The sequence below is a fragment of the Microcebus murinus genome, chromosome 2 (assembly GCF_040939455.1).
Source record: "Microcebus murinus isolate Inina chromosome 2, M.murinus_Inina_mat1.0, whole genome shotgun sequence".
NCBI lineage: Eukaryota > Metazoa > Chordata > Mammalia > Primates > Cheirogaleidae > Microcebus > Microcebus murinus.
In genome coordinates, this window is record NC_134105.1 from 94855124 (window position 1) to 94991072 (window position 135949).

General features: G+C 43.9%; 2 protein-coding genes across 2 annotated transcripts; both read left to right on the forward strand.

Annotated features, from left to right (window-relative positions):
- The first annotated feature begins 624 nt into the window (after window positions 1-624).
- PTGFRN (prostaglandin F2 receptor inhibitor) lies at window positions 625-73750 on the forward strand. The gene is made up of 9 exons (XM_012761825.2): window positions 625-966; window positions 31032-31400; window positions 33826-34239; window positions 38439-38819; window positions 51171-51596; window positions 55704-56123; window positions 63870-63977; window positions 68394-68699; window positions 70214-73750. The coding sequence occupies exons 1-9, from the start codon at window positions 918-920 to the stop codon at window positions 70378-70380; spliced, it is 2640 nt and encodes an 879-aa protein (XP_012617279.2). The 5' UTR covers window positions 625-917; the 3' UTR covers window positions 70381-73750.
- On the forward strand, window positions 72004-116065 carry CD101 (CD101 molecule). The gene is made up of 9 exons (XM_076010408.1): window positions 72004-72322; window positions 90725-91105; window positions 92447-92863; window positions 94120-94506; window positions 97728-98111; window positions 98816-99220; window positions 103683-104093; window positions 106679-107068; window positions 114524-116065. Exons 1-9 carry the CDS (start codon window positions 72004-72006, stop codon window positions 114766-114768), a joined length of 3339 nt encoding a protein of 1112 aa, XP_075866523.1. The 3' UTR covers window positions 114769-116065.
- Window positions 116066-135949: the final 19884 nt, after the last annotated feature.

Genomic DNA, 135949 nt, shown 5'->3' on the forward strand with positions numbered 1-135949 from the left:
TTTAAGGGTGTCTTTTGGGGAAGCTGCTCTCATCAGCGCCATAGCCACCCCGGGGAGGGAGGAGGCAGGCCCTCGCAGCCACAGGGTGCGCGGTCAGGAGAGCTGGGTCTGATCTTGCCCCTTGGTTGTGAGTCTGTGGGCAAGTCACCTAAACACGTCAGGCCTCTGTACAATAAAGAGGTTGGAATCTATCCATGACCTTTAAAGTCCTTTCAGCTCTTTCAGACCTATCTGAATAATTTTTTCAAGGGCCACGCTACTGGTTGGTGGGGTGCTTGGCTCAGCATGAGAGGGCGAAGGTGCGGGGAGCTGGCTGAGGGAATAGTGGACACGCGAGGGTGACTCCAGAGTGGTGGAACGCCAAGTGTCCCGGGATAGGGCAGAGGCGATGGGATTTCCAGACGAGTCTTCCCCAGGCCAAGTTTTAAAGGTCGGAGGAAAGTTTCTTGTGGGGTGGGGGCCCCGAGGGGAGAGCTGGGTGGGCTCCGACGCCGCCTCCCCTTTAAGCGGGTGGCCCCGGCGCCTCCTCCGTTACCTGGAGCGGGGAGGGGCTTGGGAAAGTTTGTGTTTGTTGCTGGCAAAGCGCCGGATGGGAGGCGCGGGCGGGCGGGCGCTGCGGTTCTTCCCTTTTGCTTTCGGGAAGCGGTCGGGGCTGCACACTCGGCTCGGCGGGCCGGCTCGCGGGCCCGGCCGGCGGGAGGCGGGAGGGCGGGCAGGAGGCGGGAGGGCGCGAGCGGAGCAGGGGCGCACGTAAGCCCCAGCGCTGGGATTTCTCGGCTCGCGAGGAGAGCGGAGCAGGCGCGCGGCCCAGGCGGAGGAGCGCTGACTCTGGAGCAGCCGGAGCTGGAGGAGGAGGAGGAGGAGGAGAGGCAGCGGGGAAGGAGGAGGAGGGGGCGAGTCGCTCCCGCCGGGCGAGCATGGGGCGCCTGGCGCCGAGGCCGCTGCTGCTGGCTCTCCTGTGGCTGGGTGAGTGCGCGCGGGGCTCGGCGGGCGCGGGGGGACTGGCGGGGCCCCGGGGGGGCTCGGCGGGGCGCGGCTGCGGCACGCGGCCTGGGGCTCCAGCGGTGCCGGGCCGCTCCCGGGAGACCGGCCGGGGTGCGCGGGCGGCAGGGCCGGCGGGGAGCGGTCGCAGGGCCGCCCGGAGCCCGGCGCAAATCCGCCCCATCCCCGCGCGTGGGGTGCAAGTCGCCGCTCCGCCAGGCCGAGCCTCGCCCCCTACATGTGCCGGGGGAGTGGCCCGTGGCCGGCTTCTCCCGAGCCCTCCCTACCTGTTGGCCCTGGGCGCATGGCTCACCTTGAACTCCCGGCCCGGAAGGTGCCTGCGGTCCTGGCCGGGTCCTCGGCTCGAGAGCGGAAATATGAGCCTTTGATATGCCCCACCATAGCCGCGACCGGCCGGGTCGCTCTCCACGCGCGCGAGCCCACGCCGAGCCGCCTTTCCTGGGAAGCGAGAGAATCCACCAACTTCCTTCTACGAAGGTCACGGGGTGGCCCGGAGCGGCACAATGGAAATCGGTGTGCCAGTTCTTCCGTCATTTTAGTCGTGGCTAGATCTTCTGCCTCAGTCTTTTCTTTTAGCTTTTCTTGGCACTGCTTAGCTGCATATTTATACACAAAGACCTAAGAGCCAGGCTTTGCCAACTTTTTCTACCTGTTACTTTTCCTCTCCTACTGTCCCCTGGCTTCCACCCTCCGGAAACCCTCGGTGCCTCTCCATTTGGCCCAGCGCCCCACTCCCACCCAAGGAATCTTTAGTGGGTTCCCACCCCCTCCATTTTCCATTGCTTCTATACACAGACACCATCTTCACGAAGATACACATGGTTATCTTAACCAGCCACAGAAATATGTTTATTAAATGCCCACCCCGTAGGCGAGGCTGACCCTTAAGTGCTCTGATTTTCTTGGATCTGAATGGTCGGTGTCAACCAGGACAAGATGAATCCTGTGACCTGGCCACAGGTTCTCTTCCAAGCCCCCAGAGTAGGCAGATCTGAATCTTTTACAGAGCACATGGTGTGGTGTCTGCCCCAGCCAGGCCCCAGCTGCACGCAGGGTAAATGAGTACTGTGCACTTACCATCAGAGGGTCCCAGTGGAGGCCGCCTACAGCCACTCCCCTCCTGCTGGCACCAGGGCCCACACTGTCCTGACCCTCGTGACTCTTGCTGCTAGTGAACCAGCCTTTCTAGCTGCTGCTGTGTTTTATTCCTTCATCTTTGAGGGATTTTCTTGAACTCGCTCCCTAAGAGAGCTCATCTAGCCACATTTCTTCAGTTTTAACTCATGCAGAAAGCGTCCAGATCTTCCACTTAGCTTTATAGCATCTCTTCTATGGGCTTTGATCCTAGTGCTTTTAATCTTTCTCCTTCACTCTGGGACCCTTGTAAGTTCTGCGTTTGTTGCCCACTGCTGGTGCTAGTTCACACCCATTAATTGGGTTGTGTGTCTTGGTCAAGCAGAACCATGTCCTGTGGTTGCACAGATTGTGCACTGCACAACTCTAGGCACTGCTGTTCACTTTGTAGACTATGTGAGTGACTCCCCCTAGAGTTGTGCAGTTCACAACCTGTGCACCCGTGCAGTTAAGAGGGTAAGGTGAGGTAGAATTTGAAAAGAATGCCCTTGAGTATGGTAAGGGGAGGGGGGAAGAGAGATGGGGCAAGGGGAGACTAGCAAAAGCAAAATAGAAGTGGGGAAAGCACAGCTTGGGGAATCTTGGTTGCATACTAGTGTATCCTGCCCTGGCTGGATGTATCATATTAACTACACAGGGAATCTGTGTGATGTCACCAGCCAATGCCTTTTCACCCAACAGTTCTCTGAACTCCTGATGTTTCCACCTGGTACCCTTGCCCCCACAGAATCTCACATGGTGTGGCTTCAGCCTGACCTCTGGGAAGGCCTCCCTGTGTTACACCACTCAAACACTGTACTGATTCCTGAAACTTAATATGTTGATAAGCAAGATCATCTTTCCTCTTGTATTGCAGCCTGGGTATAATCTTGGTATCACTGCTCTCTTTGACCTCCAGGTTCATGGTCTCTCAGTTCTCTTGGTTTTCCTGTAGCACAGACTCCAGTTTCTTCCTGTTCTTCTTATTTCTGCAGCTACTGTCTTAGCCCAGGTCCTGATGGTTCCCCACACGGATAGCTTCTGATGTCTTCCTGATTGATTATTTCCTCCAGCTTCCCTCCTAAGTTCATCATTTTCCTAAGGATCATTTTGGGGGCTCCTACCTTTGCCCACTGGGTCCTTATGGCTTTTCCTCCAAGGAGATGCTGTTCCTTGTGTTCTCGCCCCTCTGGTCTTCTCTGGGCAGATGCTTCATTCTAAAGCACCTGTTTGCTCTCCTTTACATAGACTATTCTAAACCTCAGGCCCCTCCTACTTCTCACCTCTTGCCTGTGTATTTCCTCTTTTTCCTAAAACTGACTTCTTCCATGAAGCCTTCCTAACTAAGTCTACCTACTAGAGTCCATTCAGCTTCACGGAGCAGGTTTCACATCTGTTGTCTGTGTCTGACCTGTCTTGTGCATCCATTCAATATGGCCTTTCCTGAGTGGCCACTCTGCCCATAAATGTGCGTTCAATACTGGGAGTTCCAGGCAGATGACCAAGATACAGCATCTCACTGAGTGGTTGGCGGGTTGGGTGGACAGATAATAAAATGGCTAACCACAGACCAGAATGAAATACCTGACATAGACACCAAGTGCTGGTATAAAGCAAGGAAGAAGATGATTAATTTTGACTTGGGGATTGGGGCTGGTTTTGCCAAAGAGGTGACATTTGAGCTGAGTCTTGGGGATAATTAGAATTTTGTAAGAAAGAATAGAAGAGCATTCTAGGCTCTGGGGAAAAGCATAAAGTGTGGATGAGTGAAAGTACATGCTTCATTCAGAAATATCACATAAGTTCCACATAACTGGAGGGAGGAGGAGGAAATAATGGGGGGTGCAAACTGGAAGGTGGGTTTGGGGTAGATACTGTAGGCTTTGCATGCTGTGCTGAGAAGTCTGGACTGTAGGGGTGGCTTTCTTGGTCTTCCGGGTGTTGCCAGGCAGTCTGTGCTTCTCTCATCATAGAACTTATTTCTTTGTATGTAATCGTCTGTCCCCTCCCTTCATTATATCCCCTGGGTGCAGGGACCATGTTGGTCTTGCTCACTCTAATATCTCTGTTAACTAGTAGGGTATATAACACATAGTGGGTGCTTGACAAATACTGGCTGACTGATTTTATCTGTGGGAAATGGGCAGTCATTAAAAGTTTGCAGGGTGAGATTAACATGATAGGGTGATGTGTTTGAGGAGGATAAATCCTCAACTAGTATGCTACATAAATTGGATGGTGGAAGGCATGGAGATTGTGGAGAAGGATTAACATATTCTCTTTATTTATGTCTTTATTTTTGCAGCTCTATTGAAATAGTTTTTAAATGTCAAAAGCATTACATTTGTATTTTAAAATTCAAATAATATAGAAGGGTCTTGTATTAATTAGGTAGGCTAAGCTGCTCTAGCAAATAGATTCAAATAGATTCAAAATATGCCACAGCACTTCAAACAACAGGAGTCTCTTTCATAACAGTGCCAAGGGCATGCTTCAGAAGGAAAGGTTGGGTGGCACCCTTGCTCTACACCATCATTCTGGTTCCCAGGCTGGTGGCAGTTCCACTGTCTTCAACCCATAGTTTCTGTGATCACTTTGATTGTCACCATCACCATTCCAGCCCTCAGGAAGGGGAAAGGAGCATGGAGTCTTCATGGACCAAGCTTGGAAGTGGCACACATCACTTCTGCATACATTGTAGTGGAGAGAATTTAGGCCCATGCCACACTAGCTGCAAGGGAAGCTGGGAGCCATATGCCAGCTGTGAGGGAAGAAGGGAAGGACAGATTTGGGGCTACAGCTAGCAGTTTGTTAGTTATAAAGGATATGAGATCTAGAGAAAAATGTACTCTCCCTCCTGCCCAGGCATAGCCACTCCTATTTAATGTGTGTGTCTGCATACTGAATGTTCTGTTTGTTCATTTCTGATAGCTCCTGTACAGGGCACTGCACCTAATAGGCACTGAGTAATAATGGCTGCTATTTAGAGTCCATATCAAGCATCAGGCTCTTACATTCCTTTATTTATTCCTCACAGCAACACTTGGAGAAAGTCACCATTATTTTCTCCTTGTTACAGATGAGGAAACTGAGGCCCGGAAAAATTAAACAACTTGTCTAGAGTCATACAGATATTCCATGACAGAGCAAGGATTTGATCTCAGGACTCCATTCTGCTTCTGCTAAGGAAAAGTCGACTGATGTTCACTATAACCTTATGCTATGTGTTGCTTGAGCTTTGTTTGGGCAGAAAGAGGATGGTAGTGGTTAGAAAGCAAAAGTGCAATTAAGAATAGAGGGACCCAGGATATGTGCAGCTGAGGCACACTTTCTGAAGCGAAGGGAAGGGAAGGGCAGTGCCAGCATGCACCTCAACCATATGGCGACTATGCAGCCCCTAGCAAGTCACCATACCTGCTCTGAGGACCGGGCTGAAATGTAGCCACCTCCAGAGAGCAACAAAGGAGGTGAGGCCAGCAGGAGGAACCCTAGTGAATCCATCCAGCTTTAACAGTCTTTGAAGTGCTGTGGCCTTCAGAGATTCCTTGGCACTCATTTTAGCCTTGTTAACAGAATTCCTGTATCTGCCAAGCTGATTAATGCCTGCCCTGGCTATAATTATTCTTATTAGCCTGCTGAATAGGAACCCTAGTTGTCAGTGATCATTCCTTACAAGGCAATCTGGCTGGTCGGCATTTATATGGCTATTTTGTTTTAGTGATGAGCTGCTGAGCTGATTTTCTCCCCCATAGATTGAATGTACATTTTCACATTGGCGCTGTGTCTGGCAGTTAAATAAGGTGTATGCTTGTCTGTTGGTGCGTGTCTGTCTCACTTTATCAAATGGAAGTTGAGGGGAAGCTGTCAGGGCAGTTCTTAGCTATTCCGTTTAATTGCATTGGTTTCTTAAAGGCAGGGTTGCAGGGTCATTTGACTCTGCTTTGGGAAAATAACTCGAACTGGCAAAAATTCTTCATAATTTATCTTCTGGAAAAGGCAAAGTGCTGCAGTTGGCACAGTGAGTGGTTTTTTAGATCTTGGAATATTTCCCCCCACACCAACTGTAGTCTTTGGGAAGCAACAGAATTAGACCCAGTAGTTAACACTGTCGTGTCCTGGCAATGCGATTTCCAGGAGACTGTTGGTAATGGCACTGTGTGTACATTTGTGTTCTTCAAATGCTGATTTCCTCACAATACTCCCTAAGTGTTTGTGCTAGATTATGGGGTCGCTAAGCAGCATGATTCAAGTTTAAGTATGATGTTCTGAGCCCTTAATTGCATCCTGTTTCACACCTTTATAAGCAGCTGGAACGTGAAAGCATTGACATCACTCAGGATATTTCAGGGCAGTGGAGAAATACTGTGTGGCTAGTGTTGCTCTTTCTAGGATGAATTTGGCTTAGAGCGCTGGAGAATGGAATTGTGCTTAAGGGTTCAGGGCACATTTCAGAACGGTGCTACCTTGGAATCCTAATGAAATAGATAGAGCCAGAGTGCAGACAGATGGATTACTTCTCTTACCTTAAAAGTGACACCAAGCCAAGAATTCCTGATAGTGGCTCTCCCTTGTTTTTATTTAGAGCTGGCCAGGCAGAACTTCCCAGCTTGTGGGCCATGGTAAGTGACCCCCATGGGTTTCAGGAGGGTTGCAGGCATATCATGATATTGGTGTCCACAGGTCAGAGGCTGCCTCTTAAGCCCAAGGCCTGTTTACCCAGAGAGCTATACAGATATTATTGTTTCCTGTGTGTGCTGTTATTTGAGAAAGGTTGACAGCTTTCTCTTTCACTTGTGAACCACAGCCCTTTAGCCCAGCCTTGGGGTGAGCTGTTTGAGGAGGCAAGGTAAGACGCTAGGTAGCGTGGCTAGCAGCACATTTTTTCATTCGGCAAATGTTGAACAAATGCCTGCCGATACACACCAAGCATTGTTCCGAGTGCTGGGGGTTCCACAGTGAGCAGAGCAGACTCCGATCTGCCGTCAAAGGGTCGGACAGGATGTTCTAGATGTGAGGTTGGAGCTGTCGCCGCAAGGTGGCTGATGGAGATGCGGGTCAATCTCAATCAAGGGTGTGTTCTTGGGTACGTCTGCAGTTAGGGCACAGGGAATGGGAGGGAGAGTTTCAGAAGGAGTAGTCGGAGGGGTGGGAGAACCAGAAGTGTGCCCTGTCGGAAGCCAAGCAGAGATGGATGTGAGTGGACTTGTTAAAGAGGCACTGGTCAAATGCTGCTAAAATACCGGAAGGATAAAGACAAAGAGAAGCCTTTGGATTTTGGATACTGTCAAGTTTGACCAAACAGCGAATGAGGAAGCAAAATCACAGAAGGCAAGGAGTGAGTGGAGTGGGGTGGGGAAGGAGCTCAGAGGCTATCACCCCCCTTTTCAGGTGGTGCCAAGAGGAGGCCCTCCGTGAGGGTGGTAGGCCAGGGCACACGGCAGGACCAGACTGACTTGAACAGGATCCGAGAGACTTCAGCACGTACACAGGCCAGCCGGAGGAGGGACAGGCTGCGGGACCTGGACTGCAGGGAGGGTAGGATGGTGGGGTTACAGTGCAAATAGAGGCCCTGGCTTTGGAGAGTCAGGGAGAAGGGGAAGTGGAGGGAGCAGTGTGGTGTGGACTACAGTTTCTGCAGCGCTCTCAGCCTTCTTAGCCCTAAGAGTGCCCCCCAGACATGCTCGTTAGAGGTTATCTACATGTTCCCTTTCCTTCTCTGCACACATTTAGTTTGCTACAGGTCCCTCTGGATGTCGTCTTCCACGTTGATTGGTGGAATTAACTCCCTCTCTGGTACCTGGTTTTAGGTCTTCAGCTGTTAGGTAGAATCTCCCCCACAGGGACTCTGCTATTTTATTGTCTATCTTTCTCCCATTCACATCAGCTAAGAAGATTTTAATAGTTCCCATTACAAATAAACCATTGCGTGTGTTTTTAAAAGCTAGTGCTGCTCTTTATACCCTTCCGATTCTCCCACCATACCCCCCAGTTGAAAGAGCAAAAATAGGGTTCAGGCTTCTAAATTAGCCCTTCCTTTGAAACCTGCCACAAACCTTGGACAAGCTGCTGCTGCTTCTTGTTTTTTTTCTCTTTGTGTAAATTTATGAGGTACAAGTGCAATTTTGTTACATGCATAGATTGTGTGGCAGTCAAGTCAGGGCTTTTAGGGTATCCATCACCCAAATAATGCACATTGTACCCATTAAATAATTTCTCATCATACACCCCCTTGCCCTACCCTCACCTTTCTGCATCTACATTATTATTGTTGTACTCTCTGTGTTCATATATACGTATTTTTTAGCACCTACTTATGAGTGAGAACGTGTGATATTTGACTTTCTGTGTCTGGCTTGTTTCACTAAGATGACTATCTTAAGTCCATCCATGTTGATGCAAAAGACACGATTTCATTCTTTTTTTGTGGCCAAATAGTATTCCATTGTGTATATATACCACATTTTCTTTATCCAATTATCCATTGGACACTTAGGTTGATTTCTTATCAATTGTGAACATGATACAGTTTCTTTACAGTTGTGAACATGAACAGTTTCTTAACCTCTTTGAACTTCACTTTCTACCTCTGTGAAATGGGTACAATACTTCTCATGCAGGTCTGTCATGAAGATTAAAAATAGTATATCTAGAAAAATGCAAACAATGTATATAAATTCCTAGAACTCTGCTACTCCAAGTGTAGTCTGAGAACCAGCAGCATTGGCAGCAGCTGGGGGAATGTCAGCTCCAACCTGCTGAATCAAAGTCTGCATTTGAACATGTTCCCCAGGGGATTTAAATGCATGCTGAGGTTTTAGAAGCCCAAGTCTGGGAGAGTGCTCGGCACACATTATTCGGGGGCCTGGGCTATCTCCGTGAGACTGAGGCAAAGCCATGGTCAGAGTCAGAGCTGGAGAGAGTGGGTAGGTCCGGGCACTGAGAATGTGGCAGGTGTTCTGTTACAATGCAGGATGGGGGAGAGAGTAGGTCTGTAGTGGAGGCAGTGGGTGTGATTTTGCGGCTTTATCCCACCAAGTTTGGCAGCCTAGCGGGGATGACATCATGTGGTCTGTCCATGGAATGAGGGTGGAATGATGAGGGATAAAGAAACCAAGGCAGCTGATGAGAACATCACAGGAAAGGTTGGCCAAGGAGTCCAGGTGGGACAAGCAGGTGAGTGGGGCTTTAAAGCCTGATGCATCTGCAGAAGGTTTGAGGGGCTGGAAGACACAATGAGGGTATAAAAGCAGGTTCAGAGCTGGATGGGAGTGGGTGGTCTAGGAAGGTAGGAGGTGAGGGTCATGAAAGGTAACCTCTGAGTTCAGAGTCTTGGCAGGAGACATCTAAGTGGTGATTGGCTGGGCAGCCAGTAGACAAATAAGCAGTCATTCAGAGTTTCTGCCTCTTCTACCGTTTTGGCCAGTTTAGCTCTAGTATCTGACTTGGTTGGTCGTGAACGGTTTAGGAGACAGGAGTGTGACTTTTCAGAAGCATTAGCCCAGGTATTGTGGGAAAAAGGCGTAACCCATGACTAAGGTGAATTGGAGCTGGGGTGCAGGCATGGTGAGGAGGAACCACTATGAGGATTTTTTCTCCCTAAGAAATCCTGCTTACCATTTATATAGCATTTATTGTGTGCCAGACACTGTACTTTCCATACACAAACTCAATTAGTAGGCTTCATAACCCCACGGGGTAGGTACTGTTGTCAGCCCCATTTAACAGATGAGGAAACTGAGTCACAGAGAGGTGAAGCAACCTGTTCAAGGTCACACCATCAGTGCCAGAGCTGCCGAGACAAAACCCAGATGGTCTGGCTCCAGAGTCTGAGCTCGTAACTATAGCGCACTGCTCTGTCTTCCTGTGTTAGTCCAGATCGTTCAGAATCAAAATATATCTTTGCAAATATGGAAAGGAATTGATGATATACTTAGCTAAAATGTGACAACATTTGTTTCCTTGTCTTTTAAGACAGGAGGCTTGGATTCTTGCCCTTGTCCTTCCACTCACTAGTTTTGTGACCTTGGATAAGTTGCTGAATAGCTCTTAGCCTCTGAAAAATAAGGGTTGGGCTAGCTGATCCCTGAGGTCTCCCCTTCCATCTCCAGAATTCTGAGTCCATGCCGACCCCTGCTGTTGGCCATATGGGCCTTTTAGTCCAGCTCCAGCTTCCCTGGCTCCTTGCCCATCTGAGCACTCCCTGTGATGTCTGTAGCATGTGCCTATTGTCTCTCACCTGCCTGGCACCTCCTCGGGAGGGCTCTAGGAATTGTTTATTGTTCTGTCCTTGTATCAGCAACTACTTCCTCCTTCCAGACCATTTCCTGTGCTGTGAAACCAGGGATCTTTCCTTGTGCTTCTCTAGGACATGGGTTCCCAACCTTTTCGGCACTGGGGATCATTTTCATGGAAGACAGCTTTTCCACAGGCCAGGGGCACATGGGAGGGTGGGAGGATGGTTTCAGGATGATTCAAGTGCATTACATTTATTTATTGTGTGCTTTATTTCTATTATTATTACATTGTAATATATAATGACAGAATTATATAATTCACCATAGGCTGGGGACCTCTGCTCTAGGGCATGGGGGTGTCCCCACTACCAGGCAAATGGGGCTTTCAGAAAGACTTCTGGGAAAAGTCACAGAAATGCTAAAACCAATAAAGCATTTCTAGATGACTGTTTCTTTTTATTGCCGATTTTTGTGTTGCAAGTTTTGATTGAGGATATTAGCCACCAGTAAATTGGAATTGGGTAATCGAGCCTCGACCTTCAGAAATGTGACTTGTGTTTTCTTCCACATTTAGCCTTAAGTCTAGGAAAGAGCCTGGTAGATAGTTGTGTTCCACAGGTTGTCCTTTTCCTGATACACCCCAGATCACAGTGAGAATAGACACAGACATCTTTAGATGTATCCAAATATTGACACTGCTTTAGATTTTATGCCCTTCCTGAAGGGTTAGAAGAATTGAAATTCTGACATTGACAATCAGGAGTTTTAACTGGCTTAAAAAAAATGTGTTCCTTAGGGATTTTCTTCCTTTTCATTGCCTTGGTCTAAAAGCGGAAGGTTCAAAATGATGCTGGATACAACACCACTGACTAAAAGGGTACGTTCTAGAAAACCTGCATCTCATTGGTAGGAACTCGCGTTGCTGACCTCAGTTCTCACTGCGTCTTGGCTGCTGCCCAGCCCTCCCTGGCTATTTGAGGTGCCACTATTGATGTTGCTGCTAAGCCCAGTGACGTTATCTCACTCGTCTGGGATGCAGATATTTTTGAGGCTTACCAAGAACCTCTAGGAGTGAATTCTGGGCTGTGTTTGAAGTAGCTTGCTGTCTTGTGCTATTCCAGAGGTGAGGGGGTAGACAGTGCTTTATATACCTGTAGGGAATACTAATAACAAGATGTATTAGTGGATTTAATGTCTGTCTATGTGCTGCCACTTATGTGGCAATGAGGGGTTAAAAAAAAAAAAACTACTTTTGGCACAGCTATTCATTTCTCCATTGTCTGAAAGCTGGCACGTCCGAATGTTTTCTTATTTATTAGAAGACATTATAGTCCATCATCTTTGATTGAGAAGTCCTTACAGTAAGTTCCAAGGTAAGACCATCTCTCTTTTCTGAGGATACCTAGATATTAAAAATAAGAAAAAAACACAAAACCCCCCCAAAACCCCACAAAAAACATAGCACCTAGCCTGGAGTCTGGCACAGGGTGGGCAAGTAGTCATATCAGTTGAAGTAAACACAGTTGTAACCCTCGAAAGAGTAAATAATCTGCATCCAGCTCTACTCTGCAGTGCGAGGCATTCCTGCTTTTCTTTGTGGTCTTATTTTTTTAGCACTTCAGCAGCATTTAGGGAATATTTACCGTGTTTCTGATACTGTGCAGATTACAAAGGTATTAGTATGTGGAATCCAAAATGGAACAGAACCAGTTATAACTGAACAGCAGAGTGGATCGTAGGTGCTTCTGAAAGGTCTGAGCGAATGAGTTATTAGATTGCTTTGCATATGGCGCTATCAGAATTACAGGGATGAAGGAGGCCGGGGGCTGTTATTATGGAAAAGCTCCCCGGAGCAGGTGGGGTTGGAGAGTAGAGAGCCAGGAGCAGGAAAGGCATTTCAGGCACGAAAATGGCCAGTGCAGTTTCTCAGAGGTGGGAGTCGATAAATGTGTGCAGCTTGGTGTCCCATGTGGGGATTAGCTGACTTAAGCTGGAAAAGTAAGAGAGACCTCAGGGGATGTGGATATTAAACTCTGGGGAGGGGAGGTTGGTGGAGAGGAAGATTGTGAGCAAAGTCACCCTGAAAGGTGTTGGCAGCATTGTCAGTGCCCACGGAGCTCTTTGGAGCAGCTGAGAGCTGGCGTGATGAGGCTGGTGAGGTCTGCTGGGGCTTACAGGAAGCTAGCCTGCTAAATTAAGGTGATAAGTCAGGCCATAATCTTATTTTTGGTTGTTTCTTATAAGGGAAACAGCTCACAAAACAATTACTGATGCTCCCCTCAGGTAGTTTATCAGAGCATTTCTTCAAAGGACTATCACCTGATAAGACATACAGATAAGTTTTAGAGGAAGGATGGGGAATTTTAGTTGGTTTTCTATGGAAACAAGGCTTATGCAATCATGTGGTCTATTCATCAGAGTCCCACTTTCATAACAATTTATCGCACAAACAAATTTCATCTGAAACATCCGTATGAATCCCAGAAAGCTTAGTACTGTACCTGGCTCATAAAATACCCGGGGAAGGTGCTTCTGTTCGCGCATCTCTGGAGGGTCACAGAGTTGGCGAGGTGGTGTATACTGCCTGGCGGTGCATGCCGGCACTGGGTTAGCACACGCCAGGCTTAAAGGTAGTTATGCTGCAGGACATGAGTTTGGTCCTAAGAAAATGGCAGGCATAAGGCAAGTTCTGTTTTCTATCCTCCGTATTCTTTTAAGGCATTTGGGCCTCCAGACAAAGTATGAAAATTGAGCACATAATCAAGTTTTGATGACTCCTCTTTAAGTTTTCCCAAGTATCCCTCACTCCATGCCCTTAGAAACCACTATAAAGTATATATGCACACACTGCCCTTCTTTGGTTTATGTATTTGTCTTGGAATTGTCAACTTCTTTTGTCAACTTCTAGTTGTTTGATTCCTTGGATTTCAAGTAAGTTCTCACTTCCCTAGAGAGATGAGGACACAGTTGGACCCAGGAGTGCTGCTGCCCGTGGCACAGGCCAGTTCTTTGTCCTGGGCTCCCACTGAGACACTCAGCCGTCAGTTCATGATGGTCTGTTTATTAGGGTGAGTGTTTGGCCCCAGACTGCAGGCACCTTGACTGCAGGACCATGTCTGTTTTTGCTTACCTCCGTGTGTAGGAACCTGAATCTTTGAATAATTGAATTAACTTACAGGTTTAGAAAACACCTGTAATATATATGATACATATATAATAGACACTATCTATGATATATATAATACATATAGAAAACATTAATAAATATCTAAAACTGTGGACCTTAAGTTGTAAAGGCGGAAGTTATCTGTGTCCCTACTATCTTTCATATGTGTGCCTTTTATCAGTTTTTGTTACTATTTAATGCTTCAGAAAGAATTGCTTGTGACTTCATTTCTAAGAGGCTTTTGTCATGGAGAAGGAGAAAATGGAATCCACACATGAAAAAGAAGGGGTGAGAAAGTCTCCATTCTTCCTCTTGTGGATTTTCTCAATTCTTTCCTTGGCAGCTTGTGTGGAAGACAAACGACTCATGGGTTCTCACTATTGTCTCTCCACTCCCTCCACCCCTTCCTCCCTTTGTGGGGTTGATACAGCCTCTCCCATCCCCAAATGGCATCTGCTCCCTTCCTGGGCTTCATCCTGGTTGTTCACAGTCTAGAGAAGCAGACTTCCCCGGTCCCAGTGCATGCTTCGAGCGCCTGTGGCTGGGTTCGTCCAAACCACAGACCGTCTGCTTGTCATCAGGGTTCTAGCAAATCAAGCCACGTCTGAAGAAAGGGGCAGGGGTGCTGCTGCCTATGGCTTTTGCCCGATCTCACTGCCTGGTTCATAACTACCATTATCTATCCTGTGCCAGGCATTATTCTAGAGCGTGGGACCCCTAAAGACATAGACACCGTCCCTCAGCCCCTGTAGCTGCCAGTCTAGATATGGAGGTGTGACATATGCACAGAAAGAGAAGTGGCATTGACGAAGCGTTCAAGGATTATTACAGACCAAAAAAAAGGCCAAAAGTTTAGAGAAAAGGGAGAGCATTCTGGGGTACTTTAGGCAGAAGTGCTTTTGCAGAAAAGGTTAAAAAAAAGAAACAACTGACATGATCCTCTGCATCTGTTGTGTCATTACCTGTGTCTCCTCTCTACCTGTGCATGTGTTTTTAAAGGCTTAAGTGCCATGTCTGAATTGGGAACATTTTGTAAGGATCAAAGCACCCAGGTAGCTGGCTTTTCCTAGCCCCAAAGAAGAGTGTTAATACAATTGATGTGGTGAAACTTGGGGTGTGGAATGCTGAGATGGTGGGGTGAGAACTGGTCTCAACTAATGCTGTGTCACAGTGGCTCCAGCCACATGCCCTCCACTTTCTGGGATGGGTGAAGAGGTTTTTGAAAGTTCATTGATAAGGGGCTGTTTCTGAAATTCATGAGATTAAGTAACTCCTGTTAACACACCTGGATGATGATCTGAAGATCAGTCTTGGCTGTAAAGTTCCAGAAGCTTATTGAGATGGGCGTGGCCATGGTCGTTGCATCACCAGGCACACGGCTGGGCTTGGGCTGGGGCTGTGGTGAGCGGCCCCCACTAGGGGCTCTCAGACTAGCGAGGGAGGAGATGAGCAGTCAAGCTCGGGGTGATCATGGTGGTGGGTGAACTCTTGGCAGGCCCCTGCTGAACGCTGCCTGGACATCAGAAAAGGTTTCAGTAAGGTGGATTCTTCTGAGCTCATTAAGTCTGGATGCCCAGGTTTTTTTCTGGCAGAGAAGGGCTGGGTAACTTGTTTCAGGCAGAGGGAAGAAAATGGGGAAAGAAATATTCCCATTTATAAGAGCATGTTGGTTTTTAATGAATGAAGAAAGCGTTTTTTTGCAGCTAGAATAGAGGGTTGAGTTATGGGTTCTTTAGAGGGAAAGATGTAAGAGTCTAAAGAGCCTTGTATGTCACCTGAAGGAGTGTAAGCCTGACAATGTAGGTGGATTTGTCTATCTTTTTTCTGCTTCTGCTGTCTCTAAAATGCTCTAGGTCTCTCATTTCCATTATTTACTTGATGTTCTAAAAGGTGCACATCTTGTTGGAGACTCCTCTTTTCCCGGCTTTTCTATGAAGCCGTTGTGCTGGTCCATCATCATCAACTCTGACACTTGGCTGGGTGTGGCTTATCAGCTGTATGTGATGACGTGGTTCTGCACACAGTAGGTGCGAGACAAAGGACTGCCGAATGAAGGAATGAAGTACCAGACTGATGCAGTTTAAGTCTTTTCCTTAGTCATTTTCTTTTCAGTTCCTTGCAAGCCAAACTGTCACTCCGTACTCTTTGCTGAGCCTCATCAGGGAGGCTGGGCACAGACCCACCTCATCACCCATGGCATCTGGCTATAGGTCTGTAATGTCAAGGGCGGGCTAAGGTGTTGCCGGGGAGCAGGGAGGGACAAGGCAAAAGAGGAGCAGAAAGTGGGTGTAGGAAACAGTGAGCTAAGGGGAGAGAGGACTGAGCTATCCAAGGTAGGGAGTGGGGGAGAAGCTCTCCAATTATCTCAGGTGCCCTTCATGCCTATATGCAAGCTTAAGCCTGATATGAATCCCCTATTCTCTTAAACTAGAGGCTGAAAGGAGGACCAGGTGTTCACGCAGAACTTGGCAGACAATGTTGGCCAGTTTGGACGTGGAGAGGATTAAAAATGGCTGAGTAGTGAGGGATGCTGGGCAGTGCTTGGGTCTCTAGCAGCTGTTAATTTTATAGAATGCTCTAAAATAATCCTTGTGGATAGATCTTGCCTCAGCCTTTTCTATCTCTGGTCCTTGGACAGAGAATTGTTTAAATCATTTCATGTTTATTGAGTTATTTTGGGTACTCATGAGTACAGATTGCCTCTAAGTGGTTTTTGCCTCTCTTTTTTTATTATTGTTTGGTCACATAACTTCTCAGAACCTCAGTTTCCTTATTTAATCTTCTCAAGGTTGAGTATTAAATCATGTGAACGGGATTTGCAAACTGTAAAGCAGTACTCTAAATGTAAGGTGGTTTTTGTCAATTACAGAGTCCTTAAGGGCACAGCTGTCTACTCAATACTTGGTTTACGATATTAGTTAGGGTTCCATCAGGGAAGTAGAGCCACTATAAATATTATGGAATAAGGCATTTATTAGAGGAACTAGACTTTTACACGATTATGGAAGGAGCTGGGGAAGTGAAGGTCTGAAAAGGAGAGTTGGAGGATTTGGCAAAAGTCACTCGTCAGCCCTCCTGAAGCACTGGTGGACAATTTAAAGCTTGCAGAGGAATCTGGAAGCCAGGCAGTGTGGGCTGGTTCAGGGGTCTGAAGATGGGTAATTGCTTCTTTGTTCACCTGTGAAATTGCGGCCAAGTGTCTGGTGGTGCTGGGGCCATGTGGCTCCATAAGAATAGCATTTGGGAAGACAACAGGAGCAGAAAGAGCAAGGACTGACTGGTGCCCGCCAGAACCTTTGTAGCTGCCTCATTGCCTTACCCATGAGGACCACCAGGGCATAGTGGCTATTTTGCTTCCACCTCCCAAACCTTGCATGAAGTTCTGTTTTGTCCAACTCTAACCCAGAGCTGCACAGAGAAGAGGGCCCTGGGAAATGTAGTTCTACCTTAGCCAAGATGACACAGTACGGAGCCCCAGCACTGCATAACATAGCATTGAGGAATCGGCATGGTCCTGGCCTCCCAGGGCCTCTCAAAAGCCACAGAGCTGGAGGTGTTGTCATGGTTTTATGATCTAGCGCTTCACTAGTAAGAAGAAGTACAGTTAGCTAATGGTCCCATCTTTAAGAAATGACTTGCAGTTTTGTTTCTCAGTTGTTGGTGGCACTGAGTCTCTTTCTGCCTCCCTTGCCATTCTTGTCTACAATGCCAGGAGGTAATGGTTATCTTGGCAGCAAAAGCTAAGAAAAGTTGCATTGACTGCAAAGAGCCCATCAGTTCCAATGAAGTGCAAAGTCTCCTTTGTATCTGCTCCTTTCTAATCTCATTTGACCTGGGGAAACACATGTATGAAAGCTAAAAGATTCCCAGATATAAATGACTCTGGATAACATTAGAGCCAGAAACTGTCATGTAAATGTTGAACAAGGTTTAAGTCCGTGGACCACCTTTCCTTAACTCTTTGGCTTGTTGGTCACGCTGCCCTTTCCTGGTGTTTCTGTAGCCAGGCACAGGCTAGCAAGGACTCACAGGGTGCCTTCTGTGGTCCTCTTAGCCCCTGGAAAAAATAACAGATTGTGACATTTAATGGCCACACCTGGCTTTGTTTGTTATCACTCAGAACTATTTCACCTTTTTGATTGTCAGTTCTGATATTTCCCTCCATGACCACAACCTCTTGTCTTCACTCCTTTCAGATGCCCTTGCACCTGTTGAACCTGCTCTTCATCCTTATTGTGATTCTCCTGACCTTGAACATCAAACATCATTCTTTTCCAGTCTGCCAGGCCATTCTCACTTTACTTGGCTCCTAATCCAGGGCAGGAGCTGGTGGTCAGTGTGTCAGCCGTGAGCTCATTAACATCCCAGAACCTCTGCCACATGTCTTTGCTGGTCCTCATGTTGTATTTGGGAATCCACACAGACCCTGGTCTGTAAGCCTGAGCTTTACAACTGTGCTGGGGAAAGTCTGAAAGCCTGCCCACCAGAGTTTCCAGCAAAGCCACGGCATCTTTACTGTAGCTCAGCTCTCCTCTGTGTTCCTCTTGTGATGGTTTCCTATTATATTCCTTCTGATGCTTATTCTAAACCTTTTTCACGATCTTTAGTGTCTGAACCCTTTTTTACTAAATACTGAGACAATAGAGACTAAGCAAAGGTTTCTCAAACTTTTTGCCTCGAGACTTATCTGTATTTTTATGTGTCCTTTTCTTCTTCTAACCTGAAAAAACCGGGGGCTCTATCTTTGGCTCTTTTTTCCTCTCTATGTATACCTTCTCCCTGTGTGACCCCATGCAATCTGTGGCTTTGAATACTGTCTATGTGCTGGTGACTCTTCAGTGAATTACTCCAGCTTGGGCTCCCCATGAGTTCCTGACTCACATATCCGACTGCCTACTCCATTGTGTCTCCACTTGGTATCTAATAGGGATCTCGGATTTACAATGACCAGAAGAGGACTCTGGCTTTGCCTGGCACAAATTTGCTTCCCTCTGGCTACTTCGCCATCTTAGTAAATAGCATCAGCATGTACCCAGATGCTGAAGCCGGAAGCCTGGGTCATGCTTGATTCCTCTCTCCCTCATTCTCCATGCACAAGGGCAGTGTGTCTTTTCACGTATGTGTGAGATATGTCCTGAATCCGACTGCTCCTGGGAATCACCACCACTACACCAAGGCCAGCACCCATCATCTTTCCACTGGTCGACTGTAAATTCCCCCGTACCGGCATCCTCGCATCCAGGTTGGCCCGCTATAATCCATCTTTCCCACAGCACAGAGTGAACTTTCCACGAATAAACCAGGCTCTGTCATTTCCTTGTTTGTGTGCTTCCCATTTCAACCAGAATCCATGTCCCATGCCCACTCCTTCATTGTAATCCAGTCACACTGATCTTTTTTCTGTCCCTTGAACACCTCAAGCTTGCTCATCATGGTGCCTTTGTGTTTGGTATTCTCTCCATCTGGAGCAGTCCTGCCTGGGCATCAGCCCGTCTCTACCTTATTCCCATAGGAACCCAAACATGACCTCAGAGAGCCCTTTCCTGACCACACCTCACCCCCAGTCCCTGCTGTGACTTGATAGCATTTATCAATGGGCCTGTTTCCTCTCTCCTTGCTTACTAGGACGCGGGCTGCTTGCAGGCAGGGACTCTTGGCCATGTGTCCCCTGTGCTGAGAAGGTGCTCTAAGGGGCTGGCTGGCTGACTCCTGCCCCCGTCTCTTCTTGCTGCTTCATTGCATTTTCATGGCTGTGCCCTCTCTCCCCTGCATCTTCATTCCCTCTCCTTGGCTCTTACTCTCCAAGTCCCACACCCATCACTGAAAATGCACTTCTATTGGGGTTGCCAAAGATTACATAGTCATCAGTTCATTTGTCTTCTCTCAGTACCCATCTGCCTTGACTTTTCTACATGTTTGACATTGTTGTTCTTTTTTTTTTTTCCCAAACAGAAACATATAATAGGAGTCTGCTCTAGATATTGTGCAGGGTGCAGATGTGGGCAGGAAACAGCTCTGCCTTGAAAGAGCTCACAGTCTACCTGCAGCAGGTAGATGGCTGTGTCCATAAGTAAAACATTAGGTGTTCCTCTCAACCCTTTCTGGAAATTCTTGCATCCCTTGGCTGCTAACACATAAGCCTTTTCCGGTTTTCTTCCTAATTGGCTGCTATTTCTTTTTTCTTTGCTGACTTTTCCCCCTTCTGCTTGTGTCTTAAATACAGGAGCTCACTGTGGTTTTGTCCCTTTCCCTCTTCTCTGTACAGTACTCTGTCTTTGGTGACCTCGTCGATGCGCACACCTTCACTGCCAGGCACGTCTCTCTGCCCACCTCCCTACGTGCCAGAGACTCCACGTCCGTGTTAGGCTGAAATATCTTTTAGGTATGGACACTTCAATTTGTCAGAATCTTACTATTTTTCTCCACTGTGTTTCCTTTGGACAACACTTTTCACCAGCTGTTAGCTTCCCCCTGGCTTCACCTCACAGGTCTACCAGAGGATGCTTCCTCTAGCACAGTTCTCAGAGCTGCTGCCTTTTCTTTCCGGCATTACCCTTGTTTGGGTTCTTATTACCTATCCCCTGTCATCTGCTAGAGGGCTCCTGAATGATTTCTGGGCCTCCATGTCTCCACTCCAGTCTGCTCTTGATACACAGATGCAATACCATATCTTCGGGCTGGGCGCGGTGGCTCAGGCCTATAATCCTAGTACTCTGGGAGGCCGAGGCTGGAGGATTGTTTGAGCCCAGGAGTTCGAGACCAGCCTGAGCAAGAGCGAGACCCTGTGTCTACTAAAAAAATAGAAAGAAATTAGCTGGACAACTAAAAGTATATATATATGAAAAATTAGCCGGGCATGGTGGCACGTGCCTACAGTCCCAGCTCCTCAGGAGGCTGAGGCAGGAGGATCACTTGAGCCCAGGAGTTTAAGGTTGCTGTGAGCTAGGCTGATGTCACATCACTCTAGCCCAGGCAACAGGTGAGACTGTGTCTCAAAAAAAGAAAATACCATATCTTCACCCCTCCCCATGGGTCCCCCACATGTCCCCTCCCAGGTCCTTGGTTATGCTATTCCCCTTATCTCTGGTCACCTTCCTCCTTAGTGTCCCCTATTCAACCTCCCCCTCACTCAGCCATTTTTCAAAGGCCCAATTCTAATATTGACATTGCTTGAAGCCTTTCACTAATCTCTTTGGACAGAAATGCCCTCACTCTCTTTTCACACCCCATGGCACTTGTTAATACCTCTCTCTGGTTACTTATATCCTTCCATATACAGGTTGAGCATCTGAAACCTTTTTTGCGTGCTGACATGATGCTCAAAGGAAATGCTCATTGGAGCATTTTGGATTTGGGGTTTTTAGATTAGGCATGCTAAGCCAGTAATAATGCAAATATTCCAAAATCCAAAATCTGAAGCATTTCTGGTCCCAACCATTTCAGACAAGGGATAGTCAGCCTGTAGTACAGTTTTCATGTACACCTTTCACTCTTAGCATACTATAAGTGCCTTAAAAGAAGATCCAGAAGCTTTTACTTTTGCTTTTGCTCTCACTTATCACCCAGCACAGGAGCATCTTGATTAGTAGTAGTGTGTCGAATGAGTAATATTATCTTATATGTGTTTAGTGTATCTCAGTGAGGTCTTAGCTGAGCTTTTTCTTTTTTTAATGATTAAAAGTGCTGCTCTAGTAGAACCTTATTTGCTTCTGGATGGTATTTTGAAGTTCTGCCGTTTTTGACTTTATTACACATTCTCTGCTGGCTGGATGTAACTTGTTTAATGTACACTGCTGCATTTTCGTCACTTAGGGACTGTCTAGGTGGAAGTTGGCATGATCCCTTCCTGCCAGAGCTCTCAGTGGCAGACTTGAGGCAGGTACTCCAATAAAGACGCTGTAAGGTTTTACAAGTTTGACTTTCCATGTGTTCATTTCTAGCTTACACGTGGACTGGGAACCCCATATGGAAATCCATAGGCCCCTAGTCTCTCTTAAAGGCCTTGTAAGGACTCAGAAAGCAGGATTTAGGCATCCATTTACAAGGCAAACTGAAATACCTTAAGCTCTTTAGTTGCAGTATTTCAGCTTTACCTGTACCACTGGATTCAGTAACTACTGATACTTATCTCACAAATCGTTCAGATTGGAAACTCAGATTGTTTGCTTCTAGGCAGCTCAGTGAAATGATAAAATTTGAGCAATAATAGAAACAATTACGAGAATCCTTTGCAGATACGCTGTACTCTGCAGGTCTTGATTTAGAATAATGTTGATGATAGCCTGAGAAAGGAAATCTGTTTCCTGTGGATATCAGGAGGGGGGTGGAAAGGTAGATAAATAAAGTTTAGTCTTCATTGGCTGTGTCTCTTCATGATTCTTCACGGTTGCCAATAGCACTTGCTGAAATAAACATTGTGTAATTGTTTACTTTGAAAAACTTGCTTGACTTTTTCTGCCTATCCCTATCTATTCCACATGATAGGAGAAGTTGAAGGCATTTAATTACTTCCTTGAGTATTCCGAAGGTAGGGAAATGGTAATCTGGAAACAATTAACTCTTGGTTGTTAATTATCTACTGCTGAGAAGTCAGAGCAGAGAGCTTCCAAAAGTCCCCACTTTATGCTTTTGGAATAAAGTCCTCTTCACATTTTTTGAGTGTGAATATATATATATGATGTTAAGTTGGTATCACTTAAAATAATGAAGGTAGTATATCAGAAAAAACTTTGAAGAAACTGGAAATTATTTTTAACAATCGCATTTCTCTTTCTCGCATCTATTTCATACAGAGAATATGTAATATTTCTTCTCTCAGTGACTCATTTTTGTGTTACCTTGCTGCCTGTCTGTCCACATTTCTCTTGGAGAATTTAAAATATTTTATAGGGGTTTTTAAGCTGATTCTTCTTCCTACTCAGATCAAAGACAATACCAACAGAAGGTGATAACATACAATGCATTTGAAGGCAAACCAACTTAGCCGATCTTTGGCTTGATGGTATAATATATTGGCCAGATAAACCTGGGTTTGAGTCCCTCACTTAATAGCTGTTATAAACTTCAGCAGGTTATTCAACTTGAGTTTCAGTTTCCTCATATCTGATGGGGTGGTAATACCTACCTTATGGTTGTGTTCTGTGGATTGAGATAAATTATGAATAGTGCCTGGTTCAGTGCATGGCATATAAAAGACACATAGTACATTGTTATTCTCCCTCTTACTCTTCTAATCTTGTTGAGAGAGACTTGAAGATTTGATAATAAATCAAACTGGGTACATTACAAAATAAATACTTGAGAAATGCTTATGTGATTTTAGCTGAAATTATGGGTTCTTTGATTAATCACTGCCCTATTAGTTTGTTATCAGTTCTTCATTTTTGTGGTTACTCTGTAGAGATGAGAGCATGCATCATTAATCTATTTATTAGTGTCTACTAGTGGTCCTCTTACCACTTCCAGGATAATGAAAGACCTTAGAACATTTAAGCTCCAATGTATTCCACACACCCCCCCCTTCACTTTTTGTGCTATTCTTTTTTTTTGAGACAGAGTCTACTTGGTTGCCCAGGCTAGTGTGCTGTGGCATCAGCCTAGCTCACAGCAACCTCAAACTCCTAGACTCAAGCAGTCCTTCTGCCTCAGCCTTCTGAGTAGCTGGGACTATAGGCGTGCGCCACCATGCCCAGCTAATTTTTTTCCTATATATTTTTAGTTGGCCAATTAATTTCTTTATAGTAGAGACGGGGTCTCACTCTTGCTCAGGCTGGTTTCGAACTCCTGACCTTGAGCAATCCACCCGCCTTGGCCTCCCAGAGTGCTAAGATTACAGGCATAAGCCATGCCTGGCTAATTTTTTAGCCGGGCATGGCTAAAATATTAGCCGGGCATGGTGGTGCATGCCTGTAGTCCCAGCTACTGGGAAGGCTGAGGCAGAAGGATTGCTTGAGCCCAGGAGTTTGAGGTTGCTATTCTAATATATTTTAATTTTTTATTTTGAATAGCAGAAAACATTACTAATATTGTATTGTATAGTTAATATTCAGTAGATTTACCCACATTGCTACCCTTTCTGTTGCTCTTTTTGCCTTCTTACATTTCCATGATTCCAACTGGGATCATTTTCCTTCTGTTTGAAGAACTCCCTTTAGTACTTCTTTTTGGTGCAATTCTCTTTCCCTTGTTGAGAATTGGTTGAGAGCATGTTTATTTTGCATTCCTGTATAAGGATAATTTTTCTGTGTTTAGAATTTTAGGTTGGCAGTTACGTTCTTTCATTAAAGATATCATTCCATTTTTGTCTTACAAGTGTCATTTCTGTTGAGAGTCAGCTGTCAGTTGAATTGTTGCTCCCTTCTCTGCCTTTCAGCAGTTTTACTAATACTATGATTTACCTAGGTGTGCTTTTCCTTGTATTTATTCTGCTTATGATACATAGCTCATTTTAAATGTGTGGCACAATGTCTTTTGTTGGTTGAGGAAAATCTTAGCCATTTTGTCATCAAAAATTAATTCTGCCTAATTCTACTACATTCTTTCCTTCTCCTCCTGGGCCTCTAAGATGCATATGTTTAACATTTTACTGTGTCTCATAGATTTTTTTCTGTATTTTTCATCCTTTTTTACACTGTGGGCTTCAGTTTAGATAGCTTACACTGACTTTTATGCTGCATCTAATCCGCTATCAAACCCATTTATTGAGCTCTTAATTTTGGACAATATATTTTTAGTTCTAAAATTTCAATTTGATTATTTTGATGAATTATAGTATGAGCATGAAATCCTGTTTTGTGTTTCTTTAGTAAATGAATTGTTGTTAAAGCCCATGTCCAATAACACCAATATCTGGATCCCTGCCGGGCTGTTTTTTCTCTTTTGTTTTTACTGATTTGGTTCTGTTATCTGGAATTTCCACTAATTTTGACTGAACTCTGAAAAATTATAGAGGCTCTGTTTGATGTTATCTTCTATCTAATATTTACTTTTTTCCTGGCAGGCCAGTAGATTAAGAGAAGTTCACCTTTATCCAATGAGGAATTAAGATGCTTTGAGACTGGATTTCAATTTTGTCAAGAGCTAGTTGTTTTTTTCAGCTTTGCTATTACTCCAAGGGCCTAGCCCTCCTAGGGTTGTAAATCCGATGTGTACTACAGTCCACCTTCCTTTGTAGAATTCTTACTTTTGTTTCCTCATTCTGTGAGATTGTTGAAAACTTTGCTTGAACTTTAGCCTCTTAGTGTTCATTTTCTGCTTAGCTTCTTAGCCACTTACTCCCCACCCCTCAGTGTCATTCATAATGTCAGTTGCTCTGAGGGGAAAAGCAATAAAGTGTGTTAGGCTCACTTCTCTGTCGTTGCCTTTTTTCTTAGAATCTTGGCTTCTCAAACTCTTTCATAGTGTCCCTGAACTTCATTTGTTGTCTTTTTGGCCCCATAAGGTACTGGAAGTGCTGAGTTACTAATACTAACTTCTACTTGGTTTCTGGCCTGTACCACTTAAAAATTGGCCAATATTTCAACAGAAAAGCAGTGGACATTCTTGAGCCTACCTCTCTGTATTTCTGTGATCCTGACCCCTTGAGCCTGGCTGCCTTGATTGGTCACCAATGCATTCAATTAGCTTTTTCTTGTCTTTTTTCTGTCTTTTGAGGGAGTTGATCTGATACAAGCTACTCTGTCATAGCGGAAAGCAAAAATCTGGAAGTGGAAATCTCAATTATTGGTCTTTTGAAATTTATACTCTACTCACTTTGAGGCAATTTACAATGAAATACACATACATATGCAATAAGAACCTTAACATAAGGGTAACAGATGGAAAGCACAAGAGCAGTAAGAAAACCAGAGGAAGGTATAGAGATAGAGGAAGGAGGTAATTATTAGAAATTTAAACTACCGAGTTTCCATAGTTGACCATCATATTTAATACTGATCTTCCTTAATGCCAAGGAACAAAAGGAAACATGAATCTAGTAAAGAGAGATGAATTTAGCAGTGACAATTGTATTAGAAGTTTTGTTGTTTTTGTTTTTAGGCTTAGGCAATTTTTTTTTTTTTAAATTATTAAATGGGAGTTATAATAGAAAGCAATGGCAGTGGAGTATAGAAGGTTCAGGGTTCTGAGACTTATCTTGGTGGGTCTAATCTAATCAGGGCATTGCTACATGATGCTGGGCCACTTAGTAATCGTGATGATTAAAAAGTTGGCATAGAAATCTTAATATCTCTGCACAAAGTTTATATTAAAGTGCCCTTATTTTGTCTTGAGTATCAGAGGTACTCAGGCTATGGTAACTGGCCTGAGAGGTAAGAAAAACCTATATGTTTCTTATTTTATGGGGAAAGAATGTACAATGGTCCATCAACAGGTATTTTTTTCTGGTACTATGTTTTAATGGAATTTTATCATAGATTTTTGTGTCATTGAACAAAACACTAGTGTCCATAATGGTACTTTTAAGGATGAAAATGGTTTTTGTTTGAAGTTTTCTTATATTGACCCTTGAAAACAAATGAAGCCATAATTTTGTTACTTAAAGACATTTTTATGGGAAGCTAAACTAATGCAGTTAGTTCAGATACAAAAGCATTTGTGACTCTTAATTTGAAACACTGATAGAAATGAGAAAAATAGGAAAATTTTCTTTTCCTCTATTTTCCCTCAGTTATCAACTGTTACAGAAGGGTTTGACAAAAATTGGCAACATGTGATTTTGTAGATATTCTTTTTGATTTGAAAAGAGCCATATGCTTTATTTTCTACAAGTTATATTTATTTTTAAATATCATTAGCTGTTATTTAACAATATTAAAGGAAATCTGTGCTAAATACCAGATTGCTTGTGGCAAGTTGAAATTCTGTTACCAAAATTTTAAATCTTGATTTGCACGGATGAGGGGACATCTCAGTTCTGCATGCAAGACACTGTTCAGGTTTATGTCTTTTCAGATTAGAATTTGATCTTTCAAGCATCTGTTCATACCTGCTTTACTTTTCCCAGCGGCACTATAACATAGCCGATATTGAAGGTACTTTTGCAGGTTGAGTCGGAACACGGAGGAAGGAGTACCTAAGTGATCCCAGGGGAGGTGGGGAAGGCTTCACAGAGGAGGCGGTGCTGCAGCTGCCTCTTGTAAGAGGGTGAAGAGATTGCTGGGACAATATTCCAGGTGAAGGAGGCACAGAAACAGAGGCCGTGGAGCTCAAGAGAGCATGACATTTCCAGAAAGTGAATTGTTGTTTGTTTTGTTAGATATAAGCATTAGAGGATGGGAGAATGGTAGGAGGCGAAGAAGCTGGACTGGTAGCCATGAGCCAGATCATGAATATTTGTGTATGTCATGTATTCGTTTATTCATTTAACAAATGCTTATTGAATAGCTACCGTGTATCAGGCCCTGTTCTAGGGACTGGTGTTAGCAATGAACAAAACAGACAAAAATGGAATTTACATTCTAGAGGGAAGAGATAGACAGTAAGTAATAGTGAAAATATATAAGCACACATAACACACTTTAGTGATAACTGATGAAAATTTGGCAGGAGCAAGAATGGAGGGGGTGCCACGTTTAGGGTGGTCTGGAAAGGCCTCATTAAGAGAGGTCACCTTGGAATAAAGATCTGAAGCTGATGGAGGAGCCAGTGGGAAGAATGGCTGCGAGTGTTCTGGCCTGAGGGAATGTGTGGAGGCCCTGAGGCTGCAGTGGTGAAACCTTGGGAGGAAAGCATGGCTGGAGGGTAGGTGGAGGCAGAGCAGCAGATGTGAGGTCCAAGAAACAAAGGGCGCCAGATCCTGTGAGGCCTTGGTGGTCTCTGTAAGGATTTGGGCTTTTGTCTGTGTGAGATGGGAAGTGATTAGAGAGTTTTGAGCACAGTAAGACATAACCCAACTTAAATTTTTAAGAGATCCTTTTGCTGTGTTGAGAGTAGAGGACAAGAGTGGAAGCCAGGATACCAGGTAGGGCCTTTGCAATAATGCAGGTGAGAGGGGTGGTGGCTTGAACCAGGGTGGTGGGTGGGAGTGGCTGGAGGGTAGCTTTTGTTCTCAAGGTGATAAGGAGCCATTAAAGACTTTTGATCAGTGAAGTGACATTGGGTTTTTGTGTTAAAAAGATGATTTTGCCAACCATGTGGAAGAACGACTGGAGAGTTGAGACTAGGAGCTGGATCAGTTTCTAAAGTTCCCATAGCTAAGAGTAAAGATAGAGACCCTACAAGGGATGCAGTCTGCTGCCTGAAGGCCCTGTGGGCAGGCTGTCAGTCCTGGCCACCTGCTTGACCAGAGATAGGGGTTGAAAAGGTTTACACGTTAGGAAATTCCTTTGTAAACCTTACCAAGGAGGCAAGGTGGATGATTATGATCAGGTTTGTTCTGGAGGCAGCCTGCCTAGCAGGTAACCACAGACCCTCAGCACCAGCTGGGCACTGTCGTGAATGCTGTAAGGGCATTGGCTCATTGAATTCTCACTTAACACAGTCCTCAGGGGGCGTGGTGACTGTGGCCTTCGTTCCATAGACAAGGAAACGTGGTCACAAGCAGGTTGGGCACTAGACTGTGTTGCCTCTGAAGGGTCTTCATCACAATGCTTTCTTTTGAAAGTTCTCATTGGGAGATTTGGAATTATCTCATCATCTCGAAAATTAAATGTAAAAAAGTGATCACCTAACTTCTTTGTGAACTGTGGTGATGATGGCTTCAGAGAGTTGGTCCCTGCTGGGTAGTTAATATCTTATTTCAATGCTCTTTGAGTTCCAGTGACAGAAATTAGCTCAAGAAACATAAGTGGGAGTGAGTGGAATTTTAAGAAATTGAAATGTCCAGGGAAAGAGTGATGTGTGTGTGTGTGTGTGTATGGGTGTACGTGGAGGATGATTTAGGAGGCATGGCTGGGTGCAGTGACTCAGATGCTGCCATGGAGTCACCGCAGTGCATTCTCTATCACCTCTGGTCCAGGTGTTGGTCTGGGTCCTTCTGTGGATGGCTTCCTCACATGGCCAGGAGGACTGCTCACGCACAGTGTCAGAGTACCTCATCTTTGTAAAACCTTGATTCTACTGGAAGCTACAGTGTCTTTCTAAGCAACTTTACCAAAAAAAAGCCAGGAGACTTCTGATTCACCTGGTTTTTAGCCCCGGAGCCCGTCCCTGGGACTGGACGTGAAGGGCAGCCCCGTCCGGGGAGCAGCTGAGGAAAGCTAGGCAGCGGCCACAGGTCTGTTGCATGTTTATGGAAGTAGTGGGGTTGAGGTCACAGGTGTCATCTTGTGCCTTAGAAAGAAAGTGGCATGTTCCAGCACTCCTCAACATTTGGGGTTGTTGCTACCATTCTCTGTGGGCAGATACGTGACCCGTGGTTCTTCTGCGTTACCAGTAACTTTCTTTTATTTTTAGGAAGAGTGATATAGTGTAAGGGTCAGCAGCTTCTTTTTAAACTGGAATTCTGTCTGGACCTGCCCCCAAATGGGCTGGGAGGGGAAGGCAGACAGTCCCTGCTCAGGGCTCACCCTGCTCCCCATCACTGCTTCTCCTATATGGAGACTTCCTTTTTCCCTTCCAAGATAAGTGATAATGGTTGGGGAAAACGAGAGATAGCTTTATAACAGTGTTGCACAACTTTTTCGTTTTATCCCTGACCCAAATTGAGATATATAATCTGGTACACACATACATTTATTTACCTAACAAAATATAATGAAACAATATTATTAGGGGTAACCTCACTAAATGCAGTGCACTCTAATATTTTCTATTCTGTTTAATTTCATTTAAAAAAGGACACATGCTGGTCACAGTCACTATAAATTCATTTCACAAACCACTAAAGGATGGCAACCCAGAGTTTGGAAAGCATGAGTGAAACCAGTGAAAAACAAGTAGCAGTGGCATGTTCATTTGCTGGAGCTGCCGCAACAAAGCACCACAAACGGGGCGGTTTAAACAGCAGGAATTTATTCTCTCATGATTCTTAGAGGCTGGAAGTCCAAGATAAAGGTGTCAGCAGAGTTGGTTGCTTCTGCCGGCTGAGAGAGAGTGTGTTCCATGCTTCTTCCCTAGTTCCTGGTTACTTGCTGGCAATTTTTGGTGTTCCCTGACTTGTAGGCGAATCACCTCAGTCTCTGCCTGCATCTTCACGTGGCATTTTCCCTGCCTGCATGTCTGTGTCCAAATTACCCCCTTTCTGAGGCTACCAGTCCTATTGTATTAGGGGCTCATCCCATTCCAGTATGACCTCATCACAGGTAACTGTATCTGCAAACAACCCTATTCCCAAATCAGCTCATATTCTGAGGTACCGGGGGCTAGGACTTCAACACATGAATTCGGGTGGGAGACACAATTCTACCTACAACACGTGATAAAAATACAAAATTGAAAATAAAAATAGGAAATTGAAAATAAATAATCTTATGGAGCCCTTATTACCTGGCAGACTCTCAGCTAGGCATTTTAGTTCATGAACTCTCTGAAGCCTTTTTGCCCCATTTTATAGTGGAAGAAGCCAAAGCTAAGAGAGGTCTCTCAGATTTAAACGTAACTCTCCTTGATTTCAGAGCTTTCTGCTGTGTACCTTACTGAGTACAGTTCACAGAACATTAAGAAGGAGCCATGCATGTTCATGGTGTCCAAATTGAAAGGCTAAATATAGGTAGTAAATACGCTGCAAAATTGTGCTGAACTTCATTGCAGTGAAGACATCTTATAGGACTCACAGGTGCCAGAGCCTGAGGGCCCTACAGAGAGGCTGTGAACTATGCACTCGGGGAAGGGAATGCCAGTGAACTCTTGGCTCTCTCCACTGGCCCTGTCCCCTGCGGCAAGCCACTGCGCTCCTAATGACGCCCAGCAACCAGCCAGACTCTCTCTCCCTGTGTGCTTCCCATCCTCATTCTGAATTTAGATCAGGGTGAAGAGTAGAAGGAAGGAAATGAGCCAGAAAATAGAAAATTAATACTTGGTAGAATCATCATATTTTAAAATTAATTTATAGGCAATGTCAGATAACAGGAGTTAAATCATTTTATCAGCAGGCTGCTCTAGGATTTAAAAATTGGCATCCGTCATTGTAAATCAGGTCTCAGGAGCCCCAGGCAGTGGTCTCTAGAGATGAGGGTTGTTATAGGGTGGGCAGAAATGTAAATACTTGATTAGCTGCGCCCTTTTCTTTCACACAAAGCCTAAAATACTTCTACATCATGTTGAGTGATAATCGTATGTTAAATAGTATCGGGAGGGAAGAAGCTATTCAGGTTTATGGCTAGCCTGCTTTTATTACTGATCTTCCTCCCTCTCAGTCCTGGGAAACTGGTCGTGTGAGAGGTACTTATTTTATAGTTATATGCCTAGCTTATAATTTAAGGAATGGGTTTAGCCTCCTTCTGCACAGACCCATTTTTCCTAGCAGTTTGGATGTCACATTTCTGCCATGTGAGTAGGAGCATCCTCGGGTTTGCCACGTTTACACTGGGATGACTCTCCATGACTGAAGACCTGCTCTTCCCTTCTTGTCATTGCAGCTCTGTGTCAAGGTCGTGTGGTGAGAGTCCCCACAGGGACCCTGGTCCGGGTGGTGGGCACCGAGCTGTCTATACCCTGCAACGTTAGCGACTATGACGGCCCCAGTGAGCAAAACTTTGATTGGAGCTTCTCATCTTCGGGGAGCAGCTTTGTGGAGCTTGCAAGCACCTGGGAAGTGGGGTTCCCGGCCCAGCAGTACCGGGAGCGGCTGCAGAGGGGCGAGATCCTGTTAAGGCGAACCGCCAACGACGCCGTGGAGCTCCTCATAAAGAACGTCCAGCCCTCAGACCAAGGCCACTACAAATGTTCAACCCCCAGCACAGATGCCACCGTGCAGGGCAACTACGAGGACACGGTGCAGGTTAAAGGTACAGTCTTTACACGGGGTCACCAAACCAGGGGTTGACCTTCCTCTGCCAGTTGGCTGTGGTGACTTTGTCAAGTGACTTAATTCCTCTGGAGCTTTCCTTTCTCCTCTGTCCAGTGGAGTGGTAGTGCCTTTACCTGATTAAAGGCAGAGGATGAGCCAGGTGACCGGGGCCCTTTCTCTTCACTCTGCTATGGTTCTGAACCATCCATGGCCAATGGGTTGGGCAGCATGGTGTGGTGGAGAGCCCTGCTCTGGAGCCAGGGTGCCTGTGCTCAGTTAGTTCAATTGCTGCCTCTACCACTTGTCAGCTATACAGCCGTGGGCATGTTACGTGCCCTGCTGCCTCCCTTGTAAAACAATGCCTACCTGAAGGTCATGAGGACAGGTGAGTTCACGTGTGTAAAGCCTTAGAGCAGTGCCATAGCAGGCGCTCATTCAGTGGTTAGTGGCAAGAAGGGGACGCTCATGACAGTGGTGTTTGGGTTTATAGGAATAACAGATACTTCCAAGTTCGTGTCTTTCTTTGTGACTTTCGTGGTTTAAGTACCTCTTTGCACCAGAAGTTGTATGTGTAGAGAAAGAATGATATGGTCACTGCTGGCTTATTGACTCAACTAATCATACTTTATATATCTGGAGTGATTTGAGTTTTGTTTTTGGGTTATTATCATCACTCAGTTATGCATTTTTTTGTACCCTATCTTGTTTCCAAAAGGATTTATGTCTGGGTAGGAATGTATGTAATTATCAGGAAAGTAGAAAATGTACATGATATAAAAAGAGAGAGTTGATTCATGCATTCATTCCCTCTAAAGGTCTGTACAACTCTACCATATCTCAGATGAGGGGATAAAGCAGCCATGTCCATTAAGTAGGTATTAAAACAACAAATCTACCTATTCCATTACCTCTTCCTATAGAAAATCCTGACTGTATTTTTTAGAAAAAAGTCCCATCAGTCATTCTTGCATTGGAGCTAAATAATGCAACATGTCATACCTCCCTTAGATCAGACATACCCTTGTCTCCCGTTAGAGTCTCATCTTGAGTGGGAGGGAAGGCAGTAGGAGAATTCCACCCCCAGCACCTTTCTGTTTCTTCTCTAGTCTTTGGAAGGTAGAAGCAAGGGGAGACTTTTCTTGGGTCAGGAAAGCAGGTGGATGACCACGAGAGAGACTGGCTGCTGCCCGTGTGGAACCTCTGGAAGGTGCATACGTGGTCCAGGGTCAGTCTGGCCTTGAGCTTCATGGGTCTTAAAACTGATCTGTTCATCTGTGCACTGAGATGAGCTGGACTTGAGAAATGGGACATGTTAGCCAGACTCATACATAGACTGATGTATATACGAGAAGGTCATTGTATTCATTTTGTAGTAGGAATGGGTCTTTGGGATGCATCCTTCTAAAGATGTAGCAGTTTTTTATGTTATCTGGAATAGTCCCTTCTCAAAGACCCTGGATTAGTTTTTGAGTATGGAATTCAGGGAAAAACCAAAGAAGTGATAAATAGTGGTGTTTGAGGATTCTCTATCCAGTTTATAGACAAGCCTGATAGATTTTCCCTGCTCTTGGTAGAGCCCCTTCTCTGGTTACCAGAGTACCAGTATCCACTGCTTATCATTTCTTTTCCTAAATAGCACTCGCTGATATACTTCCTTAATCTCTGGCCCCTTTTTTCTAGACTCTGTAGAAATGGCTGGCCTTCCAGCAGGCCCTAAGAGAGTAAATAACTGCGGCTTCAGCTTTCCTTGGCATGCTGCTATCCTGTGGATAAACTTGCTCACCCTAGTCATTCTGGGGCATTTCCTAGGCTGTGAGCCACAGGCATCTCCTGCCATCCTTTTTCCCCTGTGGATCTTGCTGCTTTAACTCTTGGCAGATCACCTTGTCTTCAGACTCTGCAGGCTCTCTCTACTCAAGCCCTGTGTCCTAACCAAAGGATTGTTTGACAGTCATACCCAATTATTTTATCGTGACTGCTAAGTGCCAGGCACAGTCCTGGGAACTTGCCCTCTTTACCTCTCTTAACTCACATGTCAGCTCTATGAGGAAGGTCCAGTTGGCCTCCCCCTTTTAGGAAACTGAGGCACAGAGGGCTGAAATACCTTGGGAAAGGGTGGCAGAAGCACACCCCCAAGGCACAATTCCCAAAGGCAGTTTTCACCGCCGAGTTCTAGCATGGGGTTTTATTAGTGCCTTCTCTTCTCTGCCCTATGCCCTTTTTCAAATTAGAAAGTCAGTTGAGATTTCAGACGAATCAAAGCGGGAAAACGTGCCCATGTGGGCATTAGAACAGGAGAAGGGAGGAGGAAACGGTCTCTGGTGGCAGCCAGGGTCATGGCTCCAGGCCAGAGGGCCCTGGAGCTCGGCGGGCCTTGCCATGAAGGGTGCCCAGTGGCTGACACGCTGTCTGTCTCTCCGCAGTGCTGGCCGACGCCCTGCACGTGGGCCCCAGCGGGCAGCCCCCGCCGGGGCTGAGCCTGCGCGAGGGGGAGCCGTTCGAGCTGCGCTGCCACGCCGCCTCCGCGTCGCCGCTGCACACGCACCTGGCGCTGCAGTGGGAGCTGCACCGCGGCCCGGCCCGGCGGAACGTCCTCGCCCTGACCCACGAGGGCAGGTTCCACCCGGGCCCCGGGTACGAGCAGCGCTACCACAGCGGGGACGTGCGCCTCGACACGGTGGGGAGCGACGCGTACCGCCTCTCCGTGTCCCGGGCGCTGTCCGCCGACCAGGGCTCCTACAGGTGCATAGTCAGCGAGTGGATCGCAGAGCAGGGGTCCTGGCAAGAAATCCAAGAAAAGGCCGTGGAAGTTGCCACTCTGGTGATCCAGCCAACAGGTGAGCTTCTGGGAATGAGGAAATGATGTACCGCAGCCTCTGTTACTTGGTGAGCAATGGTGCTGTAAAGGGTTAAGCCAGGGCGCTCATCGCTTTCTGATAAGAGCGGTTTCTGCTTCCCAGGTAAGGGTGAAGGAAGTAGGGTGGTGTTGATAATTTGGGGAGGGGTGTGTTTGTTTTGTGCTACATGCCTGTAGTTTTGCTTTGCAGCAGCTTTTTATCTGAATTTGTGTGCATAGGAAGCTGCAGCGTGCACATAGCACGAAGGCACGTCTTTCACCCAGAGGTTAAGAACAGCAGTCCCTCAGCCAGAGGGAGGTCCGCCTGGTGTCTGTCACAGGGCTTTGGGGTGGAGCCGCCCACACCCTGCCCCTTAGCTCTGTCTTGTCTGGTGTATTCCTGAGTCCCTGGATCTGCCTTTCTCCATAGCTGTTGGGGTATATGTCTGGCTTACCGTAAAACCTCCTGTCTCACTTGGATCCTCTAGGCCTGTCTTTCAGATCCTCCCAGATGAGCCATCCCTGAGAGGGGAGGGCCGGGCCTCCTCTTGCTTTCCTGCGTCATATAGACCCCAGGAGCATCCGGCCCTGGGATATACAGCAGAAGTCCTTTGTCCTGTCATCCGTCAATCAGCTTTTCTTTTTAACCCCCCTACTCTAACTACGGAAGTAATTAAGAAAATACAAACTGCATTTTAAAACACATAAAAATAAAAAGAAAACAAGCCATTGTTGACTCATTGTCAACAGCACCAATAGGGATTCCGGCCTGCATTGATAGAGAGCCTCCGGCGCGCTCGACTCTGTGCTGGCCCCTGAGGTCAGGGTCTGAGGCCCGTAGCCAGGCCTGGTGGAGCTTCAGGCTTCAGCAGAGACAAAGTGAAGAGACCAAGGCAGGGCGGTGTCATTGCTGGAGATGATGGATGGATGTCCTTGGCTTTCTGGGAGTCCAACATCTTCAGATCTCTGAGTACTTTGCTGCTGCTGCCTGTTTTTTTAAACTGGGAAGACTTCTTGGCTGGACTCATTTCCTGAACACAAATGTGAATGTGTAGCCACTCTGTTGCTCAGATGGGAAGGAGAGTAGGAGACAGTGCGCAGGGGGAGTATTTTGTCTCTGCAAGCTGCATTGTCCTGAGCACTTTACCCTGTATTTACAACACCACACAGGAGCTAGATCTGGTGAAAGTAGGTGCTGGGAGCAAGGCTGAGGCTCTTGAGGGACTGTGGTCATCATCAAGAGGAGCCACCCATTACCCTCAGTCTGGGCTCCGGAGGCAACTGCAATTGCTTTCCAGATTAACTCGGGTTATTTTCCTTATCAGAAGTGACCTGTCTGGAATCTGCCCTAAGAAACTTCAGGCCAGGCGCAGTGGCTCCTGCCTTTAATCTCAGTACTTTGGGAGGTCAAGGTGGGAGGATCACTTGAGGCCAGGAGTTCAAGACTAGCCTGGGCAACATAGCAAGACCCTGTTTCTACAAACAATTTTTTAAAAATTAGCTGAGCATGGTGATGTACACCATGGTAGGAGGATGGCTTGAGCTCAGGAGTTTGGGGTTACAGTGAGCTATGATCATGCCATTGCACCCTCGCCTGGGTGACAAAGTGAGACCCTGCCTCAAAAAAAACCCTCCAGATGTACTGCTTGCCTTAAACAACTATTTTAATGAGACAGAAAGGTTAAGAATTTTAGCTTTGCAGCAAGTTACATTTTTATGGAGAAATTTCAATCATAAAACTTTTTTTTCCCCCAGAAACACCACAAAACCCATAATATCTAGTTATAAGACTTAAACACTCTGAAGCTATTAGGCAGGAAATGATGTCTGGCTCTTACCTGAGATTATGGGTTCATAATCTTTTTTGTGCCATGGGCCTCTTTGATGATCTTTTGAAGCCCACAGAGCCTTTCTGAGAATTAACATATTAACATAAAATATAGTACATGAGATGACAAAGGAAAATAATTATATTGAAATAGTTATCAAAATACTTTTAAAACAAATTTATTTTGTGGTAATATTATGCTTCTTTATTAACACATTGATAATAAGATACAATGGCAGCCTAACAACAACTGTAATTTCTGTATAGCAGTGAATATAAACAATATTTCAAGATGTCTGCAACAACTATAATATGATGTGAAAATATCTGGGATTTCTACTAGGGGCAAAGTCCCAGGAACAGGTAATACTACACTGGTTTGTTGCTTACTTTCACAATGGGAGGAAATGTCGTATTTCAGGTACAGGTTAATAAAAAGACAGAAATTTTTTCTCATCGAAGCTCAGACTCCCTAAATTATCTTTGTGGACCCCAGGTTAAGAACCCCACCATACTAGAGCGATAGTCTTTCTCTTCTTGTTAACACCTGTACTGTCTATAGTTGGCAGCTTACATTCCTGTCACATTGTGATGATAAATGGCACAGAGCCACTTAAATAATGAAGCTCTCTACACCCCCAAATCCAGAATGTGTGGGTGGGATCTATGGTGAGTGTTACAAGATATTTAGCCACTTGCACAGAGAAAATTGCTAAGTGAACTAGACAGTTGAAGAGATATTCCTGCCAATATTCTTAGAGTCTAAGAATCTATTTTCTCTGTAGATAAGAGTCCACAGCCACAGGTTGAGTACTTCTCCACTGACCCAGAAGCTGACAGCCCTGCCCAGGTGACTCCAGCAGGATTCCAGGGTCTCTGGTCGTAGCGTTGTGTGTGGTGTAGTTCTAACTGCAGAACCTGGCTCAGGGAGGCAGTTTCCTTCCTGAATCCTCTCAAAAGATACCCTCAGATTCCTTTTAGCCACTTTACAGGGATGAGGGAGGAGAAAGACTTTGGAGGTTGGGTGGAGGGAGAAATTAGACTTTTAAATTTCTTTTTCTAATACTGTGCCCACCTCATTTTCTGTCTTCTGTCAAGGTGCATCTTGAACTTGACTTGAAATTCTCGCTTGAAATATTGTCAGGCTTTGGAAATAGTCCTATGAAAGTAATTTATGCCGAAAGGCATGGGCTTTGAGGTTGGGTCTTTACTGAATTGGTGCCAGCCTTGGCCCGTGAGATTACAGGGGACGGCATTTGGTGCTGAGCCACCTAGAAGGCTGGGGCCGGGCCTCGCCCACATCTCCCGGGAGGTGTCGGCTGTTTATCATCTTACTAATTGTTCCCGGAGCATTATCATGAGTCGATGCTTTTCTCTGATTACACATGTTCAACTTCTTTTTAAAAACCCCCTGAATAGAGTGAAATGTTTACGTGTAAAAGCTGTGACAGGGGAATGCTGAAACTAGATCTGCCTCGAGTCTGTGGCGCCAAACACTAAATCTACTAAATGTAGTCTACTTTTAATTATCCACACTGGTGACAAAGGGCAACAGTATGGATAATCCAAAAATCATTATGTTTAACAGGTTTTAGGATGAATGTTTTATGATTGACTTGTAGGTAGGTCTGTGTAATGAAATAAATGATACTGTAAGTATGTTACATTTTGAAAACTTGACTCATAAGGAAAATTGCATGGTTTCCCTTTCTTGGCCATTCTGTTTAGGATTTTCCCCTCTTATCCAGAAGATGGCTTCTCCCTCACCTCTGACCCTCCATTCCCCAGCCCTCAACTGACAATATGTACCAGTCAGAACTAAGCTGTCGTTTTTCTGTGAAGTCACCCAAGTTTTATCATGCACGTGGAGAAAGTATATCTTTGCAAGCTTCAGCAGATTTCTCATCAAAGGATAATGTAACAAGTTAAGAGCAGAGTTCCTAGAGGCAGATAGTCTGGATTTCAATCCCTGCTCTGCTTACGTGCTAGCTGTGTGACCTTGGGCAAGTTACTTAACTTCTCTGTGCTTCAATTTCCTCATTAGTAAAATGAGAATAATAATAGCATCTGCCTACCTCTTAGAGTTGTTTTGAGGATTAATATTTATAAAAAGCACTCAGAACACTAACTTGGCATATAGAAGGTATATATAAATTTTTGCTGCTGTTACTGTTTTTATAAAATAAAGAAATGTATATTTCATTAATTTATTCATTAAATATTTCTCAAGTGCTTACAACTGTACAAAGCCTTTTCACCTTAATTCCATAAATAAGAACTTAAAAGGAGATGATCTAAAGCGGGGCGAGGGGTGTGGAAGGGGCAAACCTAATCTAGATTATCTAGATGTTTTTGTTTTTTTATTTTCAAAGCTCTGCGAGCAGCTGTGCCCAGAAACATGTCTGTGGCTGAAGGGAAGGAACTGGACCTGCCTTGCAACATCACAACAGACCGGGCAGATGACATCCGACCCGAGGTGACGTGGTACTTCAGCAGGATGCCTGATAGCTCCTTGCCTGGCTCCCACGTGTTGGCACGGCTGGACCGCGAATCCCTGGTGCACAGCTCGCCGCACGTTGCTTTGAGTCATGTGGATGCACGCTCCTACCATTTACTGGTTCGAGATGTCAGCAAAGAAAACTCCGGCTTCTATTTCTGCCACGTGTCACTCTGGGCACCCGGACACAACAGGAGCTGGCACAAAGTAGCAGAGACCATGTCTGCCCCAGCCAGTGTGGGTGTGACCTGGCTAGGTGAGTGGTTTGGAGAACGGCTCTCAGCCTCACCAGCTTAATCCCTCCTGGGAGATATGTGGAGGAGTCAGGGCGCACTGTGTTTTGCATTGCTTTGACATTCTTTACATGGTTCAAGCATACTTTGGCCCAGATAGATCTTAAGCGAGGGGCTTGAAAGCAAAACTGGCTGAAATAGAATGTGGCGAGCAAGGGAAATGTTTAGATAACGTGGCCTCAGTGGTCTCGGTGCCTTCATTGGAGAGATACGGTTTCCTTTTGTTGTTGAGATTTGCAGGGTTGGGGCACTGCTGAATGGCTCTTTGAAACGGATCTTTATTGGAAGGAGACCTCTGCCATTCTTCCTTTCTTTTTCCTGGACTCCTAGGTGCTCCCCGGCAGGAGCTGATGCTTTTCCACAGTCCAGTGCAGAAAGAGAATTCCTTCAGTTAATGCAAAGTGTGTTTTTCATGTCATACCCTGGATTCCCCAGATGATTTTATTTGCAGATACCAGTTCCAGGTAGGGGCCTTCCTGCTTCCCCAGGCTCTTCTTATGGGTTTTCCCACCCTGGGTGCCATCCACCCAGGGGAGGAGCAGAGTTGCTCCCACCTTGCCACCTGTTTTATAACAATCGCAACGGTCACTGGCATGTCCTCTTGCTTTCTACTGTGCTCATCTTCCTCTGGTTCTTTTGTCCCTAAATGTTTGCCCTCTGGGCAAAATTTACACTAACTTTTCCTAATTTTTATGTCTTGTAATTGCAGGTAATTCTAGGGGGTTGGTATTGAGTGGGATGTGGAGAGCTTTTCTTCCCCCCTCCATTATTACAAAGATGGGATGGGCCCGCCAGTCAGGTTCTTCCCTGGCTTTGAGCTTGATCTCTCTCCTGTCCCATGAGCTCTGATGCAGGCATTTGGCATTGCTCTGACTATTAGGAGGCAAAACAGATCTTTAAAGGCCAGGAAATCATTTCCTCCTTCGTCTGATCCTTCTGCCATGACCCCCAACTCATACTTACGTCTTTCTTACCTCTGCATCAACATCTTCTCTTGGGTTAATGGTGTAGTCACTGTCCCTTTCTCCCCAGTAAGCCTTTATTCGGCAAAGATGGGGAGTTGGCAAGTGGGGACAGGGGGGCAAGGAGAAGAGTAATCAGAGCCAGCAGAAGGGATGGTCCAATTCCGATGGAGACAAGGCAGGGTGTTAGTCATCCCTGTTAGCAAAATGATCCTTTGATATCTGAAAAGTGAAAGGAGCGGGGTTTATCTGGCGCGCTTTTATTCCCGCCGTCTGAACCCCATGCAAGAAACTCACTATGAAGTACCGAACTGGAACAATGTTGGCCCAGCTAGAACTCTCCTTAGCAACCTTCAAAATAAAACAGATGTTGTCAGCACCAAAAGAAGATTTTTCATCTCTGGAGCAGAATTTGTCTCACGCTCTGATCCTCAGTGCATTGTGCAGTGCCATCAAATCCCGGCCCTGGCTGTCAGTACCCTCCGCGCCCCTCCCCCTCCAGCCTCTGAATCCCAGCCTCAAGGATTTTGTTTTTATTGAAAGTGCTGCCTGCTCTCCAATTTGAGGGCGTCTTTGAAGTCCTCGTGCATTGATCCTGGTATATCCGGGGGGAGATGCAGGGACTGTCAGACAGCAGGAGGGGAGCTCGGGGAGGGAGTGGGCTTTTTTGACTGGGAGGGATTTGTTGGTAGCTGTGTTCTCCAGAGAGAGAAGAAATAAAGAGACTAAATTGTGGGAAAGGCTCAGTTATTATCATAAGGATCCTGTCATTTGTTTTCCTGCAGAGTGCCGGCACCATTGTCATGAAAGTCATCGGTGTGCTTTTTCCCTGACTGATGCTAATATATATAGAACCCTGCGCCTTCCCCAGTGCTTTGCACATAATAGGCACTCAATAAATACTGGCTGAATGGGTAAATAAGCGGGTACCAACACATGGATTATGTTAATGTATGTGCATAGGAAAACCCGAATCGCAAAGAAAGTAATGATAATCGACTCCTAGAATATCCAGAGATATTTGCACCCAAGTAAACCTGCCGAGAGTGTGCGTGGTATGAAAAATGGCTGCATTCCTCTTTTTTCTTCCTCTTAAATCTTCTCCTCCTTCCCTGTGCCTATGACTCACACCATTACAGCTGCTTGGACACTCGTCAGGAGGCGAGTAGGGCCTGAGCACAGCAGCAGACCTGTCCTCAGCACTCGCCAGCTGGATTCCAAAACTGATGCATCTGGCCCGACACTAAATGTTTGTGTCTAGATATGTAACATGTATGTATGTGCATGTGGATACCATGCCACATACAACTTGGGGTCTGGATGAGGTAATTGAGAAGTGGAAAAAAAAAAAAAGACAGATAACTTGCCAAGTACTCTTTCTTTAGGTCATCTTAGTTGTGAGACTGTGGAATGTTGTCACAGAAGAGTTCTTGAGAAAGCTGGTTACCCATGTAGGTATGACACAAAACTCAATTTTGTTACTTGGGGCCGGGCGCGGTGGCTCACGCCTGTAATCCTAGCTCTCTGGGAGGCCGAGGCGGGAGGATTGCTCAAGGTCAGGAGTTTGAAACCAGCCTGAGCAAGAGTGAGACCCTGGCTCTACTATAAATAGAAAGAAATTAATTGGCCAACTAATATATATAGAAAACATTAGCCAGACATGGTGGCACATGCCTGTAGTCCCAGCTACTAGGGAGGCTGAGGCAGGATTGCTTGAGCCCAGGAGTTTGAGGTTGCTGTGAGCTAGGCTGACGCCACGGCACTCACTCTAGCCTGGACAACAAAGTGAGACTCTGTCTCAAAAAAAAAAAATTTTTTTTTTGCTACTTGGCAGAGTAAGAGTAATAATTACCATTTATTGAGAACCTACTGTGTGCCAGGAACTGGCCTGAGGCCTTTATATGCATCAAATGTTTAATCTTATGTGGAAACATTATTGGCCTTGGGAATCAGCTTCACTCCTGAAGCTCCAGTGTGTAGAGTCCTCAAGCTGGGCGGTTCTTGTCTTCATGTGCTTGGGATTGGTGCACTGAGGCAGATGAGTGTGTTGAAACTGATTGGGGTCTTCTCAAGTTCTACTGTGTTCACCAGGAAGACATCAGGGCAGTGATGTGAATGGGCCTGGCTAGTCCAAGAGCACTTGTAGCAGTTAGGGGGGTCACGATGAATTTTTAGAGGGTGAGAAAAAGCCTCTTTTACTCAGAATTCTTATGTCCTACTTTGAAGGGGGAAGAAAAGATTTAAATTGGCTTGCAAAATGAAGCACAACTTAAAGCAGGAGACATAAAAATAAAATCAAGATCGAAAGGGGCAAAAGAAAATTAAAGAATAGATATTGCAAGGTGGTTGAGATGAATTAGTTATTGCATTTGAGCCCTGAATTTGTCTCTGAAGTTTTGAGGAGTTGAGACAAAGAGAGATGTGATTATATAGTTCTCCTCTAAGGAAGGAAAACATAAACTCTTTCAGAGAGACAAACTTTTTCTTGGCACTGAATTTATCATGTGCCTTTTTCATTTCAGGGGCCTTGGATAACATAATGGACAGGGCTTTCAACTGTTCTTTCACAAAAGGCCGTAAACGATTGTTTAAATGGATGTTTCTTATATCCACCCTCTGTAAAAGCTGGGGGCATAAATCTTGTGTGTGTGAAGAAGTTTCTGTAAGAAGCTGAATTACTGTCGGGGAGAAATGTTGCTTTGTGTTGATCCAGTTTAGTATCTGTCTAAAACTTAGAGAATCTAGCAGAATGGCTAGTTAATCTGCACATTAAGCCATCTCCTTCTGCTATCAGATGTCTTAAATGAGCCTTTGGCAAGAGTTGGATACTAATCAGTTCATGGTTGAGCTCTCCGCCGGCAGTACCAGACTTCCACGGTGTTAATTGGAGAGGGTTCCACGAGAGCGGGAGGAGGCAGAGTTGAGTTCTGCTGCTCAGTCTTAAGAGCCTGATTTGCATTCTTTCCCACTAGAGCACAGTCCCTTCTTCCAGCAGAGTGCCAGCAAGAAAGGTAATTATTTTTCTTTAAGAGGAGCCGTTAATCTGCTAAGTACTTGATAGAAACTTCAGAGTTCTGGGCCATCTATGGGAAATAAGATTTAGACCTGAAGTTTTTTTAAGGGTAACTATTATCAGCCATCAGTCCAGGGTTATCCTGGAAGGCAGAAAGTATGTGGCCAAATATTAGAGTCAGGGGGACAGACCTGTGTTGAATCCCACTCCCCCGCCTTCTAGCTATGTTGTCTTGGGCATGTTGTTTAACCTTTGTAAGTAAGCTTTGATTGTTTTGGTTTAATAAGATAATGCATATAAAGTGCTCAGTATAGTGCCCGGTACTTGAGTGCTCGACACATTTTCTTGCTGGTGATGATAATGATTTATTAGTGTTTTGTTTTTTTATTTTTTAATCTACCTTCTTTCCTTAACTATCCATACAAACTCATGTGTTTTGGCTTCTTTTGAGACATGGCCTCACTCTGTTTCCTGTGGTAGAGTGCAGTGGCATCATCATAATTCTCCGTAATCTCAAACTCCTGGGCTCAAACAATCCTCCTGCCTCAGCCTCCTTAGTAGCTGGGACTACAGGCATGTGCCACCATGCCTGGCTAACCTTTTTATTTTTTATTTTATTTTTTTTTGTAGAGATGAGGTCTCGCTGTGTTGCTCAGGCTGGTCTGGAACTCCTGGCCTCAAGTGATCCTCCCACCTCTTCCTCCCAAAGTGCTGGGATTATAGGAGTGAGCCACCATTCATGGCCTGATTTGTTCATGTTTAAGGGTCTTCCCCACCAAGTTTGTAACCAACGGACACATAAGAGGGTGTCTTAGGGTGTCAAGGAGCCCGGCATGGAGAAACTAGGAATATGTGTGTCCTGGAAGCAGCTGCTCCAAGATTAGCTAGGGAAAGGGGGAGAGTTGACCACCCCCAGCCCTTTTCCTGCCCCTGCCCCCAGATCTGGTAATTCACTCTTCCTTCTCAGGAAGGAGTGAGTGAGGAGAATGGAAGAAAAAACTTCACGAATATTAGTTTGGGTGTGGGGCATAGGTGTTCCATTCCAATGATATAATTTTTATTGTTCTGAAATGGCCAATGCCGAATATATCCTCATAGTCATGGTTCTGCTAAGGTGAGGTAAAGTGTCTCCCCACAAGCAATAGCTTCTCATTTATAGCAATCTCTTTTTTTTTTTTTTTTTTTTTTTGAGACAGAGTCTTGCTTTGTTGCCCAGGCTAGAGTGAGTGCCGTGGCATCAGCCTAGCTCACAGCAACCTCAAACTCCTGGGCTCAACCAATCCTCCTGCCTCAGCCTCCCGAGTAGCTGGGACTACAGGCATGCGCCACCATGCCCGGCTAATTTTTTCTATATATATTAGTTGGCCAATTAATTTCTTTCTATTTATAGTAGAGACGGGGTCTCACTCTTGCTCAGGCTGGTTTCGAACTCCCGACCTTGAGCAATCCGCCCGCCTCGGCCTCCCAGAGTGCTAGGATTACAGGCGTGAGCCACCGCGCCCGGCCTATAGCAGTCTCTTTTTAAACATTATACAAATGATGATCATGGCACCTCTTTGACAATCAGTCAGTACTCAGCTGCCTCTAAAGTACCTGCCCAGTTCAAGATAATAGAACCACGTCATGAGCAGACAGGGCACTCCTGTTTCCTCTAACTGGTGCCTGCTGCCCATTTGTCTAATCAGCTCTGCCAAGTTAACTAAGCTTCGGAGGGGGCATCAGAACACGGCCCTGTTGTACACATTTCAGAATTGGTGCTTCAGCTGTTATCATCACTCTTGTCTTCTGGGATGTTGCAGGCTTTGGGAAAGCATTAATAACCTGGGTGTGTAAGGAGGGTGTGCAGTTTGGTTGTCGTGGGAGCCAGGCCATGGGGCCAAAGCCTCTCCTCTGATTTTGTTCACACACACACACACACACACACACACACACACACCCCCACCATGTAAAGCCTTGGTCTTATAAAACGTAGTTCCTCTGGGCTTCATTTTTGGTTTTGTTTGTTTATTTTTCTTTTGGAAACGCACATGAAAATATTTAATAGTACCAATCTCATAAGGTTGTTGGGAAGATTAAGCAAAAATGCAGAGAGGGCATATAGCATGGTGCCTGGCATATAGAAGGGCCTCAGTAAATGCCAGTTGTTATCATTATTGTAAAATGGGGATGATAGTACCTGCCTTATAGAGTTGTTGGGAGAGTAAAAGGAGGTATTTTATGTGGAAACCTCTAGATGAGGCTCCTGCACACAGGAGGCACAAAGTATTTTTACAAATTGTCCAGTGATTCTGAAAGCTTTTCATTGTTTTGAAAGCTGTAACAAAGGAGTTTAATAAGCCACATCTTTTTTAGAAGTCTGTCTTTTGCCAAAGGTCACTCTTGGGGTTTGTAGCTTTGGGGATAGGGTGGATGTGAGCAGACACTGTCCTGGGATCTAGATTTGGGAGCAGATCCTGCTTCCCAGAATGTCAATGATGTTGCACTTGGATTGGCCTCAGTATTCTGTGAAAGAGTCTACAATGTATGGTGGTGTTTGTTTTTAACTTTTAAAAATAGGAATTTACAAATATTCACAGTAGAAAAAAATAACCACCAATTTCAACAGCTATAAATATTTTGCTGATCTTTTTTCGTTCTCTTCCCTCTACTGGACACACACATGTACTTTTTTTCTTCTGGAATAGTATAAAGCATATCCCAGATGCCATATCATTTCACTGTTAAAGACTTTAGTATGCATCTTTAACTGATAAGCATTTTTTAAACATAACCATGATTGCTTTCTTAGCTGATTTCTTGATGAGATAGATGAAGCAGAATGTAGTGGTAATCAGTGGTGGAATGCTTGTGCCAAAACTGAGCATTTTTATGCAAAATATTAAATTTACTTCAATTCAGCAAGTATGTTAATATCTTTTATGGGCAAGGCACTGCATGTATAGCACATGCAGATGTATAAGGTAGGTAGTCCCTGGGCCCTGGGAAGAGTCCTATAGAAGGTCCATAAGACATACATACAAATAACCCAAGTTCAAGGCAGTGCTCAAATAAAATCCTTAGAGAGCAGGGAACCTGGCAGGTGGTAGGACTTGCTGAATAAAAACTAGAGGTGTGACATGCTGAGCCAGTTCAAAGGAGGCACATTCCCTGTGGAGTAAGAGAGGCTACAGAGAAGAGGTGTGTGCATGATAGGCCTTCAGGAAGGGCACAATCACTGCAAACAATTTTTGAAATTGTAAAACAACATTAAAGGACAATTTCTATACATGCACCAAACAAAAAGGAAATAAGAACCCGCCCGTACTCCTACCATTCTGGCATAGTGGAATCGTGTCTTCTCCAGGATTATAAGTCTGGAGTCCACCTACAAGGCTGGTGGATAATTCAGATGAACCTGCACCTGTTCACAGGCCAAGAATCCACTTGTTTTTGTTTGTCTTTGCATTAAAGCTGAGGCCTCCTTTTCTGGGGCCTACATAAGGTTAGTTTTAACAGACAATAAGGAGACTGTTGAAATCAATGAAGAGATTTTTGTTTGGATATGTAGGATTTAAACAGATCCATTTTAGGGTGAAGGATGGAGAGAGAATGAGAATGAGAGAGAGAATGAGAGAATCAGTTATTTTTTCAACAATTTACTAGGCAGGTGTCCCAGGTGCTGAGGCCGAGGGAACAGCAGGAAGGGAGGCAGAGGAGCTGGAAGCACAGGAGTGATTAGGGAATGGTGAGAGGAGCTGTCTGAATGGAGTCGAGAAGGCAGTGGGTGGCAGGGCTGGGTGCACGCTCACTGCCTGGCTGAGGAAGCGGCGTTCTTCATTCTGTGGGTGATGGGAAAAGCCATGGGAGGTGTATGGGACTCATGCTCTGGCAGTCATGTCAGCCTGGGGGTAGTTACAGTCTCGGCTTCCAGCTGTGAGGGCCAGGATGAGGGTGTAGCCCACGAGGTTTTTACTCTTATTTACAAATATTTGTAGAGTGTCTACTGTGCGTCAAGCCTGGGAACGGAGAGATGGAAGAGACACTGAGGAAGTAGAATGTGCAGGACTTAGGAACCCTCGGAGTGGAGAGACGGGAGGGAAGCGAGAGAGTTGGAGATGGCACGGGTTTCACGCCGAGGGGACCAGGAGAGCGAATGGCAGGAATGTGGTAGCAGGAGCAGTCGTTGCAGAGGTGGGAGGAGGAGCTGGCTGTGTGTGTTTGGAGTGAGGTGTGGGGTAGGGGGTGTGTTGGCAGAGGTGGACGCCGAGTGGGTGGAGGGTGCTATGCTTGAGGTGCCGTGGACACGCCCAGTCAGGATGTCTGGAGCTCAGCTCCAGGCCAGTGTTGGGCTCTGGAGGCTAAGAAAGAGCTGGGGCCAGAGCAAGGGCCGGCTGGGTGCTCATGTCTGGGGAGCGAGCTTTGGGGTGTGGCCAGGGCAGGACGGTGGATTTGCTCTGGTGGTTGGCACGGGAGCTGGTTTTGACCACCCTTTCTATGTCCTGTGGTCTGACCACTAATTGATCATTCAAGTCACTGCTTCTCTACCATGTTTTTAAAATTGACAAGTAAAATTTATGTTTATGGTATATAACGTGATGTTTTGATACGTGTATACCTATAGAATGGCTAAGTCAAGCTAATTAACATATCCATTACCTCAAATACTTATTTTTTGTGGTAAGAACATTTAAGATCTATTAGCAATTTTCAAGTATACAATACATTGTTATTGACTAGAGTTACCATGTTGTTCTGTAGATCTCTTGGAAGCATTCCTCCTGTCTAACTGAAATTTTGTGTCCTTTGACTAACATTCATCCCTCCCAGCTCCTGGTAGCCGCCATTTTACTCTCTGCTTCCATGAGTTTGACTTTTTTAGGTTCCGTGTGTAAATGAGATCATGTAGCTTTTGTCTTTCTGTATCTGGCTTGTTTCACTTAACAGTGTCCTCCACCTTTATCCATGTTGTCACAAATGACAGGATTTCATTCTTTTCCAGGGCTGCGTAGTATTTCATTGTGTATGTGTGCCACATTTTCTGTATCCATTCATCCGTTGAACACTTGGGTTGATTCCATGTCTTGGCTGTTACAAATAATGCCTCAGTGATCATCTACCCTCTTTCATCGTCATTTTTTTTTTTTTTTTTTTTTTTTGAGGCAGAGTCTTGGTCTGTTGCCTGGGCTAGAGTGCCATGGCATCAGCCTAGCTCACAGCAACCTCAAACTACTGGGCTCAAGCAATCCTTCTGCCTCAGCCTCCCAAGTGGCTGGGACTACAGACATATGCCACCATGCCCGGCTAATTTTTTATATGTATTTTTAGTTAGCCAATTAATTTCTTTCTATTTTTTAGTAGAGATGGGGTCTCACTCTTGCTCAGGCTGGCTTCGAACTCCTGACCTCGAGCTATCCTCCCGCCTCGGCCTCCCATTGTGCCAAGATTACAGGCCTGAGCCACCATGCCTAGCCTTTCATCATAATTTTAACAGCCTTTGAAAGGTGCCACTTTGGAAGAATATACTCAGGAGGTGAAATTAAACTATTAAGGATCAAAGGGTCTGTAATCTGTTAGGACTGCAGAATAGAAGTCCCTACAGGCAGCCTCATGGTGTTTGAGTGCACTGGTCAGTCAGACTGAGCTGAAGCCCTGTAGGAGCTGTCTTCTGGGTCAGATTTCTTGTGGCGGAAACTTAGTAGTGTCATTGCCGGAAAGGCATTCCGTGTTCCTAAAAATCATTATGCCAGTCAGTGGTATTTACGAAGTAAGACGTTTAGGAGCCAGTGACTTTGGTTTATCTGAAATGAGGATGTACTTGAAAGGTGGTAGAAAGTATACAGCCCTGGGTCCAAATCTGCACATTTGAGACAGGTAGGTAAGTTACTAACCTCTTGAAAACTCCATCTTTGCCGAAATGAGAACCATGAATAGTAATTCACAAATATATGCATATGTATATGTGTGTACATATGTGTGTGTATGTGTGCATACATATACATAGGCATACCCCCACACACCAGGCACCAGTCTAAGCGCTTTAAGTTCAGTATATTTTAACTCTTAATCCTTACAATAACGTTAAGAGGTGGTTACAGTTATTATCCCCATTTTTTTTTTTTTTTGGGACACCAGAGATCTGAGTAATCTTCCCAAGGCTACGCAGCAAATACATGGCAGAGCCAGGATTTGAACACAGTTTGGCTCCAGACCTCTGCTCCTCACCCCTGCTCTTAACCACCTTATAATTTGCTGTGCAGGTTAACGTGGCGACACACAGGAAGGGTCTTAAGCATTGTGCTTGAGGTGGAGTTGAGGTTTCACAAGTGACAGCCGCTGCCGCTGCCACTGCCTGCAGACAGTTGATGCTCCGCCTTGCAGCGTGGTCTTGCTATACACGTGGCCAGGCAAATCTGTCGTTTCCACACGAGATGACTCAGCTGTCCTGGTCTCCACCCACATTGCTTTTGGGTCAGCATCCAAAATTGGACATGAGAAAAGGTCTGAAACCTTGGATGCGGGGTCATTTGAGTATTCCTTGTCTTGTGCAGGCAGTGGTGTAAACACATTTCAGTGGTGCGTGTCCCACAGGCGCTTGCTGCTAGGCTGGCCTGTGGTATGTTAGCACCATGCCCGGGGGGCAAGGCATCCCCCAGCTGGGCGACGTCAGTGCACACGCCTGTAAAATGAGGAGTCAGGGTGGCTGGCGGGGTCCTTCCCAGCTCTGGCGTTCCGCCAGCCTATGGCATGTCTCCGCAGCACCACATCACAGCGGGGTGTGCGGCCGCCGCGGCCGGGCACAGGCAATTAGATGCTTGCAAAGATGACATTTGAGGGAATTAGGATTTTGAGTTTTTTCCATTTCCTGGCCCACTGAATCATTCTTAGAGAAGTCATGATGTTATAAATTCCATTAAAAGTGTAAATCACAGAAGAACAGTTCCTTGACCTCAGCAGTTTATAATCTGTATGAGTCATAAATAAAAGCAACGTTAAATAAAACTAAACTGTTTGATCAAGGTGATGCAGATAATGATCGTATTGATAAATGGAAAGTTCTGTTTGGGTAGAATTATTTTTCTCCTGGAAGACAAAGTGCTATAGAAGAAAAACGTAGCCTTTTCTAAAAGCCTTAGCATTAACGCAGTAAACACTTATTATGCCCACTGCATAAAAGGCTGTGTATTTATAGCTTGGGGATGAGACCTTAAGCACAGAGTAATCATGGAGTGGAGTAACTGGTATGCAAAAGTACACTGCTGACTTATGGGGGCACAGAGACAAAGTGTCACTTCTAGGGACCCAGGATCCAGGCGATGTTGGAGAATGAGTGGCCGTTTGCAGGGCATTCCAAAGAGGTCACCGTGGTGGTGTGAGACTGCGGTGCCTGGAGAAGCTCAGGTAAATAGGTGTGACACTGAGAGGGAGTGGGAAAGGAGAGGAGGCTGCAGAGGACTTCCGACACCAGTTCTGGGCAAGTGTGGAGGAAGAAGCCTTGGGGCCAATGAGGACAGAAACGTGGAGGTGCAGAAACGGACTAAATCGAAAGAGGGGTTTTTGTACAAGTGAGGAGCAACACGACTGTGGCAGAGGTTGGGGGGGATGCTAGGAGAGCACTAGCTTTCCTCCCACCCCCATCAGAATTTGGGCTGGGCAGGGAGGTGGTGTGCTCACAAGGGCAGGGCCAGATTCCCAGTAAGATGGCTAAGTCATGTGGCAGCAAAAGGAATATCCTTTGGGGAGTTTGAGGATGGGGAGTGTTTATTGACTCCTGAGCACAGATCAAGTGGGAAAAGTCAGAGGAACAGTAAAGTGAGGATAAGAACATACAGGGGGAATGATGGCCTGAAGGCCTTGCCTTCTGGGCCTGGCCAAGGATAGCAGGAACCTAAGCCATGGTGGGCTTGATGGACCTGGAATTCTAGAATACTGTCTAGGGTGGGGTTTTCCAGTGGGAACTTTGGAGGTCTGTGGGATTGCTTGGCATTCCAGAGACAATCTTAGCAGAGCATGGACACTGAGCTTTGTAAGAGATCCTTCTCAGAAGACTTTGACTTCTTGGGGAAACTGACAGCAGACCCCATCCCTGCAAAAAACATCAAGACTCTGGCTGAGGACATTTGGCTTCTGGCATTGGAGGGTTCTCTTGGGAATGGGTAGGGCAGTGTTTTGCAAATGTTGTCAAACCACTCTTGTACGATCCCATCCAATACAGAGAGTGATTTCTATCTCTGTAGCCTGGTCGGGTAGGCATTTAGTTGTCAGAACAAGAGCAGCACTTGTCTCATTCCTTTTGCTAATTCTTGGTATGTTGCTCTGTCTAATTATGTTTTCATCCTGGCCTTTCTCTCTGTCTTGTTCAGAACCAGACTACCAGGTGTACCTGAATGCATCTAAGGTCCCCGGGTTTGCAGACGATCCCACAGAGCTGGAATGCCGGGTACTGAACATGAAGAGCGCGGAGGCAGGTGTCCGTTTTACTGTTTCCTGGTACTACAGGATGAACCGGCGCAGTGACGATACAGTGACCAGCGAGCTTCTTGCAGTCATGGATGGGGACTGGACGCTAAAATATGGAGAGAGGAGCAAGCAGCGGGCCCAGGATGGAGAGTTTCTTTTTTCTAAGGAGCATAGAGACACGTTCAATTTCCGGATCCAAAGGACTACAGAGGAAGACAGAGGCAATTATTACTGTGTCGTGTCTGCCTGGACCAAACAGCGCAACAGCAGCTGGGTGAAGAGCAAGGATGTCTTCTCCAAGCCTGTCAACATATTTTGGGCATCAGAAGGTAGGGGCTGTATTCTTATTCTTTATCCATTTTTTTTTTTTGCTTAAGTCATCATACTGTGTGCTTTCAGATGCATCGTTGTCCTATAGGTTCTTCACACCAGGAGTCCATGGCCTGGACATCAGTCACCATGCGGCCCCCTACACCCTCTTTGGACTCACAATCACGCCACATATCCCCAGATCCCAAGGAGAGCTCTCTAGAACTCACTGTCATCAGCCTGCTTCCTGAACTTTATCTCTGAATGTGCCTTTTCTCTGGCTTGCATTAAACATTGCCTCTCTGGGGACACTGTTTCTGATCCCTCCTAAGTGGTGGCACCTCCTTCCCACGTGCCTCATGTAACTGGGCCTGGAGGTGGGGCAGGTGCCCTCCCTGTTCCCCACTGTAGCCTCTAGACTGTTTTCCTTCACCCCTAAACATGTCCAGCCTCGAGCCTCACATCATCCAACCGTACCACCTCCCCTCAGTGCTGTTGCCTGTGGACTCCCAGGTCCTCCTCTGTTCATCCTTTGAACATGTTAGCTTTTGTTTCCCGGCCATTCTCTCTAATACAACTGTTTTGCTAAATTCATTATCCCTATAGAGCTCTGGGTCACACTGGAATCACCCTTGGAGCTTTAAAAAAAATTACCGATGCTTGAGTCCCACCAGAAATTCTATTTCAGTTGGTCTAAAGTGTAGGCAGTCTGGGCACTGGAGTGTTTAGATGCTGCCACGGTGATGCTCATGTGCAGCCAAGGTTGAGAGCCCTAGAATACATAATCCTGCCATTCTCTGTCCCTTGTTTGTCCTCCTCTCTCTAGTCATCATACCCCTATCCTGTCTTGGTCCTTCACACCTGTGCTTATGCCCTACATTAGACTGCATCCCTTCTGGTAACTTAAACCCCTCCCTAGTCTCCATTTGAAGCATCCTGTTCTGTAAACACATCTGTCTTTCTAGATCACTCCCTCTAGTTCTCCAGCAACAACCCTCTGACCTACCTGGGACTGACAGTCTATTAATCGTATCCCCAACATTGTCCCTCACTCCTGTCATGTCTTCTCTTTTACCTGGGGTGACCATTTGCACAGGGTAGTCCAATTTACACCCGTTGTCCTGGTGTGATTATTATAGGTCCCGCTCTCTTTCTGAGATGTGTTGTGGGGCTGGAGGTAGGGGCAAGTTGTCCAGTCAGCTATTGCCACCCAGCCCAAACTCCCGGCCAGTCACAACCACTCCCTCGCATACACCCTTAACGCCCTTGCCTCTCTCTCCGTTTGCGTGATACTCTGGCTAAGCCACAACCCAGTTGAAAGCCAACTGTCTGCCACCTCCCTACTTGTGTCTGGTTGGAGAAAAACATTCAAACATGTTGACTGGCCTTTCTTTCAAGTTGTGATCACTTATGTCAAGTGGGCTCTCCAAGCTGCCTGAGAATCATTCTGCATTTCCTTAATCTGTTTACTTCCCCGCTTTCTGAAGGGATTATTACATACCACCTTCTCCTCTGCAAAACCTCCTCCTCCAGCCTCTCTCTCAGCTATTGATCCTGCCTCCTATTTCCCTAAAAAAAAAAATAGAAACCATCAGGAAAATTCCCATTCCCTGTCCCCTAGTGCTGAACCCATGTCCCTCGGCCCCTGTCCTAGCAGAGGCCAGTCTCCCTCTGGCCTCTCTCGTATGTCTTCAATATTTCTCCTTCTCCTGGGTCTTTCCCACTGGCCTATCAACAGACTGTTAGATCTCAGATATGTTTTTTTAAGAAGCTAAACTACTTGATCTCACTTCCCCTCCATCTTTCTGTCTCCCACACCCACTTGCCCACCTATTATTCTCTTTCTTTTTATAGCAACAATATTTGATTTATCTGTACTTGATGTCTCCAGTTTTCTCCTCTTACCCTCTCTGGTACCTGCTGTGTTCCAGTGCCCAGACTGCGTGTCTTCCCTTACTGCTTGCGTTAAGATTACCAGTGGTCAACATAGTGTAAAATCCAGTCGCTTATCTTACTTGAGTTAGCGGCATTTAGCACAGGCAATTGTTCCCTCCTCCTTGGGATGCTTGGCTTTTTCCCTTGGCTTGCGGAACACCAGGGCTTTCTTCCAACCTCACTGGTTACTTCCTCTCAGCCTCCTTTGCTGGTTCCTGTTTATTTTCCCAGCCCTCAAATGTTAGACTGCCTCAGGACACAGTTCTTGGACCTCTTTTCTATTTAACCTCACCCCTCTGGTAATCTCCTCTAATCTTGTGAATGTAAGTACCATTTATACACCAGTGATTCCCAAATTGGCATGCGTACCCCAGACCTCTTTTCAGAACTCCTGGCTCAATAGTGTGTTGTCTACTTGACACCTCTGCGTATCTACAGGCATCTCAAACTTCTGTTCAAAAGGGTGCTTCCCTTCTCTGCTAGCTCTCTTCTCTCAACTCTAACACCATTGCTGTAGTTGTTCAGACCTAAACCTTCATCCCTGACTCCCCATTCTTTGTAGCCCCTTCTCACACTCTGCCCTTACTGAGCCACCACTGTCCCTTGCCCCGGTTGTAGCACTGGCCCCCAACTGGCCTCTGCATGTGTGCCCTTGCACACAGCAGCCGCAATGATCCTGTTAAAATGTGAGTCACATCATGAAACTCCTTTGAAACCTCCCCACCTTGCTCAGAGCAAAGTCTGGTGTCCTTTCTGTGGCCTTGGATGTTCTGTGCTGACCGGCCCGTTACCTTCTGACCTCGCCGGTGCCTACTCCGGTCCGGCCACTCTGCCCTCCCACGGTGCCTCCCATGCGCCAGGCCTGCTGCCACCTCGCCTCGCAGCTTTTCACCTGCTGCTCCCTCTGCCCAGAGTGCGTTTCCCGAGATGGACAAGACCTGCTCCCTCCCCTCCTTCTGTCCTTTTTAAAAGGTTGCCTTCTTAGTAAGGACGCCCCTGGCCACTCTATCCAAAATTGTGACTTTCTCCCACATATAAACCCACACTTTTTCTCTTCCTTGCCTGCCTTATTTTTACTTAAACATTTATCACCATCTAACCATACTGCATATTTTACTTATTTATTTTGCTTATCTTCTTCCACTAGCATATAAAGGCAGGGATTTCTATATGTGTTTGTCCAACCACCATCATATTCCCAGCACCCGGAATATGGAAGGCTCTCAATAAGTACATGTCTCATTCACAAGTGGATGGCCAGACTCACAGGAGAATCAAGAAAGAATGTGCTGGCTCAGTGGAACCTCAGAAAGTGATTCTGGAGAGAATATGACATACATGTTCTACTAATGGGTTTGGTGGCACCAATGTTTCTAAGAAACCCTAACATAAAAATCTCATAACTGGACAGATTATAGGATTAATCATCTTATATATATATAAAAAAGAATGTGTCTAATTCATTTATCCATCCATTCAACAAATATTTAAGTACCTTCCAAGTGCCTGACATTGTGCTACTGTAATAGATGAATTCTAATGTGTATATGCATAGGGATTATTGTTTTGACCGAGAAGCAGGGAGTAATACACTTAAACCTAAAGTTGGTGTAGCCATAGATACTTGTCAAAATGTTAAAACATTTCTGAAGTTAAAGTGTAAAGCAAGTGGAAATGATTAGATCTACAAATACATATGCTGTGGTCATTTTAGTAATAAATCTGTTCTATAATGTCCCCATCATATGATTAAACAGAGAGAACTCATTTCTCCCTTGCTCCCTGCACCTACAGAGCCTCTGGGGAGGAGAAGCAAACGGCATGGCCCAGAGCCTGGCCTGGGTGTCGGGTCCAACCCTGTCTTTCCCAGCTCACCGAGAGCGCACTCCACCCCACACCCTTGGAACACCAGATTCTCTTGGTGAAACTTCTCAAGGACTTGAAAATCCTTCAAACCAAATTCTCAGTGTTGCTTCTTTCTCCCCTCGTACCCACTAAATCATTTCAGTGTGGTGGTTTTCAGCCTGCTCACAGATACACACGATTTTCTTTCTGAGTTTCAAGCTTTCCGTAAGTGCTATTGTGTGGCAATTTGCAAATAAATTCCTATTTCCTTGACATTTTGCTTTTAGTAGCATATTCATTTTAACTGATCCTGTTGGAATTCACCTCCTTCTGGCACTTCATTCCAGATTCCGTGCTTGTGGTGAAAGCGAGACAGCCAAAGCCCTTCTTCGCTGCAGGAAATACATTTGAGATGACTTGCAAAGTGTCTTCCAAGAATATCAAATCGCCACGCTACTCCGTTCTCATCACGGCGGAGAAGCCTGTCGGGGACCTCTCCAGTCCCAATGAAACCAAGTACATCATCTCTCTGGACCAGGATTCTGTGGTGAAGCTGGAGAATTGGACAGATGCATCGAGGGTGGATGGTGTCGTGTTAGAAAAAGTGCAGGAGGATGAATTTCGCTATCGAATGTACCAGACTCAGGTCTCAGATGCGGGGCTGTACCGCTGCATGGTGACAGCATGGTCCCCTGTCAGGGGCAGCCTTTGGCGAGAAGCAGCAACCAGTCTCTCCAATCCTATTGAGATAGACTTCCAAACCTCAGGTGAGCAGGAAGCCCTGTTGAATAGTAGATTGAGCTAGAAGAGACCCTAGGGTTTTAGTCAGATGCCCTTGTTTTTCAAAATAGCTTTATTAAGATATAATTCATATGCCATACAGTTTACTCATTTAAGGTACACAATTCAATGGTTTTTTTTTCATATAGTCACAGAGTTACATGATTGTCTCCACAATCAATTTTAGAACATTTTTATTACACCCAAAAGAAACCCTGGGCCCCTTAGCTGACACCCTCCAATCACACCTCACCCCCCACCTCCATTCTGCAGCAGCTGCTGTCTGATTTCCATCTCTATAGATTTGCCTATTATGGACATTTTACATAAGCAGAATGTTTAATATGTGGCCTTCATGTTGGGCTTCTTTTACTGAGCATATTTTCGAGGGTCCTCTGTGTTGTAGCATGTATCAGAACTGTATTTTTTTTATATTTTTATTTTTTTGAGACAGAGTCTCACTTTGTTGCCTAGGCTAGAGTGAGTGCCATGGCATCAGCCTAGCTCACAGCAACCTCAAACTCCTGGGCTCAAGCAATCCTGCTGTCTCAGCCTCCCAAGTAGCTGGGACTACAGGTATGCGCCACCATGCCTGGCTAATTTTTTCTATATATATTAGTTGACCAATTAATTTCTTTCTATTTATAGTAGAGATGGAGTCTCGCTCTTGCTCAGGCTGGTTTTGAACTCCTGACCTCAAGCAATCCGCCCGCCTCGGCCTCCCAGAGTGCTAGGATTACAGGCGTGAGCCACCGTGCCCGGCCCAGAACTTTATTTTTATGACTGCATAATATTCAGTTGTATGGTTACACCACATTTTGTGTGTCTGTTCAGCAGTTGATGGATGTTTGGTTGTTTCTAGCTTTTTGACTGTTATAAATAATGCTGGTGTGAGCACATTCGTGTGCAAGTTTTTGTGTGAATGTATGTTTTCATTTCTTCCCTCATTTTTAAAAAATATAGTGAAAGTCGGCTACTTTAGAACATGGTGGAGTATAAAGAGAGGAGGGAACTGAGCCTCCTGAGGGGTAAAATGATTTGCCTAAAATGGAGGATTTCGAGCCAAGACCCCAGTCTTCTCTAGGCTGGTGGCTTCCATTCTTTGGGACCTCTAGGACTGAACATGTTGACCACTATTCTTTGCCTGATTAATCAGAGCAATGATTCCATACAGGGGATAAGTATCCCAATCTTATTCCTCAGCTGCTTTTGGTTTGAAAAAGAGTTCCTGTAAATTAGTTGAGTCACCAGAACTGCTATGGTGTGTGGATAAATATATCTGTCAACCTGGTTTATTAAGAATAGTTACTAGTGCTATTTATGAGAAAGTTAATTAAAACAAGGACCTTTTTATGTCTGTTCTGAAATGATTTTATCTTTGGTAAGTAGAATATTTTTATGTCTAAAAGCAGGAAGATCCACTTTTTTAAATGGCATGGATACAAGGTATGTATTCTCCAAAAGAACTATTTCTTACTCATCTGTGTTATTAACATCATGGGACAAGTCTGTTAGTGTGTGTGTGTATTTCAGTAGGAAGATGATTTAAAAATTTTTAAGCCCCAATCTTATTTAGAATATCAATGTGAAGGATTATCATTTGTGGGTTTTAGATTAGATGTGCTTTGGGTTCCAGTTAGAAATTTCTGAATGTATAAATTCATACTCATCTGTAAAAATTCAGACATTAATTGAATCAGTATAATGAATGAAAGATATTTGTTGAATTAAATCATTAGCATTTATATTAAAGGTAATCTAGATTCTAAAAAGTTTGTTTTTTATTAATATATTATAAGCTTTCATAGTATATAGTGAAATCATCATCTAGTATCTCTTAACCTTTAAATTAATAAAGGACAAATATTGATTTAAGCCCTTAGAGTTGGAAAGAGAAGAAAAAGCATAGGTCTCCTTTATTGTGTATCTGTTTGTTTTTAATAAAGCTGTAATGAGATACAATTCATATACCATAAAATTCTCCTGTTTAAAGTATATAATTCAGTGGTTTTTAATATATTCAGAGTTTGCAACCATTACCACTATCTTATTCCAGAACATGTTAATCACCCCAAAATGAAACCCCATTCCCATTAGTAGTCATTCCTGTCCTTGCCCTGGCAACCACCAAGTTACTTTCTGTTGCTATAGATTTGTCTCTTCTGGATATTTCATATGGATTGAGTCATATGTGGACTTCTGTGATTTTTTTTCCCTTAGAATAATGTTTTCCAGGTCCATCCATGTTATAGCATATATCAGTACTTCATTCATTTTTATGGCTGAATACTATTTCCTAGTATACCAGATTTTGTTTATCCATTCATCTATTGATGGGCATTTAGATTATTTCCACTTTTTGGCTATTATGAATAATGCTGACATAAAAATTGTATGTACATACATAATGAGTGCAATGTGCACCAACTGGGGGATGGTCACGCTTGAAGCTCTGACTTGAGGGGGGGCAGGGATGCAAGGGCAAGATACGTAACCTTAACATTTGTACTCCCATAATATACTGAAAAAGGAAAAAAAAGAAGAAAAAATTTGTATTTGAAAATAATATCCTATTCTGTAGGATATCTTTTCACTGTCTTAGTGATATCCCTTGAAGCACCAAAATTTAAAATTTTGAGCAAGTTCAATTTCTGTTTTTTCCTTTTGTTGCTTGTATTTTTGGTATCATATCTAAGAAATCATTGTCTAATCTAAGGTTGTGAAGATTTATGGCTATGTTTTCTTCTCACAGTTTATAGTTTTAGCTCTTACATTTTGGGCGGTGATTCATTTTGAGCTCATTTTTGTATGTGGTATGAAGATGGGGTCCAACTTTATTCTTTTGAATGGCATATCCAGTTGTCCTGGCACCATTTGTTGAAAAGTCTCTTCTTTCCCCCATTGACTTGTCTTGGCACCCTTGTCAAAAATCATTTAATCGTAAATGTAAGGGTTTATTTTTAGATTCTCAATTCTATTCCGGTGGTCTATATTTCTGCCCTTATACCAGTATCACATGGTTTGATTACTGTAGCTTTGTGTTAATAGTTTTGAAATCAAGACGTTGGAAAGACTTTCTAGCTTTGTTCTTTTTCAAGATTGTTTTGGCTGTTCTGGGTCTGCTGCATTTCCATGTGACTTTTAGGATCAGCCTGTTAAATTCTATAAAAAAGACCACTGGGACTTTTATATTAATTGTGTTGAGTCTGTACATCAATTTGGACAGTGTTGCTATTTAACAATATTGTTTTCCAATCCATAAGCATGGAATATCTTTCCATTTATTTAGGTCTTTTAATTTCTTTCCACAGTGTTTATAGTTTTCAATACAAATCTTGAACTCCTTTTGTTAAATTTATCTTATTTTTATTTGTTTTGATATTATGGCAAATGGCATTGCTTTCGTTTTATTTTTTTAGTTTTTTTTCTTTTTCATTTTTTTTGTAATTTCTTTCTTAATTTACTTTTCAACTTGTTCATTGCAGTTATATAGAAACACGGCTTTTTAGAAAAATACTGATCTTGTATCCTACAACCTTACTGAACTTGTTTATTAGTTCTAATACCATGTTTTCCCCCAAAATAAGACAGGGTCTTACATTTATTTTTCCTCAAGAAGACACTCTAGGGCTTATTTTCAGGGGATGTGTTCTTTTCCCCTCAAAGCCTCAGCTTGCAGCACGCACAGGATGGCCGGGATCTGACGGGAAGCTGACCTTGTTGGTGAGGATACCCGCACCTTTCTGGTCACCTCTGGGACAATAGCTGTCACTATGGGGCAGATGAGAAGGGTTGCTTGTCTTCTTTACCACTCTGTGACGAATTGCATGGGTTGTACAGACACGCTGCGTAGCCACGCCCATCACTAGGTCTTATTTTTGGGGTAGGGCTTATATTGCGCAAATGCTTCGAAATCCTGCTAGGGCTTATTTTATGGGTAGGTCTTATTTTCCGGGAAACACGGTAGTTTTGGGCGGATCATTTACAGTTTTTAAAATACAAGATTATGTTCTGTGGGAATATAGATACTTTTATTTTTCCCTTTCCAAACTAAGTATCTCCTATTCCTTTTTCTTGCCTAATTGCCCTGGCTAGAATAGAAGGAGCACAAGTGGGCATTCTTGTCTTATTCCTGATCTTAGTGGAAAGCATTCAGTTTTGTTCACTATTAAGTATCATGTTAGCTGTGGGTTTTTTCATAGATACCCTTTATTGGGTTGAGGAAGTTTCCTTCCATTCCTAGTTTGCGGGGTGTTTTTATCATGGAGAGAGGTATTAGGTGTTGTCAAATGCTTTTTCTATGTCTACTGAGATGAGATGGTTATGTGGACTTTGTCCTTTATTTGTATATCTGTTTTTGCTGTCTGTAGGAGTCTATTCCATGTTGTTTAACGTTTGTTATTTGATCTTTCTTTTAAACTGTTATGTGGAATAGGGGAGACACAAAATCTTTTGTATCTATTTCTGGGTGAGGAATGAGTATTAAATCTATTTCTCAATTCTTTAAATCTCAGCATAACAGATAAAATCACTGTAGCTTCCAGGTTGAATAGATTGCCCAAGGTTTTTATTTTATTTAATCCACAGAATTGTCATGGCCAGTTCACATTTTAATTAGGAGAAGCTGCCATCAAATTTGGCGCCCAGCGCAATGCTATATTCCCAAATAGCCCCCGGCAGACATTGATTTAAAACCAAAGAGCTTTCACTTCCTAAAAATCATACCTTAAGACACACGGCAAAGAGGTCCTTCCAGTGTTCATCTTCCTGTCACCTGGTTTCAGGGCCTCTTGGTATTAAAGACCAAGGGGCCCCACTGAGTCATGGCTTTTACTGACTCAGAGTGTCAGGAAGGAAAATGAGAGTTAAATGTGATGGTTTAGATTTTGGCCTTTTATACGAATGATAATAAAAATTTTTCTTTTTACTATAGAAAATTTGAAAATATAATAAAGCAGAAGGAAAAGAATCATCTACAATTCTATAGACTATTAATTTGTGTTCATCTTTCTAGAATTTTTCCCTTGGGTATGTTCTTCATGACTTTGAGACCAGGCTATATATACAATTTTATGACCTGCTTTTCTCCCCTTTAATGTTATAATATAAGCACTTGCCATATTATAGCAAATGCTAGGTAAATATCAACTTTAATACTATCCATACTAGAATTTGCTTAACCATTACCCTATTGATGTACATGCAGATGGTCTGCAATTTTTGCTTTGAAAAAAATGCTGCCATTAACAGCCCTTTTTCAGAGGCCCTAGTTGGAACATGGTTTGCGTCAATGTTTGTATTTAAAAGCTAAGTGGCTCTTATACTCTCTGCAGACCCAGGAATTGGGGGACTCCTAGTGACTCTGGTCATTCACTTAACTTCTCTGTGCCATGGTCTGCTGTCTGTGAAGTTATCCAGACAAATCCTCTCACAAAAACAGCATTACCACAGAAATTGACCATAATGAAAATATTTCTAAGCCTGAGATAATGACCCATATTAACAGTGAGCTGTTGATTTCATTAGAAGGAAATCCACCACTGCGAATGGCTCGCCACAATGCAGGCCTTCTCTGCAGTGCTTGTCTGCACAAATGCTCTGTTGATAGCCACGGCCAACTGGGGATATGAGAACGGTAACTTGTGACCCAGGAGGCATTTGGGGTTTTCTTTGGAAATATTAAAAAAAAAAAAAAAAGTGAAATTTGTCCAAATTAGGTAAATCTATCTTTGCTGTTTCAAATTAAGTAAATAGAAACATAAATCCATTATGAGGATTTCTTAATGTTTTGTCATTTTGCGTTCTCTTAGAAGGGGCCTGAATGCCCTAAGAAAGCCCCTCGGTGAGTTCTGTTGATTACCGTGAGATTTCTCCCCAAGGTTGCCACTAACGTGTACTCACTCACAGGTGGCCATGCATGGCATAAGTCCCCTAGTCATCGCAGAGCCAGCTCGGAGCAATCCACCTAACCCTGCCCCACCTCGCTGCTGCGGGCAGAGCAGGTCCGGGGTCTACAGACCCGAGGGAGCCAGGGCTGAGAGCTGAGTTAATTGAAGGATGCTCAGAAATGGGTCACGTTTCCTCCTTGTCCTGTTCCGTTCCCCATTTCCTGGAACTGCCATTCCGTCATGTTCTCTATCCCCCAAAGTTAAGTCCCCCGCTGCTGCCCCCTGGCTAATCAGAACTCTAGCAGTCCCCACCCTCCTAAGGCTCCACACTCTACATCCTTCTCCTTTCTCCCAGGAAAGCAAAATTATTCATGTACTTACTTAGCAAAGCAATCTGATGAATTCATCTTATTAGTCATCCTGTTGAAAGGAAACTGTGGCCCTTTCAATTAATTGCCTCACTGGCTGGCATGACAGTTTACTCTCTCTGTCACAGTCATCTCTTCTGAAAGTTTAACAAAAGTGCTTTGGGGTATTTTTTCATTTCTGGGAATCTGAGCAAGAAAGTAGTGATACCTGTATTCCTTTTTTTTTTTCTTTTTGAGACATGATTTTGCTCTGTTGCCCAGGCTGGAGTGCAGTGGCATTATCATAGCTCACTGTGCAACCTCAAACTCCTGGGCTCAAGCGATCCTCCTGCCTCAGCCTCCCGAGCTATACCTGTATTTTTAACTTACAATGAATTTTAGAATCAGCGTTCAGGGCCATCTCTCCTTGTTTCCCAGGAAACCCAGGGGGAATGCCATAACATTGATGTTCTGGAAGCTTCTTTCAGGTTTGCCTGTTCTGAGATTTTTAGGAGTTGGGATAAAGTAAACGCTGAACTCTTCAGATCAGCTTGGCTTAAAGTTATGAAGTGCTCTCACCAAGATTGATTTAGAGATGAGTTAAAAATAATAATTATGCCTGCAGTGTTCTCAGGGAGGTATGGAAGATAAATCCTGGCTGGATAGGGTTCTTCATTTTTGTCGTTTGTGTGTTTTTTACTTGACTTTGTTTTTTTAGGGCAGTTTTAGGTTCACAGCAAAATTGAGCAGAAAGTGCTGAGAGTTTCCATATACTCCCTGCCCCTACACACGTGCAGCCTCTCTCACCTTGGTGGTCTTTTAAAGGAATGCCCAGGCTGCCTCAGTTTCCCCCGGCAGACTGGAGCTGTGCCTTCAGTGCTCCCACCACACTTCACAGAAGCATCATTGTTGGCATGTCTGTCTCCTTACTGGGTTTCAGCCTCTTCACAGCAGGGTCCCTGTCCCTAGCACGCCGCACAGAGATGAGTTAAAAATAATAAATATGCCTGCAGTGTTCTCAGGGAGGTATGGAAAACAAATCCTGGCTGGCTAGGGTTCTTGGCCACTCACTCCATTGGAACCAAGAAAGTCCCTGGTTCAGTCCCTCTCCCTCTGATCCCCAAGCCACCCTGGCCTAGAGGTAAACCACGCTGAACCAACCGGAAACAGCCCAGGCTGTACCGGGTGGGAAGTGGGGGGCGGCCTTCAAATGAGGCCGTGGTGGTCATCAGAGAAGAGGTCAAAGAAAAGCCAGAGCGAAAGTAACTCTTTAGGAGGAGTTCTGTTTTGGTTGTAATCTTAAGATGAAGTTCTCTGCGGTGTGCCTAATACATGTGTCTCTCTGAATATGAGAGAGACAACCTTAGAACACGTATTTTCTAAGTTTCTAGACCAGTTCCCAGGAAAGAGAACCACACTGAGGACCCCATTAGGGCGGCAAGAATGGAATTTGACAAGTATGAAAGGGCGTAATGAGGCCGGCATTACTTTCTTCCAGGTCCCATATTTAATGCCTCTGTGCATTCGGACACACCATCAGTCATCCGGGGAGACCTGATCAAGTTGTTCTGTATCATCACTGTTGAAGGAGCAGCACTGGATCCAGGTACCTCTCTCTCCATCCCTTCCCCCTCCCCATCTTGCTTTTTGTAAATGTTTCTCATGTCGTCCCCACCACGTTACACGTGAAGGTCAGAGATTGTCTGTTTATCCCCTGACTACCTGGCTCAGTGCTTGTACTCATTGGGTGTTTCGTAAATACTTGTTGAATGGATGCATCTGTCCGCTGGGTGATTTGGAAATGCACCCAGACTTGTGAATCTGAATTGTCAGGGTGATCAGTGGGTCACCTCTGCGGCTGAAGTGGCTGGTTTGAAATCCACTGGCAGGGTCCAGCTTCTTCTCTTATGTCTTTCATTCATGTATTCATTCAGATATTTATTCAGCTCCTTTGATGTACAAGTGCGGCTCTAGATGCTAGGACTAAAGGAGTGAACAAAATGCTCAGAGTCTACCCTCATGGAGCTTGCAACCTCCATGGTTAAGGACACAGGCAAGAAATAAAGTGCCATATGATATCAGATCGTAATTAATGCTATGAAGACATACAGAGCAGAGTAAAGGAGTAGCAGATGACTGGGGGTTGCTATTGTAGTTAGAGTCCTTAGGATATCTTTGTAAATCTTTTCTTTGCAGAAAATGTTAGCATTGCCAACAGGATGCCTAAGAGTTGTGGGACCTCTCAGTCTTATTCCTTTTCTGCATGGCCCCATTCAGTGACCAGTTGATATCCCTCTCTCATTCTTCAACCCTTAGGGCTTGAAAGAACATTAAACAGACTTAGGGCGTCTCTGTTGTTCAGCAGGACTGTCCCCACCTCTGCCCTTTCCTAAAGATACCCTGGAGAACCTGACTCACTAAGGCTGCCCTTTTCTCCTCTGCCTGCTTTGACCCTGGATGCTCTTGTACTGCCCCAGCCCATGGCAAGCAGAGCCATGGCTTCTGGCAGATTGGCACTTGAAAAGACCAAATTGTACAGGCTTCACAGTTTATGTATGGATACCAGTGGAGGTATGGTCCTGGGGAAGAAACCGGGAAGCAGGTTTTCATTCTATATGAAGGGGCAGGTTTAAGCAAAGGGAAGGTGTCCGGGAGTGAATCCAGAGAGAGCACCTGGGCTGGGGCCTGGGTATATCGCTGGCATCTGGGAGAGAGGCCTGGGTTCCTGCCCCTGTCCCCCGTGGACATCTGGCCCCTGCAGGACTTCCAGTTCAAGTTTAGGTCAGCAGATATGTTCTGTAAAGGACCCAGGTGGGAAATGTATTTGGCTCTGTGGGCCAGATGGTCTCTGGCTACTACTCCACGCTGCCGTTGTAGCTCTGAAGCAGCCATAGGTGATAATGTACACAGACGGGCATAGCTGTGTTCGGTGAAACTGTGTTTACAGAAACAGGCGGTGGTTTGGACTTGGCCAGCAGGCTATGGTTTACGGACCCCTGGACTAGTCTGTTGATGCTAGAATTGGCTCTCTTAGGGAAGCTGAACATGGTCGATCTTTAGAGACAGGAAAAAGGGAGGGGAGTTTGTGGAGGACATAAAAAAAGGAAGAAACCCATGCAAACCAGCAGAGTTGGTTAGCTCTGTTCATGGGGATAAAGGAATGAGGAGCCACTGCTGTACCTGAGATGGGGAAGACTGAGGACACAAAGCAGGAGTCAAAAGTGAAAATGGAAGTAAAAGTAGAAGAGACTACTAGAGAAAGGAGAGCAAAATTTCTTTCTCAAAAGCCGGAACAGGGTAATATTTTTACCCTTAAAACTCATTTGTGATATATACAAAAAGGAAGTCTTTAAATGCTGTTTCTCAGTAAATTAATGGGTCACCAGTGCCCTTACTGTGTCTTTTCATCCAGTGTAATTGCCAAAGCTATGGGTAGCTGCTATCATTCAGATCACAGTTTTCCAGAACTTTGCCCTCTTAGACTGTGTGGGTAGAAGATTCCGAAAAACACAGGCTGTAGCATATCTGTTGCTCACGCATCCTCTGGGCTGTGTCGGGGTTCTCTCTGGTGAAGGCCATGCTGTGTGAGTGGGCTCAGGGCCGAGGGCCGAGGGCTGAGCTGGGGGTGGGGGCAGCAGGGTACGGCCCCTCTGCACCAGTGTCTTCGGTCAGGTTCTCTCAAAGCAAAGCCTGAGACAGGTGTGCGACTGGTGAATCGAGGGAGCACTCTCGGGAGACAGTGTGAGTCAGAGCCAGGGCAGGAGGAGGCAGAGATGTGAGTCCACAGCAAGTCCGACTCCCCACGGGGGCTCTGGAGTGTGAGCTGTGCCACAGAGTGTTGCCCACCTTGAGGGAAGGGGCCTGGGCTTTGATGTCCCCTCATCAGTCAGTCAGTGTCTACATGGCCAAGGAGCGAAGTGTTTTCCCAGCCTCCAGGAGGTGGCCTCCCTCAGCCATGGCCAAGCTTCTGGGGAAGGGCACAGGTGTGAGAATTCTAGCAGCCAGCACCTGCGGCTGCCAGGGGCTCAGGGCACTAGCCAGTCTGGACAGGGCATCCACAGCACGTGCTGCAGGTGGCAATGCCCTTCCTTTGAGCATCATTGATTTGTGGAGCCATGCATGTTAAACTGTGCAGATGATGATGTTCATGGTTGACCAACTTTTATTGTTCCAGGTGCTGTTCTTGCAGTTTTAGAAATGTAATTAATTTAACCACGGGGGTTGTCATTTGTATTTTACAGATGAGGAAACTAAGTCTCAGTGAGCTTAAGTGACTTGCACAGGTCACACAGTTCTTAAGTGCTGGTGCTGGGATTCCGGCCCAGGCATTCTGGCCCTGGAGTCTGGCTCCCATGCTGTGAGGCAACAAGTAACAGGCATGCAGTTGCAGAGTTGCATGGCAGGGAATGGCAGCCCTGAATTAGAGTTTCCCTGAGTATACGAGAGTCATCCTGGTGCACGCTCTGCCCTGGCACTGCCCTGTGAGGGTGTGAAGAAGTTTATGGCACTCCCTGTGACCCCAGGGAGCTGCTCGTCTTGGAGAGATGCTGGGAACAAGAAAAGTTTATGCTCAAATGCCATAGTGGGTCAGTGGGGAGAAAAATAAGATACTTTGTTTTTAGGGTGCGCCGAAAAGGAGTTATCATTTGGATAATTTTATAAAAATTCTTGCTTTTAGTTTTGCTTATATTCTTTTTTAATATGTAAGCATCTAAAAATAATGTATTTGCTTTATACTGTGCTTTTTGAGGTTATTAGTGTATTTTTACAAAATGAATAAATTATCTTTCTTGCAGCAAAAATTGTGTTATTTAACATTTATATAAAAAGCCTTCTCAAGTGCATTTAACACATTAAACTGCGATGTGAGTTGTATTTAACTCAAGCTAATTTTGAGCCCCGGGGGACCTCATGAAGCAAAACCCGGGCAAAACCCTGCAGTTGATTTGTGAAAATCTTGTCGATGTTCTTATTGTTACAATTAATATTGACAACTTAATTCTAAAAACGTGGATTAAATTAATAGAGGTCAATAACAAATTTGTTGTTAAATTAGAAAGGACCTTTTGGTTTTTGAAGTTTTTAGTCTATTTTCATAATAAAACACTGTGGTCCCAAGGAAAAAAAGTTTGTTGTCTCCTGTGGCCGCCAGTGTCTGAAGACAGAACGGTGTGGTGGCTGCCGCCCTTTGCCGCATGCTGGGTGGATCCCAGAGCTGCTACAGCTCCCATCAGATGGTACCAGTCAAGAGAAGAGGTCAGGGGCTTATGGTGCGTGCTCTGTTTTCACATTCCATGAGAATTACCGCTTGTGCCAAAGGCTTCTTTCTCTTATGCCCACATTAATTTATTTGAGGCTGTTAGAACCTTAATTTCGCAGAGTACTTTACAGTTCAGCAGCATGACTCTCTGGGACTGTTAAACTGTGTTCAATTTTCTCAGCCTGACATTTTTTTCCTCTTGTTTTGAACTTAAGCACTTCTGCAAGGCAAAAAAAAACAAAAACAAATAAAAACACAGTGAACAATAAAATCTAAACTGTTTACAACTCTAAATTTTGTACAATTCATTTTATGTATGTTTTGTTCCATACAACTTTAGTGTCTTTCCATGTTGGGTTTTTCTGCCCGAGATGGCAAAGGACCTGTTTTCTTTGGAAGACAGAGCATGCGATGTCATTGCATACCAGCCTTCATGTTCTCTGTGGGAGGCGGTTTTTGGCCCTCTCTTTCCTGCGAGTCCTTAGGCTAAGTGGTGGCAGTGGAGTGGTTAAGAGGCTGGACTCCCTGGGTTAAGCTGCACACTGCTATCTGCTGGCTGTGTGAACTTGAACAAGATATTTAGTCTCTCCATAGAAGGAGCAATATGGTAGTGCCTTTATCGTAGGGCTTTTGCGAGGATGCGTGAGACCTAAGACACGTGCAGTGCTGTGCCGCTCGTAGTGAGGGTTGCATACGTGGCTGCCATATGTGCTACTTCTGCCCATTGCACTGACCCCGGGGTTTTGGCTTGGTAATCCACAGACGACATGGCCTTTGATGTGTCCTGGTTTGCGGTGCATTCCTTTGGCCTGGACAAGGCTCCTGTCCTCCTGTCTTCCCTGGATCGGAAGGGGATCGTCACTACAGCCCGGAGGGACTGGAAGAGCAACCTCAGCCTGGAGCGCACGAGTGTGCTGGAATTCTTGCTGCAGGTGCATGGCTCTGAGGACCAGGACTTTGGCAACTACTACTGCTCCGTGACTCCGTGGGTGAGGTCGCCAACAGGTTCCTGGCAGAAGGAGGCAGAGATCCACTCCAAGCCCATCTTTATAACGGTGAAGATGGACGGTAAGAATGCCACACAGACCTCTCCCAGGGTTAGGGGAATGTCTTCTCTCTGCGCCAGGCTGCAGCTGGCGGAACCCAGGTGTCCGCAGTTGGAGGGTGTGCTGCGCCCATGTTGCTTGCTTTCTAGACCTGTCCTGGGCCTGCACCCAGCGAGAGCACAGGGAGCCCTTGCTGTTTCCCAGCTTTGCTATCACGTGCTCGTGGCACCACCGGGAAATGATTTCCGAGAGTTACTAGAAAAATTTTCGAGACTTTACCTTTTCCATAAATTCTGTAGAAACCCACTTTGCTATATGCCAGGGTTGGTGTGGATTCTGGCAGGCAGAGGTAGGGGATGGCTTTGAGAGGAAGGGTTCAGGTCAACAGATGAGGCTGTGGCTTGGGTACCTGCTACTCTGAGCCCTCCTATTGGTTTTGCTTCTCAGAGCAAGGAGGTGCCTCCTGGAGTCTCTGGCACAGAGTGGGCACCTTCACGGAGCCCTGAGGTGGGAGCTCCTGGCCTCAGTGGCCCACACTGACCACCAGGGTCAACCTAACCAGACAGAGCTTTGTTCCCTGAGCATCCCAGAGTGCTCAGAGCAAAGAGACATGTTCACAAGAAACATGTCTTCTTCAGAAACTAAATGTTAGTTGAAATAACTGTGCAGAGAACTGAAGTCCAGGTGCCTCTGAGGATTAGTAGGAGCCTTTTGAGTGTGTTTCCCTAATGATATGTCAGTTTGAGAGAGATAGAAATAGGAACCCCAGCTCTTTCCACAGATCACTTAGCCTTTCTGATCCATTTCCTATCTTGTAAAATGGGATAATAATTTTTCATGGGGCTGGTTTGAAAATTAAACCATATTAAATGTAAGGCACCTAGCACAGCGGCCGCATCCACCCAGGGAGCTTTGATACTCATGGGGAAGGGAAAATGGGATTTCGAGGGTGGAATCTAAATGGTGTTTGTGCATTTCTGAAAGTCTTAAGTCATCTATATAACCTATTTGCATTTTAGAAATTCCTCGCTTAAAGTAACTACATATGAAAACCCAGATTTACCAAACAAGTGAGGGAGTGATTATTCACTTTGCTAGATAATTTACTATAGTGTTACTTAAAATAGCTCCCTTAGTACACTTCAGTTATTTGATGCATAGAATTGATTTATGCACAGTTTTTTTTAAGGACGCATCTGCTGCCGAATGTGCGATGCCCTTATACTGACTTTTAAAAATCAATCTCCTGCCAAAACCCTAAAAAGCAAGTTGACATTCAAAGGCATCGAGTGAAATCTTTTTTACAGTTTGTATTCCCCCCACAGAACTGGGCGGGGAGACATTTGCTCTTTTTTTTTTTTTGATAGATAACGGCTGAGCTGCTCCTGTCTCCCGCGCTGTGCTAGGTGCTGGGTACAGGACGAGTGAGGTCTCATCCTTCTGGGAGAGCCTGCTCCTGCGGGGAAGGGAGGCGGGGCGCCCCAAGGTGGCCTCCCTGCAGCACTAACCACTTCCCCTTTGATCTCTCCCTCCCAGTGCTGGACGCCTTCAAGTACCCCCTGCTGATCGGCGTCGGTCTGTCCACTGCCATCGGGCTCCTGTCCTGCCTCATCGGGTACTGCAGCTCCCACTGGTGCTGTAAGAAGGAGGTTCAGGAGACCAGGCGTGAGCGCCGCCGGCTCATGTCGATGGAGATGGACTAGGCTGGCCCAGGAAGGGAGTGACAGAGGGACGTTCTAGGAGCAATTGGGGCGAGAAGAGGACAGTGACATTTTAAAGCGAAGTGTGTTACACTAAAAACCAGTCCTCTCTAATCTCAGGTGGGACCCGGCGCGCTCCCCTTTCTGCATGTCAAGTTCTGAGCGCGGACACGTTGACCAGCACACGGCTCTTCTTCCCACGGCACTTTCTGACATAACAATCGAGTGTGTGTTTTCCCAGCTGCGGCTTTTTAATGGTTAACCTTCGTCTAATTTTTTTCTCCCACTGGTTTATAGATCCTCCGACTTGTGTATGTTTAATGGCTTTGTTTCGAGGGGTTGTGATGAGGAAGGGGTGACGGCATTCAGAGTTCTTTATCTCGGGGGAGACGTGCCTGCCCGCCTGAGAGCCGGCTGCCATGGCGGAGGCGTGTGGCAGAGAGAGCCGCTAGATGCAACCCTGCACCCCGGCTTGGAGACAACACAGGCCTGTGCCAAGGCTGATCTGTGGCTTTTACTTCTCTACCCCACCCCTATTTTCAGGGGTTTAGACTACATTTGAAATCTAAACTTGGAGTATACAATGGAGTATACAATTTCTTATTGAGCCCAAATTGCTTTTTTTTTTTTTTTTTTTTTTTTTTGGCTCCTCTGCCCCTTTTCCATTTCTTTTACGTGAGAGTGCTGAAGTGGCAGCCCTGGAATCTAGGATTTGGCTCTCCACCGAGCACCTTATCTTGCCACCTTAGCCTTAAGAATGAAGATAAAGAAAAATGCACAGCCGCCTCTGTCCAGGGCAGTGAGAAGATCTGCAAGGAAGAGGAGGTTGGGGACGAGGAAAGGAGCAGACACTCACTCCAATGGTTCTGAGGCCACTGGGCCTCAGGAGACCCCAGGGAGAGCAGAAGAGGGATGCTGGGAAGTTAGGTTTATGCAGCTTGAGCCAGGAGGGTCCATGGTGCCAGGGGCGTGTTAGGCGGCAGAGGCCACCACCGTTCCCCTCTCCTGCCCTTGGTGGGAGGCAAAGGCGCTGGCCACTGAGGGGCTTGCTGGGGGACCCACAGATATGCTACGTCCTTCACCTGCTGCTTGGGCTCCGTAACATGAAGGCAAATTGCTGCTTGCAAGACTGACTGACTTCCAGGAATCAAATTGCCCAGAAGAACCATGTATTTTCCATGACCTTTTCAAGTCCTTCAAGTCTCTTTAAGATGCACTGCAGGGGGTTAGTGAGAAAGAGTATACTTTGTGGTACGTTTGCTTTCCTATTAGGACATGAAGGAAACCCAGCAATTTACCATGATGCGAGTTGCCTACAGAGGCGAGTCGAGAGCAGTCTGCTCTGCCCGGCTGCTCCCATCAGGAATAGGACAGTGGACAGAAAGGCATCTTCCGCGTCCAGGGCTTCTGCTGCTGCTTTAAAAGCGCTCCCCTTGGAGCCTCTCACCCCCTGTACAGCACTGGCCTTTTGGAAGCTTCCCAGTGGGGTTTTCTGAGGCTTGCTGGTGACTCATGCCCTAATTGCAATCCTCTGTGCTTTTATCCTGGCTCCGAAGGATCTAACACTGCTCTGTCTTCCAAAGGGGAAAAAAGATTCATTTGTTTTGAGCAATAAAGTAATACAAAATGATGGCCATTCATGTGCAGCTCTTTGTCACCATGGGCAGGATGAGCCGTGCTCCTCCTGGCCCACCATTCCCCACGCCCCCCTCTCTCTACTGCCCACGACTGCTTCTGTACTCACCACCAAGTCACCCCTGGAGGCAGATTCCCACCTACCCAGGGGACCCTTCATGTGATAAAAACTCTAGATTCTGCGCTGATGGTAGCAGCACAGATGGATTCCGGGCCCAGAGCCTGCAGCAGGACGATGGGCAGCAGGTGCGCTCTACCAGAGCCCGAGTGACCAGAGGAAGAGGACCAGGCCTTGATGGCACTAGATTGGGTATTTTCTACATGTCATTTCCTAACTGCTCTTTCAGAGGAGGTGGTCACAGGCGATCATGCAAATGGGAATTAGAGAACAAATATAACAGGTGCTGTATTAGTAACAGTCAGTGCCCCCTGAGCCCTTGCAGTTATTAAAAGAAGATCTAGGGTTGTTGTGGCACAGGCCCTTCTTAGAAGGAAGAACAGGTACTTAGCTCTGGATGTGACCAGGTGGCCCCAGGTGTACGTAACACCACAGACTGGATCAGAGCAGACACTCAGTGGTGTGAAGTGACGTGCGCTCACAGGTGTACCTCTCTCTCTTTCAAACTGCTGCTGCAGTTCAGGCTGGACTGTTTGAGCATTGAGCTCCACCCATGTGCCCTGTGTCCAGTGGGCCGGCCAGACTGCAAGTCACCTGGAGGCTGGGAGGAAGGAGGAGAAAGCCAAGGGCATTGTGCCATGTAAATTTGCCTGGAATGTGTATTTTTAAAGTGTGAGATGCACTCTTGTTGTACCAAATAGGGCTCCCCACAAAGTGCTCTTCTGGAAGAGGTTCCTGCCAGCGGCACTGGTGTGTGAATGAAAGAAGGACCCAGCCATGTCTCACATGGATGGAATTGCACTTCTTAACAAAAAGAAACTTTATAAAAGTTTGGGTTTTTTTCCTAGTCCTAAAAATAGCCCCAGAAAGAGCTTAAGCTATGTTCGGATAGAAGCCTCGAAATTACTTTAAATCGTTTACTTTGTGATGTTTACATACACATTTCACTTTTTTTAAAAAAAAAAAAAAAAAAGAAAAACGCAAACTGACTTTCTAACAGCTTTTCAGATTTTTCATGGGACAGTGGAACTCTAACTCACCAACTGGGTTAAATCTTAATTTAGAAATGTATTTATTTGTGTGTCCCTCTCCCTGCCACCGGCCTCCCCCCATTCCACGGGGCTCCTGAGATCCTGGTACAGGAGGCCCCTCCTGCCCAGACCTTTGTCTGTTCCCCTGGTGGCTCTTGCTTCTTGCTTTGCAGACTGCCTGCAGCCATGATTTTGTCACTGACATCTGTGAGCCAAAGACTGAGCCTTTTTGGCAGGAAAAATAAGCAATACTACAAAACTTGCTACTTTTAAAAAACGTTTTTGTTTTAGCTTCACCGATGACAACAGAGGAAGAAGGGAACTGGGATTTGGGTAAGTTCTCCTCCGCTGTTTGACCAAATTCTCAGTGATAAATATGTGTGCAGATCACTAGAAGAAAAAAGTTGACTTTCTTTTATAGTGTGGCACATAGGATGTGCAGAATTTTCCATAGACAAAGAAAAGGTCTTGTGTATTTTTGTCCATATCTGATGTTATATGAACTAATTGTATTGTTTTATACTGTGACCACAAATATTATACAATGCACCATTTGTTTTTTATTTCATTAAAGGAAGTTTAATTTAAATTGAAGTTGTGTCAGGAACTTGATATTGGCCTCTGTTATCCTTTCATCTCTTCAGCGTGAGGGATTGTGGCTAAATTCCAGTTGCAACTTTAGCATCTTCTGATCTCTTCGAATCCCATAAAAGCATTGTAGATTTTCACTAACAATAAAGAAGAAATGGATTTAATGGGATCGATGTTGAAGTTCCTGCCAAGCAGAGAGGTGCGGGCTGGGATCCTGTTGTTTTTGGAAGGTCTCTTGGTCTTTTGGGGAATTCTCATGACCCTCCAGGACTCCTCTCAGGAAGGAGAGAAATTAGAGGAACAATAGTTCCTCTCTGCGGATGAGGAAACAAACACCAAATCTTTGGCCATATTGTGACTGGAACAGAACAATTTTTCTGACTCATCATGCCGTATGGAGCCAAACCTGCCCAGAAGGTACCAGCCCCCGTAACATGAAGACAATCCTCCTCCCCTGGCCACTGGTCTTCAGCGGGCTTGGACAGGAGTGAGCACTCTGAGTGCGCCAGCTCCCTGCCTGCCCTTGGCTGGCCTCCCCCGTTGAAATCCCCCGTCGGCCTCGTTTGTGTTCTCAGTGTCTCTCGTGTCCTGTTCAGGGACTGCCTCCTGCTGTGAGTTATTCAGGGGCCGGGTTTGTGTCCTTGTCACCATCATTGCCCAGTGATTGGCACTGTGCCAGGCCTGGGGAAGGTACGTGCACTTTATAAACGCGCAGTTAGTGCTCTGCTGTAGGAAATGACCCATCAGTCATACTTCCCAATGAACTGGGAGGATCCCCACTCGTGTCAAAATGCTGACCCAGTCAGAGCTGGTTTATACAGTCCCCTATTTCTGAACCCATTCCTGTCTAAATTAAATTTAATTTAAATTTAAAGTTGTAAATGTAAATTAATAGCATTAAATTAAAAACAAAATAAAAACTGTGTGCCCAGGTGTTGTACTAAGCACAGGCCAACTGCCACTGACTTGCCCATGGACCTTGGCACAGTCTGTTTGCTTGCCTAGAAACCTTCTGTCCAGCCCTCTTTCCACCTGTCCATCTCGTACTTCTCTTCCAGGCCCCAGGGGCTTCTTCCTCCCCTCTAGGCCGAATGAAGGTATCCTGACACATGGTCTGGTGGTCTGAAAATAGCATGAGGATAGGAACCACTCACTGCCGTGGCCCCAGTACCAAATTGTGACAATAGCTAACACTTGGATTGTTACACTATGCCATGCATTAGGACAAGTACCTCATAGATGTGATTGCAATCTTCAAGTCACCCCAAGAAAGCTACAGCAGAAGCTCTCTCAGCTGTTCTCCACGTCACTGGATCATTCAGATAATAGCCACTCATTTCCTCTAACCCACAAACCAGTGTGCATGACATGCATGTAAAATTGTGTATTTTATTATTATTTAGCTATGGCAGGGTCAACAGATCATGAGACAATTGCCATTGAAAAGAATTTGTTATAGGTCCCAAGAGCAGGAGGTATGCCACACCATGCCACACCACGGGAGGCCGCACGGGGTTGCAGGGTCAGTCGTGAGAGAGGAGAACACACGGCCAAGAGCCTTTATTGTGGTTTTCCCAGGAAGGAATGGGGGACGCAGGGCAAGCAGGTTTAGCAATGGCCAAACTGAATAATTTCAGCAGGCTCTGGGGCACAGGGGCTGTCCCTGGTTACCTGCTACCTGACCCGGGGTGATTAGGGCAGGAGGGTGGTGGTCCTGATGGTGGAGGAGGGGAGGGTGTGGGCTCAGGACTGGCTGGTGTGTGTATGAAGAGCATGCTCTCCATACGTCCTTGAATAGCACTAGGAATTGGCTAGCCCTGCAGGGGCAGCCTGCCCAGGATCACAAGGCCCCAAATGTTAAAGCATTAAAAAAATTTGAAAAATAAAGAGATGGGATTAGTACATACACCCCACACTTGGGTCTTGTAGACTACTGGGGTATATCTGGGTAGCTCAGCACCACCCAGAGACGTGATTGCTCACCTGAGTCCACTCTGTTCTGTGCATTTTCCAACCTGTTTGTGCCAACAGTACTGGGTACTATGATTATATACATTTGTTGAACAGTATGTAAGCCAACAACATGTGAATGACAAAAAATGAAGTGTCAAAAGTGCTGTTGGTAAAACTGGATATCCACATCACAAAAGAATGAAGCTGGACCCTTACCTTACAGTGTAAGTGTGGCCTTCTGGACCCTTCAGTGTGGCCTTTTGACTGAATCTAGACTTCACAGAACAAATCCCTTTATCAATAGGGTCTGTTCTGTGAAATTTGGATTCAGTTAGAGGGGCTGCACTTGGGCATCTGGAGGACCACATATAGCCTTGAGGCCACAGGTTCCCCACCCCTGCCTCACACTGTGTACAAAAATTAACTCAAAGTGGATTAAAGACCAAAACATAAGACCTAAAGCTATAAAATTCCTAGAAGAAAACATAGGAGGAAAGCTTCAGGACACTGGATTTGGCAATGATTTCTTGGATATGGCACTAAAAGCACGAGCCACACAATAAAAAACAGATAATGACATACACAAACTTGAAAATTTCTGCATGTTAAAGAAACATTGAACAGTGAAAAGTCAACCTACAAAATGGAAGAAAATATTTATAAATCACATATCTGATAAGAGGTCACTATTCAGAATATGTAAGGAACTTCGTTGTACAACAAAATAAGCTGATTAAAAAATAGGCAAATGACTTGAATAGACTACTCTCCAAAGAAGATATACAAATGGCCAAAAAGCACGTGAAAAGATGCTCAGCATCACTAATCATAAGAGAAATGCAAATTAAAACCATAATGAGATATCACCTGACATGCATCAGGATGGCTACTCTCAAAAGAACAGAAAATAACAAGTATTGGTGAGAATGTGGAGAAACTAGAACCATTTGTGCACTGTTGGTAGGAATGTAAAAATGGTGCAGCCACTGTGAAAAACAGTATGGGGGATCAAAAAATAGAATTACCAAATGATTCAGCAGTTGCACTTCTGGGTATATACTCAAAAGAATTCAAAGCTGTATCTCAAAGAGATATCTGCACACCTAGGTTCCTTACAACATTATTCAAAATAGCCAAGAGGTAGAGGCAACCCAAATGACAGATGACTAGATAAAGAAAATGTGGCACATACACACAATAGAATATCATGCAGCTTTTACAAAGAAGGAAATCCTAGCATGTGTTACAACATGGATGAACCTCAAGGACATTATGGCAAGTGAAATAAGCTAGTCACCAGGACAAATATGTGTAATTCCACTTCATATTTCCACTTCATATACTTCATAATTCTATGAAGAATCTAAAGTAGTCAAAAAGTATAGAAACAGAAGGTAGAAAGGTGGTTGTCAAGAGTTGGAGGGAGGGAAAATTAGTGTTTAGTGAGTACAGAGTTTCAGTGTTGCAAGATAAACGTTCTAGAGATCTGTTGCAGGACAGAGTGAATATGCCTAGCACCACTAAACTGTGCATTTAAAATGGTTAAGATGGTAAATTTAATGTTAAGTGTTTTTTGCCGCAATAAAAAAAACATATCAGTGAATTCTCTGAAAAGACTCAATAGAAGCAAACTGGTTTCTTAAAAAAAATGCTGTCAATTTAGGTATGGACAAAACAACTGTAAAAGATTTGAGGGTGGGGTAGGGGACAGTGATAACAAAAACATGGAAAGATTCTTCACTCGACTGGCTTCACAAATGTTTTTTAAAATCTTACTCCATTTTAAGGAAATCAAACCTGAAAGTTGTAGAAAGTTATAGGTGTAGTTTGTACAAGAAAACAGTAAGCAATTTCAGGCAACAGATTCATATTCAAAAGAAAGGTTTCGGCCTGTGTCAAGAGATCGGTGAACGAATATATGGTTTAGGACAAAAATAAAATGTCTAAGACACTTAGGAGCCTTTTATGATTCCTGACTTTACCTAACAAGTTCTCTTAATTGATCGACAATTCTCCTAATTGTGTCAGATAAGAGAGTTTCTACTGTTACTGTCAATAAGTAATTAATTATTAATAATTACTTAAATCAAGTAATTTGTTCAAGGTTTGAACCCAAATCTTTCTGACTCCAAAGTCTGTTTATGTCTAAATCATAATCAAAGTCTAAATCACTACACTAGCTTTGGTGCCTAAATATTCCAGGCTTTCAGTATTTATTGAATAGATAGAAAAAGGAGTAAGAATTAGCCCCTGCGTTTGTGAAATTTATAGTCTTAAAGGGGAGAGAAGCATGTAAATACTTTGTTTTATTACCGTATAATAAGTAAAATTGTATCAGGTCACTGGCAGCACAGACGAGAGGGAGTGGTGATCTCTACCCAAAGTGTCAAGAAAGGTTTCACACAGGAAATGCAAGCCCACATCTTAAAATTTTTTAACGAATAGGAGTTTGCCAGGTAGGGATGAGGCAAGATTCTAAGCAGAGGGGATAGCATTTGCAAAGTTAAAGAGGAAACAATGGTAAGACACCATTCAGAGAAATGCAAGGGGTTCCGTACTCATGAAGGGCGGAAGCTGAGGGTCAGGGTGGTGGGAGACTTCCAAGGCCAGCTCGTAAAGGCCATGTCAAGGAGTTTGGACTCGATCCTCTAGAAATATTTGTGGAGCCACTGAAAAACTTTCATCTGGAGAGTTCCTGGCTATGTTTGTGTTTTAGATCACTCTGGCAGCAGAGTAAGGGAGAGGGACAATGCTGGAAGACCAAAGGGACTTCATCAGTCCAAATGAAAAATGGAAGCTCTCAGTTGTGGTAGCAACAGGTAGAATTCATTCATAAAATATTTTTAGGGAGAACTGACAGGACTTTATAACTGGTTGTGGAGCATAGAGGCCAACCATGGGTCTGGGTGGGCATTGGTGCCCTCTACCACGATGAACAAAACCAGTGAAAGAGAAAACAATGACTTCAGTTTTAGACTCAAGGTTGAGTTTCCTGAGGACCTTCAAGTGGACGTATTCAACACCCGCGAGATACGGGTCTGGCGCTGGAGGGAGACGTGGGTTGAAGGTCTGTGACTGTCACTGGACAGACAGGGAAGGAGAGGCAGCAGCACCAGGAGAGAAGGGCTGAAGACAACTCTGCAAAAGCTACAGCTTCGGGGGCGGCTGCAGAGGAGCTCCCAAAGGGATGAGGGAAAGTCCTGGGGGGAGAGTGGGATCCAAGGAGGAAGGAAAGGATTCCAAGCAGGTTTGCCAATGGCCAGCCATAACGGATACCACGGAAAGATTGAGCCAAGTGACCTGTGTCCTCTGCCGTGACCCTGGAAGTCTAAGTGGATTCAAGCCAAGACTCCCGTGGGCTGAAGTGCCAGTGAAAATCAGGAAATCAAACAGAAGGCCCAACACCAGGAAACTGTCAGAAGTCTGAAGAGGGGAGGGAAGAGGAGATGGTTTGGAACTAGGGTAAAAAGTTGGCTGTTTAGTAGGATGGGAGACACTTGAGGCAAAACAGTGGATGGGTGTCTGTCCCTGGGGTTGGGGGGCGGAGGAGGAGGGGTCAAGAGCCCAGGTTAAGGGAGCTTCCTGTCCCCTCCCCTCTGTTTCCCCTCTGAGGCCCATTCTGAGCGCCTAGCCACCACCCACCCAAACTTTTTTAAATTAGAGCTTGTTGTCAGTTAACACTTCATAGGAAATTTAAGGAATAACCCTTCCCAAGAAAGTGTTCACTTAGAAACAGGAGATGGCCTAGGAATCCCATCTGTTTCTCTTTCTCTTCTACCTAAAAGCTAAACATGCCCTGTTCCCCATGCCCTGCTCCTAATCCCCACACTCACCCTACGCCCTGGCCTTTGCTTCTGCACGTAGAAATCTAGTTCATGCTTTTCCCCGCAGATGGGAGGAGCCGTCACCCACCTTGAAAACCTTGGCTAACTAGTTGTCAGCTCCTGGTGAAGCCGGCCAGGGGGAGTAAGAGCAAAGAGGCTGCAGAGTTGACCCCTGGACATCATTCTCCATCACAGGGGCCAAGTCAAAACCAAGCCTGCTCAAGGCTTCAGTTTCCCCCTCTGTTGTATGAGGGAGTTGACTGAGATCACTGTGGTCCCTTCCCAGGCTGTGGCTGCGTGGTGTTCTAGACACACAGAGGTGAAGCTCAACCGCAGGCCTCCTGTACATTGGCACGTCTGGGCCCTGTGGACTTGTAGTCAATTCGACCTGAATTCTAAGAGCTCAAGTGGGAAAAGGGACAAAATAATGATCAGCTTCCTGCTGACCCCTTAGAGGTTCCCCACATCCTCTAGCCTCTCACTTCCTCTACTCTGCCTTCCGAAAATCATGACTAGCAAGCTCGGTTTGTCAGAGCACCAAACCAAAAGTGAGAAGACAGCCTAGAATCCAGCCATTTTCTGGCCATAAGATTTTGAATAGGTTAGTCCATGTCTCTGAGTCTCAGTTTTCTCATCTGTAAAACAGGATCAGTAATACCTGCCACACAGTGATATCAGCTACTCTATAAAGTTCTATGTGTGAAGTGCCTTGCACAGAGCCTGATGTGCAAAAGGTCCCTGTTTAAATATTTCTTGGGCCTGAATGCTTGTGATAGGAGGCCACAACTTCTGCAACTTCTAATTCTGCAGAACTAATATTGGAGCATGTCAACCTGAAAAAAAATTTTTCTTTTTATTAGTATTCCAGAAACTGGAACAGAATTTTTCCTTAGTACATTCTTCGTTGCTTTGTCCAGTATTGGCGCTCTCCCTCCAACTGAATCAGGAACAACATTTTCACATTCCTTTCAACTGATACAATTGCAATCCAGTAATTCTCAAGGTAATAAAATAACTATCTCTCTTGCCAGCTCGATTTTTTTCTTTTCTTTCTTTCTTTCTTTCTTTATTTTCCTTGACAACAGAAAGGTGCTTTTTTCCCTCCAGAAAAGAAGTGACATCACCCTGTCAATGTTAAATTTTGGCAGGAAAAAAGCTGCTAAAGTGGAAATACAAAAAATATTTTGGCAACAGCCAGGAATGAGAAGTTGGTTGTGTATATTTCATGGATACAGGGTACTCTATTTATTGGCAAGGATCCTCTCTGTGGCCAATGCTTATTTCTAAAATAATTCCCTTTTCAGTGCACATGGCAAATTGGTTGCATTGATGGCCCCAATTTTGGGTTTTTGTTTTTCTTTTTGTTTTTATCTCTTCCTTTGCTCTGTCACCTTGCAGTTCCCCTCCATAAAGAGGCAGAATCTGTTAACGAACCCATCTCTTGGTTACTTACTTACTTTGGTTTGTGGGATGTTAGTGGTCATGATGTAAGTAGAAATTTTTTAAAGTGCTGGTGTGTTCCCACTAGTTCTTTTGCACCCCTGACATTAACATGAAAATGTGCCAGAGGGATCTTAGAGACGCATAGAGGACAGCCAAGTTGTCCAAGCCAAGGCCGCCCTAGACCAGCCTAGACCTGTCAGCTGACCACAGATAAATGAGCAAACACACCTACATTAACAGAACCACCCAGCGGACCCAAAGGCTTGCCAGCAAAAATAAATGTTTACTGTTATAAGCCACCAAAGTTTTGTGATCATTTGTTACACAGCAGTAGCTAACCAATAGAGTACATTTGCTTAAAATGTTGGTGCATGGCTGTGACCTATGACCTCTGCAACTGAAATGGTGAACAAATTCTTGTAATTTAAGCTCCACTGATATTGCAGTTAGCAACCTAAAGAGGTAGTTTGAAATCTGCATTCCAGGCAAGCTTCCCCTTAATTGTTCCTTAAATACTGTCTGCTCATTCCTGCTCTGCCTTTGTACATTTTATTTCTCCTTTCTGGAATGTCCTGCCCTCTCCTCCCTATTTGACTCATATCACATCTCCAAGGATCTACCTAAAACCAATCTTTCCTGAATAACCTACTGTGATTGCCCCTATCTCTCCAGCCTATTAACTCTTGGGTATTTCTTGCTTGAGCCATGAATTGGATACCTGACCCATGTTGCCTTTCATGGCTACTGTTTCTTACCTGCAGTTGTTTATTAAACTCTAGATTCCAAGTTCCTGCAGGGCAGGGGCCCTTTTATACTTCTTCTATCACCCAAGCCTTGCATAGTACCTTGAAAAGATACCTAGAAGTATAGAATCTTTCACTTAAGACTTTAATATTTGTAGGTTGACTGGCACTGGGGGGCTAATTGTTAGGTATCATTGCTAATGAATAAAGCCAGAGACACGGATGGGTAGATGGATGGATAGATAGATGAATGAATGAGTGAAGTTAAAGGATTCCAGACCTGAGTTTATAGAATATTACCCTATTCTACTATAACTCCCACTATAAAAAGAAATTTTACCTTAAAAGGTCACCTTTCCCCTGAAGATTTTACTGGCTTCCCATGCTCCTCAAATTAGATATGCCCTCTCCTTCTTTCCAATATGTGTCTTATCTCTTTACTTGTGTGTCTGCTGGGAGCTTTCACTAGTTCCCCCTGGGTGATAATCACGTTCTTCCTTCTTTCCCACTCACCTCCACCATACTCCATCCTCACAAACAGACGACCCTTAAGAGCAAGGCTATACTTTCATTATGTGTGGAGCTCTAGCACCTGCGAGGGTGCATACTGTTTAGGGCATACTCGGCAAGCATTTAACTGTTTTAGTTATCCCTTCTCCGTGTTTATTTTAAATGCCCTAGTCCAGGTCCTCATCACTGCTCATACAGACAAGTACAAAAGCCTTGTAACTGGTCTTCTTGCTTCTACCCTTGTCTTCTGCCTTCACTTTTCTACCAGTTGGCAATACACAAGTAATGGAATTCAATTTAAAAGGAAAACCCAACCAGACTATACTCCTGCTAAAAAACCCTCCTAACAAGCCCCTCTCCTCTTCAAGGGAAAAGCCAAGCTCTTAGGCTTGGCATGCAAAGCCCACGAAGATCTGCCCCAGCCTACATGGATAGGGTAGACCCTCTCCTCTCACACCAGCCTCAAATTTTCTTCCAACAGGAGGGTACAGCCTGTGTGTCACTGTCCATGCCAGACTGTTTCTCCCCAGCTGTTCCTTGGCCTTCTTCCTCCCTAGACAACTCATTGACTCACTTGACCCAGCCCAATCCATGCCCAATCCACCCCTTCCTGCCCACCAGCTTCCCCCTGGCCACTTTAGGTGCCTCACTGATGGTTGCCACACTGCACTGTGATCATCTGATTTAATGGAAGCTTCCTGAGAACTCTAGGACTGGAGTGGTGTTAAATTGGCCCAGGTTCAGGGCCAACTGTAGTATTTAGGCACTCTTCTGCCACCTTGCTGCCAGCCCACATTGAGCAGATGGAGATTTACTTACATGTCTCGTGATGGTGATGATGGAAGCGAATATTCACTGAGCACCTACTGTGCGCCAGACATCGTTCTAAGTGCTTCACATGAATTGGCTCATTCAGCTCTCACAGCAGCCACACGGGGCACACACTATTAGTAGCCCTATTTTAGAGATGAGGGTTAGAAAATGTTAAATAGCTTTTTTAAGGTTGCACAGCTACTAAAAGTAGAATCTGTGTGCAAACTGAGGCAGCCTGACTCTAAGAGCCTGTCATCTTTACCACCACCACATGTCACCTGAGTTTCATATGGGTCCAGGGACCCTTATTTCATTTCCTCTCCCAAGATGGAAGATGAGATATGGGCCAAGAAGAGAAAAGCTTTGGTTGCTTTGTTTATTTATTCTGTTTACATAAATTCCCTCATCATTACCAAATGACACATACAGAGGCAGGATGAGGCCCATCTTTTCTCATTTTTATCTTTATATGTTTACTAAACCATGAAGATACCCTTTTCACACCCAAATTTGTGTGATTAGCAAAGAACGGTATAATGCAACCAGTTTTGCTTTTTGCAAGCCATTGTGTTTCTCAGTGGCTGAAAACCACACTATTGCTTCCTCTTTACCTTTGCGTGAGAGCACAGCACTTGTCATTCAGCTTCTGAGCAACATCAGTGACACAGTGCCGGGACGGGAAAGGCCTGTGCTGGCCCAAATGGCAGGCATCTCACATGTGGCATCTTTCTTTCTCTTTGTGAGTAAGTTTCCTAATCCTGAATGTTTCCATTGTCGCAGGAGCTGGTCGCCTGGAGCCTGCTGGGTGATGGAGTGGGACAATTTGTTCTCTATGGGAACAACTATGCCATGTATTTCTAATGTTGGCGATGCTTTCTAACTTACTGATGACAATTCTTGGCTTACCTAGACATCCTTGAGTTCTAGGAGGTGCAATGCTTGGTTGGGTTCCTTGCAGATGATGCAACTGTTTTTTTTGTTTGGTTTTTTTTTTTTTTTTTTTACATTTGTCTGTGTTGCCAGATCTGCCAGTTTTGCTTAGCCCTGGCTTTCCCTAATCTTCCTGGGCTGACCATCCCAAGAGAGAGTAAAAGACTTTGCTTCCCAGACTGAGGGGAGGACTCAAGGTTTGCCAGATGTTAGAGTTTGATTATATAAATATGCCTTGGGGATGTGGCTGGATGGGGGAAAAGGTGATGAGAGCACTTAGTAGTTTTAGCAGACAAACTACAAGAAGGTTCTGAATTTTACCTGCCAGCCAAAGTGGGAATTTGCTACTGACAGACTGAGAAGGGAACAGGAAGATTCATTTGGTTCTGCTGAGGGCCATGTAGAGGGCCTTACCTGGCCCAGGAGCATTTATATATGTTATAACAGGGTAGAGGAAGGAGAAATTTGGAGGTAGAAGGGAGAATCAGATGAATTGGGCAGGGAATGAAATAGTTTCAGACCAAGTAGAGCAGGTAGCAGGGGTTTTTTTTTGCATGTATGTGCTACAGCTTCTTTGAGTATCTGGTGATGCTTATAGACCCCATCTCAGAATAATTTTTTAAGTGCATAAAATAAAATGCACAGGGTTATAGAGAAAAATCAGTCATATTAAAATAGTTACCAAAATATGTTTAATGTATTGTGATGAAGTAATTTATTTACTTCTTTATGCATTACATAACAGAATCTAGAGGTAGGTCTATAATGCACCAAACTTCAAAGTACTGATGAGTATGAATAATATTTCAATGTATCTGTAACATTTGTAATGTGATGTGAAAATATCTGTGCATTGTTGTCTATATTCATAACCGAAGAAAATTCTAAGTTTCTGTTAGAGGTTAATGAAAATAAAGATGTAGGAGTGTTTTTTCACGCTAGTCTATGGACCCTTTCATCCTATATGTACACAGGGTTAAGAACTTTGCATGAAGTCAGGTACGGTGGCTCATGTCCATAACCCTAGCACTTTGGGAGGCCAAGGCAGGAGGACTGCTTGAGGCCAGGAGTTCGAGACCAGACTAAGCAACATAGCACGACCTCTTCTTTACAAACAAGTAAAAATAAAAAAAAAAATTATCCAGGCATTGTGGCATACACCTGTAGTCCAAGCTACTCAGGAGGCTGAGCCAGTAGGATAGCTTAAGCCCAGGAGTTTGAGGCTGCAGTGAGGTATGATGATGCCAGTACACTTCAGCATGTGTGCCAGATTAAGACTGTATCACAAAAAAAAAAAAAAAGAAAAGAAAAGAAAAGAAAAAAGAACTTTTGCTTTAGAGAGACTGGGTAGAGTGAGTTACTGCAGAGACCAGAAAGGCTGGGATGACGGAGGAAGTAAACCCAGCTATAATCGGTGTGACCAGGGCTGTGGCTAAAGAATTAAAGAAGTACAGCATTCAGCACAAAGGGTTTGCTTAATAAACACTGGTTGAGTTGAACCAGGTTCATATCTCAAGGGATATAGGATAATATGAGGCAAGGATCAGATCTGGGGCCTGGTGGAGAGAGAGGCAGTCTGCAGTGGAAGTTACTAGGACCACTTGCTGGGGGGACGGACGTCGGCCAGACTGGCTGGGCAGGTGTTGATGGATAGGTGCACTGCTGGGATCCTTGGGAGGCTGGTGTGTTTCTCTTTGTTCTGTTCAGTTGCTTGAGTGTGATTCTCAAGTGTATGTGTTTTGTGCATTTGGAGTGTAAATTTGCCTTGTGCATAGGGGGAAACTAGGTTTACATTGTGCAATAATTCAGGGAATTGCAAATTCTGTCTCTCTCTCTCTCTCTTTTTTTTTTTTTTTTTTTTTTTTGATAAGTAGTCTGGAAGGCCTAGGGAAGCAAAAGTAGTAACCAAAGTTCAAAAAGAGGAAGCTTTTTCTTAATTCTTTTAAACAATTACGTAGTCTGGGCGCAGAGGCTCAGGCCTATAATCCTGGCACTTTGGAAGGCCAAGGTGGGAGGATTGCTTGAGGCCAGGAGTTTGAGACAAGCCTGAGCAACATATCAAGACCCTATCTCTATAAAAAGTAGAAAAATTAGCCAGCATTATGGCATGTGCCTATGGTCCCAGTTACTCAGAAGGCTGAGGCAGGAGGATGGCTTGAGCCCAGGAGTTTGAGGTTGCTGTGAGCTGTGATGACACCGTTGCACTCTAGCCCTGGCAACAGAATGAGACCCTGTCTCAAACAACACAAAGCAAAACAAAACAAAAAATCCCAGATACTTAAACTGGTTATATATTTATTTCTTCTACATTCTGACTCATCCCAAGCACTAATTTTTTATAGAATCACAATTTCTATGTGAACAATACATCAGGAAGTAACTTGAAAAAGCTTTGGAAGCCTGTTATTCACCATTACAAATATAGAGAGGAAACAAAGGAAATTAATTAAATGATATTCAATTGATCAATTATATTGTTTAACAAGTGTATACTTTGTCCCAACTTATTTTTTTCTATACATATAAGGACTGAATAATCCTGTTAGAATATGGTGCTGAATGAGGTTAATATCATGGGTAAATGAGATCTTGGACTTAGCAGTTAGCTCGGTCTGCATGATCTACCACCCCTCATCCTAAGGAGCCACCCTGCAAATCTGAGCCATTAACATGGCAGGGGTGGGTGAGGGGCTGTTTGTCTTACAGTGATTGCATTCATAAAAAAAAAAAAAAAAGATTCCACTTTTGGAAATGGATGGGAGCTATCTCAGCCTCCAATCATATAGGGTTTTTGAATCTGTAAAGAAAGAGAAGCTGCTTATTATGTTGGCTGTTTTCTAGGTAGGTTTTCTATAAGGTAGAATTATTTGAAATTGCTGGGGTTTTGGTATCAAAAATAGTCAAACATGGGCCATTTTGTGTGGTTCAACCTAATAGTTTCCATTGAAATAATACTGCAATGGTAAATTTGACAATTCCAGTGATATTTTTCAAAAAGGCCAATGCCATTGAAGAATTTTTTATGTTTTGAAAGCATGATTCCAGCATTAGCGTATCAGTGCCCAAGCTGTGTACTCACTGGCCACCAAGAATTTGAGCCACTGTTCAAAGGCACCTAACCCTCTGTCCATGAAAAGAGAAAACAATAGCACAGTCCTTATAGGTATTTTACTCTTTAGGAGGAAGAGAGATATGTACTTGCAACAGCCCACAGAGAAGATATTTAAAATAAAATGCTTTGAGTATATGATTCCAAGGCACAGCTGTTGGAACTGATATTTGTCAGTCATTTCTTCCCACCTCAAAAATGCTTCTGAAACCTCCACACCATTTCTTCCACTTTCTTGAGAAAGCTGTATGTCTTAGTCTGTTTGGGCGACTATAGCAAAAATACCATAAACTGGGTAGCTGAGAAACATCAGGAATTTATTTCTCACAGTTCTGGAGGCTGGGAAGTCCCAAGACCCATGGGCCCGTCAGTTGAGGGCCCATTCCACATAGGCGGCAGCTTCTAGCTATGTCCTCACATAACAGAAGGGACGAGTGGCTCTCTGGGTTCTTTTAAAAGGGCACTAATCACTCCCCAAAGCCCCACCTCCTAACACCATCACCGTTGGGGGCAGGTTTCAGCATGTGAGTTTGGGGAGGGCACAGACCTTCAGGCCATAGCACAGCACCGTTCCAGTCTCTCCTTGACCTCACACCTCTACGAGGACCGTACTCCACTCATCCTTCTCCTTGCCTTCACTCAGTTTCCGTCCTGCCCCTCACCACCTCTCCTCACCCAGCTACTCTTTCCAGCTGCCACCCTGGTCTTCTCGTTCCCTTCTCCATGAAACTTCTTGAAGTGTTTATACTTCCTGCAGTCACTTCTTACCCTGGGCACTGCTGCCTCTGCTCTATGGAAATCACTTTTACAAAGATCTCCATGGACATCCTCATCATCACAGTAGAAGGATTTTTCTCTCCCTTCAAAGGCCCCTACCTCTCAGCAGCCTTTGGCCGTCCGGACAAGCCCTTTCCGATAGGAACATTCTGCTTCCTTTGGTTTCCAAGCTGCTGTGTCTGGCTGCCCTTCTACCCCCCAAACCTTCCTTCTGTAGGTTTTGTTCCTCAACCCATCCCCTAAATAGAGAGATTCCCTGGTAATCTCCTTAGCCCCTCTTCCTTATATTCCCTAACACTTCCTAATGCTTGCATGTAACTGACCTATCCTACATCTCTAGCCCAGAGCTCTCCCCAGGTAAGCCATTTGCAGGAGGCATTGAGAAACAATGGAGATAGCCATGGATTAGGTATTTGCAGATCTAGTAACCAGAGTTTATGAAGGGGAAGCTGGAAGTTTTTTCTTAACCCTTTGAAACCCTTTGAACCCTTTCCTCAACCCTTTACTTAGGCTTTTGGGGTAGCTCATGCCTGTAATCCTAGCACTTTAGGAGGGAGAGGTGGGAGGATTGCTTGAGGCAAGTTCAAGACCAGCCTGAGCAAAAGCCAGACCCCATTTCTACAAAAAAAAAAAAAAAGAAAGAAAGAAAGAAAGAAAGAAAGAAAGAAAGAAAGAAAGAGAAGAAAGAAAGAAAGAAAGAAAAAAAAGAAAGAAAGAAAGAAAGAAAGAAAGAAAGAAAGAAAGAAAGAAAGAAAGAAAGAAAGAAAGAAAGAAAGAAATTAGCCAGGCATGGTGGTGTGTGCCTGTAGTCCAAAAAAAAAGAAGAAAAAAAAAAACAAATAAAAAAAGAAAGGAGGAAAGAAAAGAAAAGAAATAAGATACTAGAAGCACCAGCTGCCCACCCTGCAGCGTGCCCCGTGAGGCCATAAGCACTCCCCTACACAATCACCTTCCTGACTTTCACGAAAGCAACTTTCTGGCATTTTTTAAAATGACTTTACCCTTTATGTGATGCATCACTAAACAACACAGTGTGGTTTTGCCTGTTTTAAAATTTATAGATAGTAGAATCATTCTGTATGTAGTCAACAGGATTCAAAAGTGTTTTTGCATCTTTCATTGAACATAGTCATCCATGTTATTACAAATACTTGTAATCTGCTAATTTTTATTTCTATATAATATCCCATTTTATAAATATACCACAGTTAATCCATTCTACTGTTGGCGAACATATGGGTTGTCTCTTATTTGTGGCTTAACAAATAGTGCAGCTATGAATATTCTTTTACACATAGCCTGGTGTACACACTTCTCTAAGATGGCAATACTGAAAAGTGGAGTTTGAAACCCTCTGGAGTGTTAACTTTTTTATAAGTAATAATTTAAATTTTTCTGATATGGTCTAACTTCTATTCCTAGATACTTATTACAAAAAGAGCATGATATACATATGCCACATTAATTGGGATTATGAATGAATTTGTGTATTTTCAAATCATTACTAGAAACGTGTGTGGCTGGCTGACCGGTTGGTTGGTGTTGGTTTGTTTGCTTCCCAGTTTTAGATGGAACATACACATGCGATGTTTAGTTTCCGCATCAGGTGACCACTTACCCTTTCTGCAATTTTTTTTCTTTGGTAGGCCCCCTTCAATTCCTTAGAATTATTTTTATTTCATCCCAAATTCCCATGCTCAGCTTTAGAATGGTCCCTGTCATGTCATTTTTCCTTTCCCTCACATGTTTTTCCACTCTAGTCTCCTTTATTCTTTGTCCTCGTGAAGTCACAAAATCCAGCAGATTTTCTGCCTCTTCCACATCTTCTTATGAACTTTATTCTGTTAACTCCGTGACACTAGCAGCCACTCCCTCGTGGGCCCTTCTGACATCCTTCAACCCTGTCTTCCCTTCCACTGGGCCCTGGGCCCCAAGTGAAGGACCTGGCCCGCACTGTGCCATGTCTGTCCTTTGTCTTTCTCCTTCTGTAACACAAAATGAACTAGCCTGCGATATCAATCATAACGAGGAAACATATACTTTTTGATTTCTGAAAAATGCTTGGTTTTAAAAATCTGTCAAATGAAATTGTTACCATTTAGTTATGTTTTCTCCTTTAGACCTAATATTTGAGATTTATTCCAATAGAAAACATGCCCTAGTGGTCCCAACTGAAAACTTTTGGTAAGAACAGAACTAAAATAAATTCTGAGCCCAGAACCTAGTGGACTTCATAGCCATCTATCATGAAAAGCTTTTGGGTAATGCTATAGTGGCTCTTTAAGGAACGACAAAACATAAAAATACCTCTGCAGTTTAGAAAGAATCACTGCCTCTTCTGATGCTCATTGTAGCTAGTCTTACATCAGACTTGCCCAAAAGTTACAAATAGGTTCCGACCAACCAGCAAGAAAAATCATGGCACTAAAGGCAAAGCTGTAGACTTCGCTGCTCCGGCGACAACTTGTGTGGTAACTGCCATACGGAATTTGAAGCGTGAGGAAATATATGTTGAATTTTCCCATAAATTAATGTAAGAGGTGAATCACCGTACATTGTATTTGCTTTAAAATAAGTACACTTAGATTAGCAGATGTTTTATAGAAGTGGTCATGTTACATTGATGAAACTAGGCTTTTTAAAAAAAGACTGGCGATTCCTATGGAAGTTAAAGTTACAAAAGAACAATTAACTCATCAAGCCATTCCACCACTGCTCGCCCTGAAGATGTTGAACATTTGAGTTGATGATAGCTAATAACCTGTGATCTCATTTGCCGGAATTGTAACACAGGGAGCTACATAATGTGGTACATTGGGAACTGGAGTGCTAATCTATTTTTATTCCCCTTTCTTTTTCCTCCTTGCAAGCTAAGCTCTGCATTGGCCAAAGAGAAGTAACAGTTCAGAAAGGGCCGCTGTTCAGAGCTCAAGGTTACCCTGTCAGCATCAGCTGCAAGGTCACTGGCCACCAGGGACCCTCTGAGCAGCATTTCCAGTGGTCTATTTACCTGCCGTCAGCCCCGACCCAGGAGGTTCAGATCGTTAGTACCAAGGATGCTGATTTCTCCTACGCAGTGTATGGGCAGCGGGTGCGAAATGGAAAAATCTACGTGGAGAGGATCCAGGGCAACTCAGTCCTGTTGCACATCTCAGAGCTCCAAATGAAGGATGCTGGGGAGTATGAGTGCCACACACCGAACACGGATGCGAAATACTATGGGAGTTACAGTGCAAAGACCAATCTAACTGGTAAGCAGTTGGTGCACGCCCGCTAGCCAGCCCCTGAAAAGGCAGAGTCTCTATGGTCACAATGCCTTGCAATGTGATGTGGTTTTATATTGTTCCGTTTGCTTTGGGAAAAGAGCCTATCTAGTTCTCTGGATATTTTGGAGATTTGTCACAAGTGGGTATCTCATATTCTCCAAAACCATCGATTCATTTTTCTCAATCATCTTTGCCATAAAGATTTACATGGTGTGGGGTTCTCCCGAGGCCTCATCCACTCGACAGCTATCCGTAGGTTGGTAACAGCAATAGCATTAGACAGACCTGCGAGAGGCAAAACAGTGACTTGGTAAGAGAGCTGGTATTAATGTCATAGGTGATAAATCATTAACTTAGAAATGATTATCCTCAAACTCTCATTCTCTAGCATATTTACCCATGAGAAGAGGGTCTTAGTCCTTGCAATTGTCACTTTGTCCTGTTGCCTGGAAATTCTATCGTCCCTATTTCAGCTTAGCAAACTCCTATGCATACTTCAGGACCCAATTTAGATATTACCTTCTCTGTAGAACCCATCCTGACTGCCTTGGGCAGTATTCCCACTTCTGTTTCCTCTTGATGCTCTACTCATATCATTATTTTAGCACTTACACGGTTGTGTGGTGATTGACTATTTATATGCCTTCTCCCTCACCACACCCTGAGCTCCTTGAGAAGAGAATGCTCATCTCAGCTCCTGGCAAACAGCTCCCAAGAGTAGATGCTCAGAAATATTGATATTAATATATTCATTGATAACTAAATCTAAGCGTTGCTTTCACATAAGCTTAGGCTGTGTGATTTCATTTGAGAAAGAAAAGAATGAAAAGGTAGATAGTAAGATAGTTACCAAAACTTTGGTAAAGGTTGCATTTTGACTCTAAATGATAAATTAGAACAGATTATTTCAGAACCTTATAAAGGAGCAGTTTATGGCCCAGGAAGGTGAAACGAGGTGCCCAAGTTCATGTAGTCAGATAGGGATGGATTGAGGATCAGAATCTAGGTCTTCTGCCTCCCACTGCTTTCTCCCTTTAAATCCATACCCTGCGTAGTTAACCTGGTTATAGCCTATGCTGATGAAGCAAAGCCAGGATCAATACATCAGTGAGCCATTTGCTTTGCCAAGTTCCATAAACTATACGTAGATGCCAATGTTCCCACTGGCAATAGGGAAAGCATATGGACAGGAAAGCAAATGGCTGGTGAAAAACCACCTCAAAGTCTGTGCTTTGCAGGTGGTGGTTCAGGGCACCATCTCCGCCTAAGGAGGTTCATTGGACAAACACTGGGCCCATCAGATTATTATCATTTCTTTGTTTCCAGTTATTCCAGATACCCTCTCTGCCACCATGAGTTCTCAGACTCTCAGGAAAGAGGAAGGTGAGCCATTAGAACTCACCTGTGAGGCATCCAAAGCCACAGCTCAACATACTCACCTCTCTGTCACCTGGTACCTGATGCAGGATGGAGGAAGAAGCCAAGCCACCAAGATTATTTCTCTCTCCAAAGACTTTATGCTGACCCCCGGGCCCTCTTATGCAGAGAGGTTTGCAGCCGGCCAGGTGCGGCTCAGCAAGCTTGGGGCCACGACCTTCAGGCTGTCCATAGAGAGCCTCCAGCCCTCGGATCAAGGCCAGCTGTTCTGTGAGGCAATGGAATGGATTCAGGATCCAGACGAAACCTGGACGTTCATCACAAAAAAGCAGACAGATCAAACCACTCTGAGGATTCAGCCAACAGGTAATTATCTCCTCGGGCAATTCGTTAATATAATACATTGGTAGTGGGTACTTGTGGGATGTTTTTATTTTTTTCTAACCCTTTGTTGGCTCTGAAACATTGGCTAGAAAGTTTGAGTAAATTTTCTTTTCGTCGTCTGGGAGGCATAGCGGAGATGTAGGACATTTGGTTTGGGCTCTGTCCATAGGTTGGATGTGAGATAAGACCTGCTAAACAGTTAGATCCATCCCACAAGCCAGCCATGGAGATAGCAGTGTTACCAGTTTTGCCAGGCTGTGTTAGCACATTACCTACGTTACCTTAGTCCTAACGATCATCCTATGAGGAAGTAGTTGACTCCCATTTTGAAAATGAGGAACCTGAGCCTCAGACATGCTGGACACTCCACCTAAGCTCACCCAGTGGGTGAGAGGTGGGCTGGCATTCAAAGGCAGGCCCGTCTCTCTCCAAAGCCCACTCACCACAGACACCAGGCCTCAAAGTAGCTCCAGTTTCCAACTGGAAAGATGAAGCCTCATCTTTGTCAGCGCTGGGATTTCTTTCCGCCGGACCCCTTTTCCCACTTGGAAGGAATGGTATTACTTTTCATGATCCATTGGCATTTTTGTCAAAGCAAGAAGAAAGACCTTGTCTGTGATTCCTGGTTTCTCCTGGTCTTTGGTCCAATAGAAATGGGTTGCAAAATCGTGTATTACAAACCCGTAGCTAAACTTCACTGGGATCATTGAAGTTTTCTTTCTTTTTTAAGATGAGTGTCATTCTGTAAAATTGTTCTGTTGTCCTCAGATATATAAGTGACACTCAGTGAGTTCTGTGGAGCTATATCCCATGTGCTTTGAACTTAGGAAAATTCCACTGGGTATTCTCAGGCAAAAAGGAGAATAAGAAATCACAATGTAAAGCACTTCAGTATAACATATTTGATTTTATATATACATAATATTTAATTCAGTATAAAATAGTTTATTTTTTAATTGAGAAAGCATTCACAACTCCATACTTCATACATTTGTGCATACATCTTGCTGACTAGGCTTGCATTCAGAAAACCATATATGCTGTCCTTGCCAGGTGATTTAAGAAATAGTCATGACCATTTTTTACTCTAGGATGTCTTTGGTTTACCTGCCACTGCAGAACTGATCTCCCTCATAAAATGAGATCCCTGTGGTATCGCAAGGGGTGTCATATCTCTCTGGTACTGAAAGGACACATGGGTGGGCTCTCTAAATGCCTGTCTTGCTTTTGTTTCCCAGTGAGAGATTTTCAAGTCAACATTACAACTGACAGCTCGTTTGCTGAAGGGACACCCTTAGAACTGGTCTGCCTGGTTATGGGAAGTGGGCCCAACCCACAGCTTCAGGGCATTTGGTTCTTCAATGGGATTGAAATTGCCCGAGTGGATGCTGGTGGAGTCCTGGGCCTGAAGAATGACTACAAAGAGAGGGCAAGTCACGGGCAGCTCCAGGTCTCAAAGTCAGGCCCCAAGGCTTTCTCTCTCAAGATCTTCTCTGTGGGCCCAGAGGATGAAGGTGCCTACAGGTGTGCAGTGGCAGAGGTGGCGAGAACTCGGATGGGCTTCTGGCAGGAGCTTCAGAGAAAGCAGTCTCCAGACAGCCACGTGCACCTGAGGACGCCCGCAGGTATGTGAGGCTGGGACCAGGCACGCTCTGGGCTGCTTTCAGATCCCCTCCTTTGCTAGAAGAGAATGCTTTCATGGACACAGTGGCGGTCTTCCTGAAGAGTCAGTGTCAATCCGATCACATTGCAGGTGAAATGGAGTAAAGCAAAGCACCCAACCGGCTGCAGACCTTAGTCCTATTCCTGAGCCGTTAACTGGGCTATGACCACAGACCCGTGACACACACCACTTCGTGTCTCTACATTTCAGCTTCCTCATCTGTGAAATTATGTCATGCAACTAGATGGGCCTTAAGTACCTCCTTGCTGTCTTCGATTCTTTGATTCTATTTATTTTTTGTTAGCTCTAATTTTTATACTTAGGGTTTTTCTTAAAGCAGAGAACACCTGTATTAGACGGGGCTGGCATCTTTCAGTTGCCTTCTGCGAATGCCCTGCTGTGCTAACCTGACATGGGAAATAATACTTAGTCATCATTCCGACTCACAGAAAAGCATATATGCAACACGGAAGAAACAAAGAGTAACTGATAGTGGGCAGCCTCCGTTCCCTGCATTTTGCTGTGACGTGGGGAGACGCCTGTCCAAATGGTTCTGAGCGTCTGCGTGCCCCAAACTGAGAAAGCTGCCCAGCTCACCGTTATTTTATGAAAGTTGAGTGACCTCAATGTTTGAATAATCAGTGCCTTTTATAGGGAGAAGACACAGCTAACATAAGGATTCTCTGAGCTAGATATTCAAAATCTACAAAAATTAATTGCCCAAAAGCAAAAAAAAATTTTTGAACGTTTTGAATTTTTGAAAAACTGAGCTAAAAATAAAGATATCCTTGCTGCACTTGATCATTGGAGGCATCTCCAAAGATAGATGCGTTTCCCTTTCATGTTCTTCTCCGTCACCCTATTTGCTAGGAATGAAGACGCACAAGCTTTGGCCTGAGTGGCAGCCAGGAAGTGTGTTTGTGTTGGTTTTCACACTAAACATTTGGTCTAACTTTCTAGGATTCGGGAAAAACAATGTAGGCGGGTTTACATATTTACACAGAGATCAATCTCTGCTTTGTGCATGTCAGCCTCCCTGGGGAGCATACATATACAGCCTTTCCTAAAGCCAGCGGTGCCAGACAGATGCCAAGATGTGTGTCGGGGTACATAGCTTATGGTCCTATAGATAGGGTCATCTTCCAAAACTCAAAATAGTTCTTTGCATAGGTTGGAGTCTAGACTGGGCTTAATAAGCAGAAATAGGAAAAGTTAGTGGCAAATTTATTAAGGACCCTGTTTAACATTCTGTTTTGAAAGTCAGTCAAACTATTGAAGTATGAGCAGAATTTTATCATTCTATGAATATTTTAAACAGAAGGGGGCACCCACTACCACTGTGAATGTGTAACTTACACATACTTAATAAATTTATGACTTTTTACCAAAAGGCAGTAATGACCACAATGAACTAAGGAAACCTCATTAAAAAAAAAAAATGATGTTAGTTGAAACTAATCATAATGGTTATGTTAAAGTGGTGAGATTATGAGTAATACTTTCTTCTCTAATTTCTAAACTTCAGTCATGAGTCTATTTTTAACTTGAAAAAATTAAATTCGAAAGTGGATTTGCTAATTTTTTTAACCTATTTATGGACATTAACCTTCATTCTGCCTTTGTAACTTATGTGTGTGTATATATATATATATATATATATATATATATATATATATACATAAAACAGTCAAGACTGAACTCCTTTCTCAGCAGGGAAGAGCAATTTGCAAATTCATTTAGATCCTATTTAGATTTCTAATATCGTTCTGTTTTGTTTTTCTCTTCTGCTTTGAATTGCCTCTGCTTTGGCCAGTGCCTCGCATTAAACACTACTGCTAATAGCTAACCTTTACTGAGTATTTTCCCTGGCCCTCCAAGCTAGGTCCTTACGTGTGTGCCCTTTGTTCAGTCCTCTCAACAATACAATAAAGTGAGTGCTATTATTAGCTTCATTTTTTCAGGAAAGAAAACTGAGGCTCAGAGAGGTCAAATATATTGCCCAGGGTAATTCTGACTCCAGTGGCCTTGGCCTTAAACAGAGTTCTGGGCTGCCTAAGAGGGAAAAGCTCCTGATGTAGCTCTACATTGCCCATAAAGCAGCTAGGGCAAAACCTGTGTTTGTTGAATGAATGTGTTTGTTGAATGAGTGACTTGAATTTCCCATCTAGGAGCCAAATTTACATTTATAGTTTTACACTATAGTTTAGACATAGGGCTCTCCCTTTACCAACAGCATATATACACACACATATATGTATACATACATATATGTGTATAGATATGATATATATGTATATAAACAAATATTGCCCCTCCAAGTAACTTTTTATTGTGAACAGAGATAAAATTAATGTTTCTTCCCTGTTGAAAACACATACTAGGCCCGGCTCGGTGGCTCACGCCTGTAATCCTAGCACCCTGGGAGGCCGAGGCAGGTGGATTGCTTGAGATCAGGAGTTCGAAACCAGCCTGAGCAAGAGTGAGACCCCGTCTCTACTATAAATAGAGAGAAATTAATTGGCCAACTAATATATATAGAAAATATTAACCATGTGTGGTGGCGCATGCCTGTAGTTCCAGCTACTTGGGAGGCTGAGGCAGGAGGATTGCTTGAGCCCAGGAGTTTGAGGTTGCTGTGAGCTAGGCTGACGCCACAGCACTCACTCTAGCCTGGGGCAACAAAGCAAGACTCTGTCTCAAAAAAAAAAGAAAAGAAAACACATACTAAACCAATTAGGATTGATTAGGGGAAATAAGCAGGGAAAGGCAGTTTCGAACACTGAAGGTCTAAATTCCAAAAAACTAAAAATTTAAATAGACATAGCTTCCTTGCTTTTAGATTCATGCACCCACTCTAATTAACCTAACAAAACATTAATATTATGGGCTATTTGCCCAACTAGATATTCTTAAGGAAGGGCTGATTTAACAAACTGATTTTTTAAAAAGTGCAAATTATAAATTGTTTAAGTGTCAATAGGTTCTCTGGATATTTATCTGCTGTCTTGTTTCCACTATTAAGATATTTAGCAAATCTTTTGTCTGGAGGTGGTACAGGAAGAAACAGCCCGGTTTGATTTGTTACAAACTAGTCAAGTTCTAATTAGTGAGACTTCACTGTATTTTGGAGAATTGTTCATTTGCTTAAAACACTTTTTTTCTTCTATAATCTGAAATCCACAGCAAGAAGTGTGGTTATGTCTACTAAGAACAAGCAGCAAGCTGTGTGGGAAGGAGAGGCACTCACTCTTCTCTGCAAGGTGGGTGGACCTGAAAGTCCTCTGTCTGTGAACTGGTGGCACATCCCACAGGGCCGGACACAGCCAGAGTTTGTGGCTGGCATGGGGCAGGACGGCATCGTGCAGCTGGGCGCCTCCGATGGGAGACCCGGTTACCATGGCAACACAAGGCTGGAGAAAGTGGACTGGGCCACCTTCCAACTGGAGATCACCTCCACCACCCTCACAGACAGTGGCACGTACGAGTGCAGAGTGTCTGAGAGGACCCGGAACAAGGCCAGAGATCTGAGCTGGACTCAGAAGACTTCAGTTACTGTAAAATCTCTGGGTAAGTCTCAAAGAAACTCCTTTTCTGAACTTGCACGTCAGTCACTTCATTCTGCAGCGGAATTTGATCGTGTGTCATCGTGACCCCCCCCCCCAGTTATGGTATGTGTACCCCCATGACACAGAGCACGGTCTCTGGCCACCGTGTCTGTCAATTAATCTTTAAAGTTTTTTTCATCTTTATAAAGATCAGCTTTAGAGTGCAATTTGTAAGTTGTTGTTCAAGGTTAAAAACAAACTCCTATGAATGGGAGTCGACATATAGCAGAGCGTAGCCGAGCCTTATACATTCTGGCTTTCGATGGCTGCAGCCCTGGGATTGCAGAGCCTCTTCCAGCACACGCAGAAGGGTTCTGATGCTGAACCCAGGAGCGGGGATAAAGGAAGGAGGCCAGACGACTGGGTCCGGGGAGCGTTCCACCCACTCAGCAGCAGCTGTCTAAGCAGCAGACTGGAGAAACACTGCCTATTTGTTGCCGGCTGCTGAGAACAGTCTTAGAAGAGGGTCAACTTTGAAAAATTGAGGTCAGAATTCAGGACAGACTGTGCTGTGAATCAGCTTCAATCCCCAAAATATATGACACTCCAAATGTTACAAATGCATGGTCCTAAGTGAAATTTAGGTGGTAACCAGAAAAACTTGAAAGTACTGTACTTTGATTTGGTAAAGATATGAGAAATTATATTTCATTGTTCTATTCACAGAGTTCAGTTTACAAGTTAGTCTGATGAGCCGCCAACCGCAAGTGAAGTTAGGCAGCACCTTTGACCTGTTCTGCGTAGTAGGGGCCGACTACTCTGACCTCAAGCTGCCACTCACTGTGACATGGCAGTTCCAGCCAGCTGGGGCACAAGACTTTTATCAGCTTATTCGGATCACCCATGATGGCACTATTGAATGGGGGGATTTCCTATCCCAGTTCCAAAAGAAGACGAAGGTTTCACAGACTTCATTTCGTCCTCAACTCCTAATCCACGACGCCACTGAGGAAGAGATGGGAATGTATCGGTGTAAAGTGGAAGTTTATGACAGAAATTCCTGGCACACCAATGGCCCTGTGAGGGCTTCTGTCATCTCTCACCCATTGAAAATAGCCATCACTTTACCAGGTAAGCAACACTTGAAATCCATCCCTGATTTTTTTTTTTTTTTTTTTTTTTGAGACAGAGTCTCACTTTGCTGCCCTGGCTAGAGTGCCATGGCATCAGCCTAGCTCACAGCAACCTCAAACTCCTGGGCTCAAGCGATCCTTCTGCCTCAGCCTCCCAAGTAGCTGGAACTACAGGCACGCACCACCATGCCCGACTAATTTTTTCTATATATTTTTAGTTGGCCAACTAATTTCTTTCTATTTTGGTAGAGAAGGGGGTCTCGCTCTTGCTCAGGCTGGTTTCGAACTCCTTACCTTGAGCAATCCACCTGCCTCGGCCTCCCAGAGTGCTAGGATTATAGGCGTGAGCCACCACACCCAGTTCATTCCTGATTTTTTAAACAAAACAAAACAGAATCACATTCTTCCCATTTGGGGTACATTATAGAAATTAAACATAAATACTTCCTTCCTATGTTTGCACCGGATAAGTAAGGGCCACTCGATGAGTGATTTCCAGGCTAACATTAGTTTGTCTGCGTGGATGGCCGTACTTGTAGTGAAAACACTGAAATACTTCCACACTGGCTAATAACTCCTGCTCCACACCCTGCCCCATTTTCCCGTGGGTTCCCACCACCCAGCAACTCAAGGATACCACGTGGCACAACAGGGGGCCTCTAGGACTGGTCCCAGTGGAGAGGCAATCTTTTGGATTGCTCACTGCCCAGCCTTACCAGTTATTAAACATTTGCTAGGTCTCTCCTCGGGGTAGGAATAATATAAATTCCATTAGAATACATTTATCTACTTATTTTTAATGTGTTACTGTATGAGTCAGAGAACTTATGATTATAGTCAAATACAATCCACCTCATCAATCGGTAACGAAGCACAGAGGTTAAAAGTGAGGCACCACATAGGCAAAGTTCTGCTGTCATGTATCTCTTGTAACTTGTATTCGCTTACGACAGAGTGATGAGAGACTTGGAAGTCACTTAGATCTGACGATCACTAGATAGCAGCATGACTTTGGATAAGTCACTTAATCTGTGCAAGCCTTAGTTACCTCATCTGTAAATTGCTTATGTGCAGTTTAAATGTGATGACATATGTGATATGCCCATTACCTGACCTTGGTGTGTCAGGTGTGTCATCTGCCTGACACACCAAGCAGATGCTCAAACATGGTAGTGGTCGTCATTCTCCCTGCTGCTGAGCAATATCTTTGGTAATAGTAATGATCTCCTTGTTTATTAATTCAGGCCTGAATTTACTTGTTCTCTCTGCAGTATTTGCACTGGTTTCCCCAATTCTTTCTTCTTGAAACTTCTTTTTTTCTTGGCCCTGTGACACAAGATTATCCTGGTTTCTTTCCTGAAACTGACGTCTCCTTTTTGTTCTTTTTTGCAGAATTCTCCTCCATTGGTTCTTTCTTTAAAGAAAACTGTTCCTTTCTATTTCATCCTCAGCTTGCTCTCTTCTTATTCTACACACTCTCCTGAAGTGGACTCATCTCTGCCCATGGATACAACCTATTTGGTGACAAATCCCAAATCCTGTTATCCTGAAAGATTTCTCTTCTGTCTCCAGACTCACATGTCTGCACTCACTATGTCAGAACATAAACCCACCATTATTATCCAAGCTCCTCCTTCCACATTGTTCCCTATGTTCCTCTCTTCATCAACCAGTGACCCAAGTTAGAAACCTGAGCCATCCCCAACTCCTCTACGTTCCCCTTATAGTCCAAGCTCCCGTAATGTGACTTGCAAGGTCCTTTATAGTCTGGTACCTTTGAGGCTTTCCAGCATCATCTTCTTCCACTTTCCATCTTGAATTTGAGCTCCAGCCACACTGAATAACTTGTAGTTCCTCAATACACCAGGTTCTCTCTCACTCTCAAAGTCTTTGGTCAAGTTGTTTCTTTTGTACAGAATTCCTTAATCCCTTCTTCATCAGAGTAATTCCTGTAAACCCTTAAGGCTTAGCCTGGAGTTACCTCCCCCGGGAGGTTGTCCCTCATATTTCGGTTAGGCGATCCTCCTGGGTGCACTGCTAGCCACTTAGGCATACCTCCGGCAGACATGGGTGACATACTGCTGTGACCTCTAAGCCTTTGTCCCTGTGCTTGTCTCTCCCTCCGGACTGGGAGGCACTAAGGGGAGGCATCCACAGAGCCTGGAATAGTCTGGCACATAATATAGTATGTTTGTTGAAGGAAGAATAAAGGGAGCTCCTGGCAGCATCAGTACGCAATCACAGAAGTAGAATCCGTGATGTCAGCAAGAAGTGAGAATAAGATTTGGGAGCAAGGATTGTCACTCAACTCTCTGAAAAACCAGAAAAGCAGCTGGAGTCACAGGTTACTCCATATCCATACAACACTCCCACAGCTGAGCAGCTGCAAAGACACATACAGTTTTGATCTTTTTTCTGCCTTACTGGACCTTTGCATCTTATTTTTTTTGTTTTAGTTTTTAATTCTTAATTATTATGGGCACATAATAGTTGTATATATTCATAGGGTACATGTGGTATTTTGATACAGGCATACAATGTGAATTAATCCAATCAGGGTATATATCACCTTTGGCATTTATCATTTATTTGTGTTAGGAGCATTCCAATTCCATTCTTTATGTTATTTTAAAGTATACCTTAACTTATTATTGCTTATAGTCACTTTGTTGTGCTATCATATATTGTTTATTCTATCTAACTGTATTTTTGTACACATTAACCATCATCACTTTATCCCTCTCTCCCCACCACCTTTCCTAGTCTCTAGTAACCACCTACTCTCCATCTCCATGAGATCAATTGTTTTTATTATTCAGCTCCCACATATGAATAAGAACATGGGAGACTTGTCTTTCTGTGCTTGGCTTATTTCACTTAATATAATGTTCTCCAGTTCCATCCCTGTTGTTGCAAATGGCAGGATTTCTTTTTTTGTTTGTGGCTATATAGTAATAATATTCCATTGTGTATATGTACCACAAATTTCTTTATGTATTCATCCACCGGTAAATGCTTTTAGGTTGATTCCAAATCTTGGCTATTGTAAATAGTGCTGCAATAAACACAGGAGTGCAGATATCTGTTTGACATGCTGAATTCCCTTCTTTTGGATATTTACACAGCAGTGGGATTGTTTGGTCATAAGGTACCTCTATTTGCAGCTTTTTGAGGAACCTCCATACTGTTCTCCATAGTGGTCACACTAATTTACACAACAGTGTACAAGGGTTCCCCTTTCTCTACACCCTTGCCAGCATTCATTATTGCCTTTTTTATAAAAGCCATTTTAACTGGGGTGAGATGATATCTCATTGTAGTTTTGATTTGCATTTCTTTGATGACTAGTGATGTTGAGCATTTACCTGTTGGTCATTTGTATATCTTTCTTTGAGAAATGTCTATTCAGATTCTTTGCCCATTTTTTAACTGGTTTATTTGATTTTATCATATTGAGTTATTGGAGCTCCTTATATGGTCTAGTTATTAATCCCTTGTCAGATGGTAGTTTGCAAATATTTTCTGTGGGTTGTCTGTTCACTCTGTTTATTATTTCCTTTGCTGAGACACATAGATTTAATAGCCCATGTACAACTTTTATTTACCCATTTTTGAAGGCACATACAACTAGAGTTTGGCAAATTGTTAATCCAGAAGTACTCTGAATGCTGAGCACACAGACAAAGCATTTTTTTTTTTTTTTTTTTTTGAGACAGAGTCTCACTTTGTTGCCCAGGCTAGAATGCCATGGCGTCAGCCTAGCTCACAGCAACCTCAAACTCCTGGGCTCAAGCGATCCTGCTGCCTCAGCCTCCTGAGTAGCTGGGACTACAGGCATGCGCCACCATGCCCAGCTAATTTTTTCTACATATATTAGTTGGCCAATTAATTTCTTTTTATTTATAGTAGAGACAGGGTCTCACTCTTGCTCAGGCTGGTTTTGAACTCCTGACCTTGAGCAATCCGCCCGCCTCGGCCTCCCAGAGAGCTAGGATTACAGGCGTGAACCACCGCGCCTAGCCCAGACAGAGCATTAATAGGGCCACTTTCTCCACAATTTGATACATGAAATGCTACAGAAGAAATGTCTGTGTTTAAATACTGAAGCATTATCATGTAGAAAAGAGACTGGGCTTTTTCTGTCTGATACTTCCTCTACCACCCCACTCCCTGCCCAGTAAGGGTAGAACTAGGACCAGAGGATGGAAGTTATAAAGAGATAACATTCAGCTTGATATCATTAAGAATTTTCTTGTAGAGGAATTGTCCAAAAATTGAATGGGCTGCTTTGTCAGATAGTGAGCTGTTCAAAAACTGAATGAACAGTTTGTAGGACTACTGCAGAGGGAATTCATACAGACAATGGCTGGAGGACACACTGCCCTAGTTGACCTCTATCATCTCTACTACCTTAAAATTATATTTTCTACCAAGGTAACTGTTTCTGTTTTTTAATTTAGAGAGCAAGCTAGAAGTGAACTCAAGCAGTCAAGTCCAAGAGATATCCATCAACTCCAACACTGCTATAGAATGTAGCATCTTGTCCCGGTCCACTGGAAACTTTCCGTTAGCCATTACTTGGTACTTTTCTCCCATTTCCACTAGTGCATCCTGGTTGAGGATCCTAGAAATGGACCAAACCAATGTTGTGAAATATGGGGATGAATTTGACACTCCACAGAGAAAACCAAAATTTCACACCAAGAAAGTTTCCCAAGACTTGTTTCAGCTACACATTCTGAATGTGGAAGACAGTGATCAGGGCAAATATCACTGTGCTGTGGAGGAGTGGCTCTTGTCTACAAATGGCATGTGGCTCAAGCTCGGAGGAAAGAAGTCAGGACTGACAGAATTGAAACTCAAGCCCACAGGTAAACCTCGTCAGTGCCTTCTCGCACATCTTTCTGTAGGATTGCCGTTTTCTCCTGGGTAGTTGTTCTGTGAGGTGATCCTGTGGGAGTAAAAATATGACCTGGTCATAGGAATAGAGACCACCTAAAAGTGACTGCAGGACCTGGTAGCCCTCCAAAGGAGGGAGGTCACTTAAGGTGAATCAATCTGAGGTTTTGAGGAGCTCAGATAGGCACAAGATCCCTTTGATTGGTTTGCTTATCAGCCTGCAGCCTGGTCTAGGCAGCTACCCAGGGTATCGTCTCTCCAGATCTCTGTAATAACAAGCTGTGTCATTCCAGTGGGGCTCTACTGTAATTTGGCAGAGAAAGAGTAATACGAAGCATATTTCTCCCACTGTGAACAGAAACTGTACAACTCTTTGGGGATGTGTGGAGAAATTGCTTTTCAACATTTAGCTGCCTAAACATAAGGCAAATAAGAGTAGTTAACTGCTGGAATGGCTTACTGAGGGAATCTCCTCTTCCTCAGGAGATCTTTAAAAATGTAATGGAACTTCCATCCATTTGCGCTAGTCTAGGATGCTGCTGTCTAAATGTGGGCAGGGTTGGTTAGGTCTCTCAGCATCAGTTAGGTCACCTCCAGTGTTGATTAAAATCAACTGAATGTCACGCCTAAGGTTCGGGAACCGGCCAACAGCACAACACAGATAAGTTGAACTAATCTGGTGCTTCAGATACTATGTTTAAGGTAACATCAAAAAATAAGAATATAATTGAACATTACTATGTATTAGGCAATGAGATGCAGAGATAAAGAAGGCGTCCCTCTTGCCCTAAGGGAGCACACCATCTGCTGGGGCAGCAGGGACAAAACAGCAGCTTAGTATGGGGCCTCTTCCTGCCCACCCCCAGGGTCCCCTGCCTGTGTTCTTCAGGCCCCGTTCTTTCCCTAATAAGTGTATGTGTTCCTCAGGAGTAGAGCCTGGGCCCATTTTTTTTTTTTTCCCTTATTCTGTGCTTTTCTCAGAACTTCTTAAACACTGCCCTGGTTTCAACTACCACCTTCACGATGATATCTCTAAGTCTTTATGCCTAGCCCCAATCTCCTGAGCTCCAAGCCTTTAAACCCAGCTGCCTGCTATACATTTCCACTTGGATGCCCCCAGAGACCCTCATGCTCAACATGCCCCGCATGGCATGTATCATCTCTGCCCACAAGACTGGCTCATACTTCTGCATTCCCCATTGTGTGACTGGCATCCCTGGCTCCCAGCCGTCCCAGCCAAAATCGTGACAGTATGTGCGTGCCCTCTTTAAGGAGGCAGACACTGCTTAGCTCAAGCCAGGGCTTCCCGTGCAGAAATGTGGGCTCAGCGTTGTAAGATTGTTTAGTATATTAAGAGATGCCTAGAATCTTTTGTGGTGAACATCTTCCAATTTGAGAACATTTGCAACTAATTCAAATTCCTTTAAAATACTGAAGGAGTCGAACAAAACATAACCGTGGGCTAGGCATGACCGTGGGTTTCCAGTATATACCTTCATTTAGAGAATGAGTTAAGAAAGAGGCCCCAGAAAAACATACTGAGTAGGGCTGGTCAGAATTGTAGGAGGGGTATTTTATTTGAGGTCAAAACAGGAGAGAATTTTAAGAAGAAAATGGACTTCAGTAACAAAAACTATAAAGAGGACAAAAAAAAGGCTAGAGGGTCCCTTGAGCTGGGAAATTGGACCCTGACCACGAATAGTGATACCATTGGAAGCCAGATCGCAATAAAGCAGGAAGTAATTTGAGGTGAGGAAACAGTAACAGTGTCATATAAGCTAATATTTCACATGCTTCTCCATGAAGGAAAGGAAAGATTAAAGATGGTAACTAAAAAAGAGACCAAGATCAGATAAAATTATTTTTAAAGATAGATTAATAAATGTATTTGTAGTGGGGTTGAAATTTTAATGCACTCTATAGTTTATTTATTTTGTTTGTAACTACTCTGGCTGTCATTTCAAGTCCTCACCTACTGGTTAGCAGGGGGAAAAGAAAGTAAATGTCGAAATCTGTTTAAAACTTAGCCTAATCCAATAATTTGAATAGTTCCCTTGGGTGATATTTTAATACTTGCATCTAAATGTTCAGTCTCTCAGACATCCTGCTCTCTCTCCGCATCTATATGGAAGATACCCAAGATAATATCTGGGTGTATGGGAGGAGAGCAATTAGCTAAGAGTGAAGGGTAGTGGTGGAATACGTGATTTGAGGGGGTTGCTGGAAGTTCTGAACAGCCCCTCTGGGAAGTAGATGAGGAGTTAGCTGAGAAGTATAAGCATCGAGGAGAGGGCCCCACTGAAGCTGAGTGGTTTGCAGTGGCAGGAGCCAGCAGGCAAGAGATAGGGGTTAAAGAAGGCAAGTGGGTAGTTTGATTCATAGCAGAGAATGTTCTGGCAAATGTGAAAGAAAAAAGGCATTACAAAAACAGGGCAAGTATTAAAGGTGAATGATCCGATTTCTAAAAAATATAAGACGGAGATCTCCCCAGTATAACTGGATTTTTTCAGAGAAAGTGTCCAATCTGGAACTTACTTACTGCCATTTTATTTTCTAGGAAGTCAGGTCCATGTCTCCAAAGTGTACCAGACAGAAAATGTCACTGAGCACAGAGAGGTGGCCATCCGCTGCAGCCTGGAGAGTCTGGGCGGCTCGGCCTCCCTGTACTCTGTGATGTGGTACAGAGAAAACTCTGGAAATAAATTGCTGGTGCACCTGCAGCACGATGGCTTGCTGGAGTATGGTGAAGAGGGGCTCAGGGGGCATCTGCACTGTTACCGCACGTCCCCTACAGAATTTGTCCTGCAGCTTCGTCACGTGGCGATGGAGGATGCTGGACTGTATTGGTGCAGGGTGACAGAGTGGCAGCTCCATGGACACCCAAGCAAGTGGGTCAACCATGCATCAGATGAGTCCCAGCGAATGGTGCTCACCGTGCTGCCTTCAGGTACTTAGGGGTTAATCTACCACAGGCTGGGGGCCAGGAGAATGTGGGGCTCTCCTCTTATGCCTTCCCTCGCAGCTATGTGTTACTCCCTCTTCAAGCTGAAGACATTTTTCAGGTTCCCTAAAGAAGATGAGTTTGCTGTCTCCCCCAATAGTAATTCATTTGAACAAACAAGGTCCACGTGAAGTTTTGTCATAAACATTTAAATATCAGGGGCATCTGTTTCCCTCTTCCCTTCCTCCCTGCCCAAAAAAGCCATCAACACTATGTCCCCTTTAAATATCCAAATAATGTGTGAAGCAGACATCAGTACCTTTTGGCTGACCCTCTAATCTTAGAATTCTCATCTGCAGCGGGAGTGGGAATGAGAGATAGGGAGATGATAACTTTACATTTTGATCTGATTGAACCAAAATTAGCTACATCTAAATGCCCCTTTGATCAAAAGGAAAAACAAAAAGCCTTTCTCAATGAATAAATGCCAACCTCACTGTCTCTCTATGTACGTAACAAACTACCAGCACTTTGATAACGATGGTCATTTCGTGTGCCTCTTCTAATTGTACCTTGAAAGGCATCAAGGTAGAAAGGGTGCCCCACAGAACTTGTAGACTCCAGCAAGGAGGGCAACTACTTAAAGACCATTGGCCAAAGGGTGACCTTCCTCTATTAGAGGTCATTCTACTCAGCTGAGTATTCATTAAATCCTTGTTAGTGGAAGCAAAAGGTTATCCAGTTAGACTAGTTAGTCTTCCTTATTGATCCATAAGCTGGCAGCTGTCATAGCCAGCTCATTCTGTCAGCCACTTCTTCCTGGTGGGTTTCAAAAGGAAAGTGAGAGGTGAGCAATAAGCTAAACTTACTGTGGAAAGGGATATTGGAGAAGTAGAGGTGTGGTATTGGAAGGGTAAATGAAAATGATCAATAAAGATAACATTCCTAAGGCACTGGCTAGCTTTGGCGACACTCCTTAGGAGGGAAAGAGTGCTGTCAAGAACATATGGGAACTTCTAAGAGGTAGCGGTAGCTGCATCCCAGCCCTACCATGTTTCCCTGAAAATAAGACAGGGTCTTATATTTATTTTTCCTCAAGAAGACACCCTAGAGCTTATTTTCAGGGGATGTGTTATTTTCCCCTCAAAGCTTCAGCTTGCAGCACGCACAGGATGGCCGGGACCTGCCAGGGGGAGCCAACCTTGTGGGTGGGGGTGCCCACACCTTTCCGGTCACCTCTGGGACAGTAGCTGTCATGATGGGGCAGATGAGAAGGGCTGCTCGTCTTCTCTACCGCTCCTCGACCAAATGCATGGGTTGTGCAGATACGCTGTGTAGCCACGCCCATCACTAGGTCTTATTTGCAGGGTAGGGTTTATATTGTGCAAATGCTTCAAAATCCTGCTAGGGCTTATTTTATGGGTAGGTCTTATTTTCTGGGAAACACGGTAGCAAGATTTCTGCAATGGAAGTCAAAATGGTCTGATTTGTTCCTCGAGGGGGGTCCATCATCTCACCCTGTCCATTTCTCAGCAGAATTCTTTTTCCTGAGTGTCCAGGAAGAATTTTTTTCTATCGGCCTTTCTTCCATTCTAACAATTATAGGAAGTCCCATGCCCGTGAGCACATCTTGTCCATGTTTTCCCACCGGAATTCATAGGCTCTGTATATTCAGCAGGTTTTGCAGTAGAACGAATAGATAAGAACAGTAAAAAGTATATATTCTGTGACTAAAAAGCACATCTCCTCTGAGGCACATGAGATCCTTTATAGCATATGTATTGTTAATCTTTGTGGAATTCTAATAAAACAGGTATAAGGTTTTTAGAAGATGAACTTAGAAAGAAAACATTAAACACTGAGTGCCTTTGTGTTCTCAGAAAGCCTGTGCCATGACAAGCGGAGGGGTTCCCGTGTGACTAAAGTCACGCCTGGAAAGCAGCATCTGGGTTCCCCCACCTGGCTGGTCTTTTCTGGGAACCAGGAAGGCAGTGTGCAGTAATGAAAAACCCCAGGGGTTGCACTCAGACAAGCCTAGGCTCGAGTCACACTCTACCACCTACTAGCTATGAAGTCATGCCCTGGTTACTCGCCTTCCGTGAGCCTCTGCTTTCTCGTAAAAGGAATATCATAATACGAATGTGTATAAAGTATCTAGTGCAGTCCCTGGCACACTATAAGTGCTCAACAAATGTTAACTCCTTTCCCTCTTATGCTTCCAACCATGCTACACACATACACACACAGGCTTGTACGCATATGTGTACATATACACACATATATATCTGTGTGTACAAGATATTTTAATTTGTTCAGTAAATAGCTATATGAGGTTCTGAGGATACAAAAATGTGTATGTTCCCACAGAGCTTAGAGGCCAGTGAGGGAAGTCAAGCCCAACATGACGCGTGTCATCAAAGAAGTATTTGCAGGATGGTATAGGAACAACAGAGTCTGGGCTGGGGTGAAGGGCTGGGTCAGGAGGAGATCTGGGAAGGTTCTCCAGGGCATGGGGCCCATGAAAGGGAGGAAACATATTTTAGGAACAGGAAAGGGTATGCAAGATGATCATAAGATGTGAAACTCCGTGTTATATTCAGGGAACTTCTAGAGGTTGAGAACGGTAGAAACTGTGTTCCATATAGTACAATGGTAAGAGATGAAACCGGTGAGGTGGGAAAGGTACAGATAGATCTCAAATGTGTCTAAAGTATGATGCTACAGAGGGTGAACTTTATTATGTTGGTTATGGGATGTCACTGAAAAAGTTCATGCAGGAGAGTGGCATCGTCACATTTGCATTTTAGAAGTTCCCACTGGGAGCAGCAGTACAGATGAATTGGAGGAAAGGCAGACAGAGCAGGGAGAACTGTTTGAAATTGCAAGAACCCAGGTGAAGCAAGACAAAGGCCTGAGTTGAAGCAGTGCCAGAGAGGACTGAGAAAAGCACAGGCATTCAGTATTGTGAGGGGTAAGCTTCAGGACTTAGAGACTATTAGATATATGTAGAGGGAAATGAGCAGAAAAGAAGAGTTAAGGTTTAATATTTACATTCAGACTTAGATGGATAGTGGGGCTATTTTCCAAGCAAGATAAAACATGAGAGGGGTCTGGAGGGGAAGATTAGTTCAGTTTTGAATAAGCTGGCCTGGAAGTGAGCTCAGGGTACCTGTGAGTTATAGAGGAAGATCTGGCCAGTAGACGTCAGGACTTCCAAACGGGATCTGCACCAGAGCTGTAGATTAGAAGTTATCAATTTACAGCCAATAATGATGTGCAAAGATGGACTCCTGAGATACATGGTTATTTATGGGCGGCAGAGGAGCGGGGCCTGTGAAGGAGACCGATGGCAGTGCCTGAGAGGTGGGAGGAGGACTGGGTTTGGGGGCGCCACAGAGACCAAAGGCAGAGAGGACATCAGGAGGCAGGAAGATTAGACAGACTCCTGAAAAGAGTTCGATTCAGATAGGAATGGGAAAGTATCCACTGGATTTGACAATATGGGACAATGGCAGAGAAGTGATGTGAGACGTCAGACCGCATAGCTGTTTAACACACGTCTCCACTGCTAGACTACACACTCTGAGAAGGCCAAGACTGTGAGTGTCTTGTCTGTAGCGCCAGCACAGTGCCGGCACAGAGGAGATGCTCAAATGTCTCCTGGTGGGTGCCAGTTCTATGTGTTGACACAGTCCAGGTCAAACGTGATGTGCTACCAATTATCACTTCTCAATTGGTCTCTCACCCTTTGCATCCCAGGCTGGGTTAGTTCCAGGACTACGTAATAGAACTGTGCAGTATGTATGTATCCCAAGTGAGGTCAGAAAAGTTAAGAGACATTTCCTGGGGGAAAGGACCTGGACTTTTCTTCTCTGTCTTACTTCCTTACCATTAACGAAGCCAGGGCAGGGACTACAGCTGCCCAGTCTTTTCACGCGCCCTCAGACCCTAGACATAAATGTCTTATTCTAGAGAATTCTCTGGGATTAATTAATTGATAGGCCACACTATAAGGCTTTCTGGGGACGGGATGATTACTGGTAATGTGGTGCTTGTTACTGTTTCCCAGCTCTTGTTTCGGCAAGGGTCTAGTTAGTAAGTGGATCCCAGAAGGAGATTGTGTCTCCACCACAGTGAAGTTTCTGGAGAGGCCGTGCCGTGTACCTGTGCTTCCCAGTGTCCCCCCCCCCAAGGCCTGGCACATGGCACTCCACAAATATGTGATAAAGGAATGAGAAAGTGAGTCTTGAGTTGGGTTAAAACAGATGATGCCAAGGATTCACTTATTCTGGGATGCACTTGTTATCAGCTTCCTTACTCCACTTTTCTTTCTTGGCAGGAGCCAGCTCTCCCACACGGCCACACATGGCATAGGCAGTTGCCCAAGCTTTGGATTGGAGGGTGGGAGGAGTTTGTAGCTCCCCGTTAGCCTCTACCCTTTCTTCTGAAGTCAGTATTTCTGAGTTGATACCAGAAAGGAGTGTCCTCTTGCTGTGTTTGGCCGTGGCCAGAAGCAAGTTCTAAACTCAACCTCATGATGAAGTGTTCTCATTACATTTTTGGCTCCGCGTTGCAGGCCTTGTACTTTGAGCATTGGACGCTGACTCGAATTGATTAAAAATGCCAAACCTTAATGGTTTTGAATGTCACTAATTCTAATCCAGATATGGGGGAGAGGCAGATGGTGGGAAATGGTGACTATGGGATCCAGAGCAAACACTGCTCTCCCAGGAGAGGTAATTTAGAAGCACCGGAACTGACAGCTGCTAGCTGTGTCGTGCTTTGATGGCAGATTGCTCTTAAGAGGAACGGCCTTCTCCCCAGTAAGATAGTCAAGCCCTTTGGCTGTCCCTTCATGCTGAAGATTAGAGTCTCAGTGGCAGAAACTCTGAGCACCAGGTTTCTTTCCACCTCCTGTGTGCCAGCCCCATCTTGCACCCCACCATCCTAGCAACTGCCACGCTTGGTGCCGTGGACTCTCACTTCACAATTGTCTACTTCCCGTGACCAGAAAAAGGAGCCAGAGCCTCCTAAGTAATCATTTGACTATCTGCTGAATGCCACCTGGATCTGGGAACAGAGGGGTCAGAGATCCAAGGGAATATCTGGCTTCTAGAGGAAATGGCCAAGCCTGTGGTCCCTATATGAGAAATCAGCAGGCTCTGGCCCTGTTCTCTGTCTGGTCTGTTTGGAGAAGGTTGCCTGTGATTTTTCTAGCTTTCTCAGTAGTATTCTAGCTAATATTTATTGCTTTCTGACTTAACAAATGCTCTACGTACTTTGTTAAATATTATACAGTATGCATTATCACAACTCTAGAAATTATTGTCCTAATTTGGTTGATAAGGAAACTAATGATTAGAGACAATAAATAACTTATCCAATGTCAATAATAGTAGAAGTGGGAGGATTTGAGACCAGCTCTCTTTGAAATGTAGTAGGTGCTCATTCACTACTCTGCACAGATACCCACAGCCAGAGCTCCTAACACCTGGGCTCTGTGGCTCCATCCTCTCTCAGCATTGCAATCTCTGCCTCTTTCTAACCACATGCCTTCGAACGCACTCAGATAAGACCCGGGAGAATAAGTGCAGTCAAGCAGGGTCATTTGGGAGAGAGATTCACAGGTAGGATGTGGAGAGGGCATGGTATAGAATTCAAAACCTAGCTTTATCTTTGCTCACTCTTTCAAAACCAAACACCAAATTTAGGATGGAGAATACAAACTGGACCAGCGAAAACCAGGCCACAAACCCCTGCAGCTCTTTGCCAGCCTGTTCAGAGCTGCCAGCCTAACATTCAGTAATGATCTTCACTTTGTGTAACATGATGGCAACCATCCCTGGGTTCCCGTGTGCACAATATACTCATGCCATTGATCCATTCATGAGACTCCATCAAGACCCTGTGGACAAAGATTGCAGAAGATAAAGAGACACATAAGAGACAGGCCCTGGCTTCAAGGAGCTCACAGTGCAGGAGTTGAGCAGATGTCTAGGTTCTTTGCTGACTTCCATCAATGGGACGTTCTTTAACATGTAAGATGCATCAGCAATGCCAGAAATGGAATTCTTATAGCAGGAGGTTGGTCAAAATGACCTCTAAACCTGTTTTCATCTCTAAGAGTCTATAATCCCATGAATCCTATAGCTTAACCTTTGAAGAAAAAATTGCTTATGTCAGTACAATTTTCCAATAAAAGCACAGCTACTGTTAGCACCAAATTTTTAGAATAGCCCTGATTTCAGATACCATGTCATAAATAAATGTAGCTGGAAAGCTACATTTAGTAATTTGTGTCTCTTTGAGCATGTGTCTTTCTGCTTCAAGAGACTGATTCCTGGAACCTGTGGTGTTTGCAGTTCTCTCCGCCGTTGCTTCCCTGGCTGTGTGGCCAGGAACCACTTTGGGGCTGCTCGTGCGTGCTCCGAGTGTGTGTGCGAGCGACAGTGCTTCCCGGGCTGCAGCTGCCGGGCGGTCACATGCTCCAGCGTGCCTTTATATAGTATCTTCCACCCCTGTTGTTGTAGCCCATCCAATTTAATTCAGATCAGCAAGGGTTAGTGGGCACCTGCGCCGGGCACTGAAGGAGACATAGGAACAAATGGCACTATCAAGACATACTCAAGTAACCACAATGAAAGGAAGGAGATAGTTAAAAGGGAATGAAAGGGGCCTAAACAAAGGGCTGGGGGAGAAGGGGGATGGGAGAGAACTGTGCCTGAGGCAAGGTAGGCAGCGCTGGGAGAGCAAGATAGTGATGGAGCTAGACCAGAAGGACCCAGAGGATCAGTGCAGCGAGCCTGTCAGGTGGTGGTGACAGTCAGGGCCCTCACGGGGATGGGGAGACCCACTTGGAGGGCAGGCTTGGGTCAGGGTGGGCAAGTGTCCCTCACTCTAGGTACAGTTGTTCTATAAGAACAGAGCAGTGCATGTGTGTGTGTCTGTGTGTGTCTGTGTGTGTGTGTATGTGTGTGCCTGTGTGTGTATGTGTGTGTGAGTGTGTGTGTGTGTGTGTGTGTGAGTGTGTCTGTGTGTGTGTGTGTGTGTGTGTCAGAAGCAGCATAACTCGGTTAAAAATTCAGGACTGACAACACAGTTGAGAACGAGGGTTGAATTATAGATATCTTTTCTGAGGAAAGAAGATTAAAGGAGAGGCTTTCTTTTTTGTTTTGTTTTTCATTTTGGCTGTTAGTTTTAAGTAGGTCATTGGAACCTCCAGTGGCTGGAAATTGCCGGGCAAGGGGGAGTTGCGTTAGAAGAGCCTGTTCCGGGAGCTCTTTTCCCCCCGGTGCTCTGGCCTGTGTCCTCACGTGTGATTTCAGGGGCCTCCTGCTATTTGGTCCCATTACTTTAACATACATTTGCCTATAACAATAAATCCCAGATGCGTTTGTAATTGATTAGTACAAATAAGGTGGAGACTAACGGTTCTCTTTCTTTCTCTCCCTTTTGTTGCAGAGCCCTCTTTTCCTTCCAGGATCTGCTCCTCCGTACCTCTGCTCTATTTCCTCTTCATCTACCCCTTTGTCCTGCTCTTTCTTCTGCTCCTTTCCCTTCTCTGCTTGTACCGGAAAGCCAGGGAGCTGTCGGCCCTGCGTTTCAGCGCACGGAAAGAAAATTCCTTCTGGATGGACTTGAAAGAGGCTGGCGGCGGGACCATACATGGAAGGAAGAAGAGGAGGACGAGGAAGACTGAACCCTGAGAGGCACCTGCAGCCAGAGGAGAGCATGGGGGACTTTTGAATGAGCTGCCCAGGTGGGAAGGAACCTGGTTCTGTCCTTCACTGTGTCTGTGGTTTGGGGCAAGTTACCTAGGAATCGGAGGGCGCCTTTATGGAGCTGTGTGGTGCGCCTGTGCTGCACATTAAGTGTCTCTCTGTGGATTACCTCACCCACCCCGCGCAGCCCCCTGAGCCAGACAGCACAGCTACTCCATTGACATTGACCACACCTGGAGAGAAGCACCTCCCAGCAACACCCTGGGGGGCTTTCTCTCCTCTATCCTGGTCACACTGGCTCTAGACAATCTTTTTCCTCTAGATAAGTGGTGTAGGAAAGACCTGATGCCAGCAAAGCAAAAGGAATTGGGAACATGCTCTTTGTTTACCTAAAATCCACCTCCCCAGTGAGAATGTAGCTTCCTTCAACGCAGAAATGCAATTCTCCTCCCCCAGGCCATCCACAAATGCCCACTCAAGAGCCAGCTCTGCATAATAGGTGCTTAAGTAATATAGGTTCTTTGACAAAATGATAAAACATTTTGTAGCCTGAGTTCTGGGGGACTTTGCTTGTTTGGTAAGACTTATTAAGAAATTGCTGAAGAAAAACTTTTTAAAAAATGTCGTGCAACTGTGCTCTACTTCACCAACCCCCAAACCTCAAAGCTCCCTTTCTTCCCCTCCCCACCTCCCTGCCAAAGGCACCATCTGGCGTCCGCCCAGTGCTGAGCCAATCCCTTATATTCTTTGAGCAACAGCACTGGGCAGTGGGACAGGGTGCTGTGGCTGTCTGGAGGGGGGCTGAACAGTACCACATCCCCTCCTATTCCAGGGCTCATTCCTCAGGGTCCCGTATTCTCAGCCTGGAAAAGTCTGAGGGGAGGGGGTGTGTAATGGCTTAAGGCTTTCAACAACTGTCCCCGCTGGGCCTGTGGTCCTCTTACCTTTTGTTTCAAAAGCTGCTCAGGCCCCTATCGTAGCCAGAATTTGGAAATCAGTTAGTGCCACCTAACAGACATGAGAAAACACATCTATTTATTGTCTCTGTGACCAACAGGGTTGCTTTAATGCTCGTTAATTTGCATTTCCAAGGAGAGCAATTTATTTTTAATTATTTTATCAGGCACACACGTCCTCTCCAAACATAATTAGTTCCTTTGCAAGGAGATTATTGATGGCTATGAGAACTCCCACCGTAGACCTACCAGTTCCTTGAATTCATGTCCCTTTATAGTCTCGCTTGAAATGCTTCAAATGTTTCCTTAAACATGTCAACACATTTCTTCTCTCCCAGGTAAGGGAGCATACTTTTACAGAAAACAAAGCTGAAATGAAGATTTCTTAGAAAGTATGATGATCCTTCCCCCTCAGTATTTAGAAACCTGTATTTTAATTGGGATTTGAAAGGAAAGAATGGAACTGTGAGCGGTCAGATAATCACACCTGCCTGGAGCACCCTTTCCCCCAACCCCTCACCCTTCACCTGGGCACTGCCCTTCCACTCTTAGCTCAAACACCTCTTCTTCACACGTGAACCCAGCACAGAGCAGACCCTCAAATATGAAAGCGTGCCAGCCAGAGCAAACCCGGGAAGTAGGGTTTCCAGGGAGCACCCCCGTGGTGACTCAGACACAGCCCCACTCCCCTAGCATGGCCGCCTTGTTTGTCCTTGATGCTCTGCTTTCATTAACAGCATCCAGAGCACATGCGATTTTCTAAGCAGCTTTTTGTCCCACAATAAGTTTCAGGCAACAAAAACCCCAAAGTCTTCTCCTTTTTTCCTTTTGAACTTCCAGATTAAAAATTTGTCTTGGTCCAATCTGGCAGATATTTTTACATGAAATCTCTTCTCTTTCCAGTTATATACTTGTTCATTTTAGTTTTTGAAACTTAATGGAGAGCTTTACTTTTACTCATCGATTTTAACTTTTCCATTTTATGTCACCACCTGGTTTTACTTTCGGCTTTTTGTGTCGTAAATCCTCCTTGGCAACAGGAGAGGGGTTGGCAAACTATGGCCCATGGACCAAATGTGGCCCACTATCTATTTTTTAAAATACAATATATTGGAATACAGTCACTCCCATTAGCTTATATACAATCTACAGCTGCTTTCATGATAAAATGACAGAGTTGAGTCGTTGCTACAGAGACCATATGATCCACAAAGCCTAAAATGTTTACTATCTGGCCCTACAGAAAAAGTTTGCCAGCCTCTAGTCTCTTCTAATGGGGTTAATGTTCTGTCTCTCTTTGACGTGTATTGTTACAGCAGGTGGTCCCAAGGACAAACTGACACAGGGAAAGTCGGAGAAAGGGCTCAGAGGGGCCTTGCCACCAAATTCTGAACACTGTTTACCCAATTTTTCCTGCTTTTATTAAGTTGGGGTGATCCAAGGAGTGGGGTACCAGGTGTAGGTTAGTTGATCTGTCAGGCAATAGGCTCAGGTTATGCTGATGCACCAAAATAGTAGCGTAGTTGATGCACCAGGCAATAGATTTAGTGTTATGCTGAGGTCAGGCAATAGTAGCCTAGTTGATGGGCCAGGAAACAGGTTAGTATTATGCTGATGTGGGTCCTTTGTAAGTGGTGGGGGTCTCAGGTGCCTGATGTGCCAAGTAATAGATGGGAGTTTCCCTTATCAGTATCACATTCCTGAGAAAATTGATTTGACCTATTACTATTTGAATCTGTTGTATGTCTGATTAATTTAATAAATAATCCTAGGCTCTCAAGATTGGTGTCTAGTCCAAGCCATTCTGAAGTTTGACTCTTCTCTACTAGGTTTATACTAGAGGTGGGAAGCTTACCACCCCCGTGGTCCACACCATTGCACTGAGCACCCATGCTGTGCAAGACACACGGTGACACAGACATGATGAGGGCATGGTTGCTCCTTTCATTATTTTTAATGTATTGAGAAATGTATAGAAATAACTGACTTATGGCAGAAGAATACAACTGTAGAAAGTCATATGCCATAATAATTTTTAAAAATTATACACGATTTATTCATCATGTCAGAGTTTTCATGGCATCCTCATATAAAAGAGATTATTATTCCTGTCCTACAGGTAAGGAATTAAAGCTCAGAGAAGCTGGTATTTATCTAGGATCACCCAGCCATATGGAGAAGAGTAAGAGCTCAAATTTAAGTCTGCTGAGAAGTCCTGGGCTCTTTCCACAATAAACACTATGCTCACATCCATTGCTATGGGGAAAATCTGGAGATAATAATACCTACCTCATATGGTTGTTATGGTGATCAAGTCACATACTTCTACGGAGGGAAGTTTTAAACCATTTCAAGACATAAATGAATGGCAGCATAACTCAAGTTTTTTTAGACCTTACCTGTCTATGCACATAAATGAAATGAAATGAAATCAATAGTAATAATCCAAATTCTGTAGGCTTTTGATCCATGATACTTATTAATATACAGGGTCTTGGCCAGCTACAGCACCCTTCAAATATTTCTAGGGGTTCCTCAGGATTCTGGGAAGTCATATGAGCTCACAAGCAAGGCCCTTCCCACGTGGTTCCCCGCTGCTCCATTGGCTCTGTGGGCTCCCCCTGCAGCTGGGATGCTGGGGCCATGACATGCCAAGCCAGATGGTGTCCAGTGGTTACCAAAGAAAAGTGCCTCACTCTCATTCTCTTTATACTACACCCTGCTGTAGGAGTACAAATCCAAGATTGCTTCTGTCCCTGTGTCTGAAGATTCTCTCATGAAAACAGCTCCACTCGCTTTTGATCAATACCTCCTTTCTCTCTGGTCCAGACACCAGCCAGTCTGGGGCCAGGTGGAGGGCCAGACCTTGTGCTGTCCTCTTCATTTCCTGTCCTCTCTTCCCAGGAGCTTCTGCTCTAACCTTCTTCATCACAGGTCCCCTTTTCCTCCTGTAAGTGTGTGCTTAAGGGTAGGCTCCACCACTCGGCAGGCAGGGCCAGAGAAGTCTGCATTCCTGGTAGGTTCAGGTGGGATTTCTGTTACACTAGCTATTAATCTTTACCACTGATGATATAAAGTGGTATGGCCATTTAGAAATCAAGGTCAAAGGAGATGTAATTTGGATTGGGCTTTACAAGTAAGAAAATATTATGACTAGAGAAATTGGGGTAAAGAGTATTCTGGGCAGAAGCAGCCCCATGAAAAGCGCAGTGCATAGAATAGCATTGGTTTGATTTATGTGTCAGATCTATGGAGGGAAGCAATGGGAGATAAATCTGGAAAGGTAGTCAGAGGAAACTTCTAGAGGTGGGGAGGGGCATATCTTGAACACGCATAAGAACTTGGACTTTATGTGGTAGACAATGGTGAGCCAGTGAATGTTGTTTAGTAGGAAAGGAGCAGCTGTGCTTTAGTAGAATTGAAAAGCAACAACATAGATGATGGGAGAGCTGGGGTGAGGATTGTAGTGGTACCCAGGTGAGGGAGGGCAGCCAGCTGGAAAGCCATCTTTACTTTCCTAATTTATGCAAGAGAGATAACACCGATTTTGCAAGTGTTTGAGTATAGAACAAAATTATCAAAAAGTTTCAAGTATTGTATCAAGCTCACAGAAGTAGCTATTATGTATTTATTAAATACAATGATACATATTATGAGCTGGTCTTCTACCTGTAAGTGTAGAGATTAAGAGACAGTTACATCATTCACTAACTTAACTGGTTTTCAATTTATCTTTTTGATACTTGCTTTTACATTTACCTTACTTGTTAGAAATGTGGAGTTTCTACCATGTCACCTCTAAATCCAAGGCTTCTTCTGGACCATATCTGACTACAAAATAGAGATGTTTTGACTGGAAGCATAATTATCACATTAAACCCTTTGCTGAAACAAAAGACCACATTGTGTAAGGACAGCGATTAAGAAGTTTTGGCTGGGGGTGGTAGCTCACGCACGCCTGTGTCCTAGCACTCTGGAAGGCCAAGGCAGGAGGATTGCTTGAGGTCTGGAGTTCAAGACCAGCCTGAGCAAGAGTGAGACCCTGTCTCTACTAAAAGTAGAAAAAGTTAGCCATGTGTGGTGGTGTGTGCCTGTAGTCCCAGCTACTCAGGAGGCTGAGACAGGAGGAGCACTAAGCCCAGGAGTTTGAAGTTGCAGTGAGCTATGATCTCTCTACCTGGGGCTGACAGAGCAAGCCTGTCTAAAAAAAAAAACAAGAAAGAAAGCAAAGTTTCTATGTTATAATTAACCAGTATATGAAATTCCAAATGTATTACTACTTCAAGGTCACAATCGCAAGGGGATGGAAAGGGTGTGTGCTTCCATTTTAAATTGCCCTTTTCAATAATAGGATCCTTGATTGACCCTAGTCCCATTCTGGCACCCCGTGCTCCAGCCACACAAATTACTTGCCAGGTGAGTCCCTGATATTGTGTCTTTCATTTTGGAAATCTTTTCCTTTTCTTTGATCCTGTCCATCCCCACTGAATTCACTTCAGTATGTGTTTATCGCTCGGGTGTCTACATAAGATACTAGGGAAAAATAATTCTTCTCATTCTTTTGTTTGCAAGTTCTGGACTGGATTATGTTCACATAGAAAGAATTGTGATGCAAGCCAAAAACCTCAGAAAGTCCCCTACCCCCACGCATGTCCTTGGTAACTATAAGATTTTGAGCCCCCATAATCTTATCTTGGGTCCTCTCCCCCAAGAGCACACTCTGCTAGGAGATGTTTTTCTATGGCTTTATGTGCATGCATGGCATTCACGTGGAGAGACAAGGCAATCTGGAACCTGCCCTATACCACTGGTGCAAGTTTAAAGCCTACTACCTTGCCTTTTATTATGTACAAAATAAGTAGTACTTCAGTGTGAGGGATTTTCAACATTTTCTTAGTTATAATAGTAATAATTGAAAGTCCCAGGCCAATATAACAGAGATATACTATGACAAGAGCAATGAATGTTCTTTGATGACATGCATATGTATATATGGAGTGAATCCCTAATCAAAACACATGATCAATAATAATTCTTTGAGCACAGTAGTACTATAGATCAGGGATCATAAACTTAAATGTTTCAGGGTCCAGGCAGGCAAGCAAAGAGAAATTATAGGTCTGGGGAAAGTCCTTAGGGAGGGATGAACACTAGAGCAATTGGACTATGCATATCTATTGAAAGGCACTCAAATTGAGCATGAGATATAAGATGTTGTACAAGGTAATAAAAATGCTTTGAAGAGTGGAATTCTGTCCCTTATTATTCGTGTGTCACATACTAAAGCCATTAATGAATACCAAAACTCTGTCACCAAACGGCATCTCAAGGCTATGCCCACATCTCAAGATCATGAAGCTCTTTGTCTATGTCTCCTTCTAGAAGTTTCATTGCTTTACCACTCAAAAGTAGGTCTGTAATAGATCTAAAATTAATTTTTGTATAAAATATGAGGTAGAATTCTTTTGCACTGCTGATGGGAATGTACAATGATGCAGCTGCTGTAGAAAACAGTATAGCAGTTCCTCAAAATTTATTAAAAATAGAATTACCATATGATCCAGAAATTCTACTTCTGGGTATATGCCCAAAATCATTGAAAGCAGGGATATGAAGAGATATTTGTATACCCATGTTCATAGCAGCGTTATTCACAATAGACAAAAGGAGGAAGCAGCCCCATGTCCATTGAAGGATGAAAGGATAAACAAAATACGGAATATGCATTCAATAAAATATTAGTCATCCTCAAAAAGGAATGAAATTCTGGCACATGTCACAATGTGGATGAACCTCGAAGACATGACACTAAGTGAAATAAGCCAGTCACAAAAGGAGAAATGCTGTATGATTCCACTTATATGAGGAAGGTAGAGCAGTCAAATTTATAGAATCAGAAAGTAGAATGGTGGTTGCCAGGCCTGAAGGAGAGGGAAATAGGGATTTATTGTTTGATGGGTTATACAGTTTTAATTTGGGAGGATGAAAAAAATTCCAGAGATGGATGGAGGTGAAGGTCGCACAACAATGTGATTGAACTTAATACCAATGAAATGTACACTTAAAAATAGTTAAATGGTAAGTTTTATGTTATATATATTTTACCACATTAAGAAAGTAAGATAAAGGTCAGGTTTATTTTTCTCTATATGATTATTCCATTGATCCAGTATCATATTTTTTAAAAGAGCATCCTTTTCCTACTGCAGTGGCATCTATAACATAAATTAGGTCAATGTTCAGTTTTTATGTACTGTTTAAGAAATCTTTACCTATCTTCAATAGAGTTCAGTAATATATAAAATTACAACCAATCATGGTTTAATAACCATTTACTACTAAGCATGATTTATTATAGGGAATGCAAAATTGGTTTAATATTTAAAATTCAATCTATGTAAATCACTATATTAACAGAATAAAGAAAAAACACTAAGTTATCTCAATGGATGCAGAAAAATGAGTTTAATAATATTTAACATTTATTCTTAATTTATTCTTAATAATATTTTTCAGTAAACTGGTAATAGAGGGGAACTTTCTAATGTTGATAAAGAGTACCAGACTAAATAGCGGATTATGTAGTTAGAGGATGTCAACTATCACTATGTTTATTGAACATTATACTGGAGTCCTAGCCAATGCAACAAGAGAAGACAAAGAAAAAAAAGGCAAAAAGATTGAAACAGAAGATGTTAAACTATCTTTATTTGCAGGTAACTTGATTATGTTTGTAGAAAATCTGAAAGTATCTACAAACAATGTTGCTTGATATGAGATTAACATGCTGATCAAAAATATTTTTGTATATTTAAAATAAACAATTGGAAAATTAATTTGAAAATTACCATGCTTAATAGCATAACAACCTCAAATGCTTTGGAATAAATTAAACAAAATATGTACAAAAACTCTACATTGAAAACTATAAAATATTGCTGAGATAAAGAAGATATAATTAAATAAAGAGACATTCCATTTTCATAGATTGAGTGGTTCAATGTCATTAAGATGCCAACTTTTTCCAAGTTGATTTATAGATTTGATACAGTTGTTATCAATGGGGAGAAGGTGGTAATGTCCTCTGCTCCCCAAAGGACATCTGGCAGATTATGGAGAGAGATTTTTGTTGTCGCGGCTTGCTACTTGTGTCTAGTAAGTAGAGACCAGCTGTGCTTCTAAACACCCTAGAATGCACAGGACAGCCTCCCTCCCTCACAGCAAAGAATTGTCTGCCCTCAAATTCCAATACTGTCAGGTTGAGAAACCATGATTTAATGGAATCCTAATTTAAATCTCAGGTATTTTTAGAAATTGGCAAGCTCATTCTAACATCAAATGAAAATACAAATTATCTAGGATCAACAAAACAATATTTAAGAATAAAAATTTGGAGAAATTACATTCTTAGATTCCAGACATAATATAAAACTGCAATAATGAAGACTGTATGAATAGGTGTATGTATAAACAAAGAAAGCAATGGAGCAGAATGATGAAGTCCAGAAATATATTCATACATGCACATTTACCTTATTTCTATTATCAGTGCTACTATAGTGGGGAAAGGATGCTCTTTGTAACAATTGGTACTGGAATAATTGGATAATCATATGGAAAAAAATTGAACCTTGACATCTACCACACATTTTATATGATAAAAGAAAAAAATGATGAATTGGACATTATTAAAATTAAAATTTTCTGTTCATCAAAAGACAACATTAAGAAAATAATTACATAAGCCAAAGACTGGGAGAGTGATATTCACAAAACATATCTGATAAAGACTTATATCCAGAGTATATACCAAACTCCTATAAATCAATTTCAAAGGGAAGAGCACACGACTCAATTTAAAAATGGGCAAAAGGCTTGAACATGGTTTGAAAAAGAAAAAAGTCTTAAACATTGATTCAGAATAGTCAATAAACATATGTGTCAGTTCAGGAGCTCTGAGAAACATAAACCAAGATAGGATTAGACATGCAAGGGGGTCTACTGGGGTAATGCCAGTGAAGAAAAAAAGGGGATGGAGCAGAAGATGGGAAAGAGGCCTTGATTGTAATGCAGTCCTGGCATCTGTGAAAGAAAACAGGGAAGGAAGAAGCATTATACAGGAAGAGCTTCAGACTGCACAGCAGTTCTGAGATAATCTGGGACAAGCTGATAGGGAGTCTCTGAACAAAGGTGACCTATGGAAGGAGTACCCAATGGGCAGAAATAGCCTGGCTGTAGTATCTCTGCCATGCTTAGTCTTTGGCTGGGAGCAGCCCAGGCAAATGTGGCCTCAGTATGAGTATCACAGTAGATCTGAAGATCAGATATTTGCAGTAGTTTTCTTTGAAGGAAGATATGAATAGTACAGTTCCATGGCCACAGCATGTGAACAGATGCTCGACATCATTATTCATCAGAAAAATGAAAATTAAAACAGAGATACCTTTATACGTGCACCAAGATGGAAAATGTAATAGACTGGCAACATCAAGTGCTAGTAAGAATTTGGAGCAACTAGAACCCTAACACATTGCTGGTTGGAGGGTAAATTTGTTCAACTATTTTACAAAATACTATAGTTTGGTAGATTCTAAAAACGCTAAATGTAGAGCTACCCTGTGACCTACTAATTTCACTCCTGGAATTTTTCCCAAGAGAAATGAATGCTTATGTCCACCAAATAATATATACACAAATGTTCACAGCTTTATTCATCATTGCTAAAAACTAGCAACAACCCCATTGTCCATCAATAGGTAAATGGGTTATAGTCTATACACCCCATGGAATACCATACAGTAATAAAAATGAACAAACTACTGACATACATGAAAATATGGACGAATCTCACAGCATTTGTTGAATGAAAGAAGCCAGACACAAAAAGGTATAAAGTTCAAGAACCAGCAAAACTAATCTATGGTGAGAGAAATCAGAATAAGGATTTTCTCTGGCAGGGGGAATGTTGACTGGGAAGTAACATGAAGGAAACTTCTGGAGCAACTAAAATGTTCTGTTTCTTGATCTAGGTGGGTGGTTTCACGGGTATATACATATGTCAAAAATTCCTTGAGCTGTTTTTTTAAGATTTAAGTATTTTATTTTATGTAAATAACTTAATATATGACAAATAATGATATTAATAATATATAACTTAATATATAACTTACTGTATGTAAATAAATTAAACCAAAGGGGTTTTTTGTAAGGAAGCACCTTTCTTTCAAAAAGTATTTGGGAACCAAATAGATGACCAGCATAGAATGAGAAATTTTAATATGGAAGAGAAATGATAAGATTTGTGTATTCAACAATCATTTTTCTGCTATTTGGTATGTACCAAGACATATGTTAGAAGCTAGACGTGCAGAAATTACTTACATTGTCCCTTCCCTCAACAAGGAAAGGAGAAAGGAATTAATGTTTACTTTATTGAGCAGCCACCGTGTGTTACAAGAATTGAATCCTTATGACAATATCGTGAAGGAGCTGAGATTAAATTGTTGTATTCATCAAGGTTATCCAGAGAAACAGAAATAATAGGATACTGTTAGAATATGTATAGATATATAAGAGGAGATTTATTCTGGGAATCGTCTCGCACAATTACGAAGGCCAAGAAGCTCCGTAATATGCCATCTGCGAGCTGGAGAACCAAGAAAGCTGGTGGTATAATTCAGTCTGAGTCCAAAGGCCTGAGAACTGGGGGAGCTGATGATGTAACTCCAAGTCTGAGAAGGAAGGCCTGAGATCTGAGAGGTGAGGGGATGCAAGCCCTGGTGTCCAAAGGCCCAAGAGCCAGGAGCTCTGATGTCAAGGGCAGGGGAAAGAAGATGGATGTCCCAGCTCAAGAAGAGAGAGAATTCACCTTTCCTCTATCTTTTTATTCTATTCGGGCCTTCAGCAGATTGGATGATGCCCACCCACATCAGTGAGGAAGCATTGTCTTTGAATCAGTCTACTGATTCAAAGGCTAGTCTCTTCATGAAACACTCCCACATACCTGAAAATAGTATCTTACCAGCTATCTGGGTATACCTTGGCCCAGTCAAGTTGACACATAAAGTTAGCCATTACAACCATAAATCAGGAAAAAACAGTTAAGTATCATGATCATTAAGTGGCTTTAAAGATCATGATCATTAAGCCCAGGTGCATTGACTCCAGAATCACTGTTCTTTCCCTAACTGTTTGCTTCCTCTAGTTGTAAAGATTCTACCATCTCATGAGCAAAGATCTGTACACATAATAAGAAGACCACTGGGATAAAAAACAATGATAAGTGCTTGCTTTGTCACAGGTTCTCTAAGTGCCAATGAGCTCTGAAAGGGAGAGATGAATTTGGACTGGGGAAGTAGAGGACCCCTTTGCACTCTTTGCCCTGATCCCTACAAATTTCCATTGAGCCCAGCACATGTTGATTGGGTGGCTATTCTGTGCCACTTTAGATGCTGTTCAAATAGACACACAAGAGCATGTTTTGTTATGGTCTCCCATGACTGAAGGCAGATGCTACAAGTTCTTAAGTCTGTCTTTAGGGAATCTTTGTATTGTTTAATGGTCTGTCTGACAGCAGCTATTTGTACCACTCTGCTGGCAGCAGGAAATTGAAAGTTCTTCTGTTCTCAATGCCCAAGATGTGACCAGCCCAATAAGAGGGTGTGATGTCAGAATGGCCTATGTTCCCTAGGCGTGGGCCAAATACCTTCTAGACCAGGGGTCCTCAAACTTTTTAAACAGGGGGCCAGTTCACTGTCCCTCAGACTGTTGGAGGGCCGGACTATAGTTTTAAAAAAGCTATGAACAAATTCCTATGCACACTGCACATACCTTATTTTGAAGTAAAAAAACAAATGTGCAAAAACACCGACATGTGGCCCACGGGCCTTAGTTTGAGGACGCCTGTATCTAGACCTTAAATTGACAGATGGGGATGCTGTGTGCAAAAGGCAGCACTACTGAAACAAAACATTGAGTGGTGTTACCAGAGTCTGAAGTGATTGGGCTTAGCTTTAATATCGAATAGAGGTTACTACTGGCTTTGCCCAATGTCAGCTCCTAACATACATGTAGGTCTAAATACCTCTCTTCAATCTTTTTTATTTTTTATTTTTTGAGACAGAGTCTCACTCTGTTGCCCGGATGAGAGTGCCGTGGCATCAGCTTAGCTCACAGCAACCTCAAACTCCTGGGCTCAAGCGATCCTTCTGCCTCAGCCTCCCAAGTAGCTGGGACTACAGGCACATGCCACCATGCCTGGCTAATTTTTTTCTATGTATTTTTGGTTGGCCAATTAATTTCTTTCTATTTTTAGTAGAGACAGGGTCTCCCTCTTGCTCAGGCTGGTTTTGAACTTCTGACCTCGAGTGATCCTCTAGCCTCAGCCTCACAGAGTGCTAGGATTACAGGCGTGAGCCACCGTGTCTAGCCCAATCTTTTTTATTGACTGAGGAAAAGCACAGTATCCAGTGTAGTATTAAGTATGGCACATTCAAATGCAGTAAACCAGGAGATTTCCCACCTGGCAACAGAAAGCTAAAGGCAACTGCCATATTTAGTAGTCCTTCCACACAGAAGGACTCAGAATATGAGCCCTCATTAAGAAGTAAGCTTCAGTAAGATAAAATTGAGGCCATGAACTACTACCTCTTACAGTCTTCTACTTTGACTTTTTACTCCTTTTAGAAGGTGTCAGGAATGTAGGCTCCAGATTCAGACCATCTAGGTTCAAAGCTGACTACATTACCCCTGGCTGTGTGATCTTTGGCAGTTAATCTCTCTTTGCATAACTTTCCTCATCCATAAAATGAGGACAATATCCATTACTTCACAGGGTTCCTTGTGAGGATTAAATGAGATATACATGTGAAGGAGTTAGAACCCATAAATGTTAGGTCTCATCCTTATCATGATTGGCAAGCTAGCCATTCTAGTTCTTTCTACTCCTGAAAAGGAAACCAGATCTCTGCATTTCACTTCCTAATTCTCAGCATAACTGTAGGGCATGCAAGAGTTGGGAATCCAATGCAAGCCCAGGCTTTGTCACAAAATGGGATCATTGCTTGGGTTCTCAATCCAAGATGCTAATTTAGGGATAGCTAAGTGTACAGTTTCTGGAAAGAGTCAGGATATCAAGGCAATGTGGACAGAGGAACATGTGGATAAAATTTTCTGAGTGCTTTACAGCTAAATGAGAAGCCAGTGTAGTTTAATCTAGGAGTTCCAAGTGAAGATATATAAATAGATGGAATCCATGAGCAATGGAGTCACCAGAGACTCCTATCCTGTGGTACCTTATACCTGTATCAATTAGTTAATTCAATTTACCTGTAGATATGAGTGCAAATGGAACATTTGGAAAACAAACATTATGGCAGATAGCAAATAATTAGCTTGAGAATTTGTATTAGTCAGCTTGGGGTGCCATAACAAAATACCATAGACAGAGTGGCTAACACAACAGAAATTTATTTTTGTGTGGTTTGGAGGCTAGAAGTCTCAGATTAAGGCACCAGCTGATTTGGTGAGGGCTCTCTTCCTGGCTTGGAGAGAAGCCACCTTCTCACCATGTCTTCACATGGCAAAGAGGAAAAGGTCACTGGTGTCTCTTATAAGGGAAATAATCCCATTTTATAAGGGCCCCACCCTCATGACCTCATCTAAATCTAATTATCTCCCTAAGGCCCCATCACATTGGGGGTTATGGCTTCAACATATGAATTGTGGGAAATACAATTCAGATCAAGGCTGAATTGACAGCATAATTAATGAATGGAACTATGGTTTGTGCTGTACCTATCCAAGGTGTGCTCTTCATGTCCACTAACATGGTTCAGATGGATTAAATTATTTGATTGCTACCTGTTTGATATTTTTTATCATGCATGTGCACAATTGGGTAGGATATACAACTTAAGAGCAAAACCAGTCAAGTGAATTCAGTAGAATTTTCCCACGTCCACTTAGTGATGCTCCAGCTCTTCCATCAGAAATAGGTAATCACAGAAGTGGCAGGAATGGTGTTACCATAAAAAAGTGTAAGGATGGAAAGGGATTGCTTAAACATGCATGCAGAGCTCTGCGTGGGAATGCAAAGAGCCTGGACAACTGATCCTCCACAGCTGATCATTCATGCTATTTTTGTCTGCCCTGGACTGAAGGAGAAGCATGGAGGGCCAGGGGGAGGGTGTGGGGGAAAGCAGCAGAAAAAGAGGAGTGGAAGGGAAGAAATTAGCAATTAGCACATATGAGTGAGAAAGCAGAAATAGAAGCCCACAAACCACAGAAAGAACCACACATCTCCTGCCCCACAGCACTAAGGCCAGGCCTCGCTGTCTCTGTGGTACAGTAGGCGGAATAAGTTCTGTCTACTGCGTGTGGAAACAGGCATGTCAGCTTCCACTAAGGTGGAAGTTCAGCCCAAAAGGGAGGGTGAGAAAGTACTAAAAAGGAACAGCATTGCTGGGAAGAGCGAGATCTTTTGAAGGGGATGTCCTGGCTTCTGCACCACGCTACCCAGGGAGGCTGCCTCAGATCATCAAAAGATATAAAACTCTTCCTCTTCTCCTTGTGAGACCATAGAAATCCCTCACTTAGAACCTTCCTAGCCTTCCTTCAAATGCCTGTACACCTTGAGAGAGCACCAAGAGGGAGAGGAAGGAGGGGCAGATTCGGCAAGAATGGAGATGTGACAGATATTGTGTGACTGAATGAATCACTAGCTAATGTGAGGCGAGAGCCTTTGTCCTGAAGAGCCACATCCCCCTGAGGCCTCTAGGCTGCTTCCTCTGCTGCTCACCAAGACAAAGCCATGCCAGATTCACCACACGTCCTTTTCTGCTGTGCTTTGCAGGCTGATAAGTCAAGGGCCAGCTATAGATCCAGGCATGCATGAACTGCAGCACGGCTTTTGGACGAGAGGAACACATGCACATCGTGTGACTCCATGCTGGAGTGAACGACCATACCCAAAGCATGATGACCAGGGCACCATGTTTACCTGGAGGAGATCTCTCCTTGTGGTGCTAAAGTGCTCTGCCTTGTTCAGCATTTTTATTGGCAACTTGGATGAAGGTAAACGGAGCAGGCTTGTCAAATGTTCAGTTGACACAGAGCCAGGAGATAGCCCTAATAAATCAGTTGACAGGAACAAAATTCAAAGAGATCTAGGTAGGCTAGAATAATGGATCAAAACTAACAAGATGAAGTATAGAATTCTTAGTTAAGATGAAGCAGTTAGATGCACCAGGTAGGGAAGATGAACTCATAAATGAAAAATGAAAAGTTGCTTGCACACTTGATATAAATTACTAGCATGACATATTTGTTTAAAAAGAGAGAAAAAAATATTTGCAGTTTTATAATATATTGCTTATAAAAAGTGGTCATATCCAAAATAGATAATTATCCCATGGTATTTTTCACATGGAATTCTATTTGAGATGCCTCAAATTAAGCAAACATTTATTGAAAAACACTAGAGAGGGGATCTGCAGGGGAGAGAAGAATTGAGCAGTTGGAAAAGTTTCTCCAGAGAAAGAATGTGTGTGAAGTGTGGAGAGGATGAAATAGCCATGCTCAAGTATTTTAAAGTGATGTAAAAAGTACTAGGTATATTATGTGTTACTCCAGATGACAAGAAAGTAGAAGGTTCAGACAGAAAGATTTCTGCTCAGTATGCATTGGAATTAACTGACATTTTGAGATATCCAAATAGAGAACTTGCTATAACTGGAAGTTTCTATGCTGAATCCATGAAGGCGGCTGTGGAAGGGATTGACTTTAGGGTTCCTTCTGTTTGGTTTCTTTTTCTTTTTCTTTAAACCTCTATTTGAATGAGCCAAGCTGAGTCACTCTACAGTTTTATTCATTCTCTGTAACAGATATGTATTGAATTTCTATGTGCTATGTCTACAGTGAGGCGTGAGCAAAGCAGAAATAAGTTCCTGTTCTCTTGGCACTTAAACATATCACCTACGGAGGAGACAGACAAAAAAGTAAACAGACAACTACAAACTGAATGTTACGTAGGGAGCAAACAGGGTGCTGAGAGAGAAAAGAGGAGAGACTTCTGTAGAGGAAGTAGTCAGGGCAAGTGTCACTGAGGTGATGCTTGCTGAGACACACACAGGAGGAGGGGGGAGGGTTTAAAGAACTGGGGAAAGCTTTCCAGGCAGAAAGCACAATAGAACAATGGCCTTAGGGCAAGACAAAGCTTGGCATACTGAGGAACAGGAAGCAGGTCGAGGTTGTAGAACACAGCAGATGAGGAGGAAAATGGCAGTAGGTGAGGCAGGGCCAGATCATATGAGGCCCAAATGGACCAAGAGAAGTAAGTTTAACGGAAAGCCACTGAGGAGGTTTAGGCAGAGGAGTAACAGAATCTGATTCATGTTTTAAAAAGGTTGATGAGTTCTTTTAAGAGCATTTTAGTACCAAAACACTGCAGCATAAAACAGAGGCTGCTCTGTTCTGGCTCCCAGGTTAACTCAGAAAGGAAAAGTCAGGAGAATTAGCCAGAACTCTGCCAGAGCTTTCTCAGCCCCTATGATCCCAGCATCTATGGAGGCTCAAAAACTTCAATGTAAAAATCTTCAGAGCTGTGGGCAGTATATTCATTCTCCATTTGAGAACCTGGAATCTACCCTAGTGCCATGTGTTGCCTTCCAGAAGAAATACAGCTCAGGACAACTGCCAGGGGAAACAAGCACATAGCCCCAAGTGATCTTGAGACTCTAGATTATCTGTAATGTGTAAAGCAGAAAGGGTTTCAGGAAACAAATGAGCAGTGTTCTAGCAATATTTGGAATGAGGGTTGAGGGTAAGGTTAGAATTAAGCAGAATAACTAGAGTAAAGGGGAAAGCTTGGTATAAAATTTGAATTAGATACCAAAAAGAGGTTTCAGAGGGAATTAAGAAAATGAAGGAAAGAAAGGATTAATTACAGGAAAGTCAGGCTTAAATAGCTAGGTTGAGAACTAGGCAAGTGTAACAGGTGTTTTGATGGAAGTGCAGAGGTGTGGGGCCTATGACTACTCTACTGTGAGCAGTATAATAATATTACATGCTGTATTTAAAAAAATGGGAAAAAACCCACCAGTAATCCTACTACCTTAAGCATTACTATTTTGGTGCATTCTCTTTGTTATTTTTTTCCTATATGTCTGCTTTTAATGTCTTTATTGGTTTTTTTAAATCATAAGAGCAATTGGCCAGGCGTGGTGGCTCACGCCTGTAATCCTAGCACTCTGGGAGGCCGAGGCGGGTGGATTGCTCAAGGTCAGGAGTTCAAAACCAGCCTGAGTGAGACCCCGTCTCTACTAAAAAAATAGAAAGAAATTAATTGACCAACTAAAAATATATATCCAAAACTTAGCCAGACATGGTGGCACATGCCTGTAGTCCCAGCTACTCAGGAGGCTGAGGCAGAAGGATCACTTGATCACAGGAGATTGAGGTTGCTGTGAGCTAGGCTGATGTCACGGCACTCACTCTAGCCTGGGCAACAAAGTGAGACTCTGTCTCAAAAAAATAAAATAAAATAAAAAATAAATCAATCATAAGAGCAATACATTCTAGTTGTAGAAAATAAAATCTGTACCAATCTCCCAACCCAACCTCTCAGAGGTATATAAATGGAATCATACAATATATAGTTTTAAAAGTTAGTAATTTGTTGTGGGTAAAAATATTTTTGACATGACTATAGCCACAGTACATAAGCAATTTTGTTATTTAACATTATATAAACCATTACTATTTCCTTGATCTCCTTGGATTAATAACAATGTCACTTTTATTTAGGTTTTAGTTTAACTTCCATACAAACCTTTAAAGGAAAAAGACTTTTAAGACCATTTAAAAAGAGGGAGATCATGGCTAAAAAGCACATGAAAAGGAGTGCAACATAAATAGGGAAATGCAAATTAAAACATAAATGAGATACCACTTCATACCTACTAGAATGACTGTAACAAAAACGACAGACAATAACAAGTATTGGTGAGGATGTGGAGAACCCTCATACCCTCATACATTGCTCATGGGAATACAAAGTGGTACAACCATTTTGGAAAATGGTTTGGCAATTTCTTAAAAAGTTAAACATAAACTCACCATATGACCCAGCAATTCCACTTACAGTTATCTGTCCAAGAGGAGTTAGAATAAACATTCACATAAAGATTTTCACGTTAATGTTCATAACAGTATTATTCCTGATAACACCAAAGGAAAAATGATTTAAATGTCCATTAACTGTTGAATGAATATAATGGAATAAAATTTATCAATAAAAAGAAGTAAAAAACTAATACATGATACAACATGGATGAAACTCAAAAATATCTGTAAGTGAAAACAGAGGCAATAGCCTACATTTTATGACTTCTTTTATATGAAATGTCCAGAAAAGGCAAATTTATAAAGATAGAAAGCATATCAGTGGTTGCTTTGGAGCTGAGGGTGTTAGTAGGGATTGACTACCTACAGATTTGAGGAAAGTCTTTGGGTGATAGAAGTGTTATAAAACTAGATTATGGTGGCAGTGGTGGCACAACTTTATAAATTCACTAAAAAAAAATTGTACATTTACCAAATAAAGAAAAAAATATGAAGAAGAGCTTGCTTTGGATTTTGGAATAATATTTTAAGAACAGTGAAATTTGGAATCTAATACTGCAAAATATTGATACAACAAAAGAATTTATAAAGTCTCTTGGCTTTTCAAATTATAACCAGATTTGTTCTCACTATAATATCATCCTGACCGTGCCTATGTCAAAGGGAAAGTTTAAAATAGTCATATATTTGAAAGGCACAAAATGAAATGAAATTGATTTACCATTACATATCTTTAAACAAAAAGAATGAAACAGCAGAAGAGGGTGGGCCTTCTGGTTGATTTTTGTGTTACTATGCTGCTACCTAGTGATCATTTATAAAATGGTAGGACTTGAGTTGTTTGTTATGTTTTTAATCTTGGATTTGTTGAGATGTGTCTGTATACTACAACAAACACCTAATGCTTATCAATGTATGGGTTAAATATCTAAATCACTAAATATGGTTTATAAAAATACTGTAGTGGTAAGAACTGGATTGAAAGTCTGGAAACGTGGCTTCCAGTCCCTGATCTGCTGGTGTCAGCTTTGTGACTTTGAGCCAGGAAAAAAATTAATCTATGGACCCTATCTGGTTCCAAAGTTTTAGGCGTGGCTCTGTAAGGTAGTGTGCAGGGATTCATTCTGTTCAGTTTGGATTCCAGGGGCCACACCTGGAGGGCCACATGTGGCCTTGAGGCTGCAAGTTCCCCACCCCAACAGGTCTCTCCAGGCTAATGAAGAATAAAACTTAAAATATAAATATAAATTAAGAATAAAAAGTAATACACATACCACTAATGTATGCATGTATCTTGAAAAGTGTCTATTGTATAATTCATTATAGTTTAAGTCACTAGGCATACAAATTAATTTAAAAAATGTTTCTAGTTATGACCATCTTTCACCCAATGTCAAACTTGTTTTTTTCACTCTTATAAATATGATGAGGTGGGATGAGTTGTTTAGGGACTAAACATTTTGATCTAGCATATCCCAAATTTATAGAAGAAATATTTCCCCTTTTTATGATTTGGCTGTGCATATTTTCATGGGGTTTGACTTGAGATAGTGGCTTGGGTACTTGTAGAGGAAGAACTTCTTCCTTATGGAATATTTAAGAGGCCCTGATTGTGTTTTGTTTCAATATGATATTATTCAAGAAGGAATTAAATATCATGCCCCTTTCCCTGCAAATCAAGTATTCATAGTATACTTCTCCCAATGCAGCACCTATCGAACATGTACATAAAAATCTCTCAGTTGCAAGAATTACAATTTGGGAATAATGAATATGGCTCTACCTATTTATTTTTTTGCTCCTGTCTTATGTCTAAATTTATCTAAGTTTCAGAAGGGTAGTTAGGTATAAACTAATTCCACTTTTGAAATTCCAGATACATCTTTCTCTGTCTCTAGAGAGTTACTGCTAATTCTACCCATTTTGACATTTAAATGCTGTTTTATATTGTTATTTAAGTGTTCTATATGTGCTAGTTCAGTCTCCTCCAAATACTGAGTAAGCTCCTTTTGATTAGAATAGTTGTTTAAAACTTTGTGTGTGTGAATAAATGAATTTTATAATTCTGAAGCATCTAATCCATATTGGGCATGCAAAAAAACCTATTTAATAAGTACTGTTTAATTAATAAATGGTACCTCGGTTTGTCTCCCCTCCTCCGGACCCCCATAACATTTACATTTATCGTATAGCCCAGATTTCCTAGACATTACAGATTTTCTGTTCTACTGCCCCCATAAAAAGAGTTGCAGGTGCCACGCCATATGCCTGGGACATATGGTCCTCAGTAGCTGTAATATGAAGCCATCTCTGTTGCAATAAATCTGATAGCTACTTGTCCCTTTTTGTTAATAGATTGGATTGAAATTTCAAATACAGTTCCCTTTCATTTAACTTCATCCTTGATCTTAGAAACACAAAAGCATATCATTAGGAAAAGTTTGACAATACAAAATATATATAAAGGTAAATTCGCCTTCACCAAGGGTAATCTATCTCCCCCCGCCCCCGCCTTGTTTCTCCTTTGACACTGATAACTCAGGGCTTCCTCGCTAAGACAGCCTAGAGAACATCCAGTGCAAAACAGGAGGCAGCTGCGCCGGCCAAATGGCACTGAACCTGGCATGGAGACCTGTGCACCTGCCCACAGATAGCCCCCGCACTAACTCTTTGACCTTGGGTGAGTCTCTCAAGCTTTTATGACTCTCGGGATCATCCATAAAACGCTGCCTTTCTCGCCAGGTTGTTTAGTGAGGAGAGACGTGTGTGTGGAAGCACTCTGTGAAGCCTGAAGCACTAGGCAAATCTAAAGAATTGTTGTGGGTCTCAGAGAAATCCTTGCGCCTGCCCTAGTACAGCCTTTTCAATGCGCCGCGCCCCGGTCGCCCCCGCTCCCGTCGCTCCGCCAGCAGCGGCTGCTTCTCCAGGACTCCCCGGCCCGGCGGCCGAGCGCAGGCCAGAGCGCGCAAGGGCCAGGCCCCGGCGCAGAGAGGCTGTCAAAACCTTGGAACTCGCACTCCCTCTAGGGCCGCCTCGGCCTCAGGCTCGCCCGGGTCCTCTTCCCTTCCTCCGGAAACTCGCCGGCCTCT

Excerpts from the sequence above, each read along its gene's own strand:
- PTGFRN (XM_012761825.2), top strand. The coding sequence starts at position 918 with ATGGGGCGCCTGGCGCCGAGGCCGCTGCTGCTGGCTCTCCTGTGGCTG. Across the intron at positions 34,240-38,438 it reads TCTGGTGATCCAGCCAACAG|CTCTGCGAGCAGCTGTGCCC; the intron begins GTGAGCTTCTGG and ends TTATTTTCAAAG. Across the intron at positions 63,978-68,393 it reads AGGAGCAGCACTGGATCCAG|ACGACATGGCCTTTGATGTG; the intron begins GTACCTCTCTCT and ends GGTAATCCACAG.
- CD101 (XM_076010408.1), top strand. The coding sequence starts at position 72,004 with ATGATGGCCATTCATGTGCAGCTCTTTGTCACCATGGGCAGGATGAGC. Across the intron at positions 72,323-90,724 it reads CCTTGATGGCACTAGATTGG|CTAAGCTCTGCATTGGCCAA; the intron begins GTATTTTCTACA and ends CCTCCTTGCAAG. Across the intron at positions 94,507-97,727 it reads GCACCTGAGGACGCCCGCAG|CAAGAAGTGTGGTTATGTCT; the intron begins GTATGTGAGGCT and ends TGAAATCCACAG.